The 144,179-nt window shown below is 37.4% G+C and overlaps 1 protein-coding gene across 4 annotated transcripts; it reads right to left on the reverse strand.

The window, feature by feature from the left end:
* Window positions 1-15,104: 15,104 nt before the first annotated feature.
* Window positions 15,105-105,236, reverse strand: UBE2E3 (ubiquitin conjugating enzyme E2 E3). Of its 4 annotated transcripts, XM_081242971.1 has the most exons (7): window positions 104,619-104,995; window positions 104,118-104,182; window positions 103,361-103,578; window positions 101,534-101,584; window positions 21,441-21,573; window positions 17,388-17,535; window positions 15,105-15,740 (listed from the first exon to the last, which is right to left on the reverse strand). In XM_081242971.1, exons 3-7 carry the CDS (start codon window positions 103,552-103,554, stop codon window positions 15,643-15,645), a joined length of 624 nt encoding a protein of 207 aa, XP_081099097.1. In that variant the 5' UTR covers window positions 103,555-103,578; window positions 104,118-104,182; window positions 104,619-104,995; the 3' UTR covers window positions 15,105-15,642. The 4 variants fall into 4 exon arrangements, with proteins under 4 accessions (XP_081099097.1, XP_081099099.1, XP_081099096.1 ...); XM_081242973.1 differs by lacking the exons at window positions 104,118-104,182; window positions 104,619-104,995 and adding an exon at window positions 105,054-105,236; XM_081242970.1 differs by lacking the exon at window positions 104,118-104,182.
* Window positions 105,237-144,179: the final 38,943 nt, after the last annotated feature.

Below are 144,179 nucleotides of genomic sequence, written 5' to 3' on the forward strand. Positions count from 1 at the left end.
AAGCATGCAAAATCAATAGCTATTATAATTCTTAATTTTGAAAATCTCTTGAACTTTACTGGTGACTCTTTTAACCTTGCACCGTTTCAAAGGAAAACACAAATTGAAGACAGCTACATAAGGTTTGAAAATATGTACTTCCGCCAGTTTAACCTTGGTTTCTGTGATTAAACTAAAACAACTGAAGTAAATAAACCAAAACAAATCTTTTGAATTTCAGTTGTTTACAAGGTACCTCATTGACAGGAAACAAGCCTTTCTAAATTGGAGATTGTGGCAAATTTTTACAAGACAATAAAAACCATTTTCCCCTTTTTATTATAAAAACAATGTTACCACATATAGAGGGGAAGATTAAATTCACCCATAATCTCACCACCCTAATGTGTTATCTTTTAATCTCTATCCACAAACGTGATTTCTACACAGTTGTAACTTGTGTATTTACACAATTTTGATAAAATCACTATTTAAATCCTCATATACAGGACAGTACGTATACTCCTCTTTACGAAAATTATACAGTGTAAAACCTACAAAATGCAATATGTCCATCAATCCCAAAATACCCAAGAGCTTCAACCTTCCAGACCAAATTACAACTGCGTTTCTTTCCTTCTGCACTTGAGCATATGAACTATGACAAGGCTAACATTGGTCTGAGTTCACCACCTGTAAAATAGCATAGGTAAAACATTGCTATAATTTTTAAAAGTTATCTACATTGTTTAGCACATTTTCTTTGTGCAATCTTTATAAAACCTTAAAATTACATCTTAAACATCTCCATACTAATTGAATCAATAATCTTCAATCATTCTTAATTATTATTCCACTTTTCTTGAGCTTGTTTTTTAGGCAAAGTGGTTAATACACATGAGAAATAAAGGGCATCTGCATCCAAGTACACTTTCCATGCCAAAGGAGCAAGCAGCACTATTTAGGTAGAGTAGGTTCTGTGATGGCAGAAATACCAGCCTGGGTTTATCAGATGTCGTCTGTGTGATCTTGAGCCAATCATTTTGTCCCCTTGCACTTCAGGTACTTTACTGTAAAATGTAAAATGAATACTTGCAGTCTATCTCTTTGGGGATATTATTGCAAAAACTAGAATATAAGTAAAGCATTTTAAAATCCTCAGATGAAAGGTACAACATTTTTTAAAGATTTCATTTTTATTAGGATTGATTGACAAATATAACTTATTATTCACCTGTATACTAAAAGTTCTCTGTATCATTCTCGTTAAAAAGTTATAGATCAGTTCCCATTTTTAATATTTCAAGAACAGGTCTGGAGAGCGCACTGAACTGGTTTCATTTGGTGACACACTGACATCTAGTGGAGATTTATGGTGTGCTATGGAATACCATACACCCCACAATAACTCCACAGTTCTGGTGGGGGCAGAGAGAAGCAAAAGCACCTTTTGGTCTTTATGCGAAGCATCAAGAAAATATACAAATGAATTAAAAAACAAAGGTACACTTCCTGTATATTTAAGTTTTCCCTTGTTCAATTAAAAATACTGGCCAATTCTCAAGATATTTAATCAGAAGCTGTGGGATGACGTGCGGTGGGTAGCAACAAGCTCCTCAGCACTGTAGTTTGGGAGATCCCAGAAAACCTCCGATTCAGAGTTTAAAGGAACAACATAACTATGTGCTCGGCTGCTCTTCTTTTCCTACAACCATGGCGAGCAAGGCTGGGGGGAGGGGGGCGATGGGGGAGAAGACAAGGCAGGGGAAGGGAGGAAAGGGAAGGAAAATGTGTGGGAAAAGTTTTCTAGGTTTTTCATTACATCCCGTGAGTTAAATTTTGTACCTCTTTGTGGCTAGAATTTTATTAATTCCAGAGGGAGAGTTTCTTTAAGCAAATATATGTGTAACCTTTTTGGCATATCACGAAACATTTATCTAAACCTGCTCACTTAGTACACTGCATTTACTTTGGAATAAAAATATAAAATAAAATGTTTCTACGATTACACTTGGCTTTCACAAATGTCTAGCACCATCATTAAAGTGTGGCTCTGTGTTTCCTCTTCATCCCTTCCAAAGACTACAAGAAGCATAGCTGAGTGGCCTTGGGAGGAAGTAAATCTGACACTCACATTTTTAACACGTGACTATTTAAATTAAGATCAACAAATACCCACTGGAAGATTGTCACAGTCACATCAGATCTGCTTCAGTACCAATTTAACTTTTGTCTCCCCACTTCCCCACCCCCTTTAGTGAAAGTGGGACGGTCTGAGTGCAGCTGGTCTACTGGATCCACACCTGCCTGCTTCCTTGTTTTCTATCGAGCTTCAACCACTGGATGAGACTTCTTGACACCACTGTTTAATGGCTTCGTTATTCCAGTGAACAGGAAAGTTTGAAGAGGATGAATTCTGGAAGCTGGAATAAAGAATTTGTTTTATACTGCTGTGTGCTTAGCCTCTGGTTCTGGCAGACCCTTCCACCACACCTCTTCTGGAGGGAAAAAAAAAAAAAAAAGAAAGAAGAAAAAAAAGAAGGAAAGTGAAAACATCTTACTGTTGGTCTGGAGGAAACATGGGATTAAAAGAAACCTCAAGGATTAGGAAAGTATGGTTTTTCTCTAGAGAGGAACGTGCATGAGTTTGTTCCCACCACACCCAGAATGAGTCTAAATTCTTTAATTCCTTCAGTCTTTCATTTTTGTCTGGGAATCAGAAGAATCATCTAGAAATGATTAGACCAGACCAGCTCTCAAGTGTAAAATCTAGAAGAATCTTACAGCATCTACATTGCTTAATTATAATCAAACACTCTGAAATAAATATGTATCCATTATTGGTCTGTTAAATTAAAAAAAAAGAAATATACTCACTTATGTCCTTCTTGGCAATTAAGAGTAAACTCCAATCTTCAGAGCCCAGAGACAAAAACAAACAAACAAAAAACAACAAAAAAAGATGCGACACAACCTATTAGCACAAGCAAAAACAATGTTCTAATAGTGAAGCTTCATGCTGTACTCAAAAATGTAATTATCCATACAATTTGCAATTGTATTGTTTTACTGCTTAAAAAAAGTCTCTCCAGACACTTTACACTGCTCAGTGTTTTACTACTAAACAAAATTCTCCCATCATTTTCCCAACATTTCTGCAGTGCTGTTCATTGTTTTTTGTTCAGTTATATAATTGAGGAAAGTCAGGCCCAGAGAAGTTAAAAAAAAAAATCCACTTACAGAATAAGACAGTACATAAGAAATTTGAAAGCTTAGTTACTCTATCACAGGCTGGTGTTTAATTAAACTATTTTGACCCTAGAGTTCAGAATCTGAAGACCCAGGAGTTAGAACTGAAATAACTATTATTGCAGTGTTTTACTCACGAAGTAACTATTGTGGATACATCAATGACCTTTAATTACTCTAAGTGATAATACAACTAAAATTTAAAAGTTGTGATCTCTCTATTCATTTCTTTCAAGACAAAGTGTCAAAATATGTCAGGCGAAAACTCTTGGTAATTAGTTTTCATATATGTGTAATACATATTTTATTTGAAGGTAACGTTTTATTTTGGAAATGATGATCTTAAAGATTCCTGGGGGCTTCCCTGGTGGCGCGGTGGTTGAGAGTCCGCCTGCCAATGCAGGGGACGCGGGTTCATGCCCTGGTCCGGGAAGATCCCACGTGCCGCGGAGCGGCTGGGCCCGTGAGCCATGGCCGCTGGGCCTGCGCGTCCGGAGCCTGTGCTCCGCAACGGGAGAGGCCACAACAGTGAGAGGCCCGCGTACCGCAAAAGAAAAAAAAAAAGATTCCTGGGTAGGACCTGGACTTAAGAGCTAAGGTTACTATCCCTACTGTGTTAAATAAGCAGATTGCAGTGATTTTCAGAGAAGCCGTGAGTCCTTTGGGTGTAAATGTGTCCTCCTAAGTCACTCTTCTAGTTCCGTTGTCCCAGGTATGCCACTACATAGTAGACAGGAACTGAGTCTTCCAGACATGTTCCAGACAACTTCGAGACAAGTTGTAGATGCTAAAGAAGCGGTGACTCTGAAGTTCAGTCCATGGGTGTGTTATATGAAATGAATCTAGAGAAGTGGTCAGAGTACCTGTGCACAGTATATTCACTGTCAGAAAAAGAATTTACAGTAACATTACATAATGTATACGAATACAGAATGCCCCAGTCTTTGTGATCTTGGCTTCTCTGGAAATGTAGAAAAAAATAGAAACAGGTCTGACTTACAGAATCCGAGGAAACTTTCTATTGATCTCTTTATCCTTCCAGAATTAGGAGAGCAGGCAATACAGTATCTTTAACCCCAGCTCAAAGGAGTAAACCTTTTCCCAAAGCTTAAATGGGATGGACGTTTTCTCCACATCACAGTGCCCTCTCCTAAATCAACCATCAACATCCTCCATCAACAAACAGAACCCACAACTAAGTGCAGAAGGACGGTGCTTCTGCTGTTGCTCTTCAGATGTCCCCACTGGAGTGTTCTCATGTTGTGGGCTTTTGGCATCCTAACACCCAGTCTTCCCCTAATGATAACCACAGAATTACATAAATCCCGCTTTGAAAGTACACGGAGAGAAAATACATTTCCAGCAAATCACTAGGAAAGCTCTAACAAGCTGCAAATAAGAAAGAATACAAAATGATTTCTAATTTAAGTAACAAAATACAGGGCTTTAGAGATGCTCTTCATTGCAATCTTCCAGCCAGGCCTTAAATAAGGAAATGCTGTCTTAGCAAGGTGCCTGAGGAGAGGTATTAACCAGGGGAATCAAATGAAACTGAGGAGACACAATCAACATGAGACCTAAAAACCTCTGCTCCTTTAGACTCACTTCAACAACATTTGCAAACCCTCCCCTTTGATGTTAACTCTTGTGAGCCTAACAGTTAACTTTAAACCTGGAAAGTTTTGTGCCCATGTTTAAATGTGGCCGAATACTCGTTAATCTTTCTAGAAACATATCACTATAATGAAAATAAAAACAAGTGGTGCCATACGCCAAACTGATACACAGTGCTCATCCCCTGATTATGTACTTGCCTACACTTGGAATGTCATTTTATGAAGGCGCTTACATATAGTTAGTAAGTAAGCTAAAACCCTTCCAAATATTCAAATCCAGCAAAAAAAAAAAAAAAGTACAAAGTTGCCCACTCATCACTGAATTATTCTGGATTGAACAGAAGGCTAAATTTCAGCACTGCCAAATGCTATTAGGCACAGAAGCAATGCACCATCTGTCTTGAAGTAACAAGTATATCAATTCAGATATAAAATACTGGTATGCCAAGCAAAGTATCTTAAGCAATCTATTTTCTGATGCTTGAAACTTAACACAGCCAGCAACAAGGTTATATGCATCAATACTTTGAACTACTAGTAGTAAAAGAAATTATAAAAGTGTCAGAGCATCAAAGAGTTGTAGTCCTATGAGCAAGAAGGCCTTGAAGAAGAGTCAGAAGATTAAGGAAGTTTTCTCAATGAGTCACTACTGCTATTTCTCTGAGAAAATATTTTTAAGTGATAGATAGAACGGCTGCCATTGGCCAGAATGACTCTGGTATTTCACTAAAAACCAGTGCATCTGAACCTACTACTGAAATAGATGCTGCTTCATCATATGGGGGCGTACTGATGTCATGACAGAAAGCTGGGCTTCTAAGGAGTTTGGACTTTACTCTGAAAACAGTGGGCAGCCACTGAAGTCTGTGAGCAAGGAGTGTGCTTACTCTGGGAAGATCAATGTGACGTCAGCATGAAGAAGAGATTGGAGTCCTCTGTATGGACAAGAGGGTGACTTAAAAGACTCCTGCAGATAAGGGCCTGAATTAGACCTAGGACTGAAAAATCTGAGAACAGAATCCAAACATGCTGTCCTTCAGAAATAAAGTGAAAAGCCAGCAAGTATCAGCCTGTGTAAGTGTGAGATAGTCTAAAGAATATTATTATGATTAATTTAGGTTAAGAAAGAAGAGTCATACCCTATTTAAGTTCAGATAATTAGTTGGGTATAAATGTGCAATAATCACACAGCAAAAGTACTGTTCAGCAAGACTCAATCAGGATAAAAGCTAAGTATTTCTTAATTCCTGACTCTCTAGGCAAAATTAAGTGGTTGAGCCAATTGTGATTTGGGTCTGTCACTGACCAGGTTTTCAGAGAAAATAAGCTAAGAAGTGCCCCGTTTCTTATGTATGAACCTTGGAAGCAGGAAGTCAGGACAGGAGCAGGGAAAGGGAAACACAATAGAAGGTATGAGTCCTGGTCCTTAGCTCACTGCCCCATGGGTTCTCTGGAAATGAAACTTGTCCTTCAAATTCCCTACTTCCTGAGCAAGGTAAAGGAATAGAAGGCCTGGAACTGGAAGTGTCTTACCATGGAACCAGGGGTAAAGTCAGGGTAATAGGAGTTGGCATCTCTGTATCCTTCTCTCACTACTACGTTACAAAGTAGACCTGGGGTAAACACTGCTCTGTTTTCTAGAATCATCTGAATGGGCAAGAAAGGATTCTTGATTAGCCATTTTCCTGAAAGCTCTCTGTGCTTACCTAGGACATCTCTTTTCCTGACTAGACTTTGATGAGCTCTTTGGGAAATGTTAAGTTTCTCCCGCTTCCAGCATGTAAAGCAGCATTAGTGATAAATACTTAAATTTGTTGATTTAAAATTTTAAATCTAGTTAAGTTTGGTGTCAAGGTAGATTCTTCAATGAAAAGGAAAATCACTTTAAGGAAAGAAAATATTAAGGTACTCAAGATTCAAGTCAGCTAATAATTGCTAACCATACTTGATGAAGAACAGCCATTCCAGACACTAGGGGAATTTTAATTACTTGTTCATTATTAACATGTAACTATAAAATCAAAGGCCCGTCTAGCTAAACAATTCACTTAACCATTCATTTATTCTCTTGACAATAAATGACCACTCTCCGGGGCACAGAGGAGTCACACAGACACATGAGGTCTGGTCCCCCCATCCTCCCTTTCAGCCAATAACCACTTCCTACTTTGTGGAGGAGTAGAAGCCACAAGAAAGCTTCCCACTACCACAACTACCCTCCAGCCTGGACCTATCCCCTTGCCCTCTGCTTGTTCTCCTATTAACTATGGATGGAACGAGATGTTGCATTCCCAGCAAAGGACAATCACTTCACTTGTGTGCTACATCCCATCTTCTCCTGCCTAACTAGTAGAGCTCAAGAGTTTCGTGAAGGTCAGTACTGCTTTAAGTGGGGATACTGTGCTTCCCAAGAGCTCCTAGTCTATTCAGGAAGAGAAAGAAATGTCCAAGGGAAGTGCAGGGGGCTTTGGAAACACCCCAAGTACAAATGATTTTCTCAAGGACATTGCTTCTCTGCCCTACTCATCCGTTTCTCCCTCTCTGTTCATCTTTCCCATCAACATACAGTGTAATTCTCCCCCATCTTAAAAAAAGAAAACGACTCTCCATTTCTCTATTGCAAAACTGTCAGAAGCCTAGTTTCTATTACCTTTGGCACTTACTCCAACAGAGCTTTTGATCTCGCCACTCCAACAAAACGACGCTTGCCGTCAGTTGCTAAATAAAATGGCCATTTCGGTCCACATCTGCATCTTAGGTGGCTCATCAGTCGCATGTGAAGCTGTAGATCATTCCCACCTCCGTGAGACTTTTCACCTCCTTTTCAGGTCCCCACTCTCTCCAAGGCTTCTCCTTTTTACTTCCTGATTGCTCCTTCCTGGGTTCCTTTGCTGATTCCTCGTGTCTGTCCTCAGCTTAATGTTGGAGTGCCCAGACTTCTTTCTTCTCTAGCAGCACTCATTTCCTTGATGATCTCATCCAGTCCCATAGCTGTAAATATCACCTATCCACTCATGAATCCCAAATGTTGTGCCTGGCCCAGAACTAACTCCTGAATTCCAGATCCAGATGTCCGCTGCTCTGACGCCTCCATCTGGATGCTTAACAGGCACTTCCAACTTAACCTGTCAAAAGCGAAGCTCTTCATCTTTCTCCAGTCCTGCTGCATGCCCCCACCTGCCGCCCCCAGGTTCCTCACTTTAATTAACTACAACTCCAGCCTTCTAGTTTGCTCAGGTGCCAAACTTTGACTCCTTTTTCACACCACATAGTTAGATCTATGATCAAATCTTATTGGCTACCTTGAACCAGAATCTGATCGTTTCTTACCATCTACACTAATGCCATCCAGGTTGGAGTCATCAGTATCCCTAGCCTGGCTCCCTCTCCTCCTCCCCCACAAGTCTTTTTCCTAACGGTAATCAGAAATTCTCAAACAGGTCATAAACCTATCATTCTTTGGCTAAAAAACCCTCCAGTGGCTTCCATCTTACTTAGAGTACTACCCAAACTCCTCACAAGGCACTCCACACACTACGTGGCCCTACGTGACCTGTTCAGCTGTCATCTTCTTGACTTTGCCTCTTGCTGTTCTAGTTGCTGCTTTCTCTGCCCCACCTTCTCCGGGCCCTTGCTGGTTTCGGCAAACACTGAGCATGCTCCTGCCCCCAGGTCTTTTCATTTGCTATTTCCTTTGCCTGCAATTCTCTTCACCCCGCGTGGCTTATCCCTCACCATCTTCAGCTCCTGACTCATCTTTTTGGTGAGGTCTTCTCTGATCACCCTTTCACAACTGCACTGCAACCTCCCCTTTCTCCCTCTCAGCACACTCCCTACTTCTCTTACCCGTTTTGTTTTTGACATAGCACTTACCGTCATATACATACACTTTTCCCCCCTTTTTAAACTTTGTCGCCTTGAACTGGAAAGTAAACGCCCTAAGGATAGGGATTTTTGTGTGCTTTGTTCACTGCTAGTCCTAAGTATCTAAACCAATGTTAGTGAAATGAATTGGATCCCTGATTTCTAGGGGTTCGTGATCAAGGGAGGTGACATACAAATAAAATGTGTCATTAAAAAATGTGAATTGGTAGAGCCACTATGGAGAACAGTATGGAGGTTCCTTAAAAAACTAAAAATAGAACTACCATATGACCCAGCAATCCCACTACTAGGCATATACCCTGAGAAAACCATAATTCCAAAAGAGACATGTACCAAAATGTTCATTGCAGCTCTATTCACAATAGCCCGGAGCTGGAAACAACCTAAGTGTCCATCATCGGATGAATGGATAAAGAAGATGTGGCACATATATACAATGGAATATTACTCAGCCATAAAAAGAAACGAAACTGAGCTATTTGTAATGAGGTGGATAGACCTAGAGTCTGTCATACAGAGTGAAGTAAGTCAGAAAGAGAAAGACAAATACCGTATGCTAACTCATATATACGGAATTTAAAAAAAAAAAAAAAAAGTCATGAAGGACCTGGGGCAAAACGGGAATAAAGACACAGACCTACTTGAGAATGGACTTGAGGATATGGGGAGGGGGAAGGGTAAGCTGTGACAAAGCGAAAGAGAGGCATGGACATATATACACTACCAAACATAAGGTAGATAGATAGTGGGAAGCAGCCGCAGAGCACAGGGAGATCAGCTCGGTGCTTTGTGACCGCCTGGAGGGGTGGGATGGGGAGGGTGGGAGGGAGGGAGATGCATGAGGGAAGGGATGTGGGAACAGATGTATATGTATGACTGATTCACTTTGTTATAAAGCAGAAACTAATTTAAAAAATTAAAAAAAAAATTACCGAAGAAAAAACTGTCCCACATGAATACTTAAAATGACCTTTACCATTTGGGAATTGCGTGGCCAGGGAAAGAGTTCAGCAGAGGGCTAACGTGCTCCTAAAAAATGATAAAGGAATCAGGCAAGGGGTGCCAGCAATATCTCTGCAATTCAGCTTTACTCCCTCACCTTGTGTTCCTTATTATTCCTCTTCTTCATCACTAGGGAGATGAAGGCATGACATGCTCATATAAAGACTTGTCATAAAGCACTCCGGTCTCAGTCCTAGAGAATCTTTAACGTTCCTTACGCACTTGCCCCAAGTATCAGAACTTCTCTTGGTGACCAACAATGCTCAGTAACCCTTTCTCCATGGGTTTATCTCTCTCCCCTCTCGGTGTGAGATGGGCCTGGAGCAGTAAGCAGCCAACATACTTGAATTTGCTTAGCCAACTTACGAAATACTCATGTTACAATGAGAAGGTGGAATTACACTTCTGGAATTAGGGAGCTTTTACCCTGTCACCTTTCAATTACACCTACTGGCTCAGGAATAACATGGGGCAATAAAGAAAAAAAGTGGCCTGTCTGGTTCTTTGTCCTATTCTATTTCCCTTTCTCACAGAAGATAGAAGTGGGAAAGAAAAACAAAATGAAGAGATTTGGATAATATTTCAATGACTAACTTTCAACACTCCAGGACTGCCCCCCGCCCTTGTACTACTATACAGTACAGTATACTTGTTCCTTTTCCCTAAAATATTTCTCTTAAAAGAAATTTTTTCAAAAGCTACCACTTTTCATTTTTCCTATTAGATACCCCTAAAAGAATACTGTAAGAAGATACATATATTCCATTATCTTTTTCCTTTTTACCAGTAAAAAGGAATAGGAGAAATATATCAACTAAGACAGTAATGATAATGGGAAATGATGTACATTTTGTAGGACAGAAAGCATTTTGGTATATTTAAGGACTTTTAAAATTACAAGATTAATTCATTTCCATTTTCAACAAGTAGGCATTAAGTAGGTTATGAAAATAACCCATTGCTACTTCTCACATTTCAGGTTTACAGGAATATCACCTACCATGTATAAAGCACTGAATCAGTATGATGGGGGATTAAAGAAGACAGGACTTATATGCTTTACATTGTCCGTGGATAACCTTATAGAGAAGATTACACCCATGATATTCATTCATTCAGCAAACATATATCATGTTATATATTGGGCTAAGATACAGAGACAAGGACTATAGATATTATCCTCCAAAAGCTCACTATCCAGAGTATGTATAAAGTGTTAAACTGAATATAATAAAGTATCAAAATGCATGCTAGAGATATTGGATATTCAGAGTAGTCTGAAAGACAGTAATTATTTTCAAAGCATCAAATAGTATTAAGAATGTTTAACATCATATAGATTAGATAAAACTTACCTAATTATACTAATATTTTCATAGCTAAATCAGCAGGGACATCTGTTTGATTTCTCATTCAGTAGAAAATGGATACACATTAGCAAAGATGTGTTCTCCTCTGCTAACAAGAGGGAAAAATCTATTTGGACAGGAAAAAAACTATTTAAGAATGTATTCATCTCTGCATGCATCACAGTGCCTGAAAGGACATTCAATTAGCAAACTCTTAAAATTTGTAGAATAAACTCACCATGGAGGTCAGTTAAGGTGGTACATAGTATAACTACCCTCCCCCCTCCACCCCCCTCCACCCAAAAGAAAAAAAGAAAGAAAAAAGAATTCTTGCCCAGAAGGGCACCTGACTTGTTTGATCACACTTGGAAATATGTATACATGCTTGAATTGCTTCTATTATTTCCGATGTTTGTACAGACGGTGTCTCAGAGAAACAGAGAGACTGACAGACTGAAGGTACATGATAGTAAAATGGAAAGGTTTCATCAAAAGAGCTGGACTTGAGATAAACTTTCGGAATTGGAAGATTTGGGGGAAAAACTGCTTTTAATGTTCTATGTTAAAAAGACCTGCATAATTGGCTTTAGCCTCACTGGATTTCAGCAAGGTAACCTACAGATACAAAAGATTTAAAGTCAATTTATAGTTCTCTAAATGCACTCACTGGTAATATCTAGGTTGATTCTGTCTGACAAGGCTTTAACACCAGTTATCCACACCAGTTCTAGAAATTCACTTCATAACTATCATTCCACTGTGTAGAAACATCCTATTACGCACTGGAGCGGTTCACTTAAATCACTTAAGAACTTTATCAAAAAAAGGTTAACAAACTAGTTACAAAAAAATGTTATTTCAAATAATGCCTATCTACTAAAATGTAATTATGAATTATTTTTTATTATTTCGGTATTACTTGAAAAAACTTAATTGAAACATGAAACAAGGGATTTATTTACATATTCTATTCACCTAAAGTAAGAAGCACTAACTGAAATATAAGTGGATAATTCTTGTAGAATCATTAGCTCAACCCCTTCAAATCATTTGCAATGGTTTTATGAAAATTATTAATGCTTCAAATCATGCCATGATCCTGTCCAAAGACCACAGTATGTCAGCTGAAGACGTGCAAATGTACTGCATTAACATGACTAGGACACAGGTTACTATGTGATGCCACAGGACTGAAACTGACTTGAGTTTTACAATGCAGTCATTCTTGTATTGCTGTAAGAACACACATGGGCAAGCAGAGGACTGACTCCAAGTACACAGCACCTCCACGTCCTTATTAGAAAGAGTTAACATACACACGGGCCAAATCAAACCTACGAATTTTATCCCTGTGACACGTTAGGATATCCTAGTTTAGGAAAAAAAAAAAAAAAGGCAATGTCTAGATAACTAATGTATCTTCTTATTTTGAAAAAGGTTATCATTAAATGATTGATAAATTTATCAATATATATCTTCTGATGTGGTCATGTGATGCACGGTTAAATAAATTTAAAATAACATCATTTATCTCATTTTCCAAATTAAAAAAGGGAAGCCAGTGATATTAAAAGTATTCTTATGACAAATGTCTGAGACAGAAGATAAATAAACATACCTTGTATTCATTGGAATCAATTAATAAAGGCTTATTTTGTAAGGTTCCATTTGAGACTAAAATAGAAGATTAAAATAAGGATTGACTAAAATGCAAAATTGTACTTTATCTTATAGATTACCTTTCAGAAGTTTTCTAATTTATGTATACCCGCTTTTACATATAAACATATATATATTAAATACTAACTGTAATGCTATAAACAAAAACTCTTAGCCTTGTGGTAAAGAATGGGGGCTGTACCTCCGCATCATACTGGCTGTGTAATCTGCATCAAGTTGTTTAACCTGTCCATGAATCAGTTCTATTCTGTCAACTAAGGATCATCAGAGTGTCTCTCTCCTGAAGCTTTCTGAGGGATATTAAACAAGATCAGGCACCTCAGTAACTAAGTGGAGCCTGGCATGTAGTGGTTTGTGCACTGCATGGCCCCTCTGAGGGCACATGATCATAATTAGAACCCTCCAGGCTCAACGGGGTACACGGTACTATGGCCATTCTTGAATACTTACATTACATTTGGACTTGTAAAATTTGCTCTTAATGAATAAGAAAAAGTCTAGGTTTAAAATATCACAATTTACATCTAGAACAAAGTTCCATGGGGGGAAAAAAAAACCTATTTGTAGTACACATGGATGGACATCTATGTAACTGGGAAGTGGATCAAAAATAGAAAAGATTTTTTAAAATTCAGAATTTTAAGAGAACCTAATAGTAGGAACCGAAATGATGACTTATTACTCAGTCCGTGTGAAACTGTGGCCTGATCCCAGCAAGAGAAAGTGGAACAAGCATAACAAATTTTGTAAGGTTAGAATGACTGAGTTTGAGGACTAAGGACTAATAGAGAACAGGGAAATAATGAAATTAACTTCTTCTGAGTTTTACATAAGAGATGAAAGTGTCTTATTTAAGGCCACAAAGGTAGTTTGTGGAAGAGCCACAAATATTTTTATGTCACCAGTTCTCTCCACTCTGTCCCAGGTGAGTATGGGACACAGCCTACAAGTAAGCAGTTTGGTGGTAGTAATTAGGCTGATAGCAAATGAAGGAAGTCAAAGGATAGCATCTCCAAACATCCTGATACTCACTATGATGAATGCTTTTCTAGGACTAAGAGAGAAGTTTATTAACCTAGGATGCAGAATGTACAATATTGAAAGTGGGTAAAAACTACTTTCTACAGCTCACCTACATAGAAATCCTTATAGCTTACATAAAAGATGCCCATTCTCATCTCATTAACTTGAACTCCAGTACAGATTATTAGTTACTGCTTAAAATAGTGAAGGCTCAGAGGTTTTCATAAGCCTAAGCCTGTTTGGTGTACCTTTGTAACGTGGAGAGATTCTTTTTGGTTTTTTTTGGCGGGGGCGGAGAGGCGGGTGTGCATTAAGTGAAAGATAGATATAGAAGTGTAATTTTATTTTTACCCTGATTTAAGACTTCTACTGACAAATACTCAAGTAGGAGTCCATTATTCTTTGTGAGGGTATATACAACTAGAAATGTTTTACTTTATTATCTTGGAGCAATGTATTTTTATGCTAATAATTCCAGCCTATAAATTTTAGGGTGGTATTTTATTTCCATATTTAGGACTGGAGAAGACATTTGCCCATATTCCACAACCTTGGTTACATGACCAGAGAATTACCTCAATAACTATTCCAGTCATAGAAAAAACCATTTATACTCTGTTGACCAATCTGAATATTGAAAAATAAACTAACTCCTATAAGAAATCTAATATTTAATAATTATAACTAGAAAGAAGGAATTCATATAACCTATTAAACCCTTAAAATTCCCTATTCTTTCAACTGAGAAATAATGCCACAACTGCACAGTAACCCAGAGTTCTAGTCTACCTTCAGGGCAGACAAGGGTTTCTATGTTCATCTCTGCCTCTGCTTATATCTGCTGGACTAGTGCATAATAAGAATGGTAACGCACACCAAAAACACCATGAAAATTCAAGAACAGGATTAGAAGTCAAAAATGCATGAAAGACACAGAAGGGCTACCAGATTAAAGTTATTTGACAATGCTGCCCAATGGTGAACAGAAGTCATCATTCTGGAAACAAAATCTTGTAAGCCAGGATTTCACGTTATTTTTAGCTCAAATATCATATTATCAAAGTAGAGCTTTATGTTTTCTTGAGACCAGTGGTTAAAAAACGCAGTTTTGTATATTTAAACTCATGTATTCTCTCATTAGGACTTAAAGGAAAAAAACTCTACACATTTATAAGATTTCAAATGTTTTCAATTTAATAAATGATTTATTTATACTAGTCCTCTGTAGTTAATCTTCATATTCACATTTTTATTTCATCAACAATCATCTCAGACACACCTTCTAACAAGACTGACTTAAAATATTACGACAGGAAACTACGCCTTCAGGAGCATGTTTATTGTGTTTGAGATGATACATCAGGTGCTCTCTGAGCTACAAAGGGTAAAAGGAAATCCTCTCGTTACAAACTGACAAAGGTAAAAGGTAAAACATTTTTCACAACAGCATGAACCACATACTCAGAAATAGATCTGGGTTTAATACAAATGACATAATTCCTAGTCATCTACGGCTACTATTATAACTTCATACAGATAATGAATTAGGCTAAAATGCACTATAATATTTGGTAGACTTCAGGACCAGTATCCTTAGTACATCACAAAATACACTTTGATATCCCAAAGAAGCAAGACTTGCAAGTAGGCGTTTTAAACGTAACTAATCTACAGCTACAAAGTTCTACTCTTGATAGCATTTACCTTTTTGGGGAGTCTCCCAGTCTCCAAAGGATAAAAGCAGAGAGTAGAATCAGTATAACATATACACAGAAGTCCGTATTGTAAAGGCTATAAAGATTTGCAGCACAGTGAGAAGATGCCTTCTGCTCCTTCACACTGCATACAAATTATGTGAATTATGTTGCATATCGCTTGGTCCACTGTCTGGCTATCCTGTCATGTTCTGCTCTGTTGGTCAAATACTGAGTGGCTATGCTTCCAACCAGAGGATCCGCTGGAAAAGTGGAAAGAACATTAAAAGATATTATATGGTGTCTTAAAGGTTCAGTTCTAATAGTCTACTGAACTGAAATGCTGATTTTTCAGCAGCATCTTGATATATAATGGCTAATTTCTCAAAAGAAAAATGTTTGAAGTAACATAATCATCTTTATATTTTAATATTCAAATTAGAAAAGCCTCTTTAAAAAATAAATATTGAGTTGATAAATCTGATTTTTAAAAATGTGTATGCCTTTAACATACAAAAACATTTTCACTCAGCATTTTATTGAACAATAAAAGTGTGCTAGATGATTGTATTTGTTTTTCTACGGATATTTAAAAATTAATTTTTCCAAACTCAGATCCTATGATGCAATGCTATTCAGAATGAAATATTTCCTTCATTCTGTACAATAACACGACTTAAATCATTACCCTTACCTCCATTTGAAAGCTTACTTGCCATTTTGTTTTAAATAGTACTGAGTGAGAAATTGAATCTGAGATGTAAATTTTATTTTGAATTTATTTTTCAAAAACGGTGTACTATGTACTATGTACAACATTTGAAGTACACCAAACGACAGCCAGTAAAACGTAAAGCTCTCTTCCCTCCTGACTCCAACTACTCAGAAGTTTCTCTTCCTGGCAAATAATTTATACCTGTTCACAGCATTTCTACCCAGAGACATTATACACATTTATAACCATTTAGAATATTGTTACACACGTGTGTTTTTTTTCAGTGCCTTGCTTTTTTACTTAATATATCTTAGAGAGTTTTCTCTATCCATTCACATAGAGCTACCTCATTAAGCTACATCCTCTATTAATGGATATGTAGGTTATTTACAATCTTTTGCTTTAATAAAAGATGCCATAATGAATATCCTTCTATATGTCATTCTATCTATCTATTTATCTATCTATCTATCTATCTGTATTTTGGGTATATGTATAACTGCTAGGCCTAATATAACAGTAATAACCTTTGGTGATTGATTAAATATTTAGAAAAAATAAGCCAACTTCTTTAAAAAATGACCACTTAGTAAGAGAGCATATGCGAAATCCCAGGTCTAAACATTATTTTTGCAAGTCAGCTACCCACATTAAAGATCATGTGTGGCAGTTAGGCATTTCTTACAGATTACACACTAATGACTTTATCTCTGAGTTCTTAAAATCATAATGTAGTCTAACTCTCTCATCGGCTATCATTTTAATATCGACTATTACCACATCTAATACAACCAACCATAATCCGAAAAGGAAGGGAGAACAAGAAGCCCTTCAATACTGAGAGACTGCGTTAAAGCACATGGCAGCATGGAAGGAGCAAGAGAAGGAGGCAGTGGTGTAAGAAACATTACTTCACTCCCGTCAAAAGTGGTTTGTACACCTCCATTAATTTAGAAAACAGAGAGTCACCAATGACAGGGAGAAAATAATTATAGGGTAGTATGCCATTAACAAATTAAAGGAAGTTATTGTGAAACTTTTGGTCTATTCTAATTGAAATGGCATTGATAATTTCCTCAAAAAGTGTTTTATGCTGATCTTTGTACCAACAGCATTTACTTCTCAACTTCACTTTAAACTGAAAAAAATGCAGTTTTTGTAGCCTCAATGTATGTGTTAATAAAAATCTGCTTACCAGGGTTGCAGTCTGTCAAAAGAGAACAAATTGACAGCAAAACCTTTGAAATAGTCAAAGCAGGACTCCAGTTGTCTTTAAGGATGTCCAGGCAGATGACTCCCTGACTATTGATGTTGCAGTGATAGATTCTGGTGCGGAAAGTAACCTAAGGGCAGTGACATTAAAGACAGAAAGAAAATAAAAAGCTTTATTACCAACCAGAACTCTCACTAGCAAAAACGAAGTGGAACATATCACAGATCATAGCAAATAGCATATAATTTCACTGAAGAGCTAACAAACACTAGGTTTAAGTAAGAGCAAAATTAAATGGTTTTATTTTAATTCAGTTCAAAGAAATTGTTTTTACCCAGTATAGCAGGAACTATATTGCTTTTAAACCAAATGAGTCGCTGAATTGCTTAAACAAATGATACGGTAATTCTATGAATGTATGTGTGGGCATGCACACATACACCACTATTTAAAGACAGGAAGTAAGGGAGAACAGAAACGTTTTGGTGCCAAAGGTAAGAGAAACTAGTGAAGAGTTTTTTTAAACATAAAACTAAAGTTACATTAGTTTCTTAGTAGAAAAAGGTCACCAACTTAGCTAATCTCTTGCCATGTGTCAGAAAATACTGGAGAAGGTTGGTGAAATCACCAGCCTTTCTATTTCTCAGACTTTCATTTCCACAAATGGCTCACTGTCTTGTTAGACTAAGACAGTAAAACGAAACAAGTAAGGTCCTAAGCTACTGAATAAAGGAAACTATTATATCCTTGAGATATGTGAAAAAAGAGAATCAATCATAGAAACAAACACTCACCAGTTTCAAACAATCACAAACACAAATTGGGTGGTTAATTCTTAATTTGGAGTTGCAAAGAAAAAAGACAGTTCCTGATCCCTTGGAACTAGCAATGTACTGTGATCTCCCAAGTGGAGTCTGGGAAGAAAATGTTTAAAGCACTCAAAAGTGTATTTCTGATAAGGACGCATAATTAAAAACAAGAAAGAAACCACTGGCGTAGTGGTGAAGGAGGAGAAAGAGACCACAGTAGTACTCATTTTATCCACAGTTTTGCTTTCCATGGCTTCAGTTTTGGACCCCTGAGGTCAACTGGGGTCCAAAAATATTAAATGGAAAATTCCAGAAATAAACAATTCATACGTTTTAAATTTTGCACTGTTTTGAGTAGCATGATGAAATCTTGCACTGTCCTGCTCTACCCTGCCTGGGTGTCCAGCATAATCCTGCCCAGTCAGTCTACTAAGTAGCATCTTGGCTATCAGTTCAACTGCTGCGGTATTGTAGTGCTTGTGTTCAAGTCACCCTACTTTATTTGATAATGGCCCCAAAGTTCAAGAGCAGTGATGCTGGCAACTGAGATCTGCCAAAGAGAAGCTGTAAAATTCTTGCTTAAGTGAAAAGGTGGAAGTTTTTGACTTAATAAGGGCAGGAAAAAAAATTCTACACTGAGGTTGCTAAGATCTATGGTAAGAATGAGTCTTCTATCCATGAAATTGTAAAAGGATAAAAACACTTGTGCTAGTTTTGCTGTTGTACATCAAGCTGAAAAAGCTACAGGCATAAGTGCTTAGTTACAGTGGAAGAGGCATTAAGTTTGTACAAGATATTTTGAGAGAGAGAGAGGCCACAATCACATAACTTTTATTACAGTATATTGTTATAACTGCTCTAACTTTATATTATTAATTATTATTAATTTCTTACTGTGCCTAATTTATAAATTAAACTTTATCATAGGCATTTATGCATCGGGAAAAATAGCATCATATAGGGTTCAGTACTATCCGTGGTTTTAAGAATCCATTGAGGGTCTTGGAACATACCCCCTGAGGAGAAGGAGGGACTACCGTATGTAACTCTAGAACTGTTCTAACACAGTACATACTAGTTACACAGAGCTCTTATAGTGTGGTTATAAGAATTAAGATGGGCTAAAAGTGTAAAATACATACCAGATTTCAAAGACAATATCAAACAGAATGTAAAATATGGCGTTAATGATGCTTCTATTGATTACATGTTGAAACGACGATATTTTTGGATACACTGGATTAAGTAAAATATTATTAAAATTAATTTCACTGTTTCTATAAAAAATTACACATGTAGCTTGCATTATATTTCTATCAGACAGCCCTGCTCCAGAATATGGGAATAATGTATGTTCATATCGTTGACAGCTGACTACTCAATAGGTATGCATGGCTTACAAACACCATTAATACTCTGATTCCTTTCAGCTTTTAACAATCAATGAACAGAAGAGAATTAAATTTCTATTATTCTTCAAGAAGTTCAACACCTTATCTGAACTTCAAAAATAAGCAGAACTGTAGAGAAATAATTATTCCTAAACCAAGATAACAGCAGAAGTCTTATTTCTTTTTCACTTGTCCAACTATAGATCTGAGGAGTGCTTCATAATACTACATAAGATATCTTAGGGAAGAGGAAGGAATCAACATTAAAGGGTTACAAAATAAAAGTATTGAGACTTTAGCAAAAAAATTAACATGTTAAATTAATAAATAGCCATCATATTAACCAACATAATTATGACAAATCATATATAGAACTATGCTAGTCAATCTCTATTTTCCATTGAAAGATTCTAAGAAAAATGTCTCTTCCTTTAACAAAGTTTCCCTCATGTATAAATTTCATAAAAACTAAATATTGCAAACTTTTTTCTAATTTTGCTACTATGTTAAAACCAATTTCCAATATGAAAAATGATGAAAGTAGAAATAAGCCTCACTATAAATACAGTCATGTGCTATTTTGCTAAGGTTTTTTTTGCTATAATACAGAAAACTTAAGCACTGAAGGCAAACTGAATAGTTAATGATATATTGGCATTTAACATGTGTCATTCTGAATGTGAATACAATCTGCAGTATTATTAACATGAGGGTTTTGTCCCTTTCTTTGATTGATCTAGCAAGAGATACTAGACATACCCGAGAACATTAAATAAGACAATCATTTAAAGATCTTAGGTTCTGGTGGGACCACACAGTAAAGCCCTCAAAAACTGACAGCTGTAGTTGACAGCCAATACCTCTAGGTGATAGGGAAACTTGGTATCTGCAATTTGAGGTAAATACCACTAGGTGGAACTGTTGTTACCTTGTTAGATAAGGGAGAAATGATCTGCCGCCTTAAAAAAAAATCCTTTATTTTTACACACACACACATAACAACACACATGCACGTGAGGCAGGCATTAAATCGCAACATATATTTTAAATAATGAAGGGAACATAAGGAACTACGTTGACAGTTAAGGGCTTGATAACACTTCTCCCTGACATGTCAGAAGTCTTTCTAACGACAGCATAATTATGCTCAGGCTTAATACTGATGGTAAAAACTGCTGGCTTGACCATTTTATTGGGAGAAGTCAGAGGAGGAAGCTATTCAAGTAACTGTTATGTTTAAGACTTGAAAAATAATTGCCAGTGATCACAAGACACAACTCAACCCTTCTCACTGTTATCCACCTAATTCACATTCAGAGACAACAGGAGGCCTAAGTCACCCAGCCGCCCTCACTCCCATCAATGCATCATACTTACAGAGGGCACAAAATAAGTTTATTAAATAGTACTAGCTCTCTCTTCTTTGCTATAGATTTCTAGTCTTTGCTCATCTATAAAGATAGGGTATTTAACACAAGATTCAAGTTACTTAACTGTTCTTTCCGGAAGCTGTCAGACAAATTTACTTTTTATCCCAACAGGTTTCTTAAGCAAGGTTCATAAGATACTTTTTCTCATATCATAAACCTAAAATTTATGTGCTTACTGATGTGCAAAGTGGCATACTTTTATTTACAATTAACAAACTCTCTGCTGATTACAAAGTTATTTGTAAAAGACAAATCAATTACTTCTAGTTTTAAAATCCTTGGTTACATGAGAGTTTCTGTATAATCCATGAAAAACAATTGAATAAAAATAACTGCATCCATCCCCTAGAATAAACTGACTGTGGAAAAGGATAAGTATTAAAGAATGCAATTCTAGGTTCTTACCTTTGGTGGCTTAAATGGATAATCAGATGAAAATGTGATATCCAGAAAAAACACACCACCTTCATATACAGAACCTGGTGGACCAAGTATAGTCGATCTCCATTCATAAATGTTATCTCCTTTAGGCCCAGCACTATTTAAAAGAAATTAAAAATCAATGTGTATATCTGTGATCAATGAATTTAACATCTTAAACCAATTAAGTATCAAAGGTAAATTAGCAGCCTAGAACAATAAGAGATAAGTATAAAAGAAATGTCTCAACCAACTTGTGCATGCATGTGTGTATAAACATATTTGGAAATATTTCTAACTTATAGAAAAATCACAAAAGCAAAGAACACCTGTATAACTTTATCCAGAATCCCATTTTGCTCATTTGCTTTGTCAACTCCCTCTCTCTCCCTCTCCATCGCCTCCTAAAAAAAAAAAAAAAACCCACACATACACAACACACACACACAAAGTGCTTTTCTTCTGAATCATTTGAGAGTAAGTTGAATGTATCATGGCCCTTTCCCCATAAATATTTCAGTGTGCATTTTCTAATACAACTGCAATATAGCTACAATTTCAGTAAAAGTAAAATCCATACAATACCTACAATCTGCAAAATAATGTTGTCAACTGAACCAATTACGCCTTAGAAAAAAATCTTAATTTTCCTCCAGATACAAGATCCCAGTCTTGGGATCAACCATCTATATATCCTGTGCCTTTAGTCTCCTTTAATATAGAGCCTTTTAGCCTTCCTTTGCCTTCTATAATATTAATATTTTTGAAGAATACAGTTTTTCTTTTAATAGAATGCTCATCATTTGGAACTCGTCTGATGTTTCCTTATGATTAGATGCAGGTAGTTCAGTCCTAGCTAGACGAGAACGTAAGTGATGCTGTGTTCTTCTCAGGGTGTCACATCCAGAGGCACACTGGTGATGTTAATTTTCACTATCCAGATCAAGTGCTGTCCAATTTTCCTACTGCAACCAATAAGCAACCTTTGCAAATACCCAACTCTTCATCAGAATTTCTCCCCTAGATTTAACATCGACTTGTGATTCTTGGCTAAAGTAAACCTTAGTATGATAGTGATAAAATCATAATTTTCCAATGTCAGCATTTCCTCCACATTTACCAGCTGGCCCCTGAGCCCTCTCTTCTCCTGATTCTATGAATATGTATGTGTATTATTGGTGAGGTCTCATGGATTCCTATCTTTTTTCCTAATGATTTAGAATTCTTACTGAATTTAATTATTTTGATACTCAAATCACCCCAGATCTGGCCACTGGGAACACCTTCAAAATGACCCTGTATTCTTGTGATAGGCCACCATCATTTTTTGGAACACTTCCTTACTTTCTGGCCTAACGATATGTTCCAGGCTCCCATCCTTGCAATCTGCCATTTCTTCAAGGAGCCCTGGTTCCTTTTAGTGGGAATGTTGTTCAAGGTCTGAGTGCTAGGTGCTACTAAACCCCAAGTACATTACATTGTGTTCAACACCATCATTTCATTTATAAACTACAATGAGAGATAATTCAAATAAAGTCTAAACTCACAGTTATTTGTTAGTAAGACACATCCAATACCCCTTAAACCCTTTTCAAATTTACCTTACGGACTTCCATTTTTCTCTAACCTTTACACTTTAGACTAACTTGACTTTCTGCACTAAGTTATGTATAAAGCTTTTCTTCTTTTAAAATGACCATCAGTTTATAAATGATCTGCATGTTTGATTTAAAATAAGTGCAAACCAGCACTGATAAAGCAACCACCCTAACTACAATAGGACATTCAGGTATACGTTAAATGATTTAACTATAGCTTATTCATTCTGTAAAACATACACTGCAGACTGTAAACATCAAGTAGGCGATGCTATCAATAATCACTCTGACAACAGTTCATACAGAAAGGGTGGAGAAAACTTGACGGTACAATCAACATGTTTACAGGATGTTTCAAAAACCTGTCTTTAAGGCAGATATATATGAACTATAAAATCTTACTTTTATGGCCTATTTAGGGAAAATACACTTTTGAAAAATACTATCTTCTCTAAGTTTTAAGCATACACAGCAACTGGAACTAATTACAGTAATGGCTCATTGTTCTATCATCTGAGAATCAGGTATATTCCTCAAGGGAATTTTCACTGTAACTAAAGGCATACAAAATGAAGTACCAATTTTGTTTAAAAAAAGCAGAAGCTTAAACTGATTCAACGGCATTTCCTTTTCTAAGTTAATTTTTCCCTTGATGATTCAAAGTAATCGTTATAAAACTATAGTATGAGACTTTTATAGTACAGCTGCTATACTAAAATGTTTTAAACTACACATGTCACACACTGATGATAATAATGATGATGAGGATGATGATGATGATAACAACAGCAGCTAAGGTTTACTCCATAATAAGCCAAGCATCTGTCAAAGCACCATAGTGCATTATCTCATTTAATTCTCCTTACAAATCTATGAAGTAGGTACTATTATTATATTCCTATTTTTAGATGAGGAAACTAAAGTTCAGAGAGTTAAATAACTTTCCGTAGGTCCCACAGCTACAAAATACTCAAGAGAATTTGGACAAAGTCTGCATAAATCTCTACTGACTTCAATAGTTTTGCTATATTTGTATTTCCTCTTATAATTTCAGTGCTACTATGTGTAATTTAATCTCCAGTCAAATTCTGCAAATACTTACTTGGGTAGGAACCTAAGGAGAGCAATTCTCCAAAGAAACCAAATTTCCTCGGTGATATTCTTTGGTTCTTGGCAGAAGAACTATGTTATGCTTCAGATGGCTGGGGATTACTATATTTTAATGAATCACAGAATTTCAGCATGAAAAGGATCTGGTTGAAGCCAAACCCCTCCTTTTACACTTGAAGAAACCAATTCACAGAAAGTAAGCGATCCATTTTAACTCTGCTCTGCCAGTTGGTAGAAGAGCTGGAATTTCCACACCAAGTTCTTGGTTCTTAAATTTGCTGTCTTCTCAGTTATGCTATTCTGCTACAAGACACTAAGGATATGGTTATTGCAGCAGGATATGAAATGTGACTTTCCCTACTGTTTTGGAGTAGACCTAGTAGGGTTGCAGCTTATGGCTGTGTTCTAAGGAACCTAGCCTAAGGTGAGTTAGGGCTAAAAATCCAGCTCTTTTTGGCTGCCTTGTCTGGAATAAGAGCCCCCATTTTCCTTCTCACAAAGGTGCCACCTGCTAATCAAGATGGGGGGCTGGGGGCGGTAAGGAGGGTGTGTGTGGGTGTGCTGGAGGCACAACTGACTCCACCCTAATTCAAACATAACATTTTATAGTAATTGACCTGCCACTGAGGCTTCACAGCTGAGTAGAAAATGGGTGCTAAATGCTGACAATCTCAAGATAGGTGCTAGCCACACCTTTTCACTAGTTCTCAATCTTCTCTCTTTCTCTCTTCCAAAAGGACAACACTCCCGCAATTCTACACTCCATCCTGGATCATCTATTTTTCCCTCTCTGGTGAATCATGCCCACAAGGATGCTACAGCGCCACTTCCCCAATCTTTATTTAAAAACTAATCACGATTCCACTACCCCTTCCAGCTCTCATTTCAATTACCTCTAACAGGCTCTTAACTCCCCCCACCACTCCACTGAAGCAGCTCTCATCCAAGGTCATCAGTGACCTCATCACTAGACTCGACGCTCATTTCTCAATCTTCATCTTATATGACTGGCCCAGCAACATTTGACACAGTTGGTCACTTCTTCCTCCTTGATATACTTTCTCTGCTTTGTTGCTAGAATAACATACTGACTGGTTTTCCTCCTAACTTTCTTGGCCTCTCCCTCTCAATCACTATTGCTGTTCCTTATCTCCCTAACCTCTAAATATTGCCAATCCTCCAGAGCTCAGTCCTTAAACCTCTTCTCCTTTCTAACTACATCTACTCTTTTGTTGATCTCCTGCAGTTTTATGGCTTCCAATAGCATCAGTAAGCTCTGAAACTACAAACCTGTATCTCTAGCCTACACTTCTATACTAAACTCCAGAGCTATACATCTAAATGCCTACTAAACACTCTTTATTTTGAAATCTAATACTTTGTATCCAGTAATTTTGAAAAGTTTAACATGCCCCAAACTGAATCCCAGATATTCCAATTCCTCTTACAAGCTTCCCTAATTCAGCTAATGGCAACTCTTTATTATTTTAGTTCCTCAGGGCAAACACCTAGACCTCACCCTTGACAACACTCTTTCTATCCCACCTCCTGTAAATTCCACTGGTTTTCTCTTCAAAACATACCTCAAATTCTACTACTTCTCCCTACTCCTACCACCTCAACCATAATTGAAAACACCAGCATTCTCTGCCTGGTTAATTACAATAGCCTCCTTGCTTCCACCTGAGGCCCTAAGCCCCACCACGGTAGTCTATTCTCAATGACAACCAGGCAGAGCGATAAGTAAATCAGACCATGGGACTCTGGTCAAAACCCTCCAACGGCTTACCTCCTTATTCTGTGTTAAAGTCAAAGTCTTCTGACCTATACGGCACATCACCACTACCATCCTTCTTATCTGCTCCTCCTTTCCTCGCTCAACTGGCTATAGCAACCTGTTTCTCCAACTAAAATGTACATTTCCACCTCAGGGTCTCCGCACCAGTGTCTCTGCCTGGAATGCTCTTCCTCAAGATACCCACATGGTTTGTGCCACCACCTTCTACATGTCTTTCTTGGCTCAAAAGCCACCTTCTCAGTGAGGCCTTTCTTGGCCACTCTATCTAAAATGTCACATACAGTCTCCACACATTTCACTCGCCTTTCTATTTTTTCTCCATAGCATCTATCACTCTCTAACATATATTTTATCTATTTATCTTACTTATTATTGTCCGTCTCCCACTAGAAATGGAAGCTCCATGAGGCTGCAAGATGTGGACCAGGCTCTTCAACTTACGGTGAAATGGGCTTTTTATGCCCTGAAAATCAGATGTATTTTAATAACTCAAAGTGACTAAAGAGTTGTGGGATCTGCCCAAGGGGAGAGGAAAGAGAGATCTCACGGAGCAGTGGGCCCCAACCTTTTTGGCACCAGGGACCGTTTGCATGGAAGACTATTTTTCCAAGGACCGGGGGTAGGGGGGATGGTTTCAGGATGATTCAAGTGCATTACATTTATTGTGCACTTTACGTCTATTATTATTACATCAGTTTCACCTCAGTTCATCAGGCATTAGATCCCGGGGGTTGGGGACCCCTGTCATAGAGCATGTTTAATGGCAGAGGAAAGGGAAAAGAGGAAAGGAGGAAGCAGAAAGGGAACTTTTTCTTAAATGGGTATCCCCTGCTTTTAAAAAACTCCCTTTATGCCACTTTGCTCTTACGGAAGACTTACATTAGTACCTGTTTTCACCAACCAAAAGAGATGCAAAGAAGATTTTCGCTTTTTAAAAAACAGGTGAGGGCCTCCCTGGTGGCGCAGTGGTTGAGAGTCCGCCTGCCGATGCAGGGGATACGGGTTCGTGCCCCGGTCTGGGAGGATCCCATATGCCGTGGAGCGGCTGGGCCCGTGAGCCATGGCCGCTGGGCCTGCGCATCCGGAGCCTGTGCTCCGCAACGGGAGAGGCCACAACAGTGAGAGGCCCGCATACCGCAAAAAGAAAAAAAAAATAAAAAATAAAAATAAAAAATAAAAAACAGGTGAAAAGCAAAAACAGTGTTCAGTCTGTTCTGCAGTGAACATTTTAGAGGCAGGGAGAGCGGCACCACCAAGCTCCTTCCCTGGGAACTACACTCAGCATCTCAGCATCAAGCCTCCGGAGCTTTGAACTGTGTCTGTGAGCACCTGTGCTTTATCTCGATTTATTTTGTGCTGCCATTAGCAAGATGTGTCCTAAGGTAACTGCTTCTTCGCTTCACATCATTTAGGCTTACGGAAGGTTTTATAGGAACACTCTACTTTCAGATAGTGGGGTAAACATGTATTAATTTCATAAGAAAGGGTTCATTTACCTAGTAATTTACTTCGCTGATACAGCAGAAGTAAAATCATTCCAGCTCTGAGTCAAATTAGGAAAAGGCAGAGACAAAGTTAACAGGGGCTTTGTGTACTGCAACCTCAATATTTTGCTAAAGCCAAAAAGAAAGATCAATTGTTAAATTCCAGAATTGAGGACGTCAATTTTTGTTTAAATACCACTAAGAAAAAGAGTAGTATTTTATTTTCCTGTTTTTCCCCTGCAAACATTACCTTCCTCCCTTTAAATACCATGTTTCCCATAAGCTATTATATCTTCTGCCCAAAACAAACAAAAGTAAAAAGCAGAAAGTTTAGATAGAGTGACAAACTTGCACCTGGGAATTTTCTGTTACTAGCTGCTCTTATTGTTAATGAGTAACACTATTTTAAACATTAGCAGCAAGAGGACTGATCTTAGCAAAATCCAGTTTCTCATCACTTGAATATTCGTTCAGCAATTACTGTTACTGCAAGGGTCATAAACACTAGCCTTTTACAGCACTGGTGTGATTCCCCACAAGAACTCTCAAATGCTTAATTTAATAACAGATTCCATTTTACAAATATCCTTTTCTTAACACAATGCTTTTTTATACAATTTTTTTTTTTTTTTTTTTTTTTGCATTACGCGGGCCTCTCACTGTTGTGGCCTCTCCCATTGTGGAGCACAGGCTCCGGATGCACAGGCTCAGTGACCATGGCTCAAGGGCCCAGCCACTCCGCGGCATGTGGGATCTTCCCAGACCGGGACACAAACTCGTGTCCCCTGCATCGGCAGGCGGACTCTCAACCACTGCGCCACCAGGGAAGCCCTATACAATTTTTAAATCTCATACTAAGCCAACTGCAAAGATTTACACTAAAATCTGTATGGTTTTTATCCCTATGGCAATCTTAAGAAGAGCTGAATTAAATTCAAGGAGAAAAGAATATAACATATGTCTGACTTAAGACGGACCTAACTATGAAAAGTGGTGTACTGGTGAGTGTCCCGTCCTAAACCATTAAATTGTTAAAATAAATATACCTGTGTGTGTAGTGTGCATTAAAAAAAAAGTAGTAATACAAAGTTCTTACTTAAGCGTGGGTTTAATTTTATGGCTACAGAAATGAAAGAGCTTGAGCTAAGATGCCATGTTGGTATAACTTCAATAGACCTTATCCACCATGACTAAATTTTAAAATACTAAATATTAATATAAAATCTGTTAAAATACAAATAAAATCAAAGAAGAACTAAATAAATGGAGACTACTATATGTTCATGGGTAAGAAAACTCAACACTGTCAAGATGTCAGTTCTTCCCATCTACAGATTCAATGCAAACTCATCAAAATCCCAGCCAATTATTTTGTGGATATCAACAAACTGATTAGAAAGTTTACATGGAGAGAAAAAGATCCAGAATAGCCAACTCAATATTGAAGGAGAACAAAGTCAGAGGACTGCCAGTATCCAACTTCAAGACTTACTATACAGCAACAGTAATCAAGACAGTGTGGTATTGGCGAAAGAATAGACGAATAGATCAATGGGACAAAACAGAGAGGCCAGAAATAGACCCACATAAATAAAGTCAAGTGATCTTTGACAAAGGAGCAAAGGCAATACAATGGAGCAAAGACAGTCTTTTCAAAAAATGGTGCTACAACAACTGGACACCCATATGTTAAAAAAATGACATTTAGACACAGACTTTACACCCTTCACGAACATAAACTGAAAATGGATCACAGGCCTAATATAAAATGTAAAACTACAAAACTCCTAGAAGATAATATAGGAGAAAACTTAGTTGCCCTTGGGTATGGTGACGCCTTTCAGATACAGTACCAAAGACACAATACAGGAAGAAATAACAGATAAGCTGGACCACTAAAATTAAAATATTCTGCTCTGCAAAAGACAACATCAACAGAATGAGAAGACAAGTCACAGACTGGGAGAAAATATCTGCAAATGACACATCTGATTAGGACTGTTATCCAAGATACACAAAGAACCCTTAGAACTCAAAGAAAAAATGAACGACCTAATTAAAAAATGGACAAAAGACATGAACAAAGATACCGCACCAAAGAAGATACACAGATGGCAAAAGAACATATTAAAAGATGGCCAACATCACATTTTGTGGACTGAGTGTTTGTGAGTTGTCTCCCATCCACCCTCAAAGTTCATGTTGAAATTCCAACGCCCGACGTGGTGGTATGTGTGTGTGTGTGTGGGGGGGGTGGCTATGGGAGGGAATTAGGTCCTGAGAATACAGCCCTCAGGAATGGCAGTGAGTGCCCTTATAAAAGAGACCCCCAGAGTTCCCTTGCTCCTCCTGCTATGGAAGGACACAGTGAGAAGACAGCCATTCGTGAGCCATGAAGCAGATCTTCATCAGGCATGAAATCTGGAACTTCCCAGCTTCCAGAACTGTGAGAAATAAATTTCTGGTGTCTGTAAGTCACCCAGTCTATAGTATTCTGTTAGAGCAGTCCAAATGGACTAAAACATCATTAGGGAACTCCAAATTAAAACAACAAGATATCACTACACACCTATATGAATGGCCAAAATCCAAAACACTGACAACACCAAATACTGGTGAGGATGTGGAGCAACAAAACTCTCATTCATTGTTGGTGGGAATGCAAAATGGCAGAGCCACTCTGGAAGATAGTTTGACGGTTTCTTACAAAACTAAACATACTCCTACCATACAATCCAGCAACTGTGCACCTAGGTACTTAATGAATTGAAAACTTATGTCTATATAAACACCTATGTATGAATGTTTATAGTAGTTTGGACTACTGAACGTTTATATAGTTTGGACCATCCATAATGGTCCAAACTTCGAAGCAAACAAGATCTCCTTCAGTAAGCAAATGGATAAATAAAGTGGTACATTCAGATGGTGGAACATTATTCAGCCCTCAAAATAAATAAGCTACCAAGGCATTAAAAGACATGGAGGAAACATAAATGCATATTACTAGAAGCCAATCTGAATCATACATACTGTATGATTCCAACTATATGACATTCTTGCAAGTCAAAACTATAGAGATTGTAGAAAGATGAATGGTGGTTAGGGTTTAATGGGGAGGATGGGATGAACAGGCAGAACATACAGGATCTCTAGGACAGTGTAACTATTCTGTATGATGCTACCATGGTGGATACATGTCATTATACATTCATCCAAACCCACAGGACGTAGAACACCAAGTGTGAACCCTAATGTAAACTAAAGTCACCAAGTGATAACAGCGTGTCAAATGCAGGCTCATCAATGGTAGCAGATGTACTGGTGTAGTGTGAGATGTTGGGAGAGAGGAGGCTGTGTATGTGGGACAGCAGGTACACGGGTACTCTGTACTTCCTGCTCAATTTTGCTGTGAAGCTAAAACTGCTCTAAAAATAACGTTTATTAATTTAAAAAAATACAAATGAAGTTTAGAACAAGTAAATGTTTCCATATTAAAGCAAGAAGTACTGTTTCTTTAAGTGCTGGTTTATAGAAAGAGTTTGAAACACAATAATGTGTTTTAAAATCAGGTAATTTGGAACTCTGGATCACATTTTAACCACAGTAATATAAATGGTGGTTTCAATGCTGGCTCACAAGTCAATTTAAACCATTTCCCCCATAACTTTAAGTGAGGTGCCATGTATGTGAAGATCCAGACTTTTCTTTTACTAATGGAAACATCAAGAGTACCTGCCCTCCCCTCCAAATCGCTAATGCAAACGCCCACCACCCTTTCTCCTCCTAGGGCCTCCTACTGTCTCTTGGCTGAAGCCTACAGAGTTCTACCTTCCCTGTGACACAGGAAGGTGGAGTGGGGGGAGAAGGTATGTGTGAACTAGACTAAACAACTTTTGTACTGGGAAAATGTGTCCCAACAAGAACAGCAGCTGCAGCAACAGCAGCAACCATGTGCACTGACTGAGCATTTGTATGTTGCCAGGAGTCACTACATTAAATGCTGTATATCTCATTTAATCCTCACAGTAATACTATGAGATAGATACTGTAACTATCCCAGCTTCCCAGATGAGAAAACCAAGGCTCACAGCAATTAAATAGCTTCCCCTAAATTCTCATGGCTAATAGGTAGGCAGACACAGTCAGCCTATCTAGAGAGAATACAATCTTAACATATCTTTATTATTTCTTTCCAAACTTCAATTGTTTTATAAGTGAACAGGTTTATTCCTGACTGCTTTGGGAAAAGTTTTATTTCTCTAGGTTGAAAGTAATTAGGAGATCACGATTTATTAGGGAAATATAAGACAATGGGAGAGGGGAAATGGCTTAGGAAACAATACAGGCAAATAATTCCACTAACTACAAAATAGACCTAGAAATCTGCTAGCAGTTCACAATTACCTTCCCATTCCCCACCCCCAGAACGACCTCTTTCTGGTAAACTTAAGGCCTTAGGAAGTCTGTGGTACACATTGCTTATTAAGCCATACTGTGCCTTGTTGAGCATATGGATTCACTTTGAACCTGAAATATGTATTTGAGCCTTTGTAAAATTTTGCATACTTTCCACAAGACGAGTCAATGGAGAAAACAGAAACAAATTCATTCATTTATTCATTAAAAATATGAGTGTCTACTATTTTGTGCTGAGCACCTGTGCAGGAAACTAAAGATATAAAGGCCACTGCCTTCAGGGAGATTACTGCCTACCTGAGTAGATAGTGATTAGTCAAATTCTAGCACACACACAAATGCAGCAGAAAATGTGCTACAGAGGAGAGGTATATGTACTTTGCTAAGTGACAGGAAGATGTGACCTAGTCAGGAAGTTCAGGGAAGATTCACAGAGTTAACCAATGTTTGAGATGATATTTGAAACTCTAAGTGGGAGTTAACTAGGAGAAGGTAAAAGGGAAGAGCTGGGGAAGACTGAACAGCATATGTAAATGCCCTGAGGTAGTAAGGAGCAAGGTGAACGGCAGCGTCTGCAAGTTAAGTCTAGTGTGGTAGAGACTCAAAGAGAACTGGGGGGTGGGGTGCGGTAAGAGATGAACTGAAGAGGCAATTAGTAACAAATATCCGTGCAGGACCCTGTTAGGCTATATTAAAGATCTTGTCTTTATCCTAAAAGCAACAGGGAGACATCAAAATATCTTAAGCAGGGAAGGGGGTCACACTAATATTTACATTTTGAAAACATTCCTTATATTGCTGTGTGGAAAATGGTCTGGAAGAGGACCAGAGAGGCTATGTCAGTGGACTACTGTGATAATTCAGGTAAAGATTATGGCAGACTGGACTAAGGTAATATCAGAGATAAAGGGAAGAGGATGGATTTGAGAGGGATTTAGGAAGTAAAAAATCAACCAAACTTATGTTTTTGGAATATGGGAGGTGAGGGAGAAGGAGATATCAAGAATAGTTCATAGTTTTCTGGACTGTACAACTGAGATGGATACAGATACCTTTTACTAAGATACAGACAATGAACAAGGAGCTGGTTTTGGATACACTAGGACTAAGCTGCCTTTGAGATACACAAGAAATAAATATGTCAATGATGTGTGTGTGTGGTGGGGGGAGTTGGGCTGCAAATATAAATTTGGGAGACCTTGGTACACAGGTGGTAACTCAAGTCCTGCAGATGGGATGAGCCAGACTGTGGAAAGAATACAGAGTGAGATGAGGAGTTGACACCTGGGATAAGAGAACCACACATAAGTCATGATAATATATGGCAGACCTGTGACAGGTGTGTAATAGAGGGACAAAAAAAAAATGGGAGCAAAGCAGAGGAGAGATTAATTACATGAAGAGATATGGGGGAAAGCTGGGTTTGAAAAGGATGTTATAGACTAAGGAAGACTTCATCTGGTAAGGACGTGGGGATCATAACAGCTCACTGTGAGGAAAATAAAAAAGTAATTTGGAAAGATCTCTAAGACATATGTTAAATGGGGTTGGTGGGGGAACAAAAAAGAAGAAACAGAAAGAAAAAGGAAGGTACAGAACAGTGGCTATGAAAAGCTATCTGCATGTGTATGCTGGCAATATAAACAGACTCTTTCTGGAAAGATACACAAGAAAATGGTAATAGTGGTTTCCTCTAAGAATAGTTCTCTACAGTAGAAAGAAAACCTACTTTTCACTGTATACTCTCTTCTATTCTATTCTGAATTGTTCACTATGTATTTAAAAAAAGTATTTTTTTTACTTGCTTCTTAATTTAAAAAGTAAGGTGGTGGGGGGGTGGGGGTGAAAAAAAAAACAACAGAAAACCCAGTGAGTAAAGCACTAAGGTTACAGGAGAAAATCTAAACCATAAAGGTTTTTAAATAGGCAGAGTGAATTTGTATGATATGCTATGCTATCCTCAATCCTAGCACTCTGGCACTAGAGATTTCCTAATTCTGGAATAACAAAGATTTAATAACAGCTTTTAGATATCTTAGGTAACATCCTTTCCCCCATTCTTTGCACATTATAAAGTCTAGAGCTCATCCAAAATTTAAGCCATTTTGCCAATGAATTGTAAATCTGTATCACAAGTCAACCATATTTGACAGGATCGTGTCATTTTAATTTACCACCTTCCACTTTAAGACAAAGACTATGACTGGGTAAAATACAACTAACAAGCTGATAAATGTACAAGCTCTAGTCTAGTTTATCATGAAGCTTAAACTAAGCACAAACTCTAAAAGTACCTGTTGGTGTTTTTTAGTTTTTCTGTATGTTTTGTTTTGAAGTTTGATTTGAGAGCCAAGTATGAATTGTGTTGTGTGCTGCATCTTTGTTCAAAACTTAATAATCCACACTGAATCCCTGACCCGCAAAAAACTTTCAAAATTAAATAAATCTATTTCCTGTTTATGTTCTGTTTTATGGAAGATCTTTTTCCTTAGCAGATAATGTAACTATAAAGCTTTATAATATAGATAGTACATATAGATATAAAACTGTAAGTGAGATACTCCCAAAACTCAGGGCTAATGATTCATTTTTGTAACATTTACTGAGTAACCACTATATGCTGGGCACTGTTAGGTACTGAAAATAGAGTGATGAACAGAATAGACATGACCTCTGCCCTCACAGAGATTATACAAATACTAAACAAACACCACAAAATTATTAACATGAAATAATACTGGATAAATGCAAAGTTACTTACATAAGCGGAATATCTCCCAAAAAGAGTATAGGAAAAAGAGTACTTAACAAACTAATCCTTTGTTTTTTTTGTCCTAACACATCTAAGGAGTGGGTTATACTCCTGTCAGTTGACACTGGTTCACTCCAGTAATAGGGGAAGAGGGAGGGAAGGAACAGTGTGGAGAAAAACTCCCAGGTGATTTTAATAAGCAACCCTCTTAAGTACTACTAAGTTGCCGCAACTAAAGATCCCGTATGCCACAACTAAGACCCGGCGCAGCCAACTAAATAAATATTAAAAAAAAAAAAGATAACTACTAAGTTCACTGATGGTATTACTACAGCTGAAACCATGGGTTGCAACTTTGGCTTCCAAGTGGAATCACCCACGGAGCTCTAAAAATTACTGATTTCCTAGGCTGCAGCCCTGAGAGATTCTGATTTAATCAGTGTGGGAGTGTGCTGTGTGATCTGAGCTTACAGAGATTTAAAAACTCATCAGGTGATATAAAGTGCAGCCAAGATTCAAAACAACTTGGGGGAGCAGGAGATCTGATATGCGGAAGAATGGGAAATGGCAGAATAGAAACACAAGAAAATATTCTAATTCTCAGATATGACATCATTATCTAGGCTGTGTAACTGTTACTCCTATTGTACAGACAGATGTTAACAGGCTACGATAACTTCTTGCCAAAACTCATTATCATCTTTGGATTACAGTGAATTTATGAAGGTAATGCTACTCTGGTTGGGCTCAGCCAGGGGCATGCCAGCCTCCCTGGACACCTTCCCTATCACCACCTCAAAAAGCTACAATGATAAGCAGCAGAATACAACAACTTGAAAAGAAAAATTGGTCAAATGAGAAAGTGTCTCAAAAATATTCTTACTCATATAAGGCACAAATAATTTTGCCTATACATTTGTCTCTAAAAAGTAAAATGCTTTATGATAGTTCTAGATCCTTGCTCTTGCTGTTCTCTTTCTTGCCTTTTCTCTCCCTCTCTGATTATAAAGCAGAAGCAGACTTAAAATCATAAATACCGAGTAGAGCAATTAGAGATGGGTAAAATACTGTTTAAAATAGTATATTTTGCATTTAACATGTATCATTAAGTCTAGAACATTAATCAGTAACATCACTAGATATTATTATGACCACCGTACTATAAAATACTTTTAAAACAGACCTGAACAGTTTCAGACCTGCAACTACCATTTGGGGTCTTTAGTAATATCATCTAAAAGAATATAAGACAGCAAAAGGTTCACTAAGAAGATCAAAAATATATTAATCTATGTGACATAAAACAGTTCTATTGGCATAACACTGGAATATTGAAACCAGGTTAGAAATGTTAAATTACAAAAGCAGTTGCTGCACCGTAAGCTAAAATACTCCTTAGGGTAAGACCTTACAGAAAACACAAGCTCCTACTCATGTTAACCCTGCATTCTCTATCACCTTGAAAGATCCTTTTTTTCCCCACTTCCATCTCTTACTATCTGGGTTTGCCCTAAAGTTCATCAGTCTTTAACTACCCTACTTTTTGTTATATATGCCACAGATATCATTACACACACTATATATATTTATTGCTTAGAGATAACTTATTTCACATGAACTACATATAGATGGTTTCTAAATCTTTCACTGCAGTGTGCATATTTTGCATTTATCACTCTGCTTCTTCAAGCACTACTTACTGAATGTTGTACTTACCTGTCCAACTGTCACCTCAAACTCAACAAGGTCAAAATAATCTTCAAAATAAAACCTGGCCCTTCTAAAGACCAAAAATTATAGTACTTGATAGCAAAAGTGTGGGAGGAACAGTCATGCTCACACATTACTGATGGGAGGAGAGAGGAGTATAACTTTTTAAAGGTTAGCTACGTGTCTCAAGAGCCAGTTGATCAAGTAATCCCACTTCCAAGAAGCTGTCCTAAGAGAATAAACAGAGATGTGGATAAAGATTTTTGTACAAGGAGTCTCAAAGTAAATTAAAAATGAGACTCAAATGTCCAACAAAATGGTAATAGTTAAATGACATGGTTTTCAATGAACTATAATGTAGTCACTAAAAATCAAGATTCTGAAGATTTACTGACACTGGAAAATGCTCATACCAGATTAATGTGCAAAAAGGTCACAACACTGTATTAGTAGTAATCAAAGTGTAAAAAATATGTATATATATCATACTTTAAAGAGGATAGATGGAAACATTAACAGTGGTTATGTCTATACTGAAATCATAGTTGATTTTTATTATGTATATTTTTGCTTTTGATTCTTATCAAATATTCTATAATAATTATACTTTTATAATTAGAAAATAAATGTTATTTAAAAACAATAGCACTTTCACTTATTGTTCAAGTTATACAGACTTGAGTTTTAAGCTTCCTTCTTCTCCAGGCCCCATATCCAATCATTCAACAAGCCCTTTTAAGCAATCATTCTTGTAACACAAGAATGGAAGTAACAAACTATTGGGAAGGCTTAGAAATCCTCTGGAATCCTTGGAAAAATTCCTCATGTTTTTGATCATGCCATTTCTCCCACCTCCATGATCATCCCTGTCTCTTTCAATGTACTTTATTGGAATTAATTAATAAATAGAAAGCCCTCCCTAATACTAAAGTGACTTCTCCCTCCTTCTGAACTAATTTAATACACACTGCTGTTTGGTTTTTTTAGTTAGGTTACACAGATGGAGGGGCAACCAGAAGAAGAGCACAGCAGCTTGAGGTCAAGGCAGAAAACATGAAACATGTAAACAACCCCTGAAGGCATCAAATAGTAACATGTTACACAACAACAGTCTTGAGTTAACAGGACAAGACTGAGTGATGCTCAGTACATATTCTGTTTCCTGAGACAAGTCAAACATTAATTATCAAACATCTGGAAAACTTAAAATGTTCTTGAAAACTGATGTGTTAGACCAAAGAGACATGACAACTAAATGCAATGTGGTATCCTGGAATGGATCCTGGAACCAAAAAGAGAGTATTAGTGAAAAAAACAATAAAATCTGAATAAAGCCTGCAGTTTAGTTAGTAGTAATTTACCAGTATTAATTTCTTAGTTTTGACAGATATTAGCAGAAGGTTTCACAAATATTTTCTCATTTCCAATTGCTTTCTATTGCCTAAGGCATAGGCACCATTATAGCACTACTAAGTCAATAGTGCTAAGGTCTGCCCAGATGAGAGATGACGTCTTCTGCTTCACACTCCAATGCTCTTCTAGACTACGTTGCCTCGTGTCCAAGTTTTGGTTGTCATTCAATCCACCGAGTGAAAGCACCAGCCATGGAATGAATATAGTTCTATTTGACAAAACCTTATCACAATTTGCAGTATTAAGAATCCTTTTGTTTCACGGCACTCACAGAAAACCCTGACATCCATTTTAGCCATTAGTACATAAAATATATTTCGTACTAAGCTTGCATTACTGTTCAGTGCCCCTATGAGGAGAGGTAAAGGGCTTTGTCTCAAGTACTATTAAACACTCTAAAATCTACTTTAAAAAGAAAAAAAAATGCCAGTGAATCTTTGAAGCACTACTCTTCACTGTACTTCTTTAGAGAAAAGGAAATGTGCTGAAGCATCAGAAGAAAACACTAAGAGCCTACTCATGAAAATTCAAGTCTCCCGTTCTTCCAAGGTAAAGACTATTTCATTTACTGCACAGTCCAACTCTTTTGATCAACCTAACAATATAATAGTAAGGAGAATAATTTTATAAAAATCCCAGAAAATGTTTTGTTAAATGACATTTAAACTATGATTATTTTGAATATTACAGTTGCTGAAAAGTGATTTCCTTTGTCATCAGGAAATCACTATTTCCTGGTAAAGACTATTTCATTTCCTGCACAGTCCAACTCTTTTGATCAACCTAACAATATAATAGTAAGGAGAATAATTTTATAAAAATCCCAGAAACTGTTTTGTTAAATGACATTTAAACTATGATTCCTTTGAATATTATAGTTGCTGAAAAGTGATTTCCTTTGTCATCAGGCTAAACAGTTTTTCCAGTATTTTAACCTATGATACACCTGAAAGCTCTAGTGATTACTCACCCTCATCCTTTATATTATACTTTCCACTAAATAGAGATTACAATTTCTTCTAACCTTAGAAGTTTAGATGTTATAGCATTTTTATACGTCCCAAAGCAGCTAGTATAATGCTTTCCACATAACATTTAATAATATGCTTGTTGAGTAAATGTCAAGCATGATAAAAGGCATCATGGCACAAGATTGATTCTTTATAAAAATATTTTTTGTCCTATCCACCAATTTTTTATTTTATGTACATCAGAAATCAGGCACTGTAGACCGTGGTAGGGATAAAAAAAGATAAATAAAATGCCACATAACTAAATTTACAGAATGGTTGCAACACAGTGTAACATGTGCAGAACTATAGACAGTTCAATGTCCCATGGAAGGATGAAGGAGGATGTATCAACTCTGCTTAACTGTGTAGAAGAGAAGGCTCTATGCATGCCTGAATATAAGGCAATCCACCATTTTCCCAGTACAAAGAGACAAAAAGTTTTTTCCCTCCAATCTAATTACATCAATTTTTAGGAATGCCAAGCAAACAGTCAGCCATTTAAAATATTCACTAGTTTTGAGATATTTAAAATCACCCAATAAAATAAAAAATTAACTTGCAAATAATGCTTTTCTCTACTCATGTTTCATTAAAATTTTATTCAGCTCCTTGACATCAGTGTCTTCACCATCACCAGAATCCTTTTCTAGAGTACACGATCTTCACTTCTAAGTTATTGAGATACAGCACTTTTTGATTCTACAATTGACACCATTGCCACAAATTTTATGGTGGCCAAAAGTACGATTTATACAATCTTTAAATGTTTTTTTGTTCAACCTAAAAGCATATTCATTATACACTCAATGGGACCACTTATTATATTCCTTTTTACATGTTTTAATCAGCTTTGTTGAGTTATAATTGATAATAAAATTCACCATTTTGAAGTGGACAATTGGTTAAGTTGCAACAAGGATATATAGTCCTGTAACATCACCACAATCATCATACAGAACACTTCCACTACCCCAAGAGTTTCCTCATGTCCCTTGCAGTTAATCTCCTCTCCCCACCCTTATCCCCTAAGAACTACTGATCTGCTTTCTGCCATCACAGTTTTTCCTTTTCTCGAATGTCATATCAGTAGAAGTATAGAGTAAGCAGAACTTTGAGACTGGGTTCATTCATTTAGCATAATCCCTTTAGACTCATTCATGTTGTGGCATGTATCAGTAGTTCATTCTACTACACAGATATATCACAATTTTTATTCACTCATCCAGTTTGTAGACACTGGATTATTTTCAGCTTTTGACTATTAGGACTACAACTGCTATAAATATTCAAAGTACATCTCTGTAAAAACATGTTTTCATTTCCCTTAAGTAAATGCCTGTAAGTGGTATTGGTGGGTGTATTCGTTTCCTAGAGCTGCCATAACAAAGAATCACAAACTGAGTGGCTTAAACAACAGAAATGTATTCTCTTCCAGTTCTGGAGGCTAGAAGTATGAAATCAAGGTGTTGGTAGGGCCATGCTCTCTTGAAGCTTCTAGGAAAGAACGTGCTCCATGTCTTTTTCTTAGTTGATGTTAGCGTCTGTAATCCTCAGCAGTCCATCTCTCCCCTCTGTATCCTCTTTGTCTCTCTCCTCTTCTTCGGAGAACACAGGTCATATTGGATTAAGAAATCCCTACTCAAGTAAGAACTTATATTAAGCTGCAATGACCCTATTTCTAAATAAGGTCACATTCTGAGATACTGAGGGTTAGGACTTAAACATACCTTTGGCGGGGGGTGGGGGGCGCAGGCACAATTCAAACCGAACAATGAGTCATACGGTAAGTGTACGTTTATAACAACAAATTGCCAAACTATTAGTCAAAGTGGATACACCATTTTGCCTTCTCAACAGCAAACGTATGACAGCTCCAACCACTCCACATCCTTCCCAACACTTAGTATGATTTTTTTTTTTAATTTTAACCATTCTAGTCTGTGTGTAGTTGTATCTCACTGTGATTTTAAATACATTTCCTTCATGACTAATAATATTAAGCATCACTGGAATTTATACAGTTTTGTAGGTGGCATGTACATTCAATCTTTTGCCCATTCTGAATTGGTTTGTTTTTCTTATAATTAAGATATAAGAGTTCTTTATAGGTTCTGGATACAAGTCTTTCATCAGACACAGTTTTTGCAAATACTTTCTCCCTGTTTGTGGCTTGATTTTTCATTTTCTCAATAGTTTTCTATTTTGATGAAGTCCAGTTTACCCATTTTTATTCTTTTATTTCATGCTGTTTGAGGCCTAAGAAATCTTTGCTTAATCCAAGGTCATAAAAACTGTCTCGTATGTTTTGTTCTTGACGTTTTATTACATTAGCCTCTACATTAAGACATGACCCATTTTGAGTTAATTTTTATACATGACGCAAGGCAAAGGTCAAGGCTCACAGTTTTGCACGTGGATATGCAGTTATTCTAGCACCATCTGTTGAAGTCCTTTCCCTACTGAATTGCCTTGGCACATTTGTCAAAAATCAACTGACCATTTTTGTGTTGATCTATTTTGGGGCCCTCAAGTCTGTTCCACTGATCTATATGTCTATCCTTATGCCAATACCACACTATCTTGATTACTATAGCTTTATACAGTATGTCTTGGAATCAAGTAGTCCGAGTCCTCCAACTTTGTTCTTCATTTCCAAAAATTATAATGTCCAAGGTGGTACCAGTTGTATCCAGTACTTCCATCCTGTTCATTTCAATTAAAAATTTGGTATTTCAAGGATTATGTCTCTGCTGTTTAAAAAATGTACTGTATTGATATTACCTACCACACGGGAGACTTACATATATAGATAAGTATAAATACGTACTTCGAGTGTGTGTATGTGGATATATATACACACTTACTTAAGTGTGTGTGTATATACTTACTTTAATATATACCTCTAGAGTTCAAAATCACATAAAATAAATCTTGAATACAAAGACAGCTGACTACTGAAGGATTAAAAAAATTCGTTATAAGCATATATTGCCCATTATGTGACCCTCCTCTTGTCCCCATACTGCCATTGCCAAGAACCCTGGGAACATATAAAGTAAAACTTGTATTAACAATAATAATTATTTGAAAGTGAACTCATACTCTTTAGGAACACATTTAAAAATCAATAGAATGATGAAAATTCTTGCGCATAAAAAGAAGAAAAATTACTAGTTGTAAGAACTGGTTGTTCTTACAACTAGTAATTGTAGCAGCAAAAAGAATACCCCAGGAAAAGGAGTATTTTATGAGTGTGTGTGTAAAACAAATACATACAAATATTCGTAAAAGGATATTTTATATATATCATTATATATCCATCCTTATATATCTACGTCTGCCTATCTCCATATATATACTTTCATACATATCCTTGCATCATACAAATCATAGCACAGCAGGTACCTTAGAAATTTTTCACTTGGAGGCTTAAATTTTCATTGCTGAAAATGGTTTTGTCCCTTAAAGAGGATGCACACAAATACTGCAACAAAATAGTTCTTTTGCTATATATACACAAAAATTAAAAGTTATAAATACTAAGCCAGAATTTTCTCATTTACCTACATAGAATTTATTTACCTGGAATTATATAAAATACTAGTATCTTACCTTACCCCTTTCTCTACCTTTCATAAATTACAAGTCTCAAACCAATTCCTCCCTGAAGATATTATTATATATCCTTTAACTTTAGAAAAATTTCCATGACAATGATAAAGTTGTGTTTTCTATTACTAAAACCATTTCACCTGTCCTTTATATTTTGTCCTCCTCAGTACCTGCTTTGAAACTTCAATATAAATAGAAATGAAATACAATTCAAATACATACTAAAATTTGAGTAGGGCATAAAATAATATTACATCATGCTAGCTCCAAGAAATTTCAGATAGTGTTAGATAATCCTAAAATTACATGAAACATTTGCCCATAAATTTCAGTGATTCTGAATCATAGTTGGGAATAAGGAAGCACACTTGAAAATTATATTTTTTCAATCTCATTTCCTTTGCATGTCCAAATTATGGTGATACACTTAAAATTTTCTCTTTTACATTCAGAGACTGTCAATTTTTCTTATTCAGAAAAAAAAAGAAATACCTGGTAAAAAAGACTGAGAGTTAACTATAAAGAAATGCACACAGGGGCTTCCCTGGTGGCGCAGTGGTTGAGAGTCCGCTTGCCGATGCAGGGGACACGGGTTCGTGCCCCGGTCTGGGAAGATCCCACATGCTGCGGAGCGGCTGGGCCCGTGAGCCATGGCTGCTGAGCCTGCGTGTCCGGAGCCTGTGCTTCGCAACGGGAGAGGCCACAACAATGAGAGGCCCACATACCGCAAAAAAAAAAAAAAAAAAAAGAAATGCACACAAATGAGAAAGTTCTAAGATGCAAAGAGCATATGCAAAAACAGTGAATGAGTCACTGTAATGCTTTTTTAAACTTCATTATCTTATCCATACTATCTACGTTACAGAGGTTCCCTTTGATAGGGGTCATTTGAATAAGTTAGCTAAATGATTTTTCTGTAGTCTATATATATGAAAGAATAATATACACTTTTATCAGCAGAAGCTGACTCTACAGAGAAATAAATGTCACCAATTAAAAATTAATGTTGAATATTTTATTTCATACAATTACTACCAGATGAATAAGTAGGGCTGTGTTCTATTTTTCTTTCCCTTTGAAATAATGAGGTTCACTTTAGCTTTCATAAGATATTACTTCAATATGAAAGTTCATTTTGTCAGAGATGTCTCCCAAGGAAAAGTGAACGCAGAATCTGCTCAAAGTAGCACTAGAAGCTTCTGCTTCTTCAGAGAAGAAAAACCTCAGAAGAGTGATTATCAGTAGGTTTTGGTTTCCAGGTTTTGCTATTGGAGTCCCTCCCTGATGTAGGTTTCCCATTGCAGAAAATAACTCTTGGATGATAAACACAGGTTATATGGAATTTCCAAAGTGGCATTTGTGAGCCTGGCAAACTCTGAGTTAGACAGAAACAATGGCATTTAAAAAATTGTTAGTCTGGAACCATTTCAAATCAGGAAAGGAGCTGATTGGAGTTAAAATGTTCCAAAGTCCTTGTGTTACATGAGAGGCTGTTAAGATATTAACTGTAGGTAGGCATGGTAAAATTTCAAGGGAACCGTAAGAAAACAGAAATAGTGTGTATCTTCTAAAAATAAAGAGGAAAAAAATGAAAAAACAAAAAAGAAACTAATAAACATGTAAAAAACCTACAATAAATTTAAAAAGGGAGAAAGAAGAAGTGCAAGAAGGTAATAGTGAGACAGGTACAGGAAAAGACAGAAAAATAGGAAGTACTAAGTAGATAGTAGAAACAAGCCCCAGTCCAATAAATATAAATGAATCACTTTTCAAAGACTGTCAAAGTGAATTCTCTCTGTCCCCCACACACATACACACAAAGAGTAATAAGGTATTTTTAAAAGACAAAACCCAAAAGCTATAAAGATAAATGTTTCAGGAAATTCCCTGGCTGTCCAGAGGTTGGTACTCGGTGCTTTCACTGCCATGGCCAGGGTTCAATCCCTGGTTGGGGAACTAAGATCCGCGAGCCATGTGGGAAAGCCAAAAAAAAAAAAAAAAGATAAACATTTCAATTTACTGAGGCATATGATTTCAAACTTGCTTTAGCTAATAAAATAGCCTCAAGATACACTGCTATGGGAGAGATTAAACAAATGCACACATTTTCATGCTTGTTTTTCGATAAGTAGGGAAAAAAAAGAAGATACAAAATATTTGAACACACAATTACTGAGCTTTATATAATGGAGACAAACAGAACCCTAAACCTAACAATCAGAGAAGACACATTTTTTGAAACATACTGAAAATACTTACAAAACCTAACAATATATTAGGCCAAAAAGCACATCTCAACAAATTTTTAGAACCACAGTATCAGAGGAACCACAAAAACAGTACTTAGAGGTAAATTTACAGTTCACAGGCTTACATTACAGAAGAAAAGTTGATGATTAGTGAGCTAAATACTCAAACTAAAAAAAAACTACAAAGGGAACAACAGAATAAGCTACGATAAATATGAAAGGATTACAAAGGTAAAAGTATAAATTAGTGAAACAGAATACAAACACAAAATAGAGAATCAACAAAGATTAAAAGTGTTTTTTATTTATTTTGGCCAAGACTAATGAAATATACAAACCTGTGACAAGACTGACTGAAAAAGGGCACAAACAACAGACAAGAAAAAGATCTTAGACAAATGGTCCTAACTCCTAGAAAAATATTAATATAATTTACCAAAAGAAACAGACTATGAGAATACCGCTATAATCAATTAAGTGGACTAGTAGATAATCTCTACCTTTTCTTTATGCCAAGCTACTCCAAATATAAAATTACCAGGTCCAAATATTGTTTTACAGAAGAGTTCTATTAAATTTTAAGTAGATTTTAAGTAGAAGATCATTCCAATCTTAAAACTCTTTGAAGAACCAAAAAAATTCTTCTCTGAGACCAATATAACCTTGATATTAAAAACAGGATAATAAAGCAGAATTTTAAAAAAAGAGTTAAAAGCTAATCGCACTAACGAACATAGACGCAAAACTCTTAATAATAAACCACATCCAAAAGTGTTTATATTAAAGAGGATGATATATCATGACCAAATTGGGAATGCAAAGTTAGTTTGACATTAGAAAAATTATACAAATGCAATTTCTCATAAATAATAGACTAGAGAAAAAAACATGACTATTTCTTCCAATAGCAGATAAGCATTTGATGAAAATTTTAATACCCAATGAAGAGTTTCCATAAGAACACCACAAACAACAAAAATGCCGTTTTAGAAAATTAGAAAAAAGGACTTCATTAACTGATTAACAGTAATCTTTCAAACATACACATCAAACATCATTTTTAAAGACAACAATTTGTACCACTCTGTTTAAAATCTCAAGACAGGAAACCCACTTACGACCTAGTGGATATTACAGTAAGATAAAGAACTAAATGGAAAAGGGATTAAAAAAGAAGAAAGAAAACTGTCATTTGGAGATAATAAAATTGTCTACATAGAGAGCACAAAAAATGTTTAAGCAAAGTATTAGATTTGATAAAAGTGTTGAGGCAATGTTGCTAAATACAAGGACAGAAAAAAAAGCCAACCTAACTTCTAAATAGAAGAACAGGAACAAATTGAAATTTTCAGATGATGTAATTTATAATACATACCATCAAAATTCTAAATACTTAGGAAAAAATCTAGTAAAAGATGTACAATACTTACATAGAACAAGCTGTAAAACATAACTGTAATCAAAGAAGTCCTAAATTAATCTGGTAATATATATATTCATGGACAAAGAGATTCAACATTTTTAAGAATTTCACTTCTCTAATTTGATAAACAAGTTCAATAAAATTCCAATCAAGACCACAAAAAGAATTTTTCAAGAATTTGATAAGCTGATTCTCAAATTATATGGATCAGTCAAGCAGCTCCTGATGAAGGAGGCATGGATTCTTGCCCTAACAGATATCAAGACCCAATAGAATTTTAGTAATTAAAACAGTACCATGTAGTATCTGTGCAGAGATAGAAAATCTGATCAATAGAACAGAAGAGCCCAGCATGGAACCATGCACAGAATCATGAAATGACAGAAATGGTACTCTAGTCAACAGAGAGACTATTCAATAAATCATACTAGAACAGTTATCCATACGGGGAAAAATGCAACTGGACCATGAACTTACATTATCCAAAGAACCAATTCCAAATAGATTTAAAATAAATATGAAGGACAAGACTTTAAAAATAAAATATTGATAGTACCTTCAAGACCTTAGAGCAGGTGAAGAGTTCTTAACCATGACCTAAAAAAGTTCTAACCATGTAAGAGAATGATACACATGGACTAGGGAAAAAAAATCAAGAAGTCTTCAGAGTGTCAGTATTGATAAGCATATATAGCAAAGAGAATTACTGCACTCTGCTGACGGGACTATATAATGGTGCATGACCAATTTAGCATTATCTTGCACAGATGAACACGCACATACCCTGTGACCCTCATTCCACTCCTAGATATAGACGTAAAGAATTTATTCACATATACCAGAACACATGTTAAATAATCATCACATTAAAAGTGCTCATGACAAAATAAACATTGAACACTTGATATTCCCTACTACACAGCTACATGCCATGGCTCAAATAAATCTTGAAACACAATTTAAGAGAAAAAGAGGTTTCACTTCAAGATGGCAACATTTAAGGCCTGTACCTAAGAGAAAGGCCCCCAAAATATCAGCTCTGAAAGATAATGGGACATATGTCCATGAGACCCACAAGGCTATAATGAAATGAAAAACAGGTCTTAAAGGGCACAAAGAGACTCACCAAGGCTATCCCACAGAGCCCAGCACAGAGCAGCTGACTGAAATACCTTATCTTTGCATAAAAGAGGTCATCCGCTTATCTTGAAAGCTTCTACCTGAGGGCAGGCCTCTAACTTAATACACATCTAGGGGCCTAGAGAAATCTCCCCAAAGAACAGGAAGCCAACGGGTATCATCTTCACTCTCTCCTTCTACTTGACTCCAGGTTGTTGGTATCTCCAATCTCCAAGGAACTTGTGCAGAAGTCTGGTGCCACCCTCATACCCTGTCTCTGATGGCCAGGAGGGCTTGTGATCAACAGATGGTAGCAAACAAACAATTCTTAATTGGCTATCACCCCAGGGCTCAGTGCAGAGAAAGCACACAGAAACACTCATCTCCCAGTCCTCCCCAGAAAGAGGTATATCTGAATACTTTAAAAGATACTACCTGATGGGGCTTCCCTGGTGGCGCAGTGGTTGAGAGTCCGCCTCCTGATGCAGGGGACACGGGTTCGTGCCCCAGTCCAGGAGGATCCCACATGCCGTAGAGCGGCTGGGGCCGTGAGCCATGGCCGCTGAGCCTGGGGGTCCGGAGCCTGTGCTCCGCAACGGGAGAGGCCACAACAGTGAGAAGCCCGCATACAACAACAACAACAACAACAAAAAGATACTACCTGAGAATTTAGCTTCCAATTTGCCTGAATCTAGGTGCTGATTAAGAGCCTTCCCTTTGGGACACTGACACACCCTGAATTACTGGGAGCAACTAAGAACAAAGTAGGCTGGCTTGTACTATCTCAAGGTTTCAAAGACAACTAAGAGCTAGGGCAAAGTTAAACAATAAAGTTCATCTGCTACACTAGGTCACTACTCCTTTAAGAGATGGATGAATTATCTAATGCATAGAAACCAACACAGAGTCAAGGAAAATGAAGAATCAAAGGAATATATTCCAAACAAAAGAATAAGATAAAATGTCAGAAAAAGACCTTAATGAAACAGAGATAAGTCATTTACCTGATAAAGAGTTCAAAATAGCTGGCATAAAGATTCTCACTGAGGTCAGAACAATGTATAAAGTGAGAATTTCAACAGAGATAGAAAATATAAGAAAATACCGTGCGGAAATTACAGAGCTGAAGAATACAACAACTGAACTGAAAAATACAATAGAGGGGTTTCAACAACAGACTAAATGAGGAAGAAAAAAGGATGAGTAAACTCAAACAGAAGGCAGTGAAACTTGGGACTTCCCTGGCGGTCCAGTGGTTAAGGCTCTGCATTCCCATTGCAGGGGGCGCAGGTTTGATCCCTGGTCGGGGAACTAACATCCCGCATGTCGCACAGCATGGCCAAAAAAAAAAAAAAGGCAGCAAAACTCATCCAATCAGAGCAGCAAAAAGAATATAAAAGAGTGAGGATAGCTTAAGGGACTTATGGAAGATCATCAAGAGGACCAATATTAGCATCACAGGGCTCCTAGAAGGAGAAGTGAGAATCAATGGGACAAAAATCTAAAAATATACAGAAGTCTGTTTCATTTCTATACACTAATAATGAACTATCAGCAGGAGAAAATTTTTAAAAATTCAATTTAAAATTGCATCAAAAATAATAAAATACCTAGAAACAGGATAGAAAACCCAGAGATAAACCCACGCACATATGGTCACCTTATCTTTGATAAAGGAGGAAAGAATATACAATGGAGAAAAGACAGCCTCTTCAGTAAGTGGTGGTGGGAAAACGGGACAGCTACATGTAAAAGAATGAAATTAGAATACTTCCTAACACCATCTACAAAAATTAACTCAAAATGGACTAAAGACCTAAATGTAAGGCCAGACACTATAAAACTCTTAGAGAAAAACACAGGCAGAACACTCTATGATATAAATCACAGCAAGATCCTTTTTGACCTGCCTCCTAGAGAAATGGAAGTAAAAACAAAAATAAACAAACGGGACCTAATGAAACTTTAAAGCTTTTGCATAGCAAAGAAAACCATAAACAAGACGAAAAGACAACCCTCAGAATGGGAGAAAATATTTGCAAACGAAGCAACAGACAAAGGATTAATCTCCAAACATACAAGCAGCTCATGCAGCTCAACATCAGAAAAACAAACAACCCAAACCAAAAATGGGCAGAAGACCTAAACAGACATTTCTCCAAAGAAGATATACAGATCGTCAACAAACACATAAAAAGATGCTCAACATCACTAATCATTAGAGAAATGCAAATCAAAACCACAATGAGATATCACTTCACACAAGTCAGAATGGCCATTATCAAAAAATCTACGAACAATAAATGCTAGAGAGGATGTGGAGAAAAGAGAACCCTCTTGCACTGTTGGTGCGAGAACAGTATGGAGGTTCCTTAAAAATCTAAAAATAGAACCACTATATGACCCAGCAATACCACTACTGGGCGTGTAACTTGAGAAAACCATAATTCAAAAAGAGTCACGTTACCACAATGTTTATTGCAGCACTATTTACAACAGCCAGGACATGGAAGCAACCTAAGTGTCCATCGACAGATGAATGGATAAAAAAGATGTGGCACATATATACATGGAATATTACTCAGCCATAAAAAGAAACAAAATTGAGTTATTCGTAGTGAGGCGGATGGACCTAGAGTCTGTCATACAGAGTGAAGTAAGTCAGAAAGAGGAAAACAAATACCGTATGCTAACAGATATATATGGAATCTAAAAAAAAAAAAAAAAAAAAAAGAGGCTCTGAAGAACCTAGGGGCAGGACAGGAATAAAGATGCAGATGTAGAGAATGGACTTGAGGACGTGGGGAGGGGAAAGGGTACACTGGGACGAAGTGAAAGAGTGGCGTGGACTTATATACACTACCAAATGTAAAGTAGATAGCTAGTGGGAAGCAGTTGCACAGCATAGGGAGATCAGCTCGGTGCTCTGTGACCACCTAGAGGGGTGGGATAGGGAGAGTGGGAGGGAGACACAAGAGGAGGGGATATGGCAATATATGTATACATATAGCTGATTCACTCTGTTATACAGCAGCAACTAACATACCATTGTAAAGCAATTATACTCCAATACAGGTGTTAAAAAAATTAAAAAATAAAAATAATTTATTAAAAAAAGAATAAAATAAATAGGAATAAATTTAACTAAGGAGGTGAAAGCCCTGTACAATGACACTGATGAACCAACTGAAGAAACAAATAAATAGAAAGGTATTCTGTGCTCATGGATTGGAAAAATTAATGTTATTTAACAGTCCATACTGTACAAAGCAATCTAAAGATTCCATGAAATCCCTTTCAAAATGCCAATGACATTTTTCACAGAAATAGAACAATCCTAAAATTTGTATGTAACCACAAAAGACCCCAAATAGCCAAAACACTCTTGAGAAAGAAGAAGAAAGCTGGAGACGTGACACTTCCTGATTTCAAACTTTATTACTAAACTATAGTCATCAAACCAGTACAGTACTGGCATAAAAACAGACACACAAAATAAATGGAACAGAATAGGGAGCCAGAAATAAACCTATACATGTATGGTCATTTAACATGCAACACAGGAGCCATGGGGAAAGGATAGTCTCTACAAAATGGTGATGGGAAAACTGGCAGTCACATGCAAAAGAATCAAATTGGACCACTATCTTACACCAAATACAAAACTCAACTCAAAATGGATAGAAGACTTAAACATAAGACCTCAAACCATAAAAAGCCTAGAAGAAAACACAGGCGGTAAGCTGCCTGACATGGATCACCAAAAGCAAAAATAAACATGTGGATCTACATCAAAAGTAAAAGTAAACAAGTGGGACTACATCAAACTGAAAAGCAGTTCTGCACAGCAAAAGAAACCATCAACAAAACGAAAAGGCAGGGACTTCCCTGGTGGCGGCAGTGGTTGGGAGTCCGCCTGCCAATGCAGGGGACACGGGTTCAAGCCCTGGTCCAGGAAGGTTCCACATGCCGCGGAGCAGCTAGGCCCGTGCTGGGCCTGCGTTCTGGAGCCTGTGAGCTGCAACTACTGCTGAGACCCACGCACCTGGAGCCTGTACTCCACAACAAAGACAAGCCACCACAATGAGCTAGAGAAAGCCCACAGGAGGCAACAAAAAAACCCAACACAGCCAAAAATAAATTAATTAATTTTTAAAAAGGCAACCTACAGAATGGGAGAAAATATTTGCATATCATATATCTGACAAGAAGTTAATATCCAAAATATATTTTAAAACAAATACAACTCAATAGCAACAAAACAAAACAAAAATGAAAGCGAACAAAACAAAACAAAACAAAAACATAACAAAAGAACACACCAGAATCTGACTTTAAAATGGGCAGAGGATCTAAATAAACATCTTTCCAGAGAAGACATACACATGGCCAACAGGGTACACAAAAAGCTGCTCAACATCACCAGTCATCAGAGAAATGCAATTCAAAACCACAATGAGCTATCACCTCTTACCTGTTAGAATGGCTACTGTCAAAAAGACAACAGATAACAATTGTTGGCACGGATGTGAAGAAAAGGGAAGACTTGACACCACTGATGGCAAAGTAAATTGGTGCAGCCACTATGGAAAACAGTATGGAAGATCCTCAAAAATTTAAAAATAGAACTACCATATGATCCAGCATTTCTACTTTTGGGTATGTATCTGAAGGAAATGAAAACACCAACTCAAAAAGATATATGCACCCACACATTCACTGCAGCATTGTTTACAAGAGCCAGGATATGGAAGCAGCCTAAATATCCACTGATGGATAAATGCATTAAAAAAACATGGCGTATATATAATGGAATATTATTCAGCCATAAAAAGAATGAAATCTTGTCATCTGTGACTACATGGAGGGAACTTGAAAGTATTAAGCTAAGTGAAATCAGTGAGACAGAAAGACACATGCCATATGATCTCACTTATAGGTGGGATTTAAAAAAAAATGATATGGAGAACAGATGGCTGTTGCTGGAGGCAGAGGGATGGAGAGCAGGCTAAATGGGTGAAGGTGGTTAACAGGCTCAAACGTTCAGTTATAAAATAAACAAGTCCTGGGGATGTAATGTACAGCCTGTTGACTACAGTGAATAATACTGTGTTTTCTATTTCAAAGTTGCTGAGACAGTAAATCTTAAAAGTTCTCATCAGAAGAAAAAAATTTAAAGTATGTGTGGTTACAGATGTTAACTAGACTTACTGTAGTGACCATTTCCCAATAAATACATAAATCGAATCACTGTTATACACCTGAAACTAATGTTAAACCTCAATTATACCTCATTACAATTTTTTTTCAGTTTCAACAAAAGAGAAAAAGAAGATTGTAGGAGTCCAATTACATTATGATACCAAGTATACAGTGCTCAAAAATAAGCAAAAGATACACTGTTTAGGAATGTACAGAGAACCTATATTTTTAAAGAAGTAAGGGAATAATTTTTAAAATCTCATCTGGGTGAGGGGAAACAGAGGAGTGGATATGGATGGACAATATAGGTTCAATGATGTATTCTAGTCCCTTAGGTAGGTGAGAGGTCATCAGTGTTTATTTTATCACTATGCTTTATAGCATGTTACATCTATTTTTTCTATGCATTATGTAGTGCATAGATAATAATAGTATACTTACAAACAAAATAAAAGAGTATAATTTTTCTGCAGAATCAAATGACTAGGAAAGTAGTTACAGCAATGTTAAGAGTGGGAGATAGCAAACAAAACCTAACTGAACTACATTCAGCTTCAAAACTCCATTTAAAAAGTGATACTAGGAGAGAATTTGGGCTTTTCTGTCACTCTAAAAGCCTTTAAAAGACACAATATGTTACAATTCTCTTGCATCTCTTAATTATATAACACTTTTCCCCCAGACCTTCAAATAATTTTAAAAAAACCCAAAATGTCCAGCCTCCATAATGCTCCAATAACAAAACTTTTAAGAAGTCTACCCATAAATGAATTGTTTAAGTTAAATCTCAGAACTAAATGGCTTTACATCTAGGAATTCCTGCTAAGATTTTTTCATTTAATGGGTTAAATAGTTCTACTTTCAAATTTATTGGGTATTTTAAATCATGGTTAACCATGCCTATCATTTCAAACAAGAGGTTTGGCTGGCCATGATGCAGTTACTAACTTCTTAGCCAGAAAAGCAAAAAGCAGGATACTGTTACTATAAAACTTGCCTACACTTTTTGTTACAGTCCATCTTATATTCTAAGATTTAATCTGTACACGCATGCACATACATATACATACACGTATATTTGCTATATATATATATATATATATATATATATATATATATATATATATATATATATTTTTTTTTTTTTTTTTGGCGGTACGCGGGCCTCTCACTGCTGTGGCCTCTCCCGTTGTGGAGCACAGGCTCCGGATGCGCAGGCTCAGCGGCCATGGCTCACGGGCACAGCCACTCCGCAGCACGTGGGATCCTCCTGGACCGGGGCACGAACCCGTGACCCCTGCATCGGCAGGCGGACTCTCAACCACTGCGCCACCAGGGAAGCCCTATATTTGCTATAAATTTGAAATTAACATGAGTTATAAAATACATGACCTTTAATTTTAAAAGTTGCAGGTAACATTTTAAAGGAGTACAGATTACCTAAGAAATTTTGAATAAAGTTTACTAAAAATGCTGACAACATTCATAAATGTAGTTTAAATTAGGAAAGAATAGATAAAATTAAGTTTGGATATGCTGCACAATTCTGGTCCACAAATCTTTTTACTAACAAATAATTAGCTTCATAGAGAGAGATATTTCTGACTGATTAGATAAATCCAAATCAAAACATTTAAAATAGAATTTCCTAGGTAACTGGTTATCAGTTTTATGTTTACAATAACCATAGAAATTATACAAAATGTCACATGGTCAACAGACTCAAACTGGACATGAATTTCAATCAATATCAAATAAATACAAGATTACTGACAATTTATGTACAACGGATCCAATACTGGCATTGCCACAGATTTAATTAAACATAACCATATTGACTGACACAACAGAAGTATAGGCAGCCCAGTCAAGGAAATGTAATCTACTTGAAGTGATGGTCGAACAAATCTCATACCCCAAATTTAAATTAATGGCATTGTTGCAACTTGAAGAACACTGATTTACCCAGCTTAATTCCTTTGAAACGCAGCTTTCCCCCCCATCTCTTTCTTTTTTTCTCAGCCTCTGGAGGGAGGGCATTTTCCCAGGATTATCAAAAAATGGTTTAAAGATCTAATAACTCCCTGACAGAAAATATACCTGCAAAGAGGAGCCTCTTTCTTACCTTCAGACAAACAAGACATAGAAAGCACGAGAAATAAAAATTCTCTATGAGCCCACAGGTGTCTTTTCAGGGAATTTAACTGAGAGAGTTACCTAGGTTTATTCAATGTCTTCTTAAATTAAAAAAATCAGATTATAAGAAAATGCCCAAACAATCTATAGAATATGTAAGCTACTGATACATTTACATGTTTTTCTGTTCTATGAAAACGTCTAAAGTATTAGGCTCAAATCATTACTTTCAAAATTTATGACTAAATCTCCCAAAGGATTTGAGTTTGCTGTTTCCGTTTTTTCTGCTGTTTTAATTCAAACTGTTTATTCATTATCCCAACACACTTGATCCTAGAGCAAAAGTCTCTTCAGTTCTATCATCACTTTATTAACTATTCTGTTGACCCTCTAAACGAAGTAAAATTGCTTCCTGGTATTATTCAAATGTCAACATTTTTGAACATTAAAAATAATTTTTATACATTTTAGGTAAAATGTGAGTACAAGCTTACTGTACAACTTTCCTTAAGTCCATTTCCCACTCTCTTGAAAACTGTTTTCATATAAAGTTTAATTATCTTAGAGTTTTAAAAATAAAAAAGGGCTGTACACTTACATTAGAGTTATTCGTATAGAAGACAAAATGTGAACTTAACATTTTTCTTTTTTTTTCCTCTTTTATTAAGTCTTTACCGCTAACATATGTAGATGTAGATGTGACTCTGGAAGATCATTAATAGCCAATAATATGATCCAAATCCAGAATTAATTTAATATAATGACCCGGTATTTCTATCATTTCTGAGACAAGTTCAATAACACAGCCTGGGGGCTTCCCTGGTGGCGCAGTGGTTGAGAGTCCGCCTGCCGATGCAGGGGACATGGGTTTGTGCCCCGGTCTGGGAGGATCCCACATGCCGCAGAGCGGCTGGGCCCGTGGGCCATGGCCGCTGGGCCTGCGCGACCGGAGCCTGTGCTCCACAACAGGAGAGTCCGCAGCGGTGAGAGGCCCGCGTACCACAAAAAAATAAAAAAATAAATAAAAATAACAGTCTGTTAGTCACTTAAAACCAAAAAAAAAGTGACAAGTGGTATTTAACAACTATGATTAAAGGTACCTCTTAGATAACTGTTCTAAAAGAATATCTTTAAATGCATATATTATAGGCAATTATACCTGTTTTCACAATAAATACTGAAGGAAACTACTGAAGTTACCTTGGCCAACAACGTTATTCACATTTTAACATCAACTAACGGGAAAAAATAGGTAACATCCTCAGTGACAAAAATCAACACAATGACCCTGTGCAAATTATATTTATTTGTAAATAAAATACTGCTAATAAAATGAAAACATTTACAAAAAAGTAAACTTACTGCACTATCTTATATGCTATTAAGAGCAGGGTTTCTGATTTATGTAGGAGAGTCTTTAGGCTAGTGAATACATTTAGTAATTCAAGCATACTGAGCAAAGTGGTCTGGTCTCTGGACAAATGCATAGACCCACAATAAATCCGAAACTGTACCTCAAAACACTCTGACCCTAAAAATTACTTGATATTATTAACAATGTTTTACAATTGGCTGTACTGTCAATGGAATCATGAGAATTATTTTGCTATTTTTCTACTTTTATTAGTAGAACTGATATGAAACAGTATGATAATACACATTAGAAAGACCTACTTTTGAAGTTACTCCATCTGAATTACTATAATTTAAGCAAATTACCCTAATTAAAAAAAGAGACACCTTTATTTAATTTCTATTAAAGACTTCGGGGGAAGACATATTTGTTTTTTAAAGTGTACAGCTTTGTTTATGAGACTGTGACATAAAATTACCTTTATAGAAATAAATTGCTCAGTGACAAACAACAGCTGGTGGGCATACAAGTAGTCACTAAAATTTTTAGCTTTGAGTAATAGGGGAGACCCTTCCTCCCCACAAATACATCAAAAATACATCTACACACAGAACACCTCCTACAGAACACCTACTGAATGCTGGCAGAAGACCTCAGACCTCCCAAAAGGCAAGAAACTCCCCCATACCTGGGTAGGCCAAAAGAAAAAAGAATAAACAGAGACAAAAGGATAGGGACGGGACCTACACCAGTGGGAGGGAGCTGTGAAGGAGGAAAGGTTTCCACACACTGGGAAGCCCCTTCGCGGGCGAGACTGCGGGTAGCGGAGGGGGGAACCTTCGGAGCCACTGAGGAGAGCGCAGCCACAGTGGTGCGGAGGGCAAAGCGGAGAGATTCCCACACAGAGGATCGGTGCCAACTCACCAGCCCGAGAGGCTTGTCTGCTCACCCGCCGGGGCGGGCAGGGGCTGGGAGCTGAGGCTCAGGCTTCGGAGGTCAGACCCCAGGGAGAGGACCGGGGTTGGCTGCAGGAACACAGCCTGAAGGGGGCTAGTGCGCCACAGCTAGCCAGGAGGGAATCTGGGAAAAACTCTAGAACTGCCTAAGAGGCAAGACACCATTGTTTCAGGGTGCGCGAGGAGAGGGGATTCAGAGCACCGCCTAAATGAGCTCCAGACGCGGTCGCGAGCCAGGGCTATCAGCTAGGACACCAGAGATGGGCATGAAACGCTAAGGCTGCTACTGCAGCCACCAAGAAGTCTGTGTGCAAGCACAGGTCACTCTCCACACCTCCCATCCCGGGAGCCTGTGCAGCCCGCCACTGCCAGCATCCCGTGACCCAGGGACAACCTCCCTGGGAGAACACACAGTGCGCCTCAGGCTGTTGCAACTTCACTCTGGCCTCTGCCTCTGCAGGTTCGCCCCGCATTCCGAACCCCGCCCGAGTGAGCCAGAGCCCCCTAAATGAGCTGTTGCTTTAACCCTGTCCTGTCTGGGCAAAGAACAGCAGCCCTCAGGCAACCTACATGCAGATGTGGGGCCAAATCCAAAGCTGAATCCCGGTGGCTGTGCAAACAAAGAAGAGAAAGGGAAATTTCTCCCAGCAGCCTCAGGAGCAGCGGATTAAATCTCCACAATCAACTTCATGTATCCTGCATCTGTGGAATACCTGAATAGACAAAGAATCACCCCAAAATTGAGGCGGTGGACTTTGGGAACAACTGTAGACTTGGGGTTTGCTTTCTGCATCTAATTTGTTTCTGGTTTTATGTTTATCTTAGTTTAGCATTTAGAGTTTATTATCAATGGTAGATTTGTTTACTGATTTGATTGTTGTCTTCCTTTTTTTAATATATAGATATATATTTTTTCCTTTTCTTCTTTTTGTGAGTGTGTATATGTATGCTTCTTTGTGTGATATTGTCTGTATAGCTTTACTTTTACCATTTATCTTAGGGTTCTGTCCGTCTGTTTTATTGTTTTTTCTTTTTTTGTAGTATAGTCTTTAGCGCTTGTTATCATTGGTGGATTTGTTTTTTGGTTTGATTGCTCTCTTCTTTCTTCTTTTCTTCTTTCTTTCTAATTTTCTACCTCTTAATAATTATTTTTCATTTTAATTATTTTATTTTATTTTACCCCTCCCTCCCTCCCTCCCTTCCTTTTTTCTACCTTTTCCCCCGAGCCGTGTGTCTGAAAGGCTCTTGGTGCTCCAGCTGGGTGTCAAGCCTGTGCCTCTGAGGTGGGAGACCTGAGTTTAGGACACTGGTCCACCAGAGACCCGCCGGCTCCATGAAATATCAAACGGCAAAAGCTCTCCCAGAGATCTAAATCTCAACACTAAGACCCAGCTCCACTCAACGACCAGCAAGCCACAGTGCTGGACACCCTATGCCAAACAACTAGCAAGACAGGAACATAACCCAACCCATTAGCAGACAGGCTGCCTAAAATCATAATAAGGTCACAGACACCCCCAAAAAACCCCATCAGACACGGTCCTGCCCACCAGAAAGACAAGATCCAGCCTCATCCACCAGAACACAGGCACTAGACCCCTCCACCAGGAAGCCTACACAATCCACTGAACCAACCCTACCCACTGGGGGCAGACACCAAAAACAACAGGAACTACGAACCTGCAGCCTGCAAAAAGGGGACCCCAAACACAGTAAGTTAAGCAAAATGAGAAGACAGACGAACACACAGCACATGAAGGAGCAAGGTAAAAACCCACCAGACCTAACAAATGAAGAGGAAATAGGCAGTCTACCTGAAAAAGAATTCAAAGTAATGACAGTAAAGATGATCCAAACTCTTGGAAACAGAATGGAGAAAATACAAGAATCGTTTAACAAGGACCTAGAAGAACTAAAGAGCAAACAAACAATGATGAACAACAAAATAAATGAAATTAATAATTCTCTACAAGGAATCAATAGCAGAATAACTGAGGCAGAAGAACGGGTAAGTGACCTGGAAGATAAAATGGTGGAAATAACTACCACAGAGCAGAATAAAGAAAAAAGAAGGAAAGAATTGAGGAGAGTCTTAGAGACCTCTGGGAGAACATTAAACGTACGAACATTCGAATTATAGGGGTCCCAGAACAAGAAGAGAAAAAGAAAGGGACTGAGAAAATATTTGAAGAGATTATAGATGAAAACATCCCTAATATGGAAAAGGAAATAGTTAATCAAGTCCAGGAAGCACAGAGAGTACCACACAGGATAAATCCAAGGAGAAACATGCCAAGCAAGACACATATTAATCAAACTGTCAAAAATTAAATACAAAGAAAAAATATTAAAAGCAGCAAGGGAAGAGCAATAAATAACATACAAGGGAATCCCCATAAGGTTAAAAGCTGACCTTTCAGCAGAAACTCTGCAAGCCAGAAAGGAGTGGCAGGACATATTTAAAGTGATGAAAGGGCAAAACCTACAACCAAGATTACTCCACCCAGCAAGGATCTCATTCAGATTTGATGGAGAAATTAAAACCTTTGCAGACAACAAAAGCTAAGAGAATTCAGCACCACCAAACCAGCTTTACAACAAATGCTAAAGGAACTTCTCTAGGCAGGAAACACAATAGAAGGAAAAGACCTATAATAACAAACCCAGAACAATTAAGAAAATGGTAATAGGAACATAAATATCGATAATTACCTTAAATGTAAGTGGATAAATGCTGCCACCAAAAGACAGAGACTGGCTAAATAGATATTAAAAACAAGACCCATATATATGCTGTCTACAAGAGACCCACTTCAGACCTAGAGACACACATAGACTGAAAGTGAGGGGATGGAAAAAGATATTCCATGCAAATGGAAATCAAAAGAAAGCTGGAGTAGCAATTCTCATATCAGAACAGACTTTAAAATAAAGACTATTACAAGAGACAAAGAAGGACACTACATAATGATCAAGGGATCAATCCAAGAAGATATAACAATTGTAAATATTTATGCACCCAACATAGGAGCACCTCAATACATGAGGCAAATGCTAACAGCCATAAAAGGGGAAATCAACAGTAACACAATCATAGTAGGGGACTTTAACACCCCACTTTCACCAATGGACAGATCATCCAAAAGGAAATACATAAGGAAACACAAGCTTTAAATGATACATTAAACAAGATGGACTTAACTGATATTTATAGGACATTCCATCCACAAACAACAAAATACACTTTCTTCTCAAGTGCTTATGGAACATTCTCCGGGATAGGTCATATCTCAGGTCACAAATCAAGCCTTGGTAAATTTAAGAAAATTGAAATCGTTATCAAGTATCTTTTTCAACCACAATTCTATGAGACTAGATACAAATGACAGGAAAGAATCTGTAAATAATACAAACACATGGAGGCTAAACAATACACTACTTAATAACCAAGAGATCACTAAAGAAATCAAACAGGAAATCAGAAAATACCTAGAAACAAATGACAATGAAAAGATGATGACCCAAAACCTATGGGATGCAGCAAAAGCAGCAGTTGTAACAGGGAAGTTTATAGCCATACAATCCAACCTCAAGAAGCAAGAAACATCTCAAATAAACAACCTAACGTTATACCTAAAGCAATTAGGGAAAGTAGAACAAAAAACCCCTAAGTTAGCAGAAGGAAAGAAATCATAAAGATCAGATCAGAAATAAATTAAAAAGAAATGAAGAAAACAATAGCAAAGATCAATAAAAATAAAAGCTGGTTCTTTGAGAAGATAAACAAAATTGATAAACCATTAGCCACTCATCAAGAAAAAAGGGGAGAAGACTCAAATCAATAGAACTAGAAATAAAAAAGGAGAAGTAACAACTGACACTGCAAACATACAAAGCATCTTAAGAGACTACTACAAGCGACTACATGCCTTAAAAAGGACAACCTGGAAGACACGGACAAACTTAGAAAAGCACAACCCTCCTGAGACTGAACCAGGAAGAAAGTGAAAATATAAACAGCCAATCACAAGCACTGAAATTGAGACTGTGATTAAAAATCTTCCAACAAACAAAAGCCCAGGACCAGATGGCTTCACAGGTGAATTCTATCGAACATTTAGAGAAGGGGTAACACCTATCCTTCCCAAACTCTTCCAAATTAAAGCAGAGGTAGGAACACTCCCAAACTCATGCTGGAGGCCACCATCACCCTGATACCAAAACCAGACAACAATGTCACAAAGAAAGAAAACTACAGGCCAATATCGCTGATGAACATAGATGCAAACATCCTCAACAAAGTACTAGCAAACAGAATCCAACAGCACATTAAAAGGATCATACACCATGATCAAGTGGGGTTTATCCAAGGAATGCAAGGATTCTTCAATATACACAAATCAATCAATGTGATACACCATATTAACAAACTGAAGGAGAGAAACCATATGATTCCAATAGATGCAGAAAAAGCTTTCGACAAAATTCAGCACCCATTTATGATAAAAACCCTCCAGAAAGTAGGCGTAGAAGGAACTTACCTCAACATAATAAAGGCCATATATGACAAACCCACAGCCAACATCATTCTCATTGGTGAAAAACTGAAACCATTTCCACTAAGATCAGGGACAAGACAAGGCTTGCCCGCTCTCACCACTATTAATCAACATAGTTTTGGAAGTTATAGCCACAGCAATCAGAGAAGTAAAAGGAATCCAAACTGGAAAAGAAGTAAAGCTGTCACTGTTTGCAGATGACATGATACTATACATAGAGAATCCTAAAGACGACACCAGAAAACTACTTAAGCTAATCAATGAATTTGGTAAAGTAGCAGCATACAAAATTAATGCACAGAAATCTCTTGCATACCTATACATTAATGATGAAAAATCTGAAAGTGAAATTAAGAAAACACTCCCATTTACCACTGCAACAAAAAGAATAAAATATCTAGGAATAAACCTACCTAAGGAGACAAAAGACCTGTATGCAGAAAACTATAAGACACTGAAAGAAATTAAAGATGACACAAACAGATGGAGAGATATACCATGTTCTTGGATAGGATGAATCAACATTGTGAAAATGACTCTACTACCCAAAGCAATCTACAGATTCAATGCAATCCCTATCAAACTAACAACGGCATTTTTCACAGAACTAGAACAAAAAATTTCACAATTTGTATGGAGACACAAAAGACCCTGAATAGCCAAAGCAGTCTTAAGGGAAAAAAATGGAGCTGGAGGAATCAGACTCCCTGACTTCAGACTATACTACAAAGCTACAGTAATCAAGACAGCATGGTACTGGCACAAAAAGAGAAATATATATCAATGGAACATGGTAGAAAGCCCAGAGAAAACCCACTCACATATGGTCACCTTATTTTTGATACAGGAGGCAAGAATATACAATGGAGAAAAGACAGCCTCTTCAATAAGTGGTGCTGGGAAAAATGGACAGCTACATGTAAAAGAATGAAATTAGAACACTTCCTAACACCATACACAAAAATTAACTCAAAATGGACTAAAGACCTAAATGTAAGGCAGACACTATAAAACTCTTGGAGAAAAACATAGGCAGAACACTCCACGACATAAATCACAGCAAGAACCTTTTTGACACACCTCCTAGAGAAATGGAAATAAAAACAAAAATAAACAAATGGGACCTAATGAAACTTCAACAGTTTTGCACAGCAAAGGAAACCATAAACAAGATGAAAAGACAGCCCTCAGAATGGGAGAAAATGTTTGCAAATGAAGCAATGGACAAGGGATTAATCTCCAAAATACACAAGCAGCTCATGCAGCTCAGTATCAAAAAAACAAACAACCCAATCCAAAAATGGGCAGAAGACCTAAATAGACATTTCTCCATAGAAGATATACAGACTGCCAACAAACACATGAAAGGATGCTCAACATCACTAATCATTAGAGAAATGAAAATCAAAACTACAATGAGGTATCACCTCACATCTGTCAGAATGGCCATCATCAAAAAATCTACAAACAATAAATGCTGGAGAAGGTGTGGAGAAAAGGGAACCCTGTTGCACTGTTGGTGGGAATGTAAATTGATACAGCCACTATGGAGAACAGTATGGAGGTTCCTTAAAAAACTAAAAATAGAACTACCATATGACCCAGCAATCCTACCACTGGGCATATACCCTGAGAAAACCATAAGTCAGAAAGAGTCATGTACCACAATGTTCACTGCAGCTCTATTTACAATAGCTAGAACATGGAAGCAACCTAAGCGTCCATCGACAGGTAAATGGATAAAGAAGATGTGGTACATATATACAATGGAATATTAGCCATAAAAAGAAACAAAATTGAGTTATTTCTAGTGAGATGGATGGACCTAGAGTCTGTCATACAGAGTGAAGTTAGTCAGAAAGAGAAAAACAAATACCGTATGCTAAAACATATAAATGGAATCTAAATAAACAAACAAAAAAAGGTTCTGAAGAACCTTGGGGCAGGACAGGAATAAAGACGCAGACTTAGAGAACGGACTTGAGGACACGGGGCAGGGGAAGGGTAAGCTGGGAGGAAGTGAGAGAGTGGCATGGACATATATACACTACCAATTGTAAAACAGATAGCCAGTAGGAAGCAGCCGCATAGCACAGGGAGATCAGCTCGATGCTTTGTGACCACCTAAAGAGGTGGGATAGGGAGGGTGGGAGGGAGACCCAAGAAGAAGGGGATATGGGGATATATGTATACATATAGCTGATTCACTTTGTTTTAAAGCAGAAACTAACACATCACTGTAAAGCAATTATACTCCAATAAAGATGTTTAAAAAAATTTTTAGCTTTGCTGTATGTTTAAACATTTTCATTAACAAAATGTTGGAAAAAAAATTGGAAAAACCACTGACTCATATCTACACAGCAGCACATCACAGTTACATCTTTACTATATTTTATATACAAGGAGATTGTGTGCGTACATATGTGTGCATATATATAGGTATAATGTGAAGTTTGAAAATAAATTGAGGAAAAATATTAAAGTATAATTTATAGTTCCACAATTCTATTTTATTGGAGCTTTACCTAATCTTGTTATTGCTTGTTATTGCTTGTTCATTTCATGGTGACTGAAACTCAGTTCCCCAAATACTTCATTAAGTGTTCCCTCCTTTTTGAAAAATTTTCTGGATTATTTTTCATGCAGTCATTCATGCTGAATGACTGCAAGATGGCAGGATAGTAGGATGGAGTCTCACTTTTCCCTGATCAAGTCTTAACATAATCCATAATGCACTTTAAGAGTCAATCTTATATACACTGTCAACCATTTTCTAAGAAAAAGTCAGTCAAAAGACTATTCCTGGGGGAAGAAAGATTAAGATATTAATAAATATTAAAAAAAATAATCCTTTGGTGACTCATTGCTCAAGTCCCCATATCAACTTTTGGCTCATAAAGGAGGACTGAACGTACATGTTTCTCTCTTCCCCTTCCTGACCTCTTACAACAATAGTAAAAGGGTGGGGAGTGACTAATTACATCGATGATAAAAAGGAATGCTGGGAGAGGTTACAAATATGAAAACTATAAAGCACGGGGTTTTCAATTGCTCTATCACTCATGACAGTAAGGGGCAGGGAGGAATAAAATGGGTCTGCTTAAACTAAGGATGGTAACAATAGTAATGATGATGACAGCTAACATTTACTGAGCAGTAAATTAAGTGGTGGGCACTATTTTATGTATGTTCTATGTATTAGTTAATTTAATTCTCTCACCAAAATCATGATTGTATTATTATTTTCCTCATTGTAAAAAAGAAACTGAGGCACAAAAAACTTAACAGAACTAAAGTCACACATCTAGTAACTGATCTTACCAAGACAGACAAGAGTTCATACTCTTAACCCCTTTGCTATACTGGATGCCCCTGATTTACACCCAGAATTACCCAGAGGTTGTCAGAGTGCAGTTGCTTAGCTACTGCTGAGTCAGGTAGCATAAGGGATGCCGCACATTGGCCACACTGGCCAAAGTCCTCTGTCATCTTTCTGATGCCACACAGCATTTCATGATTCCTTGAAATAGCAGATTTCTTATCATCAAATGAAAGGGCAAGGCATTACATTATATTTACTTATTTGTTACAAATATCATGGATAATGGAGATTTTTGTGGTTATATTGTTTGAGAAATCAAAAGATAAAGATAGAGTTTATTTACTGTAAATATAAATTTAAGGAATTAAGATGAAAAGTCTCTGAATCCAACTTTAGCAATTTAATAACAACCCAACTCATTCTTTCACTGTTCAGTAGGCAGTTGATACTCATTTATTCATGGATTTTATATTTGAATTCACCTACTCCTCAAAATACATTTATAAACCCCAAATCAATACTAGCAGTGCTTCCGCAGTCATTTGAGGCATGTGCACACAGTGGCAAAAAATTTTAGTTTCAGCTAAGGTAGAACAAGACAAAACTTGCTTCGGGACTTCCCTGGTGGCGCAGTGGTTAAGAATCCGCCATGCCAATGCAAACCCTGGTCCGGGAAGATCCGACGTGCTGCGGAGCAACTAAGCTTGTGCGCCACAACTAGTGAAGCCCGCAAGCCTAGAGCCCGCGCTCTGCAACAAGAGAAGCCACCACAAAGAGAAACCCGCGCACCGCAACGAAGAGTAGCCCCCGCTCGCCTCAACTAGAGAAAGCCCGTGCGCAGCAACGAAGACCCAACACAGCCGTAAATAAATAAATAAATAAATAATAAAAACTCTGCCTTCTTGTTTCAGCTCTCATACTGTAAACAAGTCCTCTTTTCATAGTCTATTTAGTACCACATTTTTCCCATTTTTTGTGCTTTTTGTGTGTGACTTGCTGTTTGGAATGGCCCCCGAAGCATAGTGCTGAAGTGCTGTCTAGTGTCTGTCCCGAAATGCAAGAAGGCTCTGATGTGCCCTAAGAAAACATATGTGTTATATAAGCTCTCTCCAGGCCTGAGTTATATATAGTGCTGTTGGCCACTGGTTCAATGTTAATAAATTAACAGTATATATTAGATAAGGTATCTTTAAACAAAAACATAAAGTTATGCCTTCATCTGTTGACGAAAAGGTAACCAGAGGCTCGCAGGAAACTAATCCTGTATTTCCTTTAGAGACAATGGTTCAATATTCACTAATTCAGTGTTTGTGGCAACACTAAAAAACATAACCACTGCAGATAATGAGAACTGACTGAATTTTTTTCCTACCACCTAAGTCTTCTTGAAATGGATCGAGCTAGCAAAATTAATCTTATTTTCAAGACAATCTTAATGAAAAGGTTAAATTTCATAACCATCAGATCATTATTAAATATTCATTAAAAAAGCACTCCATAATTCCTAGATTTATAGTATATTTACCATAACAAACATTAATCAGAGGACACCACACATTCCCACTTAAATTCTAATATTATTAATGACACCTTACTGTGTTTTACAACTGTACATGTTTTACAATTTCCAAACTGATACACACATTATTTTATTTTTACAAAAGTTGTGAGTGAGACAGGGCAGCTTTCTCCCTTAACAAAACAACTGATCAAAAGAGAAAAACTAGTGGTTTCATATATAAGGAAGACCTAGGTCATGGATTCTCAGGACTGTTACTCTGAACCTGCAGGTATACTTAGAAATCATTTAAGTTAAAAAAACAAACTCCAAAAACATTTTCCAACCTACATATGATCCTTGAAAAAGATGAAGTACAAACTAACAGAAACAGATAGTCTACAAGAATATTAATAAATCCATCACTTCAAAACACTCCTAAATTTAAAACAAAACAAACAAAAAACCACTACTAAACTACTTTACTTGGTTCCATGACCACAGCTGTTAATAGATATAGCACATCTAAAAAGAAAAACTGTTAACTAGGGGGTGGTAGGGGTTTGCAATTATGTGAATAATTAATTTTTAAAACCTGAATAAGGACAGAAAAATGAATTTAAATGAATACATAATTTCAAGAGGGAGAACCATACTCCATTGGGATTAATATTTTGTTTGCCAGTAAATACCACAATCTCAACTAATCTCATGTTTCTTAATTCCAACTGTATTAGTATATATGCAAGTCTACAAAGAGTGGTATATTGCTGTAGCAATGATCTACTCCATTATTTTTGTACCTGTTAAACCATCTTTCCTGAAATAATTACTGCTTTTTATGCACAGTAGTCTATAAAATTATTGACAAAGTATACAATAACCCTTTCATTAGTTTCAAATGCTTATACATTAAAATACTGAAACATTTCCAAATAAAACATTATGAAACAGGAAGGATAAAATTCTCCCTTTCTTTTCCATCTTTTATCAATCTCTGAATCTAAAAATTTAATTAGACTTGTAATCTACCCAGTCAGCTACAGCCACATCACTGGATTTTATACTCACATCAAGGAGCTCCTGGATATGTTAAGGTGAATTTAAAGTTTTCTACTTCCTATGACAACCTAATATTTTTTTCTTGCGCATCACATATGTAACCCACTTCTAACTGTTCACCTTCTTTCTCTTAGCTTTACATGAAAACTAGTTTCAACATTTCTCTGAATCTACTGTAAGGCTTTTATTTGATCTTAGATACCAGAAACAAACAGAATTCAGTAACGTTTGCTCAGCAGATGGAAAGGTGGTAGTGGCAGTGTTGAAAGATTTATGAAATAAGGAGTAAGAGGACAATAATCTGGTTTTAGTACATGAGTACTTATACGATCATAATCTCATCAACAATTAAGGGTTGAACTGTGCTTCCCCCCAACCCCTGGCAAAAGATATATTGAAGTCCTAACCTACAGTACTTCAAAATGTGACCATATTTAGAAACAGTCATTGCACAAGTAATTAGTTAAGATGAAGTCATATTGGAGAAAGGTAGACCCTTAATCCAATATGGCTTCTATCATTTTAAGAAAAGAGATACAGAGACACTCAAGGAGAAGCTGGCCATGTGATAATAGAAGCAGAAACTGGAATGATGCATCTACAAAGCCAAGGAATGCCAAGGACTACCTGAAAACACTAGAGACTAGATGAAACAAGGAAAGAGTCTCTCCTACAGGTTTCAGAGGGGAGCATGGTCCTGCCTACATCTTGTGTTCAAGAATTTCTAGTCTCCACAACTGTTAGATAATAAATTTGTGTTTAAAGCCACCCACAGTTTGTGGTACTTTGGTTACAGCAGCCCAAAGAAACTAATATATCAACCTTTTGAAAAAAACTAACAGTAAATAGACTTAAAAAAATATCACTGTACATTGTGCCCTCCAATGAAAATAAATTTTGATATAATTACAAATGAAGCCCCCCACTCCTGAAAGTTCTGTAGTTACTATTATTCCTTCAAAATGTGAAATGAAAATAAAATCCATGTTGTGCTCTCCAAAGTAACAAACTGAAACAAGAAGCTAAAAAGGCCACTGTGGGACTTCCCTGGTGGCACAGTGGATAAGAATCTGCCTGCCAATGCAGGGGACACGGGTTCAATCCCTGGCCCAGAAAGATCCCACCGGCTGCGGAGCAACTAAGCCCATGTGCCACAACTACTGAAGCCCGAGTGCCTAGAGCTCGTGTTCTGCAACAAGAGAGGCCACCGAAATGAGAAGCCCACACACTGCAACAAAAAGTAGCCCCCGCTCGCCACAACTAGAGAAAGCCTGCATGCAGCAAAAAAGACGCAACGCAGCCAAAAATAAATAAAATTAAATCTTAAAAAAAATAAAAATAAAAACAAAATTAAAAGACCACTGCACAGTGCATTTTGAAAGTTTGAAAGTATATACTGTAGGGAGGAAAAAGATTAATGCAAAGTTAATATGTTTCTGAGTGACATTTATGGGCAGCAAATTTTGAGCACTATCTGAACATGCTCCAATGATTTAATGCCTGTCAACTAAGAATTTCATGAACCCACATTCTCATAAATTTTAGAGCTGGAAAGAAACTTCAGAGTTTTAGTATTTTCAACTTCCTCATTTTACAATGAAAAATCTGAGTCCAGAGAACATAGATCTCTCCTGCTTTTAGCCCAGATAATCACTTATCAGGAAAATGATTCTCCCCTACACAAAAAGCATAAGCTTTTCTAGATCCTCCAGATACTGGGGAAAAAAAAATTATATATGTTATACTACTACCCTACGTCCATTTATTGATATTACTATTGTATCAAATCAAAGATGAAGAATCCTAGCAGAAGGAAAAACCAGAATGAAAAAGCCCTAACTCCTGCAATTAAAATCATTTCCTTCTTCGAGCTCTTCAGAACCTGCTTATTAAAAGGTCTAATAAAACAACAAACATAAGAAATTGAAACAAAATACAGAGCTGTCAGCAAGTAAGAAGGGCACACAGTTTTTAACTACCTACGCTCTCCTGGGTCCTCCGGCACAAAAGCTAATAATGAATAGATCATCTACACTGAAATATGTATATGTGTATATAGGTATACACACACGCACACACACACACACCATCCCAATAGATATATAGTACAAAAACTGTGTCTTCCTATAGGTCAAATATATGTATATGTAAAAATATTAACCTCATGTGTAAACATGGGTGCTTGTGTGCTTATGTATGCATGTACATTACCAGTATATAGTCCTCCAAGAGGGACAGAATCTTTAAATATAAGCACTGTTCTTTAGGTTTTACTGGAATAAAGTACTACTGTAATATAACCTTTTTTATTAGTTATTTAAGAATATTCATTTTAGAAGAGATAGACATCCAAGTACCAAAAGCAAAGCAAATGAAAGTCCAACAGGCATGAATGAAACCAAAGCAAAGCCACTTTGGCAGTCTCATTATAAACAAAATTAACTAGGGTGATCTTTGAGGTAAAGAGAAAGCAGAAAGTAAAGATACTGTTGAAAGGAAATGGAGAAAAAAAGTAAACCAAGCTCGCAAGTTGGAAGATGATGACTGACAACACGAGGGATGGGATTTCTGTAACCAAGAAAATCTGCCGTCAGTAGGACTCAGTCCCTCAGGTCAATAGCTCTCTTTAGAAAGGCAGCCTAAATCCCCTATTCTCTGGCTATCAAAGCCCTCTTTTTAGTTGGGAGTTGAAAGATAAGGCAGGCTGAAGAAGCATTCTGGATCTAAGTATTATTTAAACAAGAGATTTTTTTAAAAACCTTTTATTTACCACTTTTCAAATAAGCAACATATGAAAGGAATACTTCTACACAAATTAGATCAAGGAAGAAACCAGAGCTATGACAGATTAATCATATTTAGAATCAGTCACATTTACCAAAATGGTAGTATACATACAAACTATCTCCCCTTGGAGAAAACTGCCCAAGCTGCAGCATTCATGGTCTCGTCTTAGAAGAAAAACTGTTGGCTTAGTACAAGAGAGACTCATACTTGGTTCCCCACCCTATGCCCCCAACTCATCCTCCAGGGTCCCAACCTCAGATGTACCCAACTCTAAACTTTCATTTCTGAGCTCGCCTCACTGGCCCTGCCCTTGTCCTAGTGGCCCCTCTTAGGCCTCAGACTTTACCTGCACACTCTCGTAATCTCTGGAGAGTTCTGGCCACTGTCCTGCTTTAATCTGAGCTCCCAGTCCTATGCTTCTTCCAGATTTCCCAAACCCTTTGGCCCTCCTTCAGGCTTTACACTCTTTTTCCCTGTCCCAGGGAGTGTTCCATCCTCAGCTCCAGGCTTTCCTATGATCCAGGTTTCATCTCTGGTCCAATTCTGTCCTCTACCCTTGAGCTCTCTTTTAAATCAGACCCAGGTGCTCCTCACACCCTCTCTCCCCATCTTCTTGTTAACTAGGGTGATACAGTCCTCAGATGGGATCCAAACTGCTAGTCCCAAACACACCTATTCTCTGAACTGTTCTGGCATTTCCAGGCCTCTAACACAAAGAAATTTCTTTCTCTCTGGGTCCCTGGTTCTTCCAACCTTTTATAAATCTCTCTAAATTATTAAATAAGCATTTCAAGTGTCAAGCCCTTTCCATTTAAAAAAGAAAACAATTTTAATTAAAAAAAACCTCTTTACTTCATTCTCCTCTGCAGCTACTGGCCTCAGTCCCCCTCCTCTCCTTAACCACACTTCTTAAAAGAGTTGACTCATCAGGCATCGCCATTCCTCCCTTCCCACTCACTTTTCACACCACTCCAATTTGTCTTCACTTCCACTCTTCTACAAAAACAATTTTGTTAACGTCACCTCCAAGAGGCCAAATCCACAAAATATTTTTAAACCTTCAACTTACTTGACTTTTATGCACTCTTGAAATACTATCTTCCTTAGGTTCCCTTGACATACTTACATTCTTCTTGTTTTCTTCCTACCTCTCAGGCCAGTCCTTTTCAGTCTTATGTGCTGATGTAGTCTCCTCTAATCAATCATTTAAAGATGACATTCCTCAGAACCTTTCCCCCCTTTTTAATCTTCTCAGTTTACATTCACCTAAGTGAACCTACCCATACCAATTGCAATCTATATACCTAAAATTCTCAAATAATTATTTCCAGCCCAGACTGCTTCTCTGAACTAGACTAGCAGCATTCCATTCCCGTTGAATGTCCCTCATATAACTCAAACTCAGTATGTTCAGAAATAAACTTAGAATATTCCCAACTCAGCCCACCATAGCCACTGAAAACGAAAACCATTGAAAACGAAAACAAAATCTCCTTCCCCACTTTGGTCTTTATACAAAATTTCCCATCCCAGAATATGACACCACATCCACTTGACTGCTTACGTCTGGAACATAGGAGTCTTCTCTAACATCCCATCTTCTTTACCATGCACAGCTTTTCAATCACTAGATTCTGTCCATCCTTCTGGCCTATCTCTTACATGTATCCTCTTCTTTCCACTCCCACTACTACCACCATCATCTCCCTCCTGGACTACGAGAAGTTAACTGATCTCTCAGCATCCTCTCTTCCTCTCCCTTCTGCAACAGACTGTATTTTCCAAATATGACCACATCAATTCTGTGGTCCAAATGCTTTTTCCAGAACCTTGGCATTCCCCATTAAGAGGTATGGTTTCTTCCTCTTTTCTTGAATTTGGGTGGGATTTTGAGACCACCTTGATGAGCAGAATGCAGCAGAAGTAATGCTGTATGACTTCCAAGGCTAGGTCAGAAAAGGCAATGTAGCTTCTATCTAGTTCCCTCTCTCTCTGTCTTTCTCTCTCTGAGAATGTTTGCCCTTGAAACTCAGCCATTATGTTTTAAGGAAACCCAGGCCACATGGAGAAGCCACACTCCAACACCCTCCCCCCATCGCTTACTCTGCAGGCAGTGAGCTGCTATGTTATACGGAAATTTAAGCAGCCTATGGAGAGGCCTATGTGGTGAAGAACTAAGGCCTCCTGCCAACAGCTATATGAGTGAGCCATCTTGAAAATGGATCCTCCAATCTAATCAAGCCTGCAGATAACTTCAGCCTGCTGATACCCTGACTGTAACTTCATGGAAGATCTTTAACCAGAATCACTCAGCTAATCCTCTCCAAATTCTTGACTCACAGAAAGTATAATAATGTTTGTTATTTTAACCACTGAGTTGTGGGGTAATTTATTAAGCAGCAATAGATAGCTAACAAAATCCCTATGGCATCTATCATAACAGTTAGTATTTTTCCTTTGTTGCACTTAATATATTTGCAATTAAAAAAAATTAATATATATGTCTTCCTGACTAAAAAGGAAGAAGCATATGGACAAAGGTTGACTTGTTCACTATTATATTCTCAACACCAAGTAATGTCTAATACATAGTAGGGATGCCAGAAACATTCAATATGAGAAATGTTAATGTTTATCAATATCTCTAAATTCATGACTACAAATGTGTTATTAGATGATAATAATAAAAATTTAGTCTAAAGTATGACATCATCAAATGGCTTAACACCTTAATTCAAAACATAGATGTTAATTACATATATATGTATATAAAATGACAGATATAGGGGTGTGTATGTGTGTTTATCAAATTGTTAGTGTTCATGGAATATACTGCATTTTTTTACTAGTCAGATCTTCCAAACTGGCTTCAGGCCTAACAAAGAGATTACTGCGTTGTTAAATGTTAAACCTCTGTGCGCTTACCTGACATTGTGTAGTTGTGTAGATAAACGACTTAAAATCAATTATACACACATAAACATGAATCCATGAGAGTGCACGCACTTGTGCGTGTGTATGTATACAGACACACACACCTCCCCCCAACTCAACCATGTCTGTTTGTTTTTAAAAAGCTAGTAAAGTACCTAATTATACAGCAAACTACCTAGGAAATAATGTTAATCATCAGACAACACTGATTCACATGATAACTATAACTGACAAATATCTTGGCTCTCTATCAACTCAGTAAGACAAAATAAAATATTTGCCTGACATGTTTGAAAATTCCTAGCATACCCTATATATGTAATAGATTTGTTAAAAACCAATCTAACTGGTGTTGTTAATCTAATCAGGATTGGCACACAACAAAGGAATACACATACTGTTAAAAATTATCATTCTTGGCAAGGGACAAAACAAATCTGTAGCTAGGGACCAATCACACTGCTTTCTCTCAAAAGGAGACAATAATTAATTTTCCTCCTCCCACCTAATACCTGAGTCCTCTACCTCACCGTGGAACACAAGAGATCTGCCCTTACACATACACTGAAAGCTTAATTCTGAAAACACTAAAGTGACAGGAAAACATGGTGTATTCTATGGAGTCCATTTTGCCTAATAAGCCTCATTCAGGGAATTTAAGAACAAATAAATACAAACCATTGTTCATAATGTGAAATTAAATAATTGGAAAAAATGTTACAGTCAATCTTTACCATTTGTTCTTCCTAAAAGCAGCTAAAAGGAAGATACACGGCTCATTCGCTTCAAAAGCTAAAATAAAACAATAAATAATGTTATGATCCAATTTTTATAACACTACTTGCCAGAGGATCTCAGTGATTAAACTGTTATAGCTCACACAAAGCTGGCATTAAGATGAAAGCTGAAGAATGGAAGAACATTACCTGGCAACTAATATAATTAGAAATGATGATTCTATATCATGGCTCCTTTGCAGCTACTGGGTTATCTTTCTAAAAGAAAATTTTGCTTGAGGAGCACTAGAAAGAACAATGGACTGGAGCCTGGCGATCTGGACTTTTGTTCTGGCTCTGATCAAAAATGAGTCAAGACCTCATGGCCAAGTCACCAAATCACTCTTTGATTTTACTAACAACATTAGGGGCTAACAGTAAATAAGTCCACAAAGGCCCTGTGTTTTATGATGTGCAGTTGAAGTAATAAGTCTTCAGTAGTATGTTTTAACTCAGGGCACTCACTAATAAAGAAATCAGTAGGTTCATTTTTGCAGAGGCACCCAAGGCACACATAAAAATCTGAGACAGATTTGAATATTGCCAATAAGCACATCCATGTAAGAGTAAAATGCAAAAATAAGATAATATAACAAAAACTACAAGCAGGAGGTACATATATTCAATACTCTATAACATCGTACTTCTTTTCATCAGAAAGGGTTTCTTTTCCCCTAAACAGGTTTTAAGAGTCACAGGCTGTTTTAGCTATTCTTAACTCCCAATAGAAAGCACTATTTATCCAAACGTAGAAAAAGGAAAAGTATAACATGATATTGAGAAAAATTCTACTAGCTACTGTTTTCCTTTTATATCTAACTGTGAGAGTCAAGTTCACATGTAACTTCTGAATCCATTCTTGGGAACCACGAAACAATTATCAAAATCTAACTAAAACAACGCCAATCCTAACAGAATTTTTACACCATAGTGAGGAAAATTTTCAATCTGATAGGAATATTAAAAACCTGCATAGTCCCTGCACACGATCTCCCTTTTAGTAGTAACAGCAGTAACCTACTATCACTGAGGAGCACACAAAAAGATTTAGGGCAGGTAGGCACGCCTGGAAATATATGAACATCCCTTTGACTTCTTCTACAACCAATAATATCAACCACTACTCTTATTTTTAAAAGAAATCAGCTAAAAGCAACCACCTCAAAAAATAACCCCTCAATATTATAAAGGATAGGACAAACAAGAAACAGTACAATAACATGTTAGTAACCAGCTCTAAGACACCGGAAATTGACCCTACTACTGATTTCTTTGAAAATAAGAACTACATAGGACTTCCCTGGTGGCGCAGTGGTTAAGAATCCGCCTGCCAATGCAGGGGACACGGGTTCGATCCCTGGTCCGGGAAGATCCCACATGCCGTGGAGCAACTAAGCCCGTGCACAACTACTGAGCCTGCGCTCTAGAGCCCGCAAGCCACAACTACTGAGCCCACATGCCACAGCTACTGAGGCCCGCGCACCTAGAGCCCGAGCTCTGCAACAAGAGAAGCCACCGCAATGAGAAGCCTGCACACCACAATGAAGAGTAGCCGCTGCTCACCGCAACTAGAGAAAGCCCGCATACAGCAACGAAGACCCAATGCAGCCAAAACTAACTAAATAAATTTATTTTAAAAAAGGAAAAAAGAACTAGATAGAGAAACACAATAATACAAAAGAATACAGTCTACCACAAATATATATCCTCTAATTGTTGTACCAGTACCATACCAGAAGTAATACTTCAGTAGACTTTCATCTTACTCTGTTTCTAGTTGGTAAAACATTACCATGATCCAGAAAGGGTAAAAAAAATGGATGTAACTAGAATCCCATTACAACCACATATCTGGCTAGATTAGGACAGAACAGAAATAGTATTTATGATATCAAAATACAAATACATTAAGAGGACAATTGATGAAGAATAAAAAATGTATTAAAGAAACTGGAAAAGTTAGTTTATTAAAAAATCATAAATTGTAATTTTATGATAAAAAAGCATTTATAAAGTAGCTAAGTGCCAATGTCCTTATTAATACCACCCTGCAAATCTAGATATCAACATATCCTTAAAACAGTGTTTCTTACATTTCCTAAATAAATGAGGGCTAGCACATACTTTAGAGTACAGGAGTCCAAAGACATGTTCACAATCAACACTTCAGTAGAACAGAAATACTGAAAGGAAGAAATTTATTTTTGTTCATGACTTCAGGCAGGTGCATATATACTACAATAGACTAAAGCCATATGATAACTTAATAACTCACAGTGTCTCTGAAGATAAATGGTAGAAAAGATAATTTATTTTTTAGTCACTTATTTTGTAATGTGCCCAATCTGTCAACATTAAAAATAGTACATGCCTAGGAAAAATAACACATTAGCATTAGTTACTGAGGAAAATCAGGATTAGATAGGACATTCTTTCAAAAGGAGCAGGCAGATGACAAAATGTCAAGAGTTGGCTAAAAGGGAATTCCCTGGTGGTCCAGTGCTTAGGATTCTGCGCTTTCATTGTTGATGGTGCGGGTTCAATCACTGGTCGGGGAACTAAGATCCCACAAGGCGCTTAGAAGCCGCGTGGTGTGGCAAAAAAAAAAAAAAAAAGAGTTGGCTAAAAGAAATAACTACTTCCTTCACCTTATACAAACAGTATAAAATACGCTGTTTTAGAACAACTGTCTATAGCACTGCCATAGTATTTTTAGCACTGCCATAGTATTTAATGCATCAAGACCCAGTGTTATTCTATTCAACTAATTTTATATTTCCATTGGAAAATAAAACAAATTATAGCCTGGTCTGATGAGGAACAAGCATTGTTAGACTGAATGACTCTGTCAAAGTATATGGTCATAATGTATCAAATTATTATTTCGAATTTACCTTCCAAGAGATTAATCTATCACCTCTCAGTAACTGTTTAATGTTTGCTTGTAAGAAGCTGACCTGCCTTAGCCATGCCCAGTGCTCCTGATCTGCTTTAAGTATGCCCTTTTTCCAACCCAAAGCCACTGAGGAATTCCCTTCCCACTCCCCTATCCTCAGCACAGGAGCCAGGCCCAAGCTATCGCTCAGCTAGAACCCAGAGCTGACCCCAGCACTCCCCTCAATGGCTTAGAACCGGGATACTTTTCCTTACACAATCAGGGCTGCAGTATACATCCCTGGACCTCAACTGGAACTAAGAACACATTTTCCACCAGTACTCAGCTTGTAGGCATACAAACAAAATGTCTATGGCCACTTTAACAACAACTTAACAAGATCAGTGCAGTACAGAAGTTAAGAGCATGAACTCTCGAGCCAGTATGCCTGAGTTCAAATCTTGGTTCCACCTTTTACGAACTGTGTGATCCTAGGCAATTATTTTCTCTCTCTGTGCCTCAGTTTTCTCTTCTTAAGTGAGGATAACATCCATAAAGCTGCTGTGAGACTTGGAATAATGCCCAGCAATAGTGATTGTTCAAGAAATATCAGAGTTATTTACTTGCAAAGCATTCAGCCAAGTCTCATGTAGAAAAACAAAACCCTCATACAAAATAACTGCCTGACTGGTACAGCAATCATATTTGTCTATACTGTAGAGACCCATGATGTCACAACTGGTGATTTTATCATTAAGGCCAAAGCTTAAATGATTAGATCTTGACACCTGTCAAGCCCTACTTTAAAAAGCCAGGCTAGGGGCTTCCCTGGTGGCGCAGTGGTTGAGAGTCCGCCTGCCGATGCAGGGGACACGGGTTCGTGCCCCTATCCCGGAAGATCCCACATGCCGCGGAGCGGCTGGGCCCGCGAGCCATGGCCGCGGAGCCTGTGTGTCCGGAGCCTGTGCTCCGCAACGGGAGAGGCCACAGCAGTGAGAGGCCCGCGTACAGCAAAAAAAAAAAAAAAAAAAAAAGCCAGGCTATAGACTATTCAAAATACTATATTTGTTTGGTTTTATTTTCAGTGTATGCTTGGGGAACAAACACAAATTGACCTGTCTATTCCTGAAGAAGCTTGGATAAAGATTTAAGACTCCATTCACTATGGTAGCCACTAGCCACATATGGTTATTAAAATTTAAAATACGTAAAATTAGGGAGGGACAAATTGGGAATCTGGGTTTAACAGATACACACTACCTTGCATAAAAAAAGATAAACAAGGCCCTACTGTATAGCACAGGGAACTACATTCAATATCTTGTAATAACCTATAATGGAAAAGAAATCTGAAAAAAAATGGGTATATATAACTGAATCACTTTGCTGTACACCTGAAACATTGTAAATCAACTATACTTCAATAAAAAATAAAATAAGATTAAATTACAAATTCAGTTCCTCATTTGTACTAGCCACCTTTTAAGTGCTCAGTTCCCAAATGTGGCAGATCAAACATTACAACCACTGCAGAAAGTTCTTTGGACAATGCTATTGTAATCAGAGCCCTGCAGCAGCACCACTGCCGTAAAGGCCTCATCGCACTGTCTTGCCTCCCAGGGAGTGGTGACACAAAGAACATATCGAGGCAGTGCCCCTCCAGAGGAGGTAAAGCTGGAGACGAGAGCTGACCGAATGGAAGGTCCAGTGGACCAATTAATTCCAGCTCCAATTTTCATCTCCTCATTAGAGAACAATGTTGTAGAGCTATTTACCCAACTATTTCCAAGCATAAAGGAAAAAGAGAGATGATCAATTTTTACTAAGTATATACAGTTTTACTTCGCAGTTCTACTTCCTCTCCTTTCCCCCAGTTCAGTCTATTCTAAAATAAAAGTACTAATGAGGTTTGTTTACCAATGAAGAGTAACAGCTGGGATTGACTAAGTAGCTGTGTGGGAAACAAGTTGGTCATGTTTCTCCCCATGCTATCCTGTCAAGATGAGGAAAAAGGACAAATTGAAACAAGCTAGCTAATTCAATTTGAGCAAGAACTCTGAAAACCCAAAGCATCCGGTCTTTTCTGTTTCCCATCTTATTCAAAGGTGTGGTAGGCAAATTATAATTCCACAGTTCTGAAATCACCACAAACTGCTAGAAAAGATAGAACTATAAACCCTCTTGCCAAATCTGGGTCAAAGGAGTTGTAACGACTTTAAAGGACTGGGCGATGAAAGAGATCTGAGACTACCTGGCTCAAAATATTACCTGTTCAGAGATGTCTCAAGCTAAATTAGTTCATTGTTTCCTAACATTTCCAATGCAGTATCCTGCATAGCTTTTAAAGTAATTTTATTCTGCAATTTTGAAAATGTTGAAGTACTTTTAGTAGTATCTTACCTCAAACATTATTCTTTCAAAAATCAATCTTCTCTGAAGTATTAGAGGGTCTCCAAAAGGTTTCCAACTAATATTTATTATTGGCAAAACACAATTGCTTTGAGGTTGGGTTGCCTCATGATGAAAAGACCCAGAGAGCGTTGCCAAATTTAGCAAATAAAAATACAGGGTGGTCTCTCAGAATTATTTTTCACAACTGCATATGAATCTACAATTGTCTCAAAATAAGAAGTTTATTTGAAGAAAAACCCAGGACACCCAGTTAAAACTGAATTTCATATGAACGAGAAATATTGTATAAGTATATCCCATGTGTATTTGGGACATACTTATACTAACAAGTTATTTGTTGTGTAACTGAAATTCAGATTTAATTAGGTGTCCTGTATTTTATCCGGCCACCCTAGACTCAAAAGGATTAAAGGCAAAGAGTGGAAGTCGACAAAATCGGAAATCACCATCAATATAGAGAAAGTAAATATAGACAATGGGTTGAGAGGTGTGTCTTTAAAACATGCAAAGACATGCCTGAGAGCAAACCCTAAGGCTCTGAATCTAATACCAGTGCAAGAGAATCCTGTCAGAAGAGTTTTTTCTACATTAGTTGTACTCAATTCTAGATCCCACTCTTAATTTTAACCTGTTGACACAACTCCCAAATAGTGCCACAGACTTGTGCCTCTCTACCCCATCCAGTTCTGGCTTGCTCTGAGTCAGGGACTCTAGAAATGCCTCTGATTCTGTTCCTACAGAAGCGCTAGGCTTGGAACCTCTTCCTTCCAACTATAGCAGCCCATCCACTGGTGTTTAGATTAGTAGCTCCTGGTTTAGTTGTAACTATACATACATGCCGAAACCTTGGCTACAGGGTCTTCTAAAAAACTGCCAGAAGCAGTTCAAGACAACTGGCTGAGGTTTAACCAAGGAACAAACTTGTTTTGGTAAAGTCATTTAAAAAATAACCCAACCCTTTGTAAACATCTTTGCCATTCCACAACTCAAACAAATGTAATTTCCTATTCAAAAAGTAAGCCACAGATATCCAAAAGATTAAACTATAAAAATAGATCTGTTAAATTCAGTAGAGAAAAATATACATTTATATAAACACAACAAATTCTTCAATAATTTCCGATAACAGGAAGATATAAACCAGAGGAATTAAAACCAAGTACTCGACAGTACCAAGCAGGTAATGTAAATTACTTAAATAAGCCAGCACGCTTGAAAGAGTGAGGACTATGGTGAAATAAAGAATACCTGCGGGGCTTCCCTGGTGGCGCAGTGGTTGGGAGTCTGCCTGCCAATGCAGGGTACGCGGGTTCGTGCCCCGATCCGGGAGGATCCCACATGCCGCGGAGCGGCCGCGGGGCCTGTGCGTCCGGAGCCTGTGCTCCACAGCGGGAGAGGCCGCAGCAGTGAGAGGCCCGCGTACCGCAAAAAAAAAAAAAAGAATACCTGCCACACCAAAAGAAATGTACATTGGATTTGCTACTCAGCCCCACTCACCTGACTTGTGGTAAGCCACTTCACATTTGCAGCCCTTCTCATAACCTATAAGCCTACCCCAATATCAGGGATAGGCATGAACCATAAGTGCATAACATTTCACCCTTACTCCACTCACCCCATTGTGATTGATTCAATGATGAACCCAATTAGAGTTATGGAGATGCAACTGGACTTCTGACAGAAATATATTGGGGCCAGTAATCTCACACTATTTCATACTGCATCTGAACCTAAAGGATGTAGCTGGGAGGCACTCGCAGTTAGTTATTCTATAACCACAACAACAAAGCCTGTACAATATTGGAGTCAACTAAAAGGAAACAGACCTGGCAGATGGAGAGGTAAGTCAAGACATTGAGGACATGCCTAAGGCCAACTCTACCCTGAACTTTCCAGTTATGTGAGACAACTTAACTTATTCAGTTGTGCCATTATTCAGTTAATGCCAACAAATTAATGCTTTTCTCAAACCAGTTTGGTTTGAATTTTCTACTACTGCAACCAAGTGAGTCTCGACACAGGCATTCAAAATCAGTTTTTTAAAACAGTTCACACAAACACACAATGCTACGTTTGGCTTACAGGCTGCCGGTACGCAAGTACATGCAAATATAAACTCTTGGGTTTTATGTAAATTTTTTTCAAAATATTTTCTTTGTAAGATATAGTATACCTTAAGATTTAATATACCAGTACTAGCCTTCAAAACTACATTTGGCAAAAGGCGAAGAAGCAACAGCAGCCTTGATCGTCACTACATAATATACATTACTTTCTTACAAGTATAGCAGACTATAACGCCCAGGCCTCTTTAAAAAGAAACAAGCCCTAAGCATGTGCACACAACACAAGCATAAACTGACAAGTATTCACAGAGTACTGTGCTAAAATGATTATCCTCATCTCTTCACCGCCACCCCACATACACATTCTCACACACACAATACACACAGCCGTGCACTAAGGCACGTGCACCCCCCCACACACACACACACTCACACACTCACACCTGATGCCGTCAGAATATCTAAGGCATTGTGATGAACAGCATGGCTTTTTGGATCAGACAGACTTGAGCTTGAAGCTTGCTTCCACAATTAATTAGCATGTTTTTAGACTAGTTACCTAATCTCTCAAAGATTTACTCTTCTCATTTCTAAAAAGATGATTATAATATCTCCCTGAGAGAACTGAGAAAAAAGATAATACATGTACATTACCTAGCAAAGTAACTAGCATAGTCAATAAGTAATAGCTATTACATCAAATGGGCATGCATACCTGCAATTAAGTGACACATCATAATTCAACACATAAGAAAAAATGGTATAAAAATATAAAAGATTAGAAGCCTTGGAAAACATAGTCTGGTTCTACCGTGAACTATAAGCAAATTTTGTTTCATGAAGTTTTTAATATTCAAATTAAGTGTTCAAAAACAGCAAAATGACTATGGCATTAGGGTAGTAAATAAAAACCACAATCCAAAAAAACAGAGAACTAACTATCTTATTTAAAGTTTACATCAAATAAGGTCCAACTGTAATTAGATTAAGTCAACTTTACATCTTGAGATAATATTATCCCTCCAGGAATTAAGTTCTTAGAAAATAAGACACAAATAATTTGAATTAAAGTAGTACTTCTAAAAATGCCCAGAGTGAGAACACCGTATTTGCTCATTAGAGACTGTCTAAAACATGAGTGCTAATGGCAAGATTATCTGTAACAAGGTAAAAGAGTTACAAATACATAAGCTTACATTTGCTTAAAAGGTGTTAATATAAAAAATTAAACTCATAACAAATGACATTTCAGCTTAGAAAACCAATAATAATACATTTAAGTCCAATGTAACCTCCTTACTAAATAAACTCCTCCATCTAGGAATCCTAATTAAGCCAAATATACTTCCTGTCACAAAAGTGATGTTCAAGACATACTCTCCATTCACAAAAAGAAAAGATTCTTTCTCAAGTGAAAAGGATGCACATACTACCGTAAGACAGCAATAATGAAGAATCATGGGCAGAGAAATATATTTCAAAACAGAATCCCTTGGAAAACAGCTTGCATTTCTACACTGGGTGCTGAGCTTTCTTTTAGACCTTTCACATCTAATTACCTCCAGCCAGGAAGGGTTTTTTTTTTTTTTTTTGCAGTATGCGGGCCTCTCACTGTTGTGGCCTCTCCCGTTGCGGAGCACAGGCTCCGGACGCGCAGGCTCAGCGGCCATGGCTCACGGGCCCAGCCGCTCCGTGGCACATGGGATCCTCCCGGACCGGGGCACGAACCCGCATCCCCTGCATCGGCAGGCGGACTCTCAACCACTGCGCCACCAGGGAGGCCCCATGAAGGGTTATTAATCTTACTTTTACAAACTGGGGTGTGTCCCAGTTCTTAAAATCTATGCACAATAAAAAGTGGTAAGAGGGAGTAAAAGACAAGTCAACCCATGACAGACAAAAAGACATGGCAAACATTCCAAATCCATGCTGTCCAATACAGTAGCCACTAGCTACCTATGGCTATTAAGCACTTACAAAGTGGCTAGGTCTGAAATGAAATATGTTGTAAATGTAAAATACAGACCAAATTTCAAAGATACTGTATATATTGTTTACATGTCGAAATAATAATTTTGGATATCTGCATTAATAAAAACTTCAAAACTAATTTCACATTTTAAAATATTTTTAATAATGTTACTAGAAAATTGAAAATTACATATGTGACTTGCATTATATTTTTATTGGACGGCACTGTTCTAAGTCATAGCATCTAAATCTATGAGTTTAGAGGACTTCCTTTCATTTGTAATCATTCCTAAGTTTGTCTTTAACAACAAAAAAGAGATAAGCATCTGCCAATTTACACAATCTACATTTCCTGTCCCACCTCCGTACTTTTCACACAACCTCTTAGGACTTGTTAACACCAGTGAACACTACAAATACAGAATAAACGTATTAATATATAATATAGATTATATACTTGAACATTATGCTGTTACTAATGTACTAGTGCTTTTGTCATGCAGCCAACAACTGATACACATTTTCATCAAAACAGAAATCCATTAAAACAAATCCATTTCAAGAGGTGGTTAGTAGGCCAATCATAAAGTCAACCTAACTCCCAGAATTTTATTTGCCAGCTAGGCGTGGAAGGCCACATGTAGTTCCTACTAATAACAACTGGGCTTCTGTGATAATGTAATTACTGCCTGTTGCTTGTGATACTCAAGTCTTTGAATCCCCAATGTGCAACAGCTAGAAAAGTACAACTTCCTTGTAAACTTCCATTATTAAAACACAAAGACATATATAAACGTCATTTTTTAGTCACTGAGTATTTAAAAGTGAGAATAGCATTACAAGAGGTTTAAAAATGTAAAATTATAAAATCTCCTCATTCATATTTGAAAATAATATATTAATTGATTTGAACAATGAACTGCATCTAGATCATTTCCCCCTAGGAGCATCCATGTGTCAATTAGTTACCTAAGTCTCTAACCACTACAACTCACTTTAGAGGCTCATCTGTTACACCTCTAAATCCTAATTCCTCTTTTCAATACTCTGCAGAGATTTCCTATTGCCCTTCCATGTCAGGATCCTTATCTTCAATTTTGAGTTTCATTAGGCTAATCTCTATTTTTTTCTCTACTTTTCCACCTATTCCTTCCATTGTGCTTGAACAAACCTACTGATCTAGTGTTCCATTAACCCACCCCTTCTCCAAATCTTCTCTTTTGTTATATTTCCACTCTTGTTCCCCCACACATTCATAAGGGGGAAAGTCAAGGCAAAACATAATTTTATTTTTCTTTTCACCAGCTATTTAAGAAGCTCTTTTAATTCTACTTTCAACATGCAAGCTCTCAACTTTCTAAAGGGTATAAAGTTATTTCTCTCCCAAGTATCTTTCCTGAATAAATGACAAATTTTAATTTGTCTCTTCATAGTAATTTACAGTAAATGTAATAATCCATTTATAAAATTAGTGCTTGGAAGGAAATTTGTGGTCCCCAAACCTCCTGAAATGTTACACGTAAGTATTTGACTTTTTACAGTATATTTAAGATTTTCATCCATATGGAGATTATACTGTAAAAGTTGTGATTAACAATTTTTACTTTTAATTAATTTATTTATTTTTGGCTATATTGGGTCTTCTTTGCTACGCACGGGCTTTCTCTAGTTGCGGTGAGCGGGAGCTACTCTTTGTTGTGGTGCACGGACTTCTCATTGTGGTGGCTTCTCTTGTTGCGGAGCACGGGCTCTAGGCGCGCAGGCTTCAGCAGCTGTAGCACGCAGGCTCAGCAGTTGTGGCACGTGGGCTCTAGAGCACCGGCTCAGTAGTTGTGGTGCACGGGCTTAGCTGCTCTGCGGCATGTGGGATCTTCCCGGACCAGCGCTCAAACCCATATCCCCTGCACTGGCAGGTGGATTCCTAACCTCTGCACCACCAGGGAAGGCCAATTAACAATTTTTAAAATCACTATTCATTTACCTCAACTTGATTTAATAAGTACTCTTAATTCCATGTTTTGGAAAGTTACTTTAACAGATTTTTTTAAAGTGTTTGTTTAATATACTCTCTGTCAATCTGAACCTGTATTCAACAAAACTTAAAAAAATACATATGTATCTTCCACGTGCTAGAAACTGGGCTAAATGCTGATAATGAAAAATGCAAAAGATGGCTGCTGAACACAAGACTTTAACTCTTACCGGAGAAATAAATCAGTTACCATGCTGTATAATATCTTCGTATTCTGTCCCACTCATCACTGCTACTTGTGGACTAGAATTATTTTTTTGTACAATCATTGGTTCTAATACCTCGTTTTTTCAAAATGTTCTCCCATAAACATGCCTGTTTATTTTTCCATATAACTGCTATTTACCATTCCATGTAACATATACAAGGTATGTAATATCTAACTCACTAAAATAAACAGATGAAATAGGATTATTATCCGCATTTCTGAGAGAAGAGTTAAATAACTTGCTCAAAAGCTCACAGTTAATTTGTGGAGCTGGGACTTGAACTTGTATTTGTCTAACTCCAGAGCCCTTTATCTGGGTCAGCTGGACTTCCTGGATGTACAAAAGGACAGGTTTTGCTCATCTGTTTGTTTTGCAGGCGGGGCGGGGCGAGGGGAGGGGTGCGGAATCTGTCTCTGCTTTCCCAATAGTTGGGAATGTTATAGTCACAGTTATTACCTAACTATAATGGTGGCACCTTTGGTTCCCCCCCACCCCTAAATTTAAAAGAACTGTTCGCAAGTATTTTCAACAAATAGAATATTGGCTTTTTGTTAAAGAGAAGCATATTTTATTATTTTAAGGAAAAATTCTCTTCTACTTCACTGTTTAAGATTTGAGAGTCAGTTAAAATATACCAAATGGTGCTCAGCCATCAGGAGTGATTAGGAAAATGCAAACCCAAACCACAATGAGATGCCACTTCACACCCACCAGAATGGCTATAATGAACAAACAAACAAACAAACAAAAACAGAAAATAAGTATGGCAAGCACGTGGAGAAATTCGAACCCTCATACATTATTGGTGAGACAGTAAAGTAGCACAGACTTTGTGAAAAACAGTTTGGCAAGTATATGACCACAATTCCACTCCTAGGAATGTACCCTAAAGAACTCAAAACAGGTATTCAAACAAATGCCTGTACACACAAGTTCACAGCAGCACTATTCACAACAGCCCAAAGGTGGAAACAATCAAAATGTCCATAACTTATGAGTGGATAAAATGTACCAAATGCTTTTATTTCATATTGTGTTTCTTTTTTTAAAAAAAATTGAAGTACAGTTGATATACAATATTATATAAATTACAGATGTACAATATAGTGACTGGTAATTTTTAAAGGTTATACTCCATGTATAGTTATTATAAAATATTGGCTATATTCCCTGTGTTGAACAATATATCCTTGTAGCTTATTTTATACATAACAGTTTGTACATCTTAATCCCCTACCCCTATGCTGGCCCTCCCCCCATAACCACTAATTTGTTCTCTGTATCTGTAAGTCTGTTTCTTTTCTTTTTTTTTAGTTATATCATATTATGTATTTCTTGAAACGCTCAATAACTTTTCTTCTTTAGCCTACTGTTGTGATATATCAGAGGACTGGGAACTGCCATTCTTCAGTCTTGCAACAAACTTCCTTTGTTTGAAGAGTATTCTATTTGTTTTTACAATTTTAGTGCTCTTTGTTCATCAATGAAATTAGACCATTGTCATTTTGGCAGTACTAGTATCATGCTAGGGGACTTAGGTCATATTTGCCTCAAAACATGTTTAAGGTAGTTTGTCATCTTTTCCTATGCTCTAGAATAAAAGATAACATGGGAAAGAGCTACCACTTGGAAGTTTAAAACATCTTAATTGTAAATCTATAGAGAAAAGTATTTAATAAAAGTATTAAGCATAAATTTTTAGAAGTTATTTTACAAATAATCTAATCCATGTTTTCAAATGAATCATCCTCTGTCGATTATCGTTAAGAGACTGATGTTGAAGTTTGGTTTAAATTTTCTTTTTTTTTTTTAAATAAAAACATCTAGTAAGATTTAGGGATGTCTCTGGTGCTTTTAGCTAATGCCATCTTCCTCCAAAGTTGCATCTTATTAAGTTCTGATTTACTTTTATTTTCAGCTGTTTGCACTAAAATTTCATGCCCTCATTAAGTCATTAGCTACACACACATACATATAAATATACACACGGCCCTAATGTTTCGCACACTCCTCCCACTTTTACCAATCTTTTGCATTATGACACAGGCGATCAAAGTATAGAGAGTGCTTATGTTAAGAAACAGCTAGCCATTAAAAACCAAGTAAGAAACACGATCTTAACTGTTCTCTAGCTTCATAGAGAATAAATGGTATTTCATTATTTCCCCCGTCCCTTCCCAACTCTCCTCATCCCAACAATGACCCTAAACCTCAGAGCACTATTTCTCAAAAAACTGATTACAGTGCAGCTAGTACGTGAATCCTAAGACATGCTTCTCAAAATGCACATTCTCAGGCCACTGTTGGACTACGAAATTAGAATCTCTGCTTTGGACAATGCTTGATTACAAGAATATTTTGATTCACCAAGCCTAACCAGAACACTGCCCACATACAGCATTAGGGTGAGGTAGCCCTACAACTTATCATACTAATTGGGATAATTCTGAAAATGAAAGGAAATGCTATTAACAATTACACCAAGACAAAAGATATAAACCAGGATGTATGGTCAAAGTAGGGTTCCTGTGGTATGCCACACCTTTGAGAATTTGGCTAGTTTCAGAACTACTTTCAACTTAGGAGTTCATTAACATTATCCTAAAATGTAGTGCAAGAGTATTATACTAAGAGGTGAAAATATAAAGAAACATTCCACACCCAGTTCTGGTGCCCAGTTCAGCTGGAAAGAAAGGGCATGTGACAAGAGGTGATAAGTAACAGAGAATAAATATGTAAGTCTCTCAAAAGAGAGATATGCAGGAAAGGCTTCACAAGATGTAGGATTTGAAATGGGCCTTAAAGGAGCACTATTGTTTGGTGGATGAAAGCCATTCTATGCAGTGAGAGAAGGTAAACGGAGATGCAGAGCCTAGAAACCCATGTTATGCCCAGGGGGTGGGAAACAGACCACTTCTGCCAGAGCATAGCTTTTATACATAACAGAAATTAAAAATAAAGGTAAGTTAAGAACCAAATGCAGAACATTTTGATGGACACCCACTAAAATTCCTGAGGGAATTCCATAATCAAAAAAAAGCTGTGACACAATGTGGCATGAGTGCCCAGGGGAAATGAGAAGAGATAAAAGATACAAGAGTGAAAAAAAAGAGTAATACCCCACATAAGAGGAAATACTAAATACTTAAAGAAGAGTAATTAGGAGAAAGAAGAGACATTTCAGGGACATCAAAAAGAAGCTGAAAGTAAAGACATATAAGAAGGCAGGCAGTTAAAACAAAAAAGAAATAAAAATAAGTCATATGAAGAAAACACTGACAGCCAGATTACCAAATAACGTTTTCAAATAAAATAGAAGAGGAGAAGCCAGATTACAAAAAGATGAAAGAAATACAAGACAGAAAAGTGGAGATGTGGCTATAATGGCTCAGTAAACTAAAAGATAAATGGGCAGCCAGATAGTGGATAAGAAGAGAAAAGATGACAATTAAATGGGCTTAAAAAAAGGAAAACTCTCAGAAACAGGATAAGGTTAATAATTGGAAAGAGACTGGAGATAAATGAAAAGGAAAGGTTCAGTTTCAGGCAATGGGCTAGCAGAAAAATCCTGTTAAGAGCACAGATTTTCCTGTAAATAAAATCAAATTCACTCACAATAAAAAGATCAAAGGAATATACAAAGATACATATTGGCCAGAGAGTGTGTATATGTACATGTTAAGGTCATACAAAAAGCTTAAATTTAATGAAAGATTTCAGAGTTTGGGGGAGGTGTAAAAAGTAAAATGCTAGAGGAAGAAAATATTTTTTGCATAAAACACAATTTCATATGCAGTAAAATCATACACATTTGGTCATGATAGATTTTACATAAGAAGTCTATTACAAATTATACATTACTTAAAGCAATGTTATACAAAAATATTTTTATTACAGCATTATGATTTGCTATCATTATAATGTGGAATCTAGACCAGTAATTTGCAACTGGAAATGATAACCCTTCCTCCCCCCTAGACATCTGGAAATGGGAGAAGGAGTTGGTTTCTGGTGGCCACAATACTGGGAGAGGCCCTACTAGCACTATGTCAGCGAAGTCCAAGGATGCTCAGTGTCTTCTAAGGCAAAGAACAACCCAGTCCAAAATGCCAAAGTGGACACTGATAAGAAACACTGTAAACAGACAAAGAAGGTCGCTTTTCTTGTGTATTCTCCTTGTATATTTAGATAAAAATGAACAAAAAAGTTCATTTTTAAATTTAATTCTTGTGATAATTTGATTCTGATAAAGGTCTTTGCATTCCACCTTAATCTATTTTAATTCAGAACTTAAGAACAGACATATAGTTCTAATAAAGGAATTTTGGTTATTCTAATGCTAAGACATTGATTATCCCTTGACAAATGAAGAGGTGGCCAGGAAAATATGTTATGTTTAAAGCAATAGTTTCAGTAAGTATTCAGTTTTTAAAATAACACCTAGGGCATTGGTTAAGTTGAATGACATGCATTTGCATTATTTTACCACCAAATATGTCCATTCAACTTTTATACATCCAAAGTTTCCTAAGGCAAAGCAATTTAAGTTGAAGTTTATTTAAAATTAAGAAGGTCTGTAAGGACTATAGCAGCATATACTGAAGTACTGCAATGGAATGAAACACAACAAATACAAGTTCACAATGAGTCTGAAAAGGATAATGGGAAACCAACTCATTATTCTGAAAAGGAAGAAAAAAATAAATTTGATAAACAAGGGGAAGAATTAACCACTTACTCTATGTATGCCTTCACTATGTAACTCACCAGATTGGTAACCAAATGGAAGATGTGGGTAAATTTCTCTTAAGAGATGTATTCTAATAGCTACCAGCATCACAAAAAGACAATCAGATGTGTTTCCTGATAGAAAAGCTCACTAAAACCTATAAAGCAGTTTTGTAAAAAGAAAAAAAGTGTGGGGGGCTATCAACCCTGAATATGAACCTAACTTGACCTAACTCCCAATTTTACAGGAAACACTGAACACAAAGAAAGATATTATACTATGACTAAGAATGCAATAAGCAAATCCACACTTAGAAACTCAGCCCTATTTCATTAAATAAATTGCAAAAATGAAAAAGAGAAAGACAAAAACAAAAAAGAGAGAACTTATAGATTGGAAGATACATAACAAACATCGACCAATCACAGTGTCTCTACTTTATTTGGATACTGATTCAAATTAGTTGTGAAGAAGGAAGGTGGACATACCTGAGACATTTGTAAATTTGAACAATGACTGATTCAGGAATTTTGATATTTTTAGATGTGTTAATGACATTGTGGTTAAATTAAAAGAAGTCCTTACCTTTTGAAAATGCACACTGAAATAGCTGTTCTTTAAAACTGCAGATGAAATGATGTCTGAAATTTGCTTCAATGTAATATGGGAGGGTGAAATGGTTTGGTGTTATAGATGAAACAAAATTGGTCAAAGGTTGGTAACTACTGAAACTGGGTGAAGGCTACAGGGGTATTTATCACACTAGTCTGTTTACTTCTGTATATGTTTCAAGTTCTCCATAATAAGTTAATTAAAAAAAAATTAAGAAACCTCAGCAGGAGGGAAAAGCGATCATTTGCAACATGTTTATTTTTGGGCTTATAAAATAACAAAATGAATACTTGGCATAGTCCTCTAATGGATATGGGGATATTAAGCATCTGGGAGGACATAACAGAAATGTCTTTAAAAATTTTAAACAGACACTGATGTAAATAAAATAAAGAAAATCTAGTTAAAACGGTCACTGAATTCCACACAGGTCACATGCATCTAAGTTTGTGTTTAAACCCTTCAAATGCCAGATTTCCCCTCTTTATGATAGCAGGTAGATTTACTACAAGTATTTACAAATCCAAAAATATTACCAATACCCTTAGAAACAAGTGTGAAACAAAAATAAAACCATAAAGCCAAGGCTTTATGATGCCCTTTATATTTTGTTGTTGCTACTGTTTAAATTGAGAAGACTACAGAAAGCAGTAGGAAGCCATAAAAAATGTGTAGCCACAATCTTCTGAGATCGATTCTCTTGGGGACCCTAAATAAATGGATTCTTGACCTACTAAAATTTAATGGAAAAAAATGATCCATTTGTAAAGGACCTATAAGATTGTAAATGGCAAAACAAACTACAAATAACCACCCTCAGAAAGGGAATGAATGGTGTTTATGAAAAGCGAGTCCCATGGATATAAAGGGAGAATCATCATGATGATTTATAAGTAAAGGAAAATAAAATAAAAAGGTAACAAAATTCATGTTTCCCTAGGCCTTTTACTCAGACAAAAACATGTGGAGCTATATGCCCAAAAGCAACTTCAGACTAGAGATGTCTTTATTTTTCCCCAGACAAGCTAGAAGTTAAACAGAATGACAAAGTACATTTACTCTGGGACAGTGAAGCAGCAAAGAAACTTCAGAACGGCAAAACTGGTCCAAATCCCTCCAAAACAGACGGACTAAACCTTGGACAATGAGTGAACAAGGCAATATTGCAACTCCTTTCAAAGTTTTATCTGTTGCAAATAACCATAAAATTAAAACAACTATTATTTACAAGGACCAAACAGGAGGATGGAATTTTAAAAATTTAATAACTCTAGAAATTTGACCCTCTTGCTATTACTTAAGGTTAATCACATCTTACTAACCATCACATCCAAAACAGGTGATAAAAACAAGCTTACACTATTTCCTTTTATACCCTTATAAAACTGATAAAATGTCAACAGAAAGAAAAAGCTGAAAGCTTTAGAATTTAATTTTAATACAGCATTTAGACAAGATGCAAGACACAGATTTGATTCATAAAACTCATTTAGTTTTATCAATCTGAAATGAACTATATCAACCTAGCAGGTCACACTGAAAACATTAGGTCTGTTTTGCTAAGTGAAACAGTTCCTCTTCCAGAGAGACTCCTAGGAAAAAAGCAAATCTCCATACTATTATCTGGAAATATTTTTGTATAAATTCACAAGTTTAGGAAAAATAGTGTTTAAATAAACTATGAAACGATATAAAACAAGACAAAATTAAGAGGGATCTAATATAAAGCCAAATTTCTATAAAAAGTCAGATCTAGTACCAGTATTAAAAAATAACAAGTGCACATGTTGCTGAGAAATCAGCATTAAAATACTCCTAAAATCCTGTGATTAGGACTTTTCTCCATAAAGCTAGAAATTCTTATCCATAGATTTTTTTTCCAACTTCAAAGCAATTCATAAACATAGACCGCTTCACAATACCCCAGACAAAAAAGTAGAGGCAGATTTAAAGTCTCATTGCTTTGCCCAAAGAAAAGCCTTACACAAGGAACTACAAGCTAGAGAACAAAGATCTGCCTTTTCCATTACGATCATATTCAATCCCTGACCTTCTTCCTTACAAGGCAAGAGAATAGCCAAGAAAGCTGGCAACTTGGGGAATGCTCCTTGAAAAGAAAATGCTTCTGAATGATTTAAAAAGAAGAAGAAGAAAGAAAAAAAAAAACCCCAAGGCGAGCCTAGCACCCCCAAGCCAAAGAAGGCAACTCTTCTTTCTCCAACTCACCATCTGGACCTCACTTGCCAGGTTCTAAAACCATACAGTATTTTGGATCCTTCAAGAGACTATAAGCAAACAAATGGGATGTACTCATACTAAAGCATGCACCTACAAACCCTTAAACAACTCTGAATGCTTTTACCAGATTTCTCAAGCAGCAGTGTACAAAAGCAAAAGTGCTTACCTTCACGTAAAAAGTAAGCCTAAAGGGCTTCCCTGGTGGCGCAGTGGTTAAGAATCTGCCTGCCAATGCAGGGGACACGGGTTCAAGCCCTGGTCCGGGAAGATCCCACATGCCGCGGATCCCACATCCCACTTGTTGCGGAGCAACTAAACCTGTGCCCCAGAACTATAAAGCCCGTGCTCTAGAGCCCATGAGCCACAACTACTGAGCCCACGCACCACATCTACTGAAGCCTGCACACTCTAGAGCCCGTGTTCTGAACAAGAGAAGCCTGCGCACCACAACGAAGAGCAGCCCCCGCTCCCCTCAACTAGAGAAAGCCTGCGAGTAGCAATGAAGACCCAACACAGCCAAAAATAATAAATAAATAAATTAAAAAAAAAAAGTAAGCCTAAATTTTTGCCCTGTATATGCACTACATGTGTGACAACTCTCAGATTAGCTTTTGAAATCTTAACAAGAATGATACTTGAAAGGATTGTTTCGGGAATTAAATAAAATAGCATATTAATAGGCACTATACTATGGAATCCAGTAGTGTCAGGCTGGGTGCTCACCTATTCATGAAGTATATATCCTTTGAATATAGGGAGAGAAATCGATTTCTCACTGAATATCCATATGCTCCCCGACATTTTCCAGCCACCTTGCAGTTGGTCGAGGCCATGTGATTAATTCATGCCTTACTTCCAGACTAAAGCACTTAACAGTTAGCCAGCACATGACCCTCTAGCTATCTTGCCTGGACACATGTTCCAAATGGCAGGGCTACAAGATGTAAGCTGCACAGATCTGAGCCGACACGTGGAAAAGCTAAACAGGAGAGTCCCTGGACCCACAGAGGACTTCATACAAGTGAGACAAACGTTTATATGTTCATGTTATAAGCTTTCTAGGTTTGTTTGTTAATGCAACACAGCTTAGCAAAATTCAGCGTCTCCTTTTACAGCCTAACTGCACTCAAATGCTAGACAAAATGCATACATAAAAATGGCAAGTCTTGAGCTTAGGTATTAAAGGATATCTTCCTTTCTGTGTAATTTTGTATATACAGAATGAATAGAATGCTTAAAAGAGAATTCTGATAGCAAAGTAGAAAAGTAATCCAATGTACACCGAACAACTTAAAAAGAAACTGATACTTATAGTTTCACCTTAAGGAGAAAAAAATTCTAAAATCAAGAGTCTAAACTTTTTTCTAGTTAGGCACGCAAATTATACAAAAAAAAAAAGCAACAGTACAAAAATAACAACTGAGAAACTAAAAACAGCTATCAGGAAACAGGTAAAAGAAAGAAAAGCTGAACAAGACTTTAAACACCCTTTCACCATGAGTAAAATAGCTGAAGTCACTTGCCATTGTAACAGAAGTATTATAGAGCCACAATTGCTTACCCGCAATTCTGGAATACCCCAAAAGCTCTAAAAATCAAAGATTAAAAAAAAAGTAAGTTTGGAGAAAAATAATTTGGCAGCAACACCAAACATGAACTAACCAAAAACTATCTGTAGTGTCTATTTATCCCCTTAATATGAACATTCATATAATTTGACTGTAGAAATATGAATGTGTTTGATTATGGAGTGCTTCTCCAGATCCCACTGGCAGTGTTACATAAAACACAACAAATATATCACATTCCCTTTCTAAAATCTTAAAATTTCCAAATTCTGAAACATTACTGGCCCCAAGAGTTTGAAATAAAGGACTGTGGACTTGTAACAATAATAGAAGTAAATAATCTCTGTATGGTCTTAATGATAAAAATAAAAATCAAATGAAGAGCATGGCTTTCTAACCTGTTTGTAGTTCAATCAACGTACTGAATCCAACTGAATTTTGATGACTTTCCAATGGTATTTCTACTTGATGACACTACAATATTCCCAGTAGCACACAGATACAACCAGCCTAAAGCTAAATCATGAGAGGGTATAATTAACTAGAAGGAGACTAGTTAATTAAAAATACTGCTGTAAGCATTTCTGGCCTCAATAGACCATAATTTAGCAGGTACTCAAGGTAGTCATTCCTGTAGGTTCACATAAAAAAACAGACATGTATCAGATAACATAAGATAAACTACAGCACAAGAGTAGTGGGAGATGGGGACACCAACTCTGAGGAAGGTATAGGAGAATGTATTCAGTAGGCATCACTAGTAAGATAGGAAAATGGTAAAAAGCAAACTATGTAAAAATTAAAGAGGCAAGGTACTGGAATAAACATCTACAGCAGGATTTCTCAACCTCAGCACTACTGACATTTTATAGCCCAGATAAATCTTTGTTGGAGGGAGCTGACTTCGGCATTACAAGGTATTTAGCAGCATCCCTAACCTCTACTCACTAAATTATCAGTAGCAGCCCCTCTTCCCCCAGTTGTGAAAAGTCTCTAGGCATTGCCAATTGCCCCCTAGGCCAGGGTGGGGTGAGGGAATAAGAAGGCAAAAACTGCCTCCAGTTGAGAACTGAGGCAAGAGAAATATTAAACGTTTAAAGATGTTTATTCTTCTGGATTCTAAAATGCCAAATATACTTCCCTGTTAAAAGCAGTATGAGAAGGGAAAAAAAACATTTTCTATTTCTCTAGATCTACAGGTGGTTTTATGCTATGTTTTTAATCTTAATTTTGTAGGAAAGACCAGAATGGCAGATCAAGTTCTCCGTTATCAATCGGAGGGCCCGGCACTCTCAGGAACAATGACTTGTTGACTTTCTTATAACTAAACATACCCATCTGCTGTTACAGCAACTTATTCAAGGAGAGAATAAGGTACCAGTTGGTTATGTATAGAAGGGAACAAAACAATTTGAGTCTTGCATGCAGCAGCAAAGTAACCATGCAACTTTTTAAATTCACAGTTTTCACATACTTTCTAATTACATTATCTGCACTGAACTTAACAGATCCCTAATGAAAATGTGACCTTTAGATGGGGAAGAATATTATTTTCAATCACATCATTCTTTTGGAAAAAATTTTTAGTCACAACAGAACTGAGTCCTTCTGCTACACTGGCATATATGAGGGAAATAATTAGCTTTACTGTGAATCAATTTCCTTTTATAATAAAAATGGTAACCAAATACCTCTGAATAATCACATTAAAAATTACAATTATGAAAAAGTACAGAATATATGGGATATTTAATAGATTTTCTCCAATCCAAACTCATTGTTTTGCCTGTAATTTCTATTCCCGTCAATCTGACAGACTTCAACTTATTTACTAACTTAATAAATCTTCACATGAAAAGCACTGTGTGAAGCAAGACAGAAAAATGTTCAAGACAATCCTCCTTTCAAAGGAACACTAACTCTTGCAGAAGGTAGACAAACAAGTAAATAATTATACTGTATAGTATTAACATACTGGATTCATGTATTGATATTACAGCTGTGCTGAACCAACTATTAGCTTATTGAAAAATAAAACATTTCAAATTATCAGGAATGTCCAAGTACCAAGAAAAATCCTCATGATTTTTGAGGTCTATGCTGATGCCAAAATGTAATTAATTTATAATAAAATAAGAACTATTCCTTGGTAGATGACCACAGTAGAGTGAGATGGAAAACACCTTTAGTCAGAGTAGTTCTATACTTAACTGTTTCACAAATCGAGCGTCCAACTGAGATTTAATTTTTATAAAAAGGCAATTGCAGGATTTTTTTTCAAGAGTTGAAAACAAAAGGACTAGATGATTAATGACACAATTTTGTTTTATAAAATAGGGTACCTTCACATAGCACACACTGGCTAACATAAACTGGCTAATATTGTTGGCCAATAACAATCAAATGTATAAGTAAAAAAGAAAAAGCAATCTATCCATATGTGTGGGAGGGTTTAAAACCAAGTACTGTACAAGCAACCAGCAAAGCTATGTAGATATCACATGTTATTTTGATCATGACCTGTCTTCATACACCAATTAGAGAAAGCTTCCAAAATCTCTCCAGAGAAGGAGAGAATGCTATGTTTAGGTAACAAGTAAACTGTATCAATTCAGGATCTAAATTTTACAAAAACATTGATATAATCTCATTCTCAATACAGTAAAACTACAAATTCCTACAATGGAACATTTAAAAGGGAAAACATAACTATCACCATTATTTAAAAATTTTTTATTATAATTTATTGGACAGTCAGAGCATTCTCTACTGAATTAAGTATCATTAACCTTATGCATATTCCTTTAAAGAGGATATACTATTTGTTCAGCTTTACCCGATGTTCTTAGGTTTATTTTCTTTTTTACTCAAGTTCCAAAGAACTGCTTTTACTAACATCAGAAAAACAGCTGCTTGACATAGTCTCAATAAATAGGTGCGGAGCTGGTTAAGATGAAATTACTCCTACAGTCGGATGCTGATGCACTAGAGAAAACGCCAGCAAGAGTGAAGGCATACTGCTATAAACTAGCTCTTTAACCATGCTACGGCCACTTTATTGACCAAGTTTATATCGTTAAAAAAATTTTAAACATATTAATTCATCTAATCCTCACAACAAACTTATGAAGAGGAATATCATTTTAATCTTCATTATACAGATAAGAAACTGAAAGACAGAAATATTCCATACCTTATCTAAGTTAAAATAGCTATTAAGTGCCAGAGCAGGGATCTGAACCCAGACAGTCCAGTTCCAGTACCACTGCTTTTCAAACCTTAATATACATACAATTCACCTGGAAATCTAGCTGAAATTCAGATCCTGATTCAGTACTTCTGCAGTGGGGGAGGCAAGATTCTACATTTCTAAAATCTCATCTGTGATGCAGATGATGGTGGTCTGAAGACCACCCTTTGAGCAGCGAAGTTCTATCCTCCCTAGAAATGGTGCAAAGTGGTGGTAACCCTCAAAGGGAGATAGAGCTCATCCAGTTAGACAATTAGGCTTACAAATAAATCAGGGCTTGCCAACTTCTGGTTTAGAACTTAACTGCTTCTCTTAATTTTTTCTTTTTTAGAAAGAAGGAAATGAGCAAAATTTGCAAGCACTTAGTACCTACTTTCAGGTTTCGCATATTAATACTATAACTTGATACCGTCACACCTCCCTCCCAATAAGGTCTTTCCCACATTCAAAAACTATTTACAAATGTCCCTGAATACCTACTTTAACACAGATTCAATCTGAACATATTAAAGAATATTTTTGGAGAGTATTTTTCTACTTTCTCAGATACAGAAAGAATTAGAGGCTAAGTTCAAAATCCAGCACCTTTCTAAACTTCCACCACCTGTCAAGTCCTGAGAGGACAAGGACACTCTTTGGATGGAACATAAATGTCTTAATAGCACATACAATTTCCCTTCATTCTCACTGGTGTATCAGCTGTTTATACTCTAATCTGGAATACAGTAAAGAGTATGAATTGAAGGCACTAAATGTCATATCCCTATGTTTAGAATGCTTTGGCCTAAAGCACTCCAATACCTAAAAATTGAAATGTCATCAAATCATTGGAAATAACATTTTATCAAACTTTTATACTATTGGGAAAAGAAATGTCAATACTATCAAAATGTATTCAAACATGTTTAAAGCCACACACTTAATTCAGTAATTAAGTCTATCCTATGATCACCCTGGGTGTATACATATTTGACACAGCTGTATAGTAACTAAAGAATATTTTATTAATTAAACATAGGAAGGAATTTAAGAAAAATCTTAATCAAGTCTGAGTAATTTTGGTTTTGTTGAGTTTTCTTGTATTCCATTCAACTTTTTCCTGAATGTACACAGACATACTTTACATTTCTTCCCTGAGGAAGAACTAAATGTGTCACGTACTTTGATAAGCTTATAAAAATCATATTCAAAACCAAAATGGAATTCTGATTAACTACACATTAAAGTCAAAAGAATTAGGTTTCATAGATTTCAGGCAATATGAATTCACATACTCTAGAATTTATTAATATGGAGTCCCACTTTTAATTAAGACAAAAATTAACAAATTTAAACTGTACGATCATCATAAAGCTAAAATTCTCACCAACGCACCTGTGAATTACAAGAACACCACAAGTATGACACAAAGGTAAAAATACAATACAAATTTTAAATTAGCTGTCAAAATCCTAAAAGGCCTCCACTAAACACTCACTATTCCAAATTCCTGCTCAAGAACAAGGGCTAGATGTTCTTCCGCCCAAAAGAATCTGAAGACTTATAGAAAAACACACAAAACTATTTGGGTATTTTACTTATCCAGCATATGAAGGAAGGCTGTCTCCAAACTCATAAAAAAAACTTCTCCAGTCTCCTACTAAGACTCATATTTTCTGTTTTTTTTCTTTAATCACTCACACAGTCACAAAGAAACTCATACATAACAAGAAGCAGAGAACTGAAAGATGTAATTTGCAATAGTTGACAGTGATCACAAGTTGTGACAAGGGAAAGCACAGATGATGTATCCCAAGTTACTGCACACGGGCAAGCCCAAAGGTTCACTATTTCACTAGCCTAATCACTAAATGTGAAGCATTATTTCATGGACTGAAAGGAAATCTGGTAGATAAAGAGAAAAATAATAACAAGTTAAACTTTCTATCTCCAAGAAAGACTCTACTTCCTCTAAAATAATCGTCAGTGACCTTGTGGAAACATTCCTGGGCTAAACATGTAGAGCACATTTCTTCGGCAACTGCAACACTAAGCTACTGCTCTGAGGGCATCTCACACATCTCTACTGGGTTCGTTAGATTTACACAAGAACACTAGTTTGTGCCATTTGCAGAAAATCAACAAAAACCTTTAAAAAAAGTTTGACCTTAACATGCAATTTTAAAACATTTAAGACCTTTGAACTGATAGATCTTTACATCTTTTACAATGAGAAATACCAGAATACACTCTGCAAGTTAAGTGATTCTTCCAGAGAGCAAATTTAACTTGACCTCCCTAAATGGCTACAGATTTGACACACCATTTAGAAGCCTGAAAGGAAATACTTTGATTTATTTATTCTCTAAAGCAGTGCTGTTCAACAGAAATATAATGCGAGCCACATATGTAATTTTAAATTGTCTAATAACCGTATTAAAATGGTAAAAAAAGAAATTAATTTTAAAACATTTTATGTAACCCAACATATCAAAAATATTAATATTTCAACATGCAATAAATATTTTTCAGAAAATCAGTAAGATATTTTACAAAAGTTCTTTTCTTCATACTAAGTTTGCAAAATCTGATGTGTATTCTACACTTACAGAACATCTCATTTTTGGACTACAACTGAAATGGTCAATAACCACAAGTGGTTAGTGGCTACATTACTGGACAGTGCAGCTCGTAAGCACTACTTTGAGATCTGACATACCACTATGTTTAAAATTAGTATACATTCATGTTTCCTTTTTGAACTGAAATGTCTGATTACAAGTATGAGCAAATAAGGATCAGATCACCTTATTGGAGGAGCCGGTTAACACACATGATAAGAAGCAGTTGGATTATATCCTATTATATCTCAAGTAGACTTCAGAAATAGGTCTGATCATCACAAGTGAACACAACTTGTAGCAAAAATATAGGTAAGACAAGAAAACATTTTCATATCAAACCACACTTCCTTATTTCTAGCAGCCACTCTTGTTCTTGAGCAGGTATCTCCATGCAAATTATCTAAAGACTGGTTTTCTAAGTTTGATGAATTTTGGAAGCCATAAAGTCATTATTGAAAAAGTGAGCACTAAGTAAGAGGAATTTAAAAAAATTTTTCAGGGAAAAAATTATCAACCAGTTACTTTTAATACACCTATACCAACCAACAATCTTAAATTATTCTACATGAGTTTCACTGAAATGACTTCTTCCCACAAATTCCAACTCATTCACTGCTTTTTATACACATATTTCAAGTACTAAAATTACTAAGAAATTTCCAAATTAGGCCATTTAATTAAAATGTAAATAATTCCAGCAATGCATTCTCTAGAAAACAGCAACTAAAACCATTAGCGTAGCAGGTAAAATTTGTCCTTAAGGCAAGTTACTGAATAAATCAAACAGAAACAACTATACTCTTGTTTACTGCATTTACATTTTGTAACACCACATTCAGCAATTTCTAAATTTGGAAGGTCAGTTCAGATTGCACACAAGCAGTAACTTTAATGCTTAGCAAAATTTTAGAAGTTTCTGCAATATACTTCTGAATAAACACAGTATAGAACTATTACAGCAGAACAAAAATCAGCACTATTCATACTAATCCCAGCAAGAAGCACAAAATCATATTCGTAAGTCCAAAGTGTATGATACACGCTAAAAAGGTTTTTATCCTCCCAAATTAATTTAATTCACCCAAGACAATTTTTGTTTAATCCACTTGCAAAGCTGAAAAGAAACAAATGTAGCCTCTTCTGCAGCACACATATTCAAGGACAATACACAAATCTCTTGATATTTTTCCACAATTTGAAATTAAAACAAAATTTGTTTCTTACCTGCAGTTAGGAGGAGGATCAAGGGTTATTTCAGCTAGCTCCTTCTGAATTCTGTTAGTGAAATGAGAACAGACAAAAAGGATTTGAGAGAGTCTACAGAATAACCGGGGAATTACACTGCCCTCTACCACCATGCAGTTAAATGCAAGGCTGGCTTCGCCTTCAGTAATGCTAACATGGCTGCTTCCTCTTTGTTCTCAGAGGCATAACCCAAATCCCTTAACAGAAACTTTGCAGCTTTTTTTCTCACTTGCTACTATAAATAAGTAAGACATTTACACCTGATTTGAGAACTAGCCCCCGACTAGTACTCAGTAAAGGATATAAAATGTATTTTAAAACACTTTTTACCAAAGAAATTCTCTTTTCAAGCTTATATGCAAATGAGACAAGAAGGGAGGAGGGAAAGCACTAGAATATTTGACAATGACTTCAAGTCACTTTTACCAAGGTAAGAGTTAACAAGCTACTGCCAGAGTACATTAATAATTTTGACAATATTTTATCTGTAAAAAAAAAAAAAAAGTTTGAAATTTACAAATATTTTTACCAGTGAAAAACTTCCAAAGGATTCTGGCATTCTTATTTAACTGAATCTGTTTTCCCCGACCTTAAGTACAGCACTTAAATTTAATAAATTTGGGAGAAGAGATAATGACATCCCTGAGGTAAGAGGGAAAAACACAGTCCTTATTTTATTCAAATTTAAAATGCTTTCAAAACTTAAGATGTGTCTAATATGTTCATCAACAAGATTACAACAAATTGAGAATTTTAAATTATCTCAAAGACTGCTGTTATTTCATAAATATTCTCATTATTAATACTTGATTATTGATGTAATAGAGGTGAAAATCCATAGAATATCACTACAGAATGCCAACATTTGATCAGCTTTTATATTTTCTTTTTCTTTTGGTTGTGATCAACAAAAATCAGTAAAATGTCGATACTGGTTAATGCTATAGAAGCATTTGATGTATAATTACTAGAAATCATGGGTATTCCACTACTACTACCACTGCTGTAGTCCCATTGACAGTCTTTTTTTCACCATTACAGATAACACAAATCAACAAGAAACAAATGATCTTTCACTTATATCCAACAAAATATGTTTCTCCTGCTGTTGAGTATTAACGTGACAAGCATATCCACAAGTTTTAGAGTGAACAGGAAAAATGACAAAGTTGTCACTCACCAAGTGCCACCTAAAATGTAAATGGCTACTTTTCAGTTTTATTTGCCCTCACAAGGACACAGAGCTATATAACCATAGCTTAATTACAAAAAGTAATACCTGGGATACATGACTTAAAGTAAGGTTTGTAAAACTGAAAGCAGATTTGGAGCACAATTTTAAAATCTGCTTTCAAATATAGCCAAGGCCTTGAATTTACAAATTTTCTAGCAAACATGACCATTTCTGATCATTAAGTTTCATGAAGACACTGCTGATCTAAGTGTCAATTTCAAGGAAGCCGAATATGACTCATAAAAAGGAAACATCCTCAATGTACCAGCTAATTTGGGTTCACCAAATTTTCCTTGCCAACTCCTTAAACAATCTGTCAGATGTTAGTCCAATCTCTGCTCAAGGACACTCTCACTGAAGTCACCAAAGTATAGAACGAGTTTGCTTAAAAGTCTAATTCTAGGGAGGTGGATTATATGCCACCTAAATAATGACAACTCATTCAAGTCCAAATAAAACTGAGCGCAAAGGAAATGTTTTCGAACTATTGCTACTGATATAAAACCAACAAAAGCGTCCAGCCATTTGGAAGACAACCTGACAACGTGCTTAATCCTTTTTTTACACATTACCTTTTAGCACTAGTGGATAACTTAGCAGTGGTTTTGCTAGAGAGTTTGGTGTTTTTCTTCTGCTGGGTGGCAGAAGGTTTTCTTTCTTCTTGTTCTTCAGGCTCTGGAGCGGCTGGGTCTCGCTGGTCCGCATCTGAACTACCACTGCTGGTGCTGGGGCTCTCATCATCGGACCTTTGCCGATCACTGGACATCTTGTAAAGTTATTTCTTGGAAAACTTTTAAAGAGAAAAGGGGGAAAAAAAGGAAATGTAAGTCTAAGAAATAAGCCAACAGCATTTTCTTCTCTTAATCTTCACCTAAAATCATATTTTAATGAAAACGCTTCAAAAGTGTTCACACATCTCATCGTACAGGAAGGTTACAGGGGAGGTGATGTGTCTCACAACGGCAGCGTTCAGGGCTTTACCGAACTCAAGTTAGAAAACCCACTCACATTTTTTTCCATCCCTTGGACAATCTATCAATTGTCTACTTTCTCAGAAGGCATGAAACAGATTTGCCAGGGAACTTAGGCAACGAGCATTAATAACATATGACACACTGTAAATAACAGATCTCGCTGAAAAATGTTAAAAAGTCACTAAAAACGTCTAAATATTTACACAGTGACATTGGTCAAAGCTACCAAATTCCCTTTCCGAGAGGAAAACATACCCTATTAATAGCCCATATGCTTATTTAAGGTGGCGATTCCTCCTCTGAGCCCGTAAACCTTTAAATACAACACTTAACGAATTTTAAAAAATCAACTAACAAGCTGCTCTGGCCGTTTTCACCGCCAGCAGAGAAGATTCATCCGGCCAAGACCGAGCTGCCACCCTGGGAAAAGCAGAATTCAAACTGCACCTTCTGCAAAGCTCCCCGTGCCATCAAGGTTCCTCGCTCAATTTTTACATCACGGACCGACATTTTGTCCAAAATAACGAAAAAAAAATTTTCAGAGGAAAAACAAACAAACAAACAAAGCCCCAAGAAGTGCAACAAATTTCCGCGCCCGCCGAGGCGAGCCGCGGCCGGCGACGGCGGCCACGCAGCTCCGCGGCCCTTTGTGGGGAGGGCCGCGCGGGGGCCGCGGGCAGCGCTCACCGCGCCGGGCGCCAAGTGATGCGAGCAGCCCGGCCGGCCCCGCCGCGGCTCGCGGACACCGGCGGCGCGGGCTCCCGGCGCGAACAAAGCTGCCCGCCCCCGCCCCCTCCCCCACCGCTGCCGCCGCCCCAGCCGCCCCCCACGCGGCCCCCCGGCCCCGCCGCCTTACCTCGGCCGCCCGCCCGGCCCGCTCGCGCGCCGCTACGATGTGGGGGAGGGAGAGAGAAAAAAACCCTTCCTTAAGGAAATGGAGGCAGCTGGGGGGGGGGAAAGGGGGGGGAGGGAAAAAAAGAAGCCGAGGAGGCTCTGGCCGGGGAGTGTGGAACATTGAAAGTCGGAGGGGGTTGTGCAGTGCCGGGCTCCGGCCGGAGGGTGGCGCCGCCCAGCGCCTTCGGAAAAAAGGAGGGGGGTGGGAGCTCGGCTGGGCGAGGGCGCGAGCTCCCGGCGAGGCGTAGGGGACGCGGGAGACCCCCGCGCACTGTGGCCTCCCGCCGCCGCCGCCGCCCGGCTCGGCTCCTCCCGGCCGCGCAGTCAGCAAGTTCCAAGGCGAGCGCGGGGGGAGGGGAGGGCGCGGCGGCGGCGCGCGTGCTCGCTCGCTGCTTGCCTGGCGGAGGGGCGCGCGCCGCCGGCGCCCGGCGGGCGCGAGCTGTTCCCGCGCGCTCCCGCGCGCTCTCTCCGCGCGCTCTCTCCGCGCCTCCCTTCACCCGGGGGGCGCACGCGTCCGCCCGCGCGTGGCCAGGACAAAGAGCGCGGCGGGGACCCGGCGGGCTGGCCCCTGACGCCCTTGGCCGCGGAGCCGGTACCGGAGAAGGCGGGGGCGCGGGCGCCGTCTCGCGGGGCCGCTGTGCCGCGGGGTGGCTTCCGGCCTGAGCCCGCCTCCGGAGCGAGGCTGCCCATTGGACTACCCGCCCCGCAGGCTGGGGCCAGGGTCATCCCCGAGGCTGGCCGCATCTCCTCTCCCTACACACGGGCCAGCGTGGTCCACGGGGCCCCCACGCCTGGGCAAGGGCCCGGGGCGCGTGGCCGGGAGTCTCCTGCTGCTCTGGAAGACTGGAGACTAATGGGTGTCGTTGACGAAGCCAGGCACGCAGGCGGAGGAAAGCTGCCTCTTGCCCCTCGTGTGAGCTAAAAGGGCAAGATGGGGTCTTGGGCACTGAAGGAGGAAAAATGGATTTCGAGACTAGGTGACCAGCCTCTGCTTCTCCTTGGCCCTCAGCCTTCCAAAGGGGAAGGTCCTTCGGATGCTTTGAAAACTTAAAAATTCAGAACAATTATTGAAATGTCCCACTCAAGATTTTTTAAAGTGAAGAGGGTCTTTTAAGGAGGGTTCATACCTGATGCTTTGCTGGATGCCCTTCTGACGTGCCTGCTAGACGCCAGTTCTGGAAAGAGAAGCCCTAAGTGATACTGGGTCAGAATGTCTACACAGAAAAGCTTCAGATGGGGTTAAGGGAAGGTTAGTTTTGTTCTGTCATTCTCGCTTGCAATCTCCAGGTGGACTCTGCAGTTTTTGCCCCGGGCACAAAGTGGCCAGAAGTACAAAAACTTCCTGTTTGCAGCCCAGACCTTCTCCTGCTACTGAGAACTTGCTCCAGTGATGGAGCCCCTAAGGAATTTGGGGATTCCTCTTCCACAAGTGTCAGGGGCAGGGGTGCTGGGAGAATGTGGAGTTCACAGAGGGAGTGACAATAGCAGAGTCATAACATCTGAACTAGAATGAAAGGAAAAAAGAAAAAAAGGCTGAGTGAGCCAATATATTATTTTTCCTCCAAATAGAAAAGTTTTGGTAAATTGGTGCTTACAATTCTGACGAGTAAGTTACATTTCTGTGATTTTCCAAAGACAACAGTCATTCAGCGAACCTTTCAGAGGGCTATGCCCTAGGTGCTGGACACACAAAATGCACTCATTCAATTACTGTGTGACTCAAGCCAGGTCTCTATTCTGTGCTAGAAGCAACCAGTCCAGAAGGGGAACAGGTCATTAAAGTGCACCAGGTCGATTAGGAGGAAGGACACTCTAGTCAGAAGGAATAGGAAGTCTCAGATGTGGAAGACAGAGCATGGTGTGTGTGTTGACAAGAGGTTTCACTGGGCTGGATCAAAGTGTACCTGTGGAAAGAGCTTGTTAGTGAAAATACAGGCAGAAGTTTCCCCCAACTTTTACACTGTGCTGCTACAGCAAAAGCCAACCAATTTGGAGTTTGGATTTTGCTCTATTTGGAATGGGAAGTTGTGAAAGGAAAGCTATATATAAAAAAGTGGGATAGTTTAGGAAATTTAATATCACAGAAGTAGACTGAAGGCCCAATGGCAATTTGCTGATAGGATTAGGGTGGGGCTAGGAGATTGGTAGATAAAGATATTTAGTTGTGTTTGGTAGCATTTTCCATGATAAAAGAAACAACAGTGGACTGAAAAGCAAGGGAACTGGATTCTAATCTTATTCTATCAAATTCATGTGACCTCAGGAAAATTACTCTTTCTTTTTAAAATAAATTGTATTTATTTATGTATATATGTATGTATGTATGTATTGGCTGTGTTGGGTCTTCCTTGCTGTGCGCGGGCTTTTTCTAGTTGCGGCAAGCGGGGGCTACTGGGGCTACTCTTCATTGTGGTGCGCAGGGTTCTCATTGCAGTGGCTTCTCTTGTTGCGGAGCACGCCCTCTAGGCGCGCAGGCTTCAGTAGTCGTGGTGCGCAGGCTTAGTTGCTCTGCAGCATGTGGGATCTTCCCGGACCAGGGCTCGAACTCGTGTGTCCTGCATTGGCAGGTGGATTCTTAACCACTGCACCATCAGGGAAACCCAGGCATGTTACTCTTTCTAGTTCAGTCTTTCTCGTATGTAGCAGAAGTGTAAATCCTTGCTCAAAAATTTCATGATTCTTCAATGAGTTTGAAGTCATGGAGTTCCACTCAATATTCACGCAACAGATTACTTAGGAACTACCAAATGCTAAGATATTGGAGTGAAATATGGGTGCTGCTCTTATTGAGCTCAGTAGGTAGTGGAACAGCCAGAAATGTAGACTACAAGATGAGAAGTGCTGCATTCAAGGAGTGGACAGAATGAGTGGAGTGTTATTAATTATGAATTAAAAATTAGTAATGGAATTATTAATTCAGCGTGGGGTTATGCACCATGGGGTGTGGGTCAAAAGAAGTGGCAATGAAAAAAAAAAAGAAGTTGCAATGAACCGGGCCTGGAGGGGTCAATAAGTGATAATATAGATAATGCTCTGGGCGAAGTACTTGGGACATAATAGGTGTTCAATAAATAGTACTTACCAAATTGTTAAAGTCACCATAAAGAAAGCTGGCTCCATAAGGTGAGGGACATTAGTGGCCTGCCCTCACAGTATTAGGTACTCAGCTACCATTATTCACTTGACTAAAGGGGTTTGTTCAAGAAATTCTTTCCAGCTTACAGCTCTCCTCCAAGGTCATCTGACATCACTATCTTGACCAGAAGCAACTTGTAAGTTATGAATTGTTATCTAACTTGAAGTTCTTCCTCACAGGACACCTGTTTTGTAATTGTTTTATCTTTCTCTTTTTTTTTGCCATGTCTACCCTTGGAAACAGGGATCATGTCTTATAGGCATTCCTGAGCACATACATATTTCATCTAGTGCAAATTATTCTATAAAGTATGTAATAAAAATTTCTTCCCATATGACCCCTCAAAATAGTACCACAAAGTAGACATCAGCTACCACAAGAAGATTGTTCCCTCTTGGTTTCCTCTTTTTCTCTTCTTGGTATGGGGTCCTGCCAGCTTCTCACTCACAACTCTGAAAAAGGCAGAAGTAAGAGGAAAGATAAAAAATTCAATTGCAGCAGATATTGCCACAAAGACCTCTTCTCTCTTTCCCCCCCAAATGCTGTGACCAAAAGGAACTGGTCATTACAAGGGCAGACAAGGCAGGACCCAGAATCCTTTAGACTTACCTGGTTTGGGAGTTGCTTTCTCCCATGCCTTTCAGTGGGTCTCAGTGTTATATAGGTACATGAGTATGTGTGTGTGTAACCAAGAATTCTACAGGAATATACGTTTGATTTGCTTAATAAGTTTCTGAATTGAGTGATTATATAAGCTACGGTAGGGCCACGGATCTTTTAAAATCACCCACCATGGCCAACAACATACCTTACACATAATGGGTATAGAATACTTACTAATTTGTTTTGTTGATTTCAGAGTGCTTTCATTTGTTTCCTTCCACACAGTAACCTTTCTCAACATCCCTTCCTTTTACCCTTCTTTTTTTCAGGCTGTTTCAGATGCTATCCAGTTACTTGTATCCTTTTGTCCTCTGGCTATAAAACTCTCTCTTACTATCCATTCAAAAAAAAAAAAAAGTTTGGTTTATTAGGAAGTCATTTCCTGGCCCAGGCTTAGTTTAAGAAGCCATGGTTGCCATTGTTAGTCTCAGTGTCTCTGGACCTCCAGAGTCCAATGCACTGATTGACATCTAGTGTTCCTCCATTGTGTCATGTGTACAAAACCTGCTGTGTGCCAGACCCTGGGCTGGGGTGCGGAAATGGAAAGGTGCATTAAGCCTCTGTTTGACTTCAGGGACTTCAAGGCACAAAACTCAGTGATCATTTCCCGCTTTTCTCCTTTGAGATAACTCTGAGGGAGAGTATATACCGAAAAGGGCTTGTGTCTTTATTCCATAAAGAGCTTGTACACATGAAATGAAAACATAAGCACCTTAATAAGACAAAAGTCATGAACAGATACATTTTTTTTGGGCCACACCGTGCAGCTTGTGGGATCCTAGTTCCGGCTTGCAGGATCTTAGTTCCCTGACCAGGGATGGAACCTGGGCCCCCTGCAGTATAAGTGGAGAGTCCTAACCACTGGACCACCAAGGAATTCCCTGAACAGATACATTTTAAAAAAAATACATTTATTTAAACTTATTTTAACAAAACAAAACCCTCAACCTTGCTAGGTATCAAAAAAAGGAAAAATAAAATGAGATACATATCAAAATAACAAAAACAGTTTTTAGTGATTATAATCATTGCTGGCAAATTAGTAAAAAAATTTCCCTTTGTCCATTTCCAGTGGCAATGAAAGTTGGTACTAGCTGTTTGAAAAGCAGTTTGTAAGTCTGTGTCAGGAATCTTAAATGTGTTCATAGCCTTTAACCAAATTTCTCCATTTCAAGAAATGTATCTTAAGAAAGTATTCTAAATGTGGAAAAAATAGCATTGAAAAATTGGAAGTGTCCAACTATAGGAAAATGATTACACAAACTGATTCACCCACACAATAAAATTTGCAGTTATTAAAGTAATACATATGAGGAATATGCAAAAATGGATTATGATAAAATGTTAGTGAGGGCAGGATTTGTCCATTTTGTGAAACCAGAGCTTGACTCAATGCCTAGGAAGGTATCTGGCACAAAGTAAGTGCTCAATAAATATCTGTCAAATGAATATGTACTATATCTGTACAGCTAGCAAGACATAAATATCTGAAAGGAATATACTCTAAAAGGTTAACTAGGGACTTCCCTGGCGGTCCAGTGGTTGGGACTTCACCTTCCAATGCAGGGGCTGCGGGTTGGATCCCTGGTCAGGGAGCTAGGATCCCACATGCCTCGAGGCTAAGAAACCAGAAACGTAAAACAGAAGCAATTATGTAACAAATTCAATAAAGACTATAAAAATGGTTCACATCAAAAAAAACTTTAAAGAAAAATAATAAAATAAAATAAAAGGTTAACTACGCTTATACTTTAGAGCAACTATGAATAACCTTTTTAATTCTTTCTATATTCAGCATTTTTTTTTTAATGAGCAGGCTACTATTATAATGAGGAAAAATGGTGTCAATAAATACAGAGGTGTACATTTTGTGAAAATAAATACTGTTTTAACTTTTAAAAATTTTTTTTATAAATTAAAAGAAATGTAAATACACGTAGGCTTTCAGAATTTGTCAAAGTTTTAAGGTCGATACAAGAAAAAATAAAGGCCATTTTTAAAATCCTTAAAAAGCTTTGTGAAGGGGCTCTTCATTACATAAAACAGTAAGCTCTGGTTCAAGGACAGATAGATCACTGAAACAGAAGAAGTAAGTAAGAATTAGGTGATTTAATATATAACAAATGAGACTTCATCTAAAACATAGAAAAATGAAGGATTATTCAATTAATGATATTGAGGTAACTAGTTCCCAATATGGAAAACATAACTTAGAACCATACCTTATATATATATATACATCAACATAAATTACAGGTGAATTCAAGAGTTAAGTTTTTAAAAAATTGCTCCTTGGGAAAGTTAGAATAATTTGATTACTTATTATAGATAGAGATGAGTTATGATAAGCTATGCTAAAAACCAACAGAAAAAGAAAAATCACAGAAGAAAATATGTATTTGACCAGGTACAAAAATTGAATCCTCAGTATGCTTCCTGACGCACATACACATGCAGTCACCAAGCTGAAACATCAAAATAGAGCAGTTTGTACTACGAAAAAAGATTAATATACATCACATATAATTCTAAGTAGACTTATAAAAATATCAAATCATCATAGACAGTTAAAGGACAGATTAGAAATTGGAGGTTATTGAACTACATGTTGTCCTAAAAATCTAAGATATATATATATGTGTGTGTATATATACACACACACACATATATATATATATTCCACAAAATTTACAAATCTAAAAGCTGTATGATGCCAAATACTTGTGAGAATATTATGAGAAGGGCACTTTCCTGTATTGCTGGTGGCATTGTAAATTGATATAACCTTTTTTTGGAAAGCAATTTGGCAATGTGTTTCAGGAGTCATAAAAATGTTCATACCCTTTAACCTAGTAATTCTACTTCTGGGAATCTATCCTAAGGAAATAATCCAAAATATTAAAAAATGCCATATGCTTGACAATGTTTATCCCAGTGTAATTTATACTATATAAAAATGGAAACCACTCAAACTGTCCCACATAAAGGCTATGCTTTAGTAAATTATGGTCCATTCACTCAATGGACTGTACGTGAATATAAAATAGTGAGTATTTTAACTATCATTTGTACTAACAATTCCTTCTCATGGTAAATCCTTTTCTGTGAGATCAGCTCATGTCCTACTTACTTAATAAAACTAACAAAGATGTCATGCATCATCTTTTTAACTGTTGTTTTTACTTAACATTACGTCACTTAAATTTTTCCAAGATGCTTTACAGTATGTCATGTGTAAAATCAGGTTAAGTGTATACTTTCTGCTTCAGAAAACAAACTTGTATGCGCAATTATGATTGCCTGGAAAATGTATACAAGAGATTTGGAAGAAATATGCAAACAATCACTTTGGGTTAAGGGCCAGTTTACTGGTGATTCTGGCCATCTTTTCCATATTGCACAAGTGGTTATCTAATTGGAAGAGATTCAGTAAGAAACAATATGTTTCAATTTGGGGCTGCAAAGAAAGTAGTTTAATTTGCAATGATAAACAAGTTTCCATTTTACTTAAATGTCTTTATATCAAAGAAGTAAAACAATATTTTTTAAAATGGGGATATTAATTAAATTATGTTGAGTTATATTTTAGTTTTTTTCAGGTCCATATTCTACAGGCTTGTCATTTATAAAAGATCTCAAAGATGTGCCTAGTAAGATGTCGGAATGCATATGATTTTAACTTCTCTGAATTATAACATGCCAAAATAGCTCAGATAAAGTAAATATCACAGAGTGATGTGAGTGGGTTAAAAAAAAGTGAGAGTTTTCAGTAAGACTATATACTCAGTGTGTGGTGAGGGTAAGGAGAAACTTGGACTCACATTAAGGAATGACTCCTTAGTAGCAGTACTTATAATCCAAGAAGAGGATATTGAAGTGCTAGACCTTTAACCAAGGAAACAGTCTCAGAGACACCAAATCACTTTCCTCAAGTCTGCATTCTGCCCCCATTTCACTATGCTGTCGTATTCCACCAGCGCATATAGACCACTTTTCCAAGTCACTAGCTCCTGTAGAAATGTCAGAAGGATATCAGAAAGTTCTTAAAAGTGTAACAGTCTTTTCTCACCCATGTTCATAAGCATGAGAAAGAGCTCCAATATGCTGTTATAGATTTGGTAATCTAGTAATAATCACTCATAATATCCTATATATATTGTATAATGCTTATCATGGTTTGTAAACAAATATTTTGTGTTTATTTCTTTGATATTTTTATCCCCCTCCCAGAATGAGGGCAGGGACCATATCAGTGTTTTGTGCCTAATACAGTGCCTGGCATATAATATTTAGTAAATAATACCTGAATGAATGAGTGGATGGCCAAGTTACCCTCACACTCAAAATCAGTTGAAGAGACTGTTATAGAATAACAGCAACAACAAGAAGAAAGGTCTTTTCCCACTGTCTGACATATTTATGGACATGAAAAGTAGCACAGGCTAAGCATATGGGAGTCCAAAATTATTTAGAGAAATTAAAGGCCAATAGGTTCATACATTCAAATAAATTAAGGGTGTTTGGTATGTGACCCTAAGCTCTGAAATACGTGTCAGGAGAACAATGACCAAACTTCTTATAGAACCATAGTCAGAAAATGAATATTGGCTTATGTTCTTTTCTAAAAATACAGTAGGGCAGCAAAACCTTTTCTAATCTGCTTTATACAGTGTCTACATAGAAGAGGTGGAGTTACGTGTTCTATAAAGCTAAATGCTGGCGACTAAGATTAAAATTAATCAACCTCAATCAATCTCAGACTCATTGGCAGAGGCATTCAAAAGGACCAATGGAAAAATAAAACTGTTATATATTTGGTCCAACTTTCTCTAGCTCTTAATCAGAACATCATGGTCATTGACCCAGAAACCTGGCATCTTGGGTTCTAGTTCCCATTACATTGTTCAGCCTTCTAGATGCCAGGTTCCTCATCAGCAAAATAAGTTTGGAGGTTGTTTCTGATTCTGGAATCTATGATTTATGCTATTGTATAACTAAGTGCTTGAGCAAACTGAATTAACTAGTATGGCTGGTAATGCTTTTTTAAATTCTAGCATTGCTTAATGGCAAGATTATGCCAGCAATGACTTTTTTTTTAACATCTTTATTGGAGTATAATTGCTTTACAATGGTGTGTTAGCTTCTGCTTTATAACAAAGTGAATCAGTTATACATATACAAATATCCTCATATCCCCTCCCTCTTGCGTCTCCCTCCCTCCCACCCTCCCTATCCCACTCCTCTAGGTGGTCACAGAGCACCAGCTGATCTCCCTGTGCTAGGAGGCTGCTTCCCACTAGCTATCTGTTTTTACGTTTGGTAGTGTATATGTCCATGCCACTCTCTCACTTTGTCCCAGCTTACCCTTCCCCCTCCCTGTGTCCTCAAGTGCATTCTCTAGTAGGTCCTGCCCCTAAGTTCTTAAAGACCATTTTTTTTTTTTAGATTCCATATATATATGTTAGCGTACGGTATTTGTTTTTCTCTTTCTGACTTACTTCACTCTGTATGACAGACTCTACGTCCATCCACCTCACTACAAATAACTCAGTTTCGTTTCTTTTTATGGCTGAGTAATATTCCATTGCATATATGTGCCACATCTTCTTTATCCATTCATCTGTCAATGGACACTTAGGTTGCTTCCGTGTCCTGGCTATTGTAAATAGAGCTGCAATGAACATTGTGGTACATGACTCTTTGAATTATGGTTTTCTCAGCGTATATGCCCAGTAGTGGGATTGTTGGGTTGTACTGGCCAGCAATGATTTAAGGCCATATGTAACCACATAAGTTGATTATCCATTAAAATTCAGTTTGGCTTGAAAAAATTTGAATGTCCTTCTTACATAAAGGCTACCGTAACCAGCTATCCCTCCCCACCCCACCCTCAGTTATTTTGGCTATATGAATATACATGCCTCCAAACCAGCTGTCAATTTAAGTGGAAAATATATATACCAGTAATTCTAGTTGTTTGAAATTTTCCAAAAAAAATAATGTCATTTATAATAAGGTTGTTTACATCAGGTGAAATTTCTACTTCTTGGTTAGATTAATTCTAAATTTAAGTTTTTTCCTTGTCCCTGGAAAAATTTCTTAGAAAAAAAAAAGTCCATAACTTACCTATGGCCATGTTTGCCACGCACACAAAAACCCCCACTTGAACTTAGGAAATATAATTATTTGCATATCTGAGCCTTTATTTACTCATTTAACAAACATAACAAATGCCTTTTCAAGGACAAAGCACAGTGCTAGAAGATGTGTGTCAAACAAGATGTGATACCGTCTCTTCTCTAAAGGGTTTATAATCTAGCAGGATGGTTAAAGAGGGAGGACTTCAAGATCCAAGAACAGGAGTTTCCTGCCTAAAAAACAATAGCAGAATTTCACTCACCTCCTCTTCTTATAATAAGCAGCCCCTTAGAATTGTGCTTTTGCTACCTTCAAATACATTAGAGGAGAAGCCAGAGGAAGTAAAAGAGGGATTTTATATGCTTATTCAACAAACAAACACTGAGTACCTACTGAACAACTGGGAAAACTATAGTTTTGAATGTAGATGACATGTCTTTCAAAACACACACACACACACACACACACACACAGAGCAGGCTCTGAAGAAGTAAGCACTGGTTGAGTAGATGGAAAACAAGTTCTATCTTAGGATAATTATATGGTTTAAAAAGCAGCAGTTGAATTATTTTTGCATCGTAGCAAGTTATCCAGTTTTTTCTTTTCTTTTTTTTTTTTTTTTTAAGGAGAACAGAGTTCAGAGTTCAGCCTTCCAGCTAGGATACTTCAGATATTGGTCTCTTTCACTCACTCCCTGCCATCACAACTGTATCCCCTGTGCCTAGCATGTGTTGGAGCTCAAGAAATATTTGTTGGATAATAGCAAACACTTCTGTAACACTTAATTGTCTTTTGTGCTATATTTTATATGCACTGACTCATTTAATTCTCTCAATAGCCCCCATAAGGCAGGTACTGTTATTATATATTAATGTTACAGATGAGAAGCCCAAGGCACAGAGAGATAAAGCAACTTGCCCAAGGTCACGTGACAAGTAAATGGTGGACTCTGGCTGGGAAGTCTACGCTCTTGACTGCTATGCTATGCCACTTCTAGATAAGTGGCATTCCGAGTGAGGGGATAGGAGGGAAGAGAAGGAAGTAGCATCATTGGATCCATAGCCAGAAGGGAAATAATTGGGACCCTTGGGACAGGCTGGAGATGTTGACAGCAAGCAAAGAATGAGGAAGTTTTAGGCATCCCATCAGGGTTACTTTTGGACTGTCTTTGGTTGCTGGGGTTGACAGAGAGACTGTTCAATGAGAAAGAGACATGTAAGGAAGCTCTTATAAAAATCAGAAATGATCTGTGGTCCGTTTGGGCAATTTTTCTTCTGCTAATCTCTCTCTAGTTCATTCTTTTTTATGCCCTTCTCTTCCTTTGTCCCTTTTCTTTACTATCCCTTTTAGCCTGTTATAATCTTGACCTAAATTTTAAATTATTGTATTTATTAAATCAAATGTATATATCATCCCACTTTCCTCTGCACTTCCATCAAAAAAAACCAACAAAAGTTATTTCGAAATTGTTCCTTACTCATGCTGTACATGCAGGTCAGTGATTCTTAATAGAAAAAAGTGTCTCCCAAAGTGGACTAACCCTTAAAGAGTGAGAGATTATGAAACTAAATCTTGGTACTCTATCACTTCAATATTAGTAGAAGAGATGGCCAATCTTAAATACAAAGCAGTTCATGCTGAAATTTAACATTTTCTTTCGAATTTTAAAAATATCTCCATGTTTAGACTGAAGAACATTTTAACATTGATTAGACTCTTCACTTTACGATAGGATCAAGAGTTTATTTGTGCCTAATGTCAGCTAAGGGATAGTTTATAGAATGCCGAGATTTCTGGGTTTCTGAAAAGAACACTAAAAGATTAAGAAATTTTATTTGTTCATTTAACTATGTGAGAATATAAAAATAATAGTGAGTCATTTACAGGAATCGTCTAGAGAAAATTCTCAGGATAACTAGGGAATTTGTGCCTAGCCTGGTACAGTATACGGATTAATGACTTAATCTGAGTAAATTTAGTCTAATTAGTAAAAAAGTACAAATGTTTATACATATATGAGTGTATGTGTATGTGTGCACAGACAGTCAATTTGCTACAAGAACAAGCACTTGTTTGTTAAAGACTGAAAATAAGGATCAACATTGCAGCATTCACAACCACATAACTGGATAAACCACATGATGTAGGTGCTGCAATTAAGGAATAAGTAAAAACTAGTATCGGGCTGACATCAGGAGCATAGGCATAGGCTCTAAATTGCAGAAGCTAAGTAGCTACAATGTGGTTTAGTGTGGGATGTGGAATGTAAAATCCTAACAAAAGGGATCCCATTTTAAAGAGATTGATCTGGGACGAGTGAAGGTGATATGATACTTATCTCTGTATAGCTTCTTAAAACTGATTTAGTATGGTGGCTTATGGAAGTTAACAGATGTTTATTTGAATGAATATTCATTCGCTGACATCAAGTCCCAGTAGATGACACTTACCTCTTAAGAGGTCATATTTTCCTCTTACGGAGTGTTTGCTATTGCGGTTGCCAGTTGTCTATTTAGAAGACATAACACTAAGGAGCTATGTAAAGTGGAGTATTCATGTATAATGATGTAGAGTCTGAACCAAAGGTAAATATGCTAATTAGAAACAGCAATAATGCCAGATATAAACATCATAGTGACTTACCTTATCCTTCTTGACAGCATCATGATAGCTTCTCATTAACCAGTCACGAATTTTCTTTTAAATTATCTTATGAGTACACCACTGGAGCTGTAAAAACATTTATTTGAGAAAGAACATTACAGAGAAGTGAGGTGACTTTAAATCACCATAGAAACCAAATAAAAACTTTACTGTGAAAAAGCTAAAAAAATTATAAAATTCTATATGAATAGAAATTATTATTATTGGGGGCCTAGCTGTATCTCTACCATTTGCTATACAAAATCATGCTTTCTTCTATGTGTATTTTTAGAGAAAACAGCAACATCAAAAGTACGGATAGACTTACAATTGTTTTGTTTCATAGATTCATGCATGGGGCCCAGTTTATCATACCTAAAGTTACTTTGGCTCTGCAAATGATTATTTTTGGCAGAAGTTGTATTAGTGCGTCAAATTGTCTTTTAAGAAACTTGGCCAGGATTACTGCTCAAGATGGTAAGTTATAAATTTTAAACCTTATTACTACACACTCCCACTCCCCTCCCCCAAGACAGTAGTACTATTGAATTTTCTGGTGCTATGATCCAAACACAAATTTGTTACAGAATTCCAGAAACAAATAAGATAATTTTAGGAGCAGAGTTAACAAATGAGATAATGATCTGGTTATATTTCTTGGTCCATGAAATACCTAGAGTATTTAGCAACACAACTATGTCTTCATTTGCTGTGGTGTTAGGAACAGATATGACATATACATGGAAATCTGTAGCTAATTCAAAAGTATCACTGTTAAGCCATTAGAATCAGCGTTCTTTCTCAAACTCACAGATGTGTTTTCTATTATCTAACCCTTTGTATTCATGGTTCACAACTTGGGCTCCATATTAGAATCACCTGGTGACGACTGGGGAGTGGTTAAAACTCCTGGTGCATGGGCTACACTGCCAAGTAATTAAACCATAAACTCTGGGGGTGAGACCCAGACATTAGTACTTTTCTAACCCCACCCCCACCCCCGCCCGAGTGATTCCAATGTACGGTCAAGGTGGAGAACTACTTAGTGGTACAGATGCTGAGACTCAGCGAGGTGGAGAAATAATAAGAAAAGAACGTCTATTTGCTAAATTAAAAAGTAAATGTCAATGATTGTTCAAACTGCTGTAGACCAATGATAACGTAGAAAGAGATTATTAGGCTATCATTTTTTCTGATTTCTTTGAAAATCATAACTTCAGTTCCACCTATTATATGAGAGGGTAAATTTCCAGATTATACAAGTGTTCATACCTATTTATTTTATTTTATTTATTTATTTTTAAAATTTATTTATTTGATTTATTTTTATTTTTGGCTGCATTGGGTCTTTGTTGCTGTGCACGGGCTTTCTCTTGTTGTGGTAAGCGGGGGCTACTCTTTGTTGCGGTGCACTGGCTCCTCATTGCAGTGGCTTCTCTCGTGGAGCACGGGCTCTAGGCGCACGGGCTTCAATAGATGTGGCACGCAGGCTCAGTAGTTGTGGCACACAGGCTTAGTTGCTCCGTGGCATGTGAGATCTTCCTGGACCAGGGCTCGAACCCGTGTCCCTTGCATTGGCAGCCGGATTCTTAACCACTGCACCACCAGGGAAGCTCTATACCTATTTATTAAGATTGAAATACGCCAGTGATATAAGTTGCCCCTCATTTCAATATATAATAATTTTTAATTTGTGGAGTTCTTTTTCAGAGAAGTAAATTTGAATACTTAGCAAAAATATATTATTAATTCAAAAACTATGCAGAATAAATAATTTTCAAATGGTAGATGGAGGTAGCAGAGATGTCCTTGGGAGGGAAGTAGATTTTAGCCAGTCTCAGTTTAGGGAAAAAATCATAAATCTATATTTTGTGCTGTTACTCCTTGAAATTTATTCATTTTCATAAAGTTTGCTTTCCTGAGGTATCTTATCAGCATTATCCAGTAAGAAAGATGAATTACAGTAGAGGCAGAAAAATTCCCCCTAACTTTAATGTAAGTTGAAAGCAGTGATTTATTTGCTTAAATATAATTAATATAGAAGGTAGTATGTACTGTGATTAGACTCAAACAAAGCATGGTTCAAAACCTAGCTCTGCCCCTCCTAGCCAGGTTTCCTGGAACATATTATTTACCTAGTCCAGGACTTACTTTTTTCATCTACAAAAGGGGCATATTTATATCTTCTGTGCAAGGTTGTTAGTTGTGGGAGATTAAGTGAGGAAATGTTGACGCAGCCCTTAGTATAATGGCTGACACATAGTAAGCTCTAAATAAATGGCAGTTATTTTTTAATTATTCAAGCACATTTTTTGAAACTCTTCTTCCCCCAGGGTAATATGTGCTGTTTTTTTATAACTGTCCACCACAGACTCGGCATTCATGAGAGTTACAGGAAATTTTTGCATATTCTTAAATTTAGGCATGGAGTGGTAAGCCATGTGTGAGTTGCTGCACAGGTGCATTCAAGGCCATGTGAGTCAAGTGCATAACACACCACGCTCATTCACCAAGTGAGGTACCCTGTTCTGTGACCAGATGGGAAACAAGCAATATGTGTCACAGCAAAGTTGAAATCACCTCCCGTCACGGACCATCTCAGGTACTAGTGAAAAGTGGGAATCAAGAATGTTAAATCATCATATTCTAAGGGTCTCTATATATTACATTTCATTGATTCTAACGTGCACATTTTAACATCTCCAAAATCAAAATGTACCAGCTAATCGATGAGGTCTTAAATCACTCTCAGCCAGGTGGCACTTCTGATGTAGCTGGCACTGCCTGTGACTGCATGAACTTGGCCATAGCTCTTCATATTGTTGTGATGCAAGATAAAAACCCAAGGCCAAGTAAATTTAAGAAAATCCTTTAAATAACTATAAAATAAAAAGTCTAAGTGATAAAAAGTGTCATAGTTTAATTGGAAGTCATTTTTCTTCCTTAATGGCACATGAAATGACAATGCATCTTAGAATCTAATCTTTAATTCGATGTAATAGTTTGCAATGGTTTTTGCAAAGCAATTTGACAATATGACTGAAAAACCTTTACAATGCATATATCCACCAATTTCAATGCTCATAACTCATCCTAAGGAAATAACCAAAATTAAACCACGTTAATGCTTCTGTCTCAGTTGCTGTTTAGGCTAAATTTGTTAATGTGGTAGACAGAATAATTTGCCCTCGCCCACAAAATAAAAATGTCCATATCTTTATCTCTGGAACTTGTGCAAATGTAAGGTTGTGGGGGGAGCAAAGGGAAATTAAGGCTGCAGATGAAGTAAGGCAGCTAATCAGCTGATCTTAGAAGAGGTGGGGCCCCAGGTGGGGCCAATGTAATCGCAAGGATGATTAAAAGTGAAAGAGGGAGGCAGAAGGAAGAGGAGATGTAACGAGGCAAGAGGTCGGAGTAATACGATGCAGTGTGAGACGGAGTCATTCTCCTGTTGGTGACTCTGAAGATGGAGGGAAGAGCTACAAACCAAGGTGTGCTGGCGGCTTCTAGGAGCAAAGCCAAGAAAAAGGCAAGGAGATGCTTTCTCCCCTAGAGCCTCCAGAGGAGAATGTGGCCCTCCCACCACCTTGATGATAGCCCAGTGAGACCGGGGTCAGATTTCTAACCTACACAACAGGAGCAGTATAATAAATTCTTGTTGTTGAAGACACTGTTTGTAGTAATTTGTTACATCAGCAATAAGTAACTAGTCCAGTTTTCAGACAAAAGAATTTTTATGATTGATTGCTTGCATTAGGTAAATAGTTACTAGACTGGTGACTTTAATAGACCAGTAAAAGTTCCAACACATGTTAGGGCCAATTGACAGCTTTCAGTTTTGCTGCCATATTCTAAACTTCTTAAAATTATAACATAAAACCAAAATATTATAACATAGTCTTACAAAGGAATAATAATGTAAATATAACATATAAGAGCAAATATTTAAATAAATTTAATTGGGAAAAAAACTCATTACATTGTCATTATTTTCCTCACTTCATCCAAAAACCAGTAAAAATATCCCATACCAGTGCTATTCCATGATCAAGCATTTGGGAATTACTGTGTGAGATGCATTTTGTTTTTTATTGTTGTTGTTGTTTTAAAATGTTTTTAATTTAATTTTATTTTTTAAACATCTTTATTGGAGTATAATTGCTTTACAATGGTGTGTTAATTTCTGCTGTATAACAAAGTGAATCAGCTATACATATACATATATCCCCATATTTCCTCTCTCTTGTGTCTCCATCCCACCCTCCCTATCCCACCCTTCTAGGTGGTCACAAAGCACCGAGCTGATCTCCCTGTCCTATGCGGCTGCTTCCCACTAGCTATGTATTTTGGTAGTATATATAAGTCCAGGCCACTCTCTCACTTTGTTCCAGCTTAACCTTCCCCCTCCCCAAGTCCTCAAGTCCATTCTCTACATCTGTGTCTTTATTCCTCTCCTGCCCCTAGGTTCTTCATAATCATTTTTCTTTTCTTTAGATTCCATATATATGTGTTAGCATACGGTATTTGTTTTTCTTTTCTGACTTACTTCACTCTGTATGACAGACTCTAGGTCCATCCACCTCACTAGAAATAACTCAATTTCATTTCTTTTTATGGCTGAGTAATATTCCATTGTATATATGTACCACATCTCCTTTATCCATTTATCTGTCGATGGACACTTAGGTTGCTTCCATGTCCTGGCTATTGTAAATAGAGCTGCAACGAACATTGTGGTACATGACTCCTTTTGAATTATGGTTTTCTCAGGGTATATGCCCAGTAGTGGGATAGCTGGGTCGTATGGTAGTTCTATTTTTAGTTTTTTAAGGAACCTCCATACTGTTCTCCATAGTGGCTGTATCAATTGACATTCCCACCAACAGTGCAACAGGGTTCCCTTTTCTCCACACCCTCTCTAGCATTTATTGTTTGTAGATTTTTTGGTGATGGCCATTCTGATGGGTGTGAGGTGATAACCTCATTGTAGTTTTGATTTGCATTTCTCTAATGATTAGTGATGTTGAGCATCCTTTCATGAGTTTGTTGGCAATCTGTATATCTTCTTTGGAGATATGTCTATTTAGGTCTTCTGCCCATTTTTGGATTGGGTTGTTTGTTTTTTTGATACTGAACTGCATGAGCTACTTGTAAATTTTAGTCCTTTGTCAGTTGCTTAGTCCTTTGTCAGTTGTCCTTTGTCAGTTGCTTCATTTGCAAACATTTTCTCCCATTCTGAGGGCTGTCTTTTCATCTTGTTTATGGATTCCTTTGCTGTGCAAAAGCTTTCAAGTTTCATTAGGTCCCACTTCTTTATTTTTGTATTTATTTCCATTTCTCTAGGAGGTGGGTCAAAAAGGATCTTGCTGTGATATAAGTCATGGAGTGTTCCGACTATGTTTTCCTCTAAGAGTTTTATACTGTCTGGCCTTACATTTATGTCTTTAATCCATTTTGAGTTTATTTTTGTGTGGAGTTAAGGAGTGTTCTAATTTCATTCTTTTACATGTAGCTATCCAGTTTTCCCAGCACCACATATTGAAGAGGCTGTCTTTTCTCCATTGTATATTCTTGCCTCCTTTATCAAAAATAAGGTGACCAGGGCTTCCCTGGTGGTGCAGTCATTGAGAGTCCGCCTGCCAATGCAGGGGATACGGGTTCGTGCCCCGGTTTGGGAAGATCCCACATGCCGCGGAGTGGCTGGGCCCATGAGCCATGGCCGCTGAGCCTGCACGTCCGGAGCCTGTGCTCCGGAACGGGAGAGGCCACAGCAGTGAGAGGCCCACGTACCACAAAAAAAAATAAATAAATAAATAAATAATAATAAGGTGACCATATATGAATGGGTTTATCTCTGAGCTTTGTATCCTATTCCATTGATCTATATTTCTGTTTTTGCCCCAGTACCATACTGTCTTGATTACTGTAGCTTTGTAGTATAGTCTGAAGTCTGGGAGCCTGATTCCTCCAGCTCCATTTTTCTTTCTCAAGATTGTTTTGGCTATTCGGGGTCTTTTGTGTTTCCATACAAATGGTGAAATTGTTTGCTCTAGTTCTGTGAAAAATGCCGGTGGTAGTTTGATAGGGATTGCATTGAACCTGCAGACTGCTTTGGGTAGTATAATCATTTTCACAGTGTTTATTCTTCTAATCCAAGAATATGGTATATCTCTCCATCTGTTTGTGTCATCTTTAATTTCTTTCATCAATGTCTTATAGTTTTCTGCATACAGGTCTTTTGTCTCCTTAGGTAGGTTTACTCCTAGGTATTTTATTCTTTTTGTTGCAATGGTAAATGGGAGTGTTTCCTTAATTTCTCTTTCACATATTTCATCATCAGTGTATAGGAATGCAAGAGATTTCTGTGCATTAATTTTGTATGCTGCTACTTTACCAAATTCATTGATTAGGTCTAGTAGTTTTCTGGTAGAGTCTTTAGGATTCTCTATGTATAGTGTCATAGAGTGCAAACAATGTCTGTTTTATTACTTCTCTTTTCCGATTTGGATTCCTTTTATTTCTTTTTCTTCTCTGATTGCTGTGGCTAAAACTTCTAAAACTATGTTGAATAATAGTGGTGACAGTGGGCAACCTTGTCTTGTTCCTGATCTTAGAGAAAATGGTTTCAGTTGTTCACCGTTGAGAACGATGTTGGCTGTGGGTTTGTCATATATGGCCTTTATTATGTTGAGGTAAGTTCCCTCTGTGCCTACTTCCTGGAGAGTTTTTATCATAAATGGGTGTTGAATTTTGTCAAAAGCTTTTTCTGCATCTATTGAGATGACCATACAGTTTTTTCCTTCAATATGTTAATATGTTGTTTCACATTGATTGATTTGCATACATTGAAGAATCCTTGCATTCCTGGGATAAACCCACTTGATCATGGTGTATGATCCTTTTAATGTGCTGTTGGATTCTGTCTGCTAGTAGTTTGTTGAGGATTTCGCATCTGTGTTCATCAGTGATATTGGCCTGTAGTTTTCTTTCTTTGTGACATCTTTGTCTGTTTTTGGTATCAGGGTGATGGTGGCCACATAGAATGAGTTTGGGAGTGTTCCTCCCTCTGCTATATTTTGGAAGAGTTAGAGAAGGATAGGTGTTAGCTCTTCTCTAAATGTTTGATAGAATTCACCTGTGAAGCCATCTGGTCCGGGGCTTTTGTTTGTTGGAAGATTTTTAATCACAGTTTCAATTTCAGTGCTTGTGATTGGTCTGTTCATATTTTCTATTTCTTCCTGGTTCAGTCTCAGAAGTTTGTGCATTTCTAAGAATTTGTCCATTTCTTCCATGTTGTCCATTTTATTGGCATATAGTTGCTTGTAATAATCTCTCATGATCCTTTGTATTTCTGCAGTGTCAGTTGTTACTTCTCCTTTTTCATTTCTATTTCTATTGATTTGAGCCTTCTCCCCTTTTCTCTTGATTAGTCTGGCTAATGGTTTATCAGTTTTGTTTATCTTTTCAAAGAACCAGCTTTTAGTTTTATTGATCTTTGTTATTGTTTCCTTCATTTCTTTTTGATTTATTTCTGATCTGATCTTTATGGTTTCTTTCCTTCTGCTAACTTTGGAGTTTTTTGTTCTTCTTTCTCTAATTGCTTTAGGTGTAAGGTTAGGTGGTTTATTTGAGATGTTTCTTGTTTCTTGAGGTAGGACTGTATTGCTATAAACTTCCCTCTTAGAACTGCCTTTGCTGTATCCCATAGGTTTGCGTCATCGTGTTTTCTTTGTCATTTGTTTCTAGGTATTTGTTGATTTCATCTTTGTTTTCTTCAGTGATCTCTTGGTTGTTAAGTAGTGTATTGTTTAGCCTCCATATGTTTTTATTTTTTACATATTTTTTCCTGTAATTGATATCTAGTCTCATAGCATTGTGGTCGGAAAAGATACTTGATACGATTTCAATTTTCTTAAATTTACCAAGGCTTGATTTGTGACGCAGGATATGATCTATGCTAGAGAATGTTCCATGAGCACTTGAGAAGAAAGTGTATTCTGTTGTTTTAGGATGGAATGTCCTATAAATATCAATTAAGTTTATCTTCTTTAATATATCATTTAAAGCTTGTGTTTCGTTATTTATTTTCATTTTGGATGATCTGTCCATTGGTGAAAGTGGGCTGTTAAAGTCCCCTACTATGATTGTGTTACTGTCAATTTCCCCTCTTATGGCTGTTAGCATTTGCCTCATGTATTGAGGTGCTCCTATGTTGGGTGCATAAATATTTACAATTGTTATACCTTCTTCTTGGATTGATTCCCTTGATCATTATGTACTGTCCTTCTTTGTCTCTTGTAATAGTCTTTATTTTAAACTCTGTTTTGTCTGATATGAGAACTGCTACTCCAGCTTTCTTTTGATTTCCATTTGCATGGAATATCTTTTTCCATCCCCTCACTTTCAGTCTGTATGTGTTCCTAGGTCTGAAGTGGGTTTCTTGTAGACAGCATATATATGGGTCTTGTTTTTGTATCCATTCAGCCAGTCTATGTCTCTTGGTGGGAGCATTAATTCCATTTACATTTAAGGTAATTATCGATATGTATGTTCCTATTACCATTTTCTTAATTGTTTTGGGTTTGATATTGTAGGTCTGTTCCTTGTGTTGTGTTTCTTGCCTAGAGAAGTTGCTTTATCATTTGTTGTAAAGCTGGTTTTGTGGTGCTGAATTCTCTTAGCTTTTACTTGTCTGTAAAGGTTTTAATTTCTCCATCAAATCTGAATGAGATCCCTGCTGGGTAGAGTAATCTTGGTTGTAGGTTTTCCCTTTCATCACTTTAAATATATCCTGCCACTTCCTTCTGCCTTGCAGTTTCTACTGAAAGAACAGCTGTTAACCTTATGGGGACTCCTTTGTATGTTATTTCTTATTTTTCCCTTGCTGATTTTAATATTTTTTCTTTGTATTTAATTTTTGACAGTTTGATTAATATGTGTCTTGGTGTGTTTCTCCTTGGATTTATCCTGTATGGGACTCTCTGTGCTTCCTGGACTTGATTAACTATTTCCTTTCCCATGATAGGGAAGTTTTCAACTATAATCTCTATTCAACTATAAACACTATTTTCTCAGTCCCTTTCTTTTTCTCTTCTTCTTCTGGGACCCCTATAATTAGAATGTTGGTGCATTTAATGTTGTCCTAGAAGTCTCTGAGACTGTCCCAATTCTTTTCATTCTTTTTTCTTTATTCTGCTCTGCAGTAGTTATTTCCACCATTTTTTTCTTCCAGGTCACTTATCCGTCCTTCTGCCTCAGTTATTCTGCTATTGATTCCTTCTAGAGAATTTTTAATTTCGTTTATTGTGTTGTTCATCATTGTTTGTTTGCTCTTTAGTTCTTCTAGGTCCTTGTTAAATGTTTCTTGTATTTTCTCCATTCTGTTTCCAAGATTTTGGATCGTCTTTACTACCATTACTCTGAACTCTTTTTCAGGTAGACTGCGTATTTCCTCATCATTTGTTTGGTTTGCTCCTTCATCTGCTGTGTGTTTCTCTGTCTTCTCATTTTGCTTAATTTAACTGTGTTTGGGGTCTCCTTTTTGCAGGCTGCAGGTTCGTAGTTCCCGTTGTTTTTGGTGTCTGCCCCCAGTGGTTGAGGTTGGTTCAGTGTGTTGTGTAGGCTTACTGGTGGAGGAGACTGGTGCCTGTGTTCTGGTGGATGAGGCTGGATCTTGTTTTTCTGCTGGGCAGGACCACGTCCGGTGGTGTGTTTTGGGGTGTCTGTGACCTTATTATGATTTTAGGCAGCCTCTCTGCTAATGGGTGGCGATGTGCTCCTGTCTTGCTAGTTGTTTGCCATATGCTGTCCCACACTGTAGCTTGCTGGTCATTGAGTGGAGCTGGGTCTTAGTGTTGAGATGGAGATCCGTGGGAGAGCTTTCACCATTTGATATTACATGGAGCTGGGAGGTCTCTGGTGGACCAATGTCCTGAACTCAGCTCTCCCACCTCAGAGGCACAGGCCTGACACCCGGTCGGAGTACCAAGACACTGTCAGCCACACGGCTCTCTCTGGGCTTCTATTTTGACAGCAACAATGTACTCTGGACGGTGTGGGCCACATTTTTGGCCAATTGGCCGAGGAGAAGTGTGAGGGCGCCCAGTGTCTCTTGAAAATGCAAAACCAGTTGAGCTGCATTTTGTTGATTTTAGTTTGTGGATTTTAGAGTCCGTTAAAAAGAAAGATTGGCATAACAACAACAAAAATCCTTAGATTATAAATTCTTAGTTCAGATTCTCAGAGTTTGGAGTTAGGACATCTTGATTACTTTTACTGTGATTTTTCTTTTTTTTTTTTTTTCCCAATTCCCTTCCCAGCTTTTCTTGCCATATATCCAAAACATGTTATGTTAGTTTCCTATGGCTGCTATAATTACCACAAACTTGGTGTCTTACAACAATAAACATTTATTCTCTTACAGTTCTGGAGGTCAGAAGCCTGAAGTCAGTTTCACTGAGCTGAATTCAAGGTGTTGGCTGGGCTATGCTCCCTCCTGAGGCTTTGGGGCAGGGGAAAACCTGTTTTTTTGCCTTCTCCAGCTTCTAGAGCTGCACTCCTCATCTCATAGCCCCTTCTTGCTTCATCAAAGCCAGCAGTAGTGCATCTCCAAATCTCTCTGCTGAGGTCACATGGTTTTCTCTCTTCTATGTCAAGTCTCCCTGTGCCTCCCCCTTCTAAGGATATTTGTGATGACATTTAGACCCACCCAGATACCCAGAATAATCCTCCATTCCCAAGATCCTTAATCACATCTTCAAAGTCTCTTTTGACATATAGTAACATTCACAGGTTCTAGGGATTAAAATTTGGATATATTTGGGGCCATTATTCAGCCTGCCACATATGTTTAGTTTATACAGGTACTGCATAGCTGTTACATTTTTTTAACATTAAATAGGAAAATTTTCTTTGTAAGAATCTATTAAATTATCCATTAAGTTGTGACATATTCTAAGATGTCAAGGTCTTAGAAAGCCATGTATATGACTACCAAAGAAAAGGGTCATAACACAATTAAGCAGTTTTGATTAATATTATAACTTATTTCTTATTACAATGTCCTCTACAGAAAGTCCTCTCCGTGGTAGAAAAGTATAAACTGAATATTCCACATTAATTTTGGAACATCCTCTGAAACTCCTGGTGCACAAACACTCAGACTGTTGGTGCAGACAGCCCACTGAGCACCTCTCAACAGATGCTCAGGCACCCGCCTTTTTAGCAGCACATTCCTGAGATCAGCTGGTGCTAAGGCATATAAAAATGTAATTTAAGAGAGCTCTGACCACCTCTTCTCCCCTTCTATTGAACGCTATCAGACAACTGGAGGATCAGTTGTACTGTCAGAAAAAATAACAAGACAAGCTGGCAAACCCAATCCTAGACTTGACAACAGCTGTCCTGTTCTGGCTGTTGCTGCTGAGGTTCAGTAAACAGTATCTGAGTAACTCCCACCCATGCAATTGGCCAGCTAACCACCAAGGAACTTGGGTACAGGGAGGATTTGTCTCTGTGTCACTTCATAATAAATAAAACAAATATCTTCTTGTATGCCTGGAAAAGGAGAGACACTCTATATCAGTAGTCATATTCAGTTCCAGGTATTATAGGATTTCACAGGTATCTTGAATAGGACTGTGAGGGTAGATGGAGCAGACAGAACAGATTCATCTCTGGGTTATCAACCCTAGGTTTATCGCTTTTATCTGTTTTACTTATTGGGTTTCTATGTAGGTTTTTCTGTTGAAAAATAATTCAACTACTTTTTAAAAAGTAAAAAGCAATTATAAAGGAACACTGTCATAGTCTGTTCTGGCTGCTATAACAAAAATAACAAAAATCTACTGCTTACTGTTCTGGGTGTTGGGAAATCCAAGGTCAAGGAGCCAGCAGATTTAGTGTTTGGTGAGAGCCAGCCTTCTGGTTCTTAGATGGCTGTCTTCTTGCTGTGTCCTCACATGGGGAAGAACAAGGGAGCTCTCTTGGAGTCTCTTTTGTAAAGGCACGAATCCCATTCACGAGGGCTCCACCCTCATGACCTAATTACCTCCCAAAGGCCCTGCCTCCTAATACCATTACATTAGGAGGCAGGATTTCAGCATATGAATTGTAAAATATATATGAAAATAATGGGCAAGGATCTGAATAGACATGTCTTAAAAGAAGACATTCAAATGGCCAACAGGTCATGAAAAGGTGCTCAAAATCATTAATCATCAGGGAAATGCAAATCAAAACCACAATGAGATATCACCTCATACCTGTTAGGATGGCTATTATCAAAAAGACAAAAGCATTGGTGAGATTGTAGACAAAAGAAAACTCTTGTATGCTGTTGGTAGGAATATAAATTGGTACAGCCATTATGGAAAACAGTATGGAGATTCCTAAAAAAATTAAAAATAGAACCACCATATGATCCAGCAATCCCACTTCTGGGTATATAGCCAAAGAAAATGAAGTCTGGATCTTGAAGAGATATGTGCACTCCCATGTTCATTGCAGGATTATTCACAATAGCCAAGATATGGAAACAAGCTAAATGTCCACTGATGGATGAATGAATAAAGAGAATGTGAAAAAAAATTATTCACCCACATGCACAAATACACTGGAATATTATCCAACCTTAAAAGGAAGGAAATCCTGCCACTTGTGACAACATGGATGAATTTGGGGGACATCACACTAAGTGAAATAAGCCAGACACAGAAAGACAAATATTGAATGAAATCTGCTACATGTGAAATTTAAAACAGTCAGACCCATAGAAGGAGAGAGTAGAATGGTGGTTACCAGGGCCTGGAAGTAGGGTGATATGGGGAGATCTTGCTTAAAGGATACAAAGTATCAATTATGCAAGACAAATAAGTGCTGAAGATCTAATGTACAGCATGGTGACTATGTTAACAATACTGTACTGTATACTTGAAATTTGCTAAAAGGGTAGATCTTAAAGCATCCTCACCACAAGAGAAAGAAAGGAAGAAAGAAAGAAAGAAAGGAAGGAAGAAAGAAAGAAAGAAAGAAAGAAAGAAAGAGGTAACTATATGAGGTTATGGATATGTTAATTAGCTTGATCATGGTGATTATTTCATAATGTATGAATATATCAAAATATCAAGTTGTACACTTGAAATATACATAATTTCTACCTGTCAATTATACCTTAATAAAGCTGAAAAAATATGTATGAAAAAGCAAAGGCCTGGAAATAGCCAAGACAATTTTGAAGATGAACCTATTGAAAAGATGTGCTCTACCAAATATAGAGACTTAAAGTTACATTAGGACAATGTGCTGTCAGCATTGGGATAGTCAAATAGGCCATAAATAGAGGACATAAATAGAGGAAAGTGTGAACAAGCCAACAGTTCACATCAGTGGGAAGAAGACAAACTTCAATAAATAGATCCAAATCCCATTCAGTACATAGGCCTAGGCCTTAGGGACAACAGCCAAACAGACTCCTGTATTGCATAGTTGCAGTTCCCAACTTTGGTATTTCATATGGGAAAAACTGGATTCCCCCTCATCTTATGCACAAAATTAAGCTGGTAGAGGGATGGAAATTAAAGACCTGAGTATGAAAAGCAAAACTTTAAAACTATTTGAAGAATAGAAACTCAGAGTTAAAATGAAAAAATTTTTAAATCAAAAGACATCATAAAAATTGAACAGGTAACCCACCATCATTTAGAAGGTATTTGTAACACCTCTAATTAAAAAATGATTAATATCTATACTATCTAGAACTCTCTACAATTGACAAGAAAATGATTCAATAGAAAAAAATGGCAAAAGTGATGAGCAGGCAATTCACAAAGGATGAAACACAACTAAATAATAAGTGAAACATCTGCCATCTCTCTAATAATTATGCCCAACGTTACATAGATGGAAAATGGAACTACGAACTCTGAAGCTTATGCTTGTTTACATGACAAAATATCTTGTATAAGAAGACATTTAACACACCATTAGAAAGTGGTCTGATAGATACAGTCTTCCTATTTTGCCTGTTTCACAGGGTGATTCAGAAGAGAGAATGAGATAACGGATGTGAAAACACTGAAAAGACTTTAAAGTGCTATACAAATCACTTATTACAACCTACATCACAGCAGAAATGAAATTCCTGCTTGGCTCCAGTCTTAAAGGAGCATACCTAGGAGTAAATTCAGAAGTTCCTGGACTCATGGCTGGAAGTTCCAAAGAAAGACACTCTTAAAGGAAGACACTGAAACTCTGTTCTGTTTAGGCTTTTTGCCTTGACTGCTGTTCCTGGGAATAAACTATTTCAAAATGAAATAGTTTACAAAGAGCTAGCTAAGTCTAACACCTAGAAATAATATTAGCATTAGACTAGACATAAAAACACTTTACTCCAATAAAAAAAGTATGGGGAGGGGAGGATACTACCTATATTTCTTATCAGATACTATTTCTAGAATTTTACAAGAGTCATGTGTTGTTATAGTATAATCTAAATTATGTTGTTTGTTTCATAGCTTTATTGTGTAGCTTAAATTTTTCAAAATAACTATATTTTATTATTTTTTAAATTTTATTTTATTTAGTTTTTTATATAGCAGGATTTTATTAGTTATCTATTTTATACATATTAGTGTATATATGTCAATCCCAATCTCCCAATTCATCCCACTACCACCAACCCCCCTGCCACTTTCCACCCTTGGTGTCCATACATTTGTTCTCTATGTCTATGTGCCTATTTCTGCCCTGCATACTGGTTCATCAGTAACATTTTTCTAGGTTCCACACATATGCGTTAATATACATTTGTTTCTCTCTTTCTGACTTACTTCACTCTGTATGACAGTCTCTAGATCCATCCACATCCCTACAAATGACCCAATTTCATTCCTTTTTATGACTGAGTAATATTCCATTGTATATACGTACCACATCTTCTTTACCCATTTGTCTGTCGATGGGCATTTAGGTTGCTTCCATGACCTGGCTATTTTAATAGTGCTGCAATGAACACTGGGGTGCATGTGTCTTTTTGAATTATGGTTTTCTCTGGGTATATGCCCAGTAGTGGGATTGCTGGGTCATATGGTAATTCTATTTTCAGTTTTTTAAGAAACCTACATACTGTTCTCCAGAGTGGCTGTATCAATTTCCATTGCCACCAACAGTGCAAGAGGATTCCTTTTTGGCCACACCCTCTCCAGCGTTTGTTGTTTGTAGATTTTCTGATGATGCCCATTCTAACTGGTGTGAGATGATACCTCATTGTAGTTTTGATTTGCATCTCTCTAATAATTAGTGATGTTGAGCAGCTTTGCGTGTGCTTCTTAGCCATCTGTATGTCTTCTTTGGAGATATGTCTATTTAGGTCTTCTGCCCATTTTTGGATTGGGTTGTTTGTTTTTTTGATACTGAACTGCATGAGCTACTTGTAAATTTTAGTCCTTTGTCAGTTGCTTAGTCCTTTGTCAGTTGTCCTTTGTCAGTTGCTTCATTTGCAAACATTTTCTCCCATTCTGAGGGCTGTCTTTTCATCTTGTTTATGGATTCCTTTGCTGTGCAAAAGCTTTCAAGTTTCATTAGGCCCCATTTGTTTATTTTTGTATTTATTTCCATTTCTCTAGGAGGTGGGTCAAAAAGGATCTTGCTGTGATTCATGTCATAGAGTGTTCCAACTATGTTTTCCTCTAAGAGTTCTATACTGTCTGGCCTTACATTTAGGTCTTTAATATGTTTTGAGTTTATTTTTGTGTATGGTGTTAGGGAGTGTTCTAACGTCATACTGTTACATGTAGCTGTCCAGTTTTCCCAGCACCACATATTGAAGAAACTGTCTTTTCTCCATTGTATATTCTTGCCTCCTTTATCAAAGATAAGGTGACCATATGTGCGTGGGTTTATCTCTGGGCTTTCCATCCTGTTCCATTGATCTATCTTTCTGTTTTTGTGCCAGTACCATACTGTCTTCTTTTTTTTTTGTGGTACGCGGGCCTCTCACTGTTGTGGCCTCTCCCGTTGCGGAGCACAGGCTCTGGACGTGCAGGCCTATCGGCCATGGCTCACGGGCCCAGCCGCTCCGTGGCATGTGGGATCTTCCCGGACCGGGGCACGCACCCGTGTCCCCTGCATCGCCAGGCGGACTCTCAACCACTGAGCCACCAGGGAAGCCCCCCATACTGTCTTTATTACTGTAGCTTTGTAGTATAGTCTGAAGCCAGGGAGTCTGTTTCCTCCAGCTCCGTTTTTCTGTCTCAAGATTGCTTTGGCTATTCGGGGTCTTCTGCATTTCCATACAAATTGTGACATTTTTTGTTCTAGTTCTGTGAAAAATGCCAGTGGTAGTGTGATAGGGATTGCATTGATCTGTAGATTGCTTTGGGTAGTAGAGTAATTTTCACAATGTAGATTCTTCCAATCCGAGAACATGGTATATCTCTCCATCTATTTGTATCATCATTGATTTCTTTCATCAGTGTCTTATAATTTTCTGCATACAGCTCTTTTGTCTCCCTAGGTAGGTTTATTCCTAGGTATTTTATTCTTTTTGTTGCAATGGTAAGTGGGAGTGTTTTCTTAATTTCACTTTCAGATTTTTCATCATTAGTGTATAGTAATACTAGAGATTTCTGTGCATTAATTTTGTATCCTGCTACTTTACTAAATTCATTGATTAGCTCTAGTAGTTTTCTGGTAGCATCTTTAGGATTCTCTATGTATAGTATCATGTCATCTGCAAACAGTGACAGCTTTACTTCTTCTTTTCCAATTTGGATTCCTTTTATTTCCTTTTCTTCTCTGATTGCTGTGGCTAAAACTTCCAAAACTATACTGAATAATAGTGGCGAGAGTGGGCAACCTTGTCTTGTTCCTGATCTTAGAGGAAATGGTTTCAGTTTTTCACCATTGAGGACGATATTGGCTGTGGGTTTGTCATATATGGCCTTTATTATGTTAAGGAAAGTTCCCTCTATGCCTACTTTCTGCAGGGTTTTTTTCATAAATGGGTGTTGAATTTTGTTGAAAGCTTTCTCTGCATCTATTGAGATGATTATATGGTTTTTCTCCTTCAATTTGTTAATATGGTTTATCACATTGATTGATTTGCGTATATTGAAGAATCTTTGCATTCCTGGGATAAACCCCACTTGATCATGGTGTATGATCCTTCTAATGTGCTGTTGGATTCTGTTTGCTAGTAGTTTGTTGAGGATTTTTGCATCTATGTTCATCAGTGATATTGGCCGGTAGTTTTCTTTCTTTGTGACATCTTTGTCTGGGTTTGGTATCAGGATGATAGAACTGCTTTTGCTGCATCCCATAGGTTTTGGATCATCGTGTTTTCATTGTCATTTGTCTCTAGGTATTTTTTGATTTCCTCTTTGATTTCTTCAGTGATCTTTTGGTTATTTAGTAACATATTGTTTATCTTCCACGTGTTTGTGTTTTTTACGTTTTTTTCTCTTTAATTGATTTCTAATCTCATAGTGTTGTGGTCAGAAAAGATGCTTGATATGATTTCAGTTTTCTTAAATTTACCGAGGCTTAATTTGTGACCCAAGATGTGATCTATCCTGGAGAATGTTCTGTGTGCACTTGAGAAGAAAGTATAATCTGCTCTTTTTGGATGGAATGTCCTATAAATATCAATTAAATCTATCTGGTCTATTGTCATTTAAAGCTTGTGTTTCCTTATTAATTTTCTGTCTGGTTGATCTGTCCATTGGTGTAAGTGAGGTGTTAAAGTCCCCCACTATTATTTTGTTATTGTCAATTTCCTCTTTTATAGCTTTTAGCAGTTGCCTTATGTATTGAGGTGCTCCTATGGTGGGTGCATATATATTTATAATTGTTATATCTTCTTCTTGGATTGATCCCTTGATCATTATGTAGTGTCCTTCCTTGTCTCTTGTAACATTCTTTATTTTAAAGTGTACTTTATCTGATATGAGGATTGATACTCCAGCTTTCTTTTGATTTCCATTTGCACGGAATATCTTTTTCCATCCCCTCACTTTCAGTCTGTATGTGTCCCAAGTTTTGAAGTGGGTCTCTTGTAGACAGCATATATATGGGTCTTGTTTCTGTATCCATTCACCGAGCCTGTGTCTTTTGGTTGGAGCGTTTAATCCATTCACGTTCAAGGTAATTATCAATATGTATGTTCCTATTACCATTTCCTTAATTGTTTTGGGTTTCTTTTTGTAGGTCCTTTTCTTCTCTTGTGCTTCTCACTTAGATAAGTTCCTTTAGCATTTGCTGTAGAGCTGGTTTGGTGGTGCTGAATTCTCTTAGCTTTTGCTTGTCTGTAAAGGTTTTAATTTCTCCATCAAATCTGAGTGAGATCCTTTCTGGGTAGAGTTATCTTGGTTGTAGGTTTTTCTCCTTCATCACTTTAAATATGTCCTGCCAGTCCCTTCTGGTTTGCAGAGTTTCTGCTGAGAAATCAGCTGTTAACTTTTTGGGAGTTCCCTTGTATGTTATTTCTTGTTTTTCCCTTGCCGCTTTCAATATTTTTTCTTTGTCTTTAATTTTTGCCAATTTGATTATTATGTGTCTCAGCGTGTTTCTCCTTGCATTTATCCTGCCTGGGACTCTCTGCACTTCCTGGACTTGAGTGGCTCTTTCCTTTCCCATGTTAGGGAAGTTTTCTACTATAATCTCTTCAAATATTTTCTCGCGTCCTTTCTCTCTCTCTTCTCCTTCTGGGGCCCTTATAAATGCAAACGTTGTTGCTTTTAATGTTGTCCCAGAGGTCTCTTAGGCTGTCTTCATTCCCTTTCATTCTTTTTTCTTTATTCTGTTCAATGGCAGTGAATGCCACCGTTCTGTCTTCCACGTGACTTATCCGTTCTTCTGCCTCAGTTATTCTGCTGTTGATTCCTTCTAGTGTATTTTTCATTTCAGTTATTGTATTGTTCATCTCTCTTTTTTTGTTCTTTAATTCTTCTAGGTCTTTGCTAATCATTTCTTGCATCTTCTCGATCTTTGCCTCTATTCTTTTTCCAAGGTCCTGGATCATCTTCACTATCATTCTGAAATGTTTTTCTGGAAGTTTTCCTATCTCCACTTCATTTAGTTGTTTTTCTGGGGTTTTATCTTGTCCCTTCATCTGGTACAAAGTCCTCTGCCTTTTCATTTTGTCTATCTTTCTGTGAATGTCGTTTTCCTTCCACAGGCTGCAGGATTGTAGTTCTTCTTGCTTCTGCTGTCTGCCCTCTGGTGGATGAGGCTATCTAAGAGGCTTGTGCAATTTTCCTGATGGGAGGGACTAGTGCTGGGTAGAGCTGGCTGTTGCTCTGGTGGGCAGAGCTCAGTAAAACTTTAATCCACTTGTCTGCTGATGGGTGGGGCTGGGTTCCCTCCCTGTTGGTTGTTTGGCTTGAGGCGACCCAGCACTGGAGAGTACCTGCCTCTTTGGTGGGGCTAATGGCGGACTCTGGGAGGGCTCACATCAAGGAATACTTCCCAGAACTTCTGCTGCCAGTGTCCTTGACCCCATGGTGAGCCACAGCCACCCCCTGCCTCTGCAGGAGACCCTCCAACACTAGCAGGTAGGTCTGGTTCAGTATCCTGTGGGGTCACTTCTCCTACTCCTGGGTCCTGATGCGCACACTACTTTGTGTGTGCCCTCCAAGAGTTCAGTCTCTGTTTCCCCCAATCCTGTTGAAGTCCTGCAATCAAATCCCGTTAGCCTTCAAAGTCTGATTCTCTAGGAATTCCTCTTCCTGTTGCCAGACCCCCAGGTTGGGAAACCTGACGTGGGGCTCAGAACCTTCACTCCAGTGGGTTGACTTCTGTAGTATAAGTGTTTTCCAGTTTGTGAGTCACCCACCCGGCCATTATGGGATTTGATTTTACTGTGATTGCACCCCTCCTACTGTCTCACTGTGGCTTTTCTTTTGTCTTTTGATGTGGGGTATCTTTTTTGGTGAGTTCCAGTGTCTTCCTGTCAATGATTGTCCAGTAGTTAGTTGTGATTCCGGTGCTTTCACAGGAGGGAATAAGCACACATCCTTCTACTCCGCCATCTTGAACCAATCTCAACTATATTTTAAATTATAAAAGTGGTACACGTTCAGGGCAAAAAATGTTTAAATAGAATAAAGGGTAAAGGTAAATATAAAGTTGTCTGCCACATCTTCAGCTCCCTCACAATCAGTCCCAATAATCAAGAAAATTTAATAACGTTTTCATATTTAAAATAATGTAATAGTAAAGAAATTATCTCCACATTTATTTGAAATGAGAAATCATCATATTTCTTAGCAATAGTAAGTATCTGAGGTCCCAGGAGCAAATGCGGATCTTGAAAAACCTTAGATTTTGAGTTCCTGTGGCAGAAGGCATGTCTTTGGTTGCCTGACCTTATTTTGTAGTGTTTCCATAATTCTCTTCCTTTTTCCCACATTCTTTCTTCAAACACGGAAAAGAAGCACATCTCTCTTTTATGGTCATATGAGAAAAGGCAACATTAACCAGAAAATATCAAAATATTGACAATTCTATAGCCCAAGATATCTCATACATTTTCAGAAAGTTCTCACAGAACAAGTATTTACTAGTACTGTTACTACTACTACTGATACTATGAGTATTAAGAATAACACTTGGAGCTGCTACCATATTTTAGTTGAGTACAGTGTGCCATAGACTGCTGGCATTTTTCTCATTTTTTTCACACTCTACATATATAAGGCTTATTACCATTCCAAGAGAAGCAAACTTAGATGAAAGATTTTAAGTAACTAACCTCTGGTCATACAGTAAGGGTCAAAGCCTACACTTGAAACCAGAAGCTCTCAGAACATTCTGTGCTTTTTAAGCATTAAGCTTAACTGCCTCTCAATCTTACAAACTTACCAAATGGAAATTCTGAAAGCACACTGCACCCTATTAGTAACAATTTTTATGGTTGTCAATATTATAGTTTAATGAAAATTATCAGAATTTTTTTTTTTTTTTTTTTTTTTTTTGCGGTATGCGGGCCTCTCACTGTTGTGGCCTCTCCCGTTGCGGAGCACAGGCTCCGGACGCGCAGGCTCAGCGACCATGGCTCACAGGCCTAGCCGCTCCACGGCATGTGGGATCTTCCCAGACCAGGGCACAAACCCGTGTCCCCTGCATCAGCAGGCGGACTCTCAACCACTGCGCCACCAGGGAAGCCCCAGAAATATTTTTTTTTTTTTTTTTTTTTTTTTTTTTTTTGCGGTATGCGGGCCTCTCACTGTTGTGGCCTCTCCCGTTGCGGAGCACAGGCTCCGGATGCGCAGGCTCAGCGGCCATGGCTCACGGGCCCAGCCGCTCCGCGGCATATGGGATCCTCCCGGACCGGGGCACGAACCCGTATCCCCTGCATCGGCAGGCGGACTCTCAACCACTGGGCCACCAGGGAGGCCCCCAGAAATATTTTTATACCCTATACTGATGTAGAAAAGTAATATTTTCCGAATACAATCAATCAGTGCAGATGCTTTAAAAAATCTACCTCTTCTTTCAATAATTGATGATTTTAAGACCCTGCACATTTTCTCTTGGGGTCATAATTGAGATCCATGGTTTTAACTAATGCCAGTACACTGATGAACCCCAAATCTTTAATCCTAAGGCCAGCTTTTCCTCCCAGTTCCACTGTGTATTCAGTGCATTGGGATTTTTCCAAGAGGATACCTCATAATCATCTAAAAAATAAATATCTAAAGTAAAAATCATTTCCCCCAACAACACTATTATATATAAATCCCCTCACTGTCTCTTAGCACTCTGGTTTCCCCTTTATTCTTTTTACCATATTGTAATTCAATATTTATTTGCTCATGCATTTTTCTCCATCACTAAAGTGGTAGCTCCACGAGGGCAGGGACAAAGTTTATTTTGTTCACACAATATTCTCAGTGGGTAGAACAGTATGTGATTTATAGTTGGAACCTAAAAAAAAAAAAAAAAAAAAAAACCCCAGCATTTGGTAAATGAATGAGTGAAAGAGCAAATGACACCTGTATCTCCTCCCGGATTTACTGACTTGATAAATAGCAAGACCATCCACATTCACATGGTCCAAGCCAGAAAATGTCAAGTCAGCACAGACTTGCTCTTCATTTCCACTCCAGTGACAGCCCAGGTCCTTTATTTTCTCTTTGTTTCAATATAACTGCAACAGCCTCTTTACTGGGCTCCTTACTGCTGGTTTCATCTTCAAATAATTTTTTACACTCCTGCCAGAGTGGTCTTTCTAAAGCAGTATTTGTCACACTTTGTAACTTTCAAAAATGTTTTTCTCTTTACCTTCCATATAGTTCCATGAAGATCTTATCAAACTTTACTTTCTGATGTTTATATCACAAAAACAAGAGGTATAGTGATATGCTTTGAAAAAGCGAATCCCCCAGGATTTGGGCATGGCTCTCCATAGGCCCTCCCACTTCAAGAACTAATACTGTTGTTAGCATAAGTTTGCTTAAAATTCCTTAATGGTTCTACATTACCTAGCATTGATGTTCAAATCTGTGATTTTCATAATGGTGGTGGTTTTGCTCAAGCTGGGGTCCCATTCTCTCACAGATCCCATGACTAAATAAAAATATATATTACATTTGTATTTTCACTTTCATGATGATCTAAGATGATATAAACAAGTGTATTCTGGAAGATCTCAATGACTACCTTATTTAGTGTCCTTGTCTACTTTTATGTTTATGAGAGCATGCCCCAAAAATAGTATAACTTTTTGTGTTGTGGGTGAATTATAAAAGAAAATAATGAAATGTGGCAGAGATTGCAAGTTGTCTACCAATAATCAGTCACAGTCTATCGTTCCCTTTTCCTCAGTAATAGAAACACTGCCTTTAATAAAGGCTCTTATTTCCCAGCATCCCTTGCAGCTAGGTGTGGCCATGGGATATAATTAAACATGGAACATGCAACCTGTGGGGAGTGCCCTTAAACAAAGAAAGCATGACCTTTTCCTTCCCTTTTCTCTATTCTGTTGTGTGGAATGTAGTCTCATGACTGGAGTTGGAGTACCCCTCTTAGATGATGAGATACTTAGTGCTCATTTAGGACCATTTAGGGCAGAGCAACAGGATAGTGTACAAGAAGCCTGAGTTTCTGACACTGTGGAGACTATACCAAGCCTGTATCACCTTCCCAGACTTATATAAGAGAGTAATAAACATCTATCCAGTTTAATTATTTGGGTTAATGCCACTTGTACATGAACTTAATCCTAATAAGTACATGGACTCAATATCCAAAAAATTTTTAAGTGGAGGTCAGACGACATCCAAGTGGGCTGCATAAATTAGCATTCACAGTAGTTCAAATAGGAAAAAATTTGGATGAACTGAGTCATCACATGATATATAATCTTATCCATATGCTAAACCCTGAAGATCTTGCACTACAGCAGCAGGAAGAATCATGATCACTAAGAAAGCAACAATTTATCTCAACAAACAACATCATCGCACAATTGAAATTGATGTTACTAGATTTAAATTTCATTGGTTTTACAATTTTTTGTTTGTATTTTATTTAGAAATAATTGTGGTCAATTAAAATTTATTTTTCCTACAAAAATGGTCCATATGTTCATTAATTTTAGAAACACTGACTAGGAGAGCTTACTATAATGTCTAATTCTCAGTCCACAGAACCTGATTAAATGGGTCTCTGGTGCGACATAAGAATCTATCATTTTACTAAGTGTTCTAGGTGATTCTAATGTAGCTAGTGTTCTGGAAACAAACTGGTATATCTGAATTCTTAAACTGGTTCACAAATTGTTTTAAGATCTGACCCTGCCAATTCCTCTAGCTTCTTTTCTGTCTCACTGTCACCACACACCCTTTTCCTTACAGCCATAATAAACAACTTGATGCCTCTGAAGTTGTAAACTCTGTTTCTGCCTTGTGCTTTGACATACATCTATCTAAGATTTCCTCAAGCTTTCCTTTAGTTGACAAAATCCTATTTATCCTTCAAAATCAGTCATGACTTCCTAAAAGAAGCTTCCTCTCATCCTCCTACTACCCCTCCTCTGTGCTAACAGCACCCAGAACCAACTGCTATTTCTGTTCATTTATCACCCTCTATTATCATGATTGGTTTGTCTATCCTATTAGACCTTACATTTCTGGAGCACAGAATTAGCAATATTCCTCTTGCTATCCCTATTGCCTAGTGTAATGCTTGATCATAATAGGGGCTCAACAGATGCTTTCTAACTGAATTAATGGGAAAGTGAATGGATGAAGTAGTGAACAAAACATATAATACATTCCAAACATATAGAAGTTCTTAACATTTTAAGATAGATGCATCTAAGCATAGTGGTAAGGGTACTATAAATACTAAAGTACTGGAGTTTTGTTTCTTTATTTATTTTTTTGCATTATCAGGAGTTTCATCAAGAGCTTTGAAATAAATTTACCCACATCACACAGAACACAACAGGGCATTGTAATCTACTAAGATTGATTATAAAAATTTCCACTGAAAATCGGACTATAATGATGTGTTTCTCCACAGAAGACTGAATTTTATATAGTGAGCAGCCCCATTCCAAATACCCAAAATATGACTGGACAAATTTCAGGACAGAACGAAAACAGATGTACTATATAGCACACAACGTTATGCTGTATTAGTTATTTATTGCCATGTAACAAAAAAAACCAAAACTCAGTGTGTGGAAACAACAAACATTTATTACCTCACACAGATTCTGTGGCTCAGGAATCTGGGAGTGGCTTATCTGGATGGTTTTGGCTCAAGGTTACTCCTGAGATTACAGTCCAGCTGTCAGCCAGAGCAGTAGTCTCATCTATAGGAGTATCCACTTCAGAGCTTAATCATGTGGCTCTTGGCTGGCCTCACTTATGGCAGTTGGCTTCCTCAAGGTGAGTCAAGAGAGAGCAAGATTCAAAATAGAACAAGAGAGTGAGCAAGAGTACACAAGAGAGAAGCCACAGTCTTTCTATAACCTCATATCAAAAGGGGTAAAACATTACCTCTGCCATATTGTATTTTTTAGAAATGAGTCACTAAGTCCAGCCCACATTCAAGGGGAGGTAATACACAGTATGAATACTAGGAGGTGGGGATCACTGGGGGCCATCTCACAGGCTGCCAACCAAAAACATACTCTCTGTATTTCAGATATATTTTAAACAGAACAAAATAACAGCATTTTACAGGTTAATTACATAGAAATTTAGTTGACGGAAACAAATAATAAAGAAGAAAGGCCTAGGGAGTTCCCTGGTGGTCCAGTTGGTAAGACTCCACTCTCCCAATTCAGTGGGCCCCAGTTCGATCCCTGGTCGGGGAACTAGATCCCTCATGCATGCCACAACTAAGAGTCTGCATGCCGCAACTAAAGATCCCGCATGCCGCAACAAAGATCCCACATGCTGCAACTAAGACCCGGTGCATTCAAAATAAATACATAAATATTTTTTTAAAAAAGAAGAAAGCCCTTAAAATAATGTTTAAACTCAAATTTTCCTAGTTTTATTGAGATATAATTGACTTAGAATATTAAATTAATTTCAGGTGTACAACATAATGATTTGATGTATGTCTACACTGCAAAATGATTACCACAATAAGATTAGTTAACAACTGTCACCTCACATAGTTACATTTTTCCCCCTTATGATGAGAACTTTTAAGATTTATTCTCTTAGCAACTTTCAAATATACAATACCTATTAACTACGGTCATCATATTGTGTATTACATCCCCAAAACTTATTTACCTTATAACTGGAAGTTTATATTTTTTGATTACCTTCACCTAATTCCCCCACCCCCACCTCTGGCAACTACCAGTCTCACCTCTGTTTCTCTGAGTTTGTTTTTTTTTAGATTCCATATAGAATCTTGTCTTTCTAAACTCAGGGCTTAAAATGAATTCATGTTATGTAGATGAGGCTTCTGTGATAATATATTGTGGGCACAATCCATCTAATAGTCGTTAAAACTGTTATGGTTTATGCCTATTTTGGAATTAGAGTCAGGTTAAGGCATTAGTTCTAAATACAATTCAGGTTCCTTACCATCAAAATATAGCAACTGAAAACAGTCATTTGCTATATATATTGTATACTCTATTTAACTATTACCATTAGCATCATTTTACTTTTCCTCTTAACTGAAGGGGAAATAATATTCTTTTAATTACTAGGTTAACCATATTCTACCTACACACTAACATATGTCTTTAGGCGGTTCAGTATGATTCCTTAAAATAAACTAGCAGTAAAGTAACCATGAAGTATTAACTGTCTTCTGTTTCTGATGTGCTCAAAGAAATAAATATTAGTTTAGTTAGGAACACAAGATTTTGAATTTCATATTGTTAAAAAAACAGCAAAAAACAAACAAAAAAAATCCCTATATCCATGTCTGAATCATAGCAGAAATTCCCAATCCTGTTTAAAAGCAATTTTATGTTATTAGCTTCATTTTCTTCATTCATATTTAATAGCAGAACTAGACCTACAATAGGAAAATCACATATCCATTATTTGTTGTATCCTTTCTTAAATGAGTTTCTAAATTGAACACACTTTAATATATGTGAGTCTCAGTCCTAAATTTTCTAATCCTTTTTGATGGAGGTCTATTTTTGGTTCTCTAAAGCCCCGAGACCCTTGGGAAAGGGGGGCTGTGATGGTCAGAGAGGAGAGGAATGCTGAAGGTGGATACTGAGAGTGAGAATTTGAGCACCTAACCCAGAAGCAAGTTAGCATCATGGCAGCTAGTAGAAATCAACGAGATCAGGTTTTATAGGGGATCAATCAGGGACTCCTATTTCAGGCAATCAAATAGGATTTGGTGAACTCCTTTGGGGGGATTCAAATAAGTAGAGAAAGTACACAGTCTAGTTGGAGAGAGATGACAAATCCATAATAAGATGGCAGTACAAGGTAACATATAATA

Source organism: Mesoplodon bidens (assembly GCF_964165515.1).
Source record: "Mesoplodon bidens genome assembly, chromosome: 8".
In the NCBI taxonomy this organism is placed as follows: domain Eukaryota; kingdom Metazoa; phylum Chordata; class Mammalia; order Artiodactyla; family Ziphiidae; genus Mesoplodon; species Mesoplodon bidens.

Bases quoted from the DNA above. Each gene is read 5' to 3' on its own strand.
- UBE2E3 (XM_081242973.1), bottom strand. From the start codon at position 103,554: ATGTCCAGTGATCGGCAAAGGTCCGATGATGAGAGCCCCAGCACCAGC. The intron at 101,585-103,360 runs GTAATGTGTAAA...TTTCACTAACAG, and splicing joins TTATCCACTAGTGCTAAAAG to AATTCAGAAGGAGCTAGCTG. The intron at 21,574-101,533 runs GTAAGAAACAAA...TCTTTTAAATAG, and splicing joins GATCCTCCTCCTAACTGCAG to TGCTGGGCCTAAAGGAGATA.